We start from the raw sequence: 144,179 nt of genomic DNA, 5'->3' as shown, positions 1-144,179 counted from the left end.
AACTCAAGGTAGGTTAGTCTTGACTTCACTATTCCAAATAAATTAAGCTAACATCTGAATTTTATTAAAGATCAAAACCAAGGGAATTTTTTCAGAGGACAAAGACGGCTCCATCTCCCATGGCCCTAGCAATAAAACCTTTTTGTACAAATTCAACACCCCTTCATGATAAAAGTCCTGGAAAGAATAGGAATTCAAGGCCCATACCTAAACATAGTAAAAGCCATATACAGCAAACCAGTTGCTAACATTAAACTAAATGGAGAGAAACTCGAAGCAATCCCACTAAAATCAGGGACTAGACAAGGCTGCCCACTCTCTCCCTACTTATTCAATATAGTTCTTGAAGTTCTAGCCAGAGCAATCAGACAACAAAAGGAGGTCAAGGGTATACAGATCGAAAACGAAGTAGTCAAAATATCACTATTTGCAGACGATATGATAGTATATTTAAGTGATCCCAAAAGTTCCACCAGAGAACTACTAAAGCTGATAAACAACCTCAGCAAAGTGGCTGGGTATAAAATTAACTCAAATAAATCAGTAGCCTGCCTCTACACAAAAGAGAAACAAGCCGAGAAAGAAATTAGGGAAACGACACCCTTCATAATAGACTCAAATAATATAAAGTACCTCGGTGTGACTTTAACCAAGCAAGTAAAAGATCTGTACAATAAGAACTTCTAGACACTGAAGAAAGAAATTGAAGAAGACCTCAGAAGATGGAAAGATCTCCCATGCTCATGGATTGGCAGGATTAATATAGTAAAAATGGCCATTTTACCAAAAGCGATCTACAGATTCAATGCAATCCCCATCAAAATACCAATCCAATTCTTCAAAGAGTTAGACAGAACAATTTGCAAATTCATCTGGAATAACAAAAAACCCAGGATAGCTAAAACTATCCTCAACAATAAAAGGACTTCAGGGGGAATCACTATCCCTGAACTCAAGCAGTATTACAGAGCAATAGTGATAAAAACTGCAGGGTATTGGTACAGAGACAGACAGATAGACCAATGGAACAGAATTGAAGACCCAGAAATGAACCCACACACATATGGTCACTTGATTTTTGACAAAGGAGCCAAAACCATCCAATGGAAAAAAGATAGCCTTTTCAGCAAATGGTGCTGGTTCAACTGGAGGTCAACATGTAGAAGAATGCAGATTGATCCATGCTTATCACCCTGTACAAAGCTTAAGTCCAAGTGGATCAAGGACCTCCACATCAAACCTGATACACTCAAACTAATAGAAGAAAAACTAGGGAAGCATCTGGAACACATGGGCACTGGAAAAAATTTCCTGAACAAAACACCAATGGCTTATGCTCTAAGATCAAGAATCGACAAATGGGATCTCATAAAACTGCAAAGCTTCTGTAAGGCAAAGGACACTGTGGTTAGGACAAAACGGCAACCAACAGATTGGGAAAAGATCTTTACCAATCCTACAACAGATAGAGGCCTTATATCCAAAATATACAAAGAACTCAAGAAGTTAGACCACAGGGAGACAAATAACCCTATTAAAAAATGGGGTTCAAGGGGCTGGGGATTTAGCTCAGTGGTAGAGCACTTACCTAGGAAGCGCAAGGCCCTGGGTTCAGTCCCCAGCTCCGAAAAAAAAAGAACCAAAAAAAAATGGGGTTCAGAGCTAAACAAAGAATTCACAGCTGAGGAATGCCGAATGGCTGAGAAACACCTAAAGAAATGTTCAACATCTTTAGTCATAAGGGAAATGCAAATCAAAACAACCCTGAGATTTCACCTCACACCAGTGAGAATGGCTAAGATCAAAAACTCAGGTGACAGCAGATGCTGGCAAGGATGTGGAGAAAGAGGAACACTCCTCCATTGTTGGTGGGGTTGCAGACTGGTACAACCATTCTGGAAATCAGTCTGGAGGTTCCTCAGAAAATTGGACATTGAACTGCCTGAGGATCCAGCTATACCAGGCATATACCCAAAAGATGCCCCAACATATAAAAAAGACACGTGCTCCACTATGTTCATGACAGCCTTATTTATAATAGCCAGAAGCTGGAAAGAACCGAGATGCCCTTCAACAGAGGAATGGATACAGAAAATGTGGTACATCTACACAATGGAATACTACTCAGCTATCAAAAACAATGACTTTATGAAATTCGTAGGCAAATGGTTGGAACTGGAAAATATCATCCTGAGTGAGCTAACCCAATCACAGAAAGACACACATGGTATGCACTCATTGATAAGTGGCTATTAGCCCAAATGCTTGAATTACCCTAGATGCCTAGAACAAATGAAACTCAAGACGGATGATCAAAATGCAAATGCTTCACTCCTTCTTTAAAAGGGAGAACAAGAATACCCTTGGCAGGGAAGAGAGAGGCAAAGATTAAAACAGAGACTGAAGGAACACCCATTCAGAGCCTGCCCCACATGTGGCCCATACATATACAGCCACCCAATTAGACAAGATGGATGAAGCAAAGAAGTGCAGGCCGACAGGAGCCGGATGTAGATCGCTCCTGAGAGACACAGCCAGAATACAGCAAATACAGAGGCGAATGCCAGCAGCAAACCACTGAACTGAGAATAGGACCCCCGTTGAAGGAATCAGAGAAAGAACTGGAAGAGCTTGAAGGGGCTCGAGACCCCATATGTACAACAATGCCAAGCAACCAGAGCTTCCAGGGACTAAGCCACTACCTAAAGACTATACATGGACTGACCCTGGACTCTGACCTCATAGGTAGCAATGAATATCCTAGTAAGAGCACCAGTGGAAGGGGAAGCCCTGGGTCTTGCTAAGACTGAACCCCCAGTGAACTAGACTGTTGCGGGGAGGGCGGCAATGGGGGGAGGGTGGGGAGGGGAACACCCATAAGGAAGGAGAGGGGGAGGGGGATGTTTGCCCGGAAACCGGGAAAGGGAATAACACTCGAAATGTATATAAGAAATACTCAAGTTAATAAAAATAAAAAAAAAAACCTTTTTGTACATAGTATTCTGGAATGACAAGACTTCCTCAATAATACTGTAACCACCAATCCCTGTCTCATGAAATCTAGGAATTCTGATGAGAAATCAGAAAAGGATTCTATGGGACAATTGTTCCTTGGTGGCCTGTTAATGTTCCTCACATGCCCTGGGGTACAGTGCACACAGAACATCTTACAGCACCTCAGAGTCAGTGAGGGACCAGATCCTTTAACCCATTAGTCTATGTTCAAAGCAAAAGGCATCGAACACACTGAGTATAGAGATGATGAGTCTGTAAAAGCTGAGTTGATACAGAATCTTATGGCCCAAGTCTCAAGGCCATTAACAAACCCTACATAAATTCCTAAGTAGTTAAATTCAGTGTCTACTCCAGAGAACTACATATTCCTCAGTGTATCATTTTCTTTGCCATGATCGATGATTGCCATTAAGAGTAAAAGGTCTTTATCATAGGTTGAATGTGATATGTCCTGTGCTGTCTCATGTGTTTAGACATTTGGTCCCCTTAGGCAGCCTTGTTTGAGTAGTTAAGAAACCCTTGGATGTGTGTCCTGCTGGGAGACACTGGGTCCTTAGGAGACCTGGGAAACTGTTTATGCATCGAAACCAGTTGTCTCACTCTCTGCTGCCAGTCCCAGTGGATGAGCCCTTCATCATGCTGTGCCTGAATCTCTGAAAGCCTGAGCCAAAACAACCTCCGTCCCTTATAAGTTGTTTCAAGCCATAGATTTGGGAGGATCCATGAAAAGCCCTTGAGAGTAGAAATGTGTTTTGGCTAGCTGTGATTGGTCCATAACTCCCATGACCTCACAAATAGCCATTGTGAGAAGTATATTCACTCACCCATGTAAGACAACAGCTGTGACTGGATCTTGTCCTTATACTGCAGTAAAAATGAGCTGTATGTTGGCTAAGAGCAGTCAGACTCAGCATTGTGTTCTGAGAGTTTTATATTGTTCATCTTTGGAATTGAACATCTGTGATCCCAACTGACAAGAACTTAGTGAGTTTGCTTCATAGCGGTTGGTTTGGGGGCCTAGATTTTGATCTACTGTTTATAGTAGTTTGAGATTTAGTTCATTCATTTGCTTCCTTTAAAAAAAAATTATCACCTATAGGGTACTGTTTGTGGCGGTTATGAAGCACCAGGGCAGGGGAAGTCAGAAGGAGAAATTGATTGTGAGTGGCATGGTTGGTTCTTTTCTTGCAATAAAGTCAGTGGAGCCTCTGTGAGGACTTGCAGACCCTGCCTATTGATCCACAGGCTGGGTCTGGGGCTTCTCCTCACACTGCAGAGCTGTTGCTTTGTTGGCTGCAGACGCTGGGTCACAAGTCATAGTTGAGCTGATTTTACCTCAAGAGGTTGAGTTTGTTTTCTAATCGGATTTGAGTTCAACAGTTTTGTTTCCAAGTTTGTTTTGATCTACATCTCTTTAGTAGTGGGTTTTTTTTATTAATTTGTGCTTTTACTTTTGTTTCTTGCTTTCTCCTTCCCACAGTCCTATTCATGAATATGCATAATTTTTTGACATTTTGAAATTTAATTTGTTTTACTTTATGTGCATTGCTAGTAGAATGTAGATATAGAAAATAAAAAATTCCATGATGGTGTGCACTTTGAATACATTGCACATACCATTACATCCCCCACACTTTGATGAACTTAAAGATCATCTACCCTATTAGTAATCTCCCAGACCTGCCACACCCCATTCACCCCCAAAACAAAAGTATGCATGTCCACTGAAGACAACCCACAGCAGTACAGTGTAAATGAGGGTTGCTATGTTTTAGATGCCCATCCATAGAAGTTTAAGATAAAGGAATTGAGTATCAGGAGCACAGAGATGAAGTATGTAGTAGGTTCTTAAAGAATGGTGATAGTGAGAAGTGATTGAAGCCATCCGTAGGTTCACTCTCAAACTAGTCCAGACTCATGTCCCTAATCCAGAGCAGCACAGAGACAGTCTTGTCCTCCTCCTCATCATGGGACATCCTGTTATTAAAATCAAAGTGTCCTGCTCAAGGTTTGATGAGAAAGGCCCCACACCTCTCATGTGTCTGAAGGCTTGGTTTCTAGAAGGTTGCATGGATTAGTTGGGAAGATCATGAAACCCCAGTAACTTTAGAAAGTAGATGTTTGGTGACTGGATGCATCAAGGCAAGCCCAAGCCATTCAATCAGCTACTTCTGACCCATCTTGCCAACTCAGCAGCAACTCCAACTGCCATGCCTTCCCCCTCCTTTGAGAGCCTCATTTGTCCCTTAGGTTTAACGTTGTGGAGGATTTGTTCACTGTCATAGTAAAACTAATACAATTCCTAGCATTGTATAGAGGAATTTCTTCAGGGTATTCCCTGCTGTTACTGATCCATCCCTGGCAGTGACATCATGGAGAGCTTTGAGTGAAAGGATGGAAATTTGTTCATAGAAAGCATTGCAGTGTGCTGGGGTTTGTCCCGATGATGCAGAGAAATTCTTAATGGATGGAGAGTAGTTGGACTCCACTATGAGTCCTGATACACTTGGGCAACACTAGACTCTTAGTCCTTGATATGGAGAGTTTTACTCTCTGTTGCTGTGGGGTTATGTTGTCTGTTCCCTTTTGATTCATTCACTCACTGCTCTTGTTTGAGTCACTGATTACTGCTCTGCGTTTATATTTTCAAAGTGGTCCTTTTTCAATAAATGTCCTTGCCATATTGTCCTCTGCTCTCATGTTACTTTATTTCCAATTTATTTTGCATTTAAAATCTTAACTGTGTAGATCAAGGACCTTCCCTCTGGCACCCTGTACATGTCCGTAGTGAGCTGGAAATTTTTTATCTGCTCTGTTACATTGCAACAGCCCCTGCATGTGCCTACATTTCTCTTTTGATTCAGATTCTACCTATACAACCATGGCTCTAGTCAGGCTCAGTATATCTCTAGAAATGGCATGTTACAGACAACCAACCCCATGTACCTATATATTTCAGTAAATAACAGTATATTTTTCTTGGTGCCTGAGCATTGCCTCTTCCCTTGACCTCCTTACCTGCTTGTTGTTGTGTGATCTACCAAAGAACCTATTTTCAGATGTACATGTAGATTTTCATCTATGATATTAACATACATTGTGCATGCACATGCATGTGTGTGTGTGGTTTTTATGATTTGGGTATTAATGTAATACTAGCTTTGAAGACTAATTGTAGAATTATCTTTCCTTGTTTCTCTGGTGGAATACCTTGAGGATTATTGATCTCCAATGTACTTTATGGCCAGTAGGTTGAGATCCACTGTGCAAGCTCTTGGTCCTGGGTGTCCTTGTTAGGAATAACTATTACTCTTTCAACCTTGTACTCATATTGATCTCCTTGTATTATTCACTATACATACTCATAAGATCATAAATGTATCATCACACCCAGGATGTAGCAACAGGGAAGCAAAAGTTGGTCCATGTTTGGTTACCTCTTATATTAATGTTGATGTCTGTATTGTAGAATGAGCAGTCTCTTCCTCTGCAGTTCAAGGTTGGCTGAAGTTCCCACGGATTCTACTTGTCTTTACCATATCTCTCATCTCAATAATTTCTGTCCTATCTGAGTGATTCAGTCAAAGGTTGTCAAATTTGTTCATCTTTTTAATGGACCAGTTCTTTGTCTCTTTGCCCTTTGTTTCAACCTCTAAGAGTGAAGTTATGTCCAGATGTGATATTTCATAACTTTCTCATAACTGTTTTGTGGTTGGGTTGGTTTTTTAAATTTGTTTGTTTTGTTTTCTTTTGTTTTCTCTCTGACCACATACATCATTATAATATTAGTATAGCTTTGGTTTTCATTATACACAAAATATATATAAATGTTTGTATATATTTGTATAGGACTCCTATACATTCTTTCTGTTTTTTTTAACTTCTAGGATATTGTGGTGGTACCATTCTCCTCCTTTTGAAGTGAAGGACATGGCAGACAAATTTTTGTGGGCACATCTCAGTGATACAAATTTACCATCAGCATCCAGTGAAACATTCACAGATCTGAGTGATGCAAATTTACCATCAGCATTCAGTGAAACAGGCACAGATCTGAGTGATGCAAATTTACCAACATCATTCAGTGAAACAGGGTGGTCCATCTCCAGTCTGGTGAACACTGTGTGTTCCCTGAGCCACATGATAGAGGAAAACTTGGACAGGGCAAGAACAACTCACTTTAGAGATACCCTGGCAAAAAACGATGTACTATTCAAGAAGAAAAGCCATTACCATCCTGGACAAATAGTACATCTTCGAAAGAGACACTCTGTCAAGTCACCTGCATGTCGTATCATCCTCCCTCCATTTCCCTTAAAGAGGAGATGGAGTGAATTGGCTCTGCCCACATTCATGATGACCTCAAAAAAAGGCAACATTGTGCAGCAGGTAAATGACAAAAGTAGCAAAGGTTTCTGTAGGTCCAACTCACCTGTTTTATACATATCAGCTTACCTGTGACTTCTTCCCCACAGGGTGATTGTGTGAATGTAGTGAATACAAATGCGATAGAGACAGAGGCTACTGATTTGCTCGCTGAAACATTCAAGGGGACAAAAAAGAAGGCTGAGATTGAGGACATGGGAATTAACATCCCGTTTAGTCTCACACCTCTGGACGTGTTGTCCTTCTTAGAGGACACCACAAACAAACGGAACCCTGGATGTTCCATCCTCGAGTTACCATCTACCAAGGCCCATTTCCGGGAGGCACCCACAGCCCCGAACAGAAACAACAGAAGGCTGTGGAAGTGGGTGAGGAGGCAGATTAGTCACCCGTTTAGGAGGTTGTTTCTCTGCTTCCCCACTCGAAGTAGAAGACACACATCATCCAGGTAAGGGAAAACAAACAATGGAAAAATGGAGTCCCAAAGAAACTGAGTAGGCATGACTGCCAACATTCACATATATATTTGATCTTTCCTTTTCTTTTTTTTTTAAATAAATTATAAAATTTATTTTGCATTTCATAGAAGACTTTTTCAAGATTCAGATTGGAATGTACATTGTTTTGGGTTTGGTTAAGAGCCTTCAACTTGGTAAAGACAACAGAGCAAAGTGGCTTAGTGACGCATGAAGGGCTGAGTATTTCATGAGAAGCTTTAGTGTACTTCAGCATCTAAAGTAAAGAACTGTCAGAGTGTGTAAGCCTTTCCATAAGTGTCACTTAAGTCTCACTTTTCGAACACTTTTTACTTATTTTATAAATTTGGTTTGTTCTATGTAGTTAGAATAAGATTTATTTCTTTCCCCAGAATAGAATAAGTAAATATGCAGGAAAGTCAACATACTGACCTAGGGAAACTGATTCTGATTTGATCTCTGTCCTCTTAATTTAACAATTAGTGAACTTTTCTTTAATTGGTATCAGTATCTTCCTTTATGTATTCATGTTCTTATTTTTGTCATCATAGTTATTTTTATCCCACTTTTTTCCCTCTCCCCTATGTGCATTTTATGATAGCCATATCTTTTGCAATGCAAAATATCAGAGCCCACAATGCATTAACATTTTCACATGTGTCAAGAGCTGATCTTTGACCACTTACTCGCAAAAGTCTGTGTGGAGGGACTAATTATCCAGGTTTCCTTCTACTCTGTTTTCATCTGTGCCTTTCATTGTCTTGCATAAAATATGATTCTTTTGCTGAGATTATGTATAATAAAGGGCCTCAGTAATGGTCTTAGTAATGTATTTCATGGACTGATTTTTCTGTAATTTTTTTTCTTTTTTTTATGCTATTTTTTTTAATTTAGAGAATACTTTATTAGTTTTTGTAATCAAACCCACGTATATAAGATCTTACATATTTAATACAGTGTGTTACCCCTGTACAAATGGAAAAAACTTAAGTTCAACATTTCTAGACCAATATGGCTGTTAATTTCTGTACAGTGCCAACTCAACACAGTAAACGGGGATACTTTTTTCGAAAGTTGACAGCACAGGTAAAGTTTCAAAAAATTCAAATTATATATCTGTATATATATATTTATATTTATATAAAAAGACCAATAATAGCAGTGTGTTATGCATCAACAGCAGCAACAGCTTTTCCAGGTTCTGCAGTCATCTGAACAAAACTGTAGAGACATCCAGCACACTCCATTAAAAAAAAAAAAAGTAAAAAAACAAAACCCGAGAAAACAGCACAGTTCTGTTACTCTTGTGGTACCTGGCACCATTTTTTTTAAATTAGCTTCTCAATCATCATCTGGAAAGAAAACATTCTGAGCAACATCATTAAAAACAGCTCGATCTTTCCTTTTCAAAGGCACTCTGCCACTGAGTGGCTGCACCCATTTATAGACAATGAACCTTAAGATGTCTGTGAGCCTAGAAGGAACTTTCCAACTAAATACTGCTTATGTATATCTGAGGAAGTTGAGTCAGAAGCAGACAGCAGAGGATGTGACCAAGGGCAGAGGATGGAGGGAAAGAGGAAGAAAGAGTGGTGAAAAGGAGCACAGGTTAGGAAGGGAAGAATCCTGTGGAGACCTATGGTACCACACAGCAGCTCTATGCTAAATCCTTCAGTGTCAATGTCATTTTGCTTGTGTCTTCTTTCAAGGATTGATCATTGGGCCCAGGCCCGTGGTTCCTAAACCACAGGCCTGTGCTTGGCCTGGTGCAACAGAACTGCCACAGGAGGGAGCCAGGCCAGAAGAGGCAGTGTACACAACCTATTTTACCTGTCAGACACCTCCACCAACCAGGACACAACCTCTGTAATCCCATCTCCTACAGAATGTGAGTAATTAGCTCCCCACTCTTTGACATCATTGTTGCTTAGACAGAGAAGTCATACACATAACCAACCTCCTATGAAGAGACAGCTACCCTCCCTTTGCAGTCCAGGTGAAAGAATTACATTTCCCACCTGACTCATGTTCTTCCCATGCTGTGGCCCCTGTGGCACCTGGCTCAAACAGGGCGGTGGGGGGGGGGGGAGCATGCAGTATCAATGTCTCCCAGCCACTAAGCATCCAAGACATATTATAACAATGTAAATAGAAGTTGTGGTCCAGTGTGGAGTTCCATGGTGTTTAGGGAGTATCCTTTCTATGAGCTTCTTGGATTGGGAAATTCTTCTAAGAAAGCAATTAAGGAATTTCATGGCTTTCCTTATGAGGTCTTAGAAATGGTAGAAACGGCAAGTCTCTGAAATTTGTTACCTCATTATATTTTCTCTGTCATTGTGAAATAGCTTTGGTACTGGATACTCAGACTGAGATTTCTGGAAGCAAAGAACCTGAGGCATATGTCTGCCTGTCTCCCCTCAAGGCAATGAGTGGGAACCATGAGGCAATGACAGAAATGTGTTTCTGAGAGGCAAAATAACAGAATCCTTCAGGGACACCAAACAAGAGACGAAACTAGCTCCTTTCAGCAACTCTAAAATACCAGGCCTACTCTGCCTTGGAGACTAGGCTCATCAAAGAACTTGGTCACTTGTGTTGCCCTTTGAGTCAGCAAATCCATACTTTAGATCTTAACGGAAGCCACAATATGTCTTTTTAAGCTAAAGTTCCAAGTTCCACAAAATGCTCATCACCACAGGAAATTGATAATACCCAATGGTCTCTCCAGTTTGTAGTTTTCCACAAATCAGAAAATATACTCATTCTTCAGCTGCATATGCTTCTTTAACAGAATTTCAACCAAGAATTGACCCCCACACACACAAACTTCCATATGCTCTGTGGACTATAATATGCTCATGAATGTTATCATGATATAAAAACTATCCATCAAAACTTCCTTTCTTGTGGCAGGGTTGAGAGCTCACTAGTTTCCGTACTAGTTCTGAAAAAATGGAGATGAGCTCAGATCTAGTGAACAAATAAAAGCATTGCATAGCGATGTGACCTATAATAACATCTATGGTGATAGGAGACAGACCCTTTAGTAGCCCAATGCAGATGATCCAGTCATAATTCTCACCTACAGTTTCAAGGTTAAGTGTCTCAGAAAACAAGGTCAGGGTAACACTTGAGACCCCTAACTACTCAGACATGAGCCAACACATTCAAGTGCTCCAGACACACATATGAAATAATGCAATTGTACCTAGACAAATACACACAACACAAGAGGTATGAAGAAGGGGAAATAGAGAAAACCATCTATGAGGACTTCATCTTTCACACTCATGGTCCTTATGTGTCAGATGTGTTTCTCCACCTGCTATTATTTTCACCCAGAAGCATTCAAGTGAAAGGCTCATGCATACTTGTGTTTAACTTGATTTTTGTCTCATCAGGTGTGTCTTCCACAGAGCATGCATTGGCTGAAATCTATGAAGAACAGCAGAACACACCCTTTCCAGTTGCCTGGCTTAGGGGTACCATAGGACACCAGCTCTTAGCTTGTTTTATGAGGCTTGCCCACAATGCCTCAGTGCTGTTTTGTGTGTTCATTTATGCCTTGATGTGAAAATTCAAGAGATTTGAAGAAACTGGTGCAGGGTTATAATCTCCATAGTTTAGACAAGATTTCTTGGGCCTAACATGTAAATTCCTTTATGTTATTAAATGCTCACTTGATTTTTTAAAATAGATCTTATATATTTTATTGAAATATGTACATATCCTTTATAATATTGCTTAATAAAACATAAAGCATTGTGTGGAGATATGGTTCAGTAGTTAAAAAGCACTGATGGCTCACTGAGAGATCCTGCATTCAATTCCAGGCAACCACATGGTGGCTCACAAACATCTGTAATGGGATCCAGTGCCCTCTTCTGGTGTGTCTGAAGATCATGGCAATGTATTCATATACATAAAATAATTCATCTTAAAAAACCGTAGAACTGCAATGAATCCAGCCGCTGTCATCCCTTTCATTTTCATGAAGCTTATGTCACCATTGTTGAAGAAAAGTAAGAAGAGAAATTAATTTGAGGATTACAAAGTGTCCCACTTAGAGACTTAAGATGGACTTTACAAATAAACCAAACTAAGGATCTCATCATCCAGCAACCTCTGCTCTCCCTGCTCTGGTCAGTTGCACATCCACAGGTAGTGCTGCAGCACAGGAAAGAAAAGCAATTCATTTCTGAACGCATGGGCTGAGATTCCAATTGAGAATTAATGTGGAATAATGTTGGCTTTCCTTTATTTTGTAAGTGTAAAAACCAAGGGTCAGTGTTTCTAAAATATGTCAGTGGAATAATCGAGGGGATTCTTCCATTCTGCTTTTTCATGACTTTGACCCAACAATGTCATTCCCTTCATTTAAATTGGATTTCACATATTCTTTCCATTCAATAAACAAAGGCCATAAATTTAAAAAAAAACAAAAAACAAAATCTTACGGTATGTTGTGAGTAGGGACCATCCAGGTCAAAAGTTTTCTCTCTCTCAGTCCTCAGTTAGTGGCCTTGTCTTAAGCCTGCAGTCCTAGTTAGAGTCACTACTGCTTCTGTGATAAAACATGGAGAAAAGCAAATTGATGAGGAAGGGGTTGGTTTTTGGTTTTGCTTTCATTTTTGATTTTCCATTTCTTATTCTGAGTCATATAGTCTATTGAGGGAATCCAAGGCAGGAATTCAGAACGGTTATGAATCTGGAGTTAGATTCTGATGGGAAGGGCATGAAGGGGAGCTGCTTACTGGTTTGGTCCTCATGGTTTCTTCCGCCTGCTTTCTAAAAGAACCCTGGGCCACCAGGGCAGGAATTGCAACTCCCACAATGGACTGGGCCATACTCCACCAATCACTAATTAAGAAGGTGCCCTATCGCCAATGGGAGGAGAAGCCCTTGGTCCTGCCAAGGTTGGACTTCCAGTGGGGAATGTCAGGGCAGGGAGGCAGGAAAGGATGGGTGGTTGGAGATGGGGAAAACCCTCATAGAAGGGGGAGGGAGAGGAGACAGGGGGTTTATGGATGGGATAACATTTGAAATGTAAATTTTAAAAAAATCCAATTAAAAAAAAACGGTGCCCTATAGGTTTCCCTACAGACTGAACTTAAAGAGACAATCTGTCAGTTGAGGTTCCCTTTCCTCTGTGGTACTTTCAATCCTGCCTCTTCACCTTTGACAGGATTCACGAAGTTCTGTCTAATGTTTGGCTGGGTCTCTGCAAGTGTTCTTTATCAGGTGCTGGGTCAGTCTTCTCAGACTCCAATTTTACTAGGCACCTGTCTTCAAGTACAGCAAATATTGTGTCAGGGGTGACTGGCTCTTATGTGAGTCTCAAGATGGGCCAGTCTTTGCCTAGTCGATTTCTGCCCCATCTTTCCCCTGTAACTCTTGTAGGCAGGACAAATGGTAGTTCAAAGGTTTTATGGCTGTGTTGGTGTCTCATTCCCTCCACTGAGTTGGCCATTTTAAGTTCCATGTCACCCATTTCTAGGACTCTTGCTAGTCATACTCATTGATTCCTGGGAGTTTCAATTTTCCTAGGCTTCTAGCTTGTCCTCGATGCCTCTCAAATGACTCTAGCTCTCTCTCCCAGCATTCTCTCTCTTCTCACCCCACTACATCACTCCTGTTCCCATCCCCACTTCCCTCCCTCTTCCACCCCTGATGTCTATTCTATTCCCCTTACTCAGTGTGATTCAAGGCCTACTTGGGCCTTCCTTTTCACTTAGCGTTTTGGGTCGGTGAATTGTAGCAGGGTTATCATGTCCTTTATGACTAATACCCACTTATAAGTGTCTTTCTGGGCATGGGTTACCTCACTCAGGATCATCTTTTCTAGTTCCATCGGATTTGCCTCAAATTTCATGATATTCTTGTTTTCAGAAGCTGAGAAGAATTCCACTGTGTAGATATATCACATTTTCCTTATCCATTCTTCAGCTCAGGAACATCTAATTTCCAGTTTCTGAGTATGAACAATAAATCTGCTATGAACGTAGTTAAGCAAGTGTTCTTGTGGTATAGTAAGTCATCTTTTGGGCATATACCCATGAGTGGTATAGCTGGGTCTTGAGGTAGAACTATTCCCACATTTCTGAGAATCTGTGAGGTTGTACAAAATAGTTGTACAAGTGTACACTACCACCAGCAAAGGAGAAGTGTTGCTTTTGCTCCACATCTTTGCCAGCATGTTCTGTCCCGTGCCTGAGGTTTTTAATCTTAGCCATTCTGATGAATGTAAGATTTGAGTCCCATATTTTTATTTGCATTTCCCTCATGACTATGGATGTTGGACATTTTTGTGCTTCTCAACCCTAGAGATTCCTCTGTTGAGAATTCTGTTTACCTCTTATGCATTTCTTAATTGGTTTATTTAGTTTGTTGATATCTAATTTCTTGAGTTTATACAGTTTGGATATCAGCCACCTGTCATATGTAGGGTTGGTAAAGATTTTTTTCTTATTCTATAGGCTGCTATTTTGTCATTTGGACAGTGTCCTTTGCCTCAGGAAACTTTTCAGTTTCATGAGGTCCTATTTATCGTTCTTCGTGTCTGAGCTGTTGGCGCTGTGTTTGGAAAGTTGTCTCCTGTGGGAAAGCCACTTTCTCTTCTATCAGATTTATTGTAACCTGTTTATGTTGAGCTTGTTGATCCACTTGGACTTGAGTTTTATGCAGGGTAATATGTATGAATCTATTTGCTTTCCTTTACACACAGATATCCAGTTAGAACAGCACCATTTGTTGAACATACTTTATTTCTCCTCCCCATTATTTGGTTTTGACTTCTTTGTAAAAAAAAAAAATCAAGTGTCATGGGGTATGGGAGTTTACTTCTTGGTCTTTGATTCAAGCCAATTGATGAACCTATCTTGTTTTTATGCCAGCACCATATGGATTTTTACTATTTACTATTGCTCTGAAATACAGCTTGAGACCAGGGATTGTGCCACCTCCAGAAGTTCTTCCATTTACAGGACTGTTCTAGGTATCCTGGGCTTTTGTTTTCCATGTAAAGTTGAAAAATGTTCTTTCAAGATCTGCAAAGAATTATGTTGGAATTTTGATGGGAACTGCATTGAATTTGATCATTATACATGATCCTACTGATCCATGAGCATGGAAGACCTATTTTCTGATATCTTCAGTTTCTTTCTTCAAAGACTTGAAGTTCTTGTCATAAAGGTCTTTTGCTTGGTTAGTTACAGCAAGATATTTTATATTATTTATGGCTATTATAAAGGGTGTGTTTAAAAAATGTTTTTCTCAGCCTGTTCATCATTTGTATAAAGGAGGGCTACTGATATTCTCAGTTAATTTGGTTAATTTGGTTAATCCAGCCACATTGTTGAAGGTATTTCTTACTGTAGGAGTCCCCTAATAGAATTTTTCAGGCCACAACATCTACAAGTAGCGATTCTTTGAGTTCTTCCTTTCTGGTTTATATTCCCTTGATCTCTTTTAGTGATCTTATTACTATAAAAGTTTAAATACTATATTGAATAGATATGGAGAGCGCAGACAGCCTTGTCCCTGATTTTAGTGGAATTGCTTTATTTTTTTCTCCATTTAATTAGATTTAGCTATTGGCTTGCTATATTTGGCCTTTATTGTGCTTAGGCATGTGTCTTGTATCCCTGATCTCTCAAAGACTTTTATCATGAAGGAGTGTTGAATTTTTTCAAAAGCTTTTTCAGAATCCAGTGAGATGATCATATGGCTTTTTTCCCTTTCAGTTTGTTTATATGTTGGATTACATTAATGGATATTTCCTATGTTGAACCATGCCTAAATCCTTGGATGAAAGCTACTTGATCATGGTGGATGATGATTTTGATGTGTTCTTTACTTCAGTTTGTGAGTATTTTAAAGATTCTTAATCAATATTCATAAGAGAAATTGGTCTAAAATGATCTTTCTTTCTAAGTCTTTGTGATACCGCACAAAGTATCAAGGTGACTGTGGCTTTATAGAATGAGTTTAAAAACATTTCTTCTGTTTCTATTTTGTGGAATAGTTTGGGGAGTATTGGTATTCGTTCTTTAAAAGTATTGTAGAATTCTTCTCTAAAGCCATCTGGCCCTGGACTTTTGGGGTTGTGAGACTCTTAATAAGTGTCTCTATTTTGTTAGTCTATTTAAATTGTTTACCTAATCTTGAATTGAATTTGGTAATATCTATCAAGAAAACCATTCATTTCATTTGGATTTTCAATTTTGTGGAATACAGCTTTTTGAAGTAAGACCTAGTGATTCTTTAGATTTCCTAGGTGTCTTTGTTGTGTATGGTATTTCTCTTTGTCAAAAATCAAGTGTCCACAGGAGTATAGGTTTATGCTATACAAATTCCATACAGTTCTTATTACTATTGCTCTATAGGTTCTTCTTCTTCTTTTTTTTTTTTTGACCCAATTGGTAAGATATAATTGCCCACCTAAACATACAAAGCCCAGTACCATCCATCCCTTAAGAACATTTGTAACAACCTGTAAAGGCACAGCATAGAATCTTAACGTCACCTGCCATATTGTCCTGCCACAGCTTCTCTCCCTCTCCTCCTGTCTCCTCTTTTCATTCCAGTCTCCTCCTCTTCCTTCAAACTTTTCTCCCGCCCATCCTTCCTTCTCCTCCAATGACAGGCCTCCTTCTATCCTGTATCTGTCCCTCACCTGTATTTTACAAACTCAATGGGGAGAAGTTTCTGGTGAAGTCACCTGAGTCCTGAGTACAGGACTAGGCAGCTGTCCTTGGGGCAGTGAAATTAGCATCAAAATACAGATAACTCCAGGGCAAACCACATTTCCCCCTTTTTGTCCAGTAAAAAAGCCTTTTCACTTATATATAAATTGAGTACAATTATTACCATTCTACAATTTATAAAACATATGATATACTCAACACCTAGTCCATCACTATATCAGTTAAACAGAACATTTAGTTATCCATTCCAGCTTAAGAAAGGCTTAAAATCTATATTATATCTTGGCTAGCTTGTATGCTGTCTGATAACTATCCAATAAAATATGCATTTTCAGAGTTAAATAGCCTGATAGGCTATGAGACTGTAAAAGGTCTTCAACCCCGTCAGAAATCTGAGAATGACCAAATATCTATACACATAGGAAGCCTAACACAGCTTCCAGAACTGAGAGGTTGTAGAAACAAATCTCCACTAGCACAGTCCTGTTAGCAACATGTGAGCGCAAGTCTTCAGCCTTCTGGCCCAAAATCAACTGACAGACTCTTGAAACGCAGATTTTGAGGGGCTGATCACCCTGTCTTGGCAGAGCTTATTAGTCAACTATTCTGCATAATTTGTCCTTTTCTGGACAGTATTAGTCTGCAGATGAAACAGGCAGTTTTGTCCAGTGGCTGCCTAGACACAAAGTATTACCTCACCTGGAGGTAGAGATGTTCACATTCTTCGTTAAATCCACCAAAGGGTAACTGGTAGAAGCAGATATGTCTCAACAAAAGATAAATAACTTTAAATCTCAAATTTTCTGGATTTCTGACATTTTTGAAAACCATCTATCTATAAAGACAATCTGTACTATTGTCTTTATATCTTAATATCTTGAAAGTACTCTCACAAAGTCAGCAATATGTTTGCTATTTGGCCCTTAACTCACATGTGTAATCAACTCAGAAGTTTGTAATGACATCAATAGATGGACTGGCTCTAAACCTTGTACTTTTAAACTTTTAACAAATAAATTCTATATCAAAGCAAAGATATTATTTTAGTTTAGTTAACAAATGAGATTACGACTGTATAACTCAATCTAGCTAATTCCTCCCTGTTAAATTACAACCATTTCTAAGTTCCTCATAAAAACAACTTTAGAATAACCACTTTCAGCCCCACAAAGTCCAGGGAATTGGGGCGACAACTCCTCTATAACTTCCAAGCTGTACATGGGCGTTGAGATATCCTTGGGGGTAGGGGGGAGGAAGAATGAAACAAATGCTGTAGCTGATGTGTCCTGACTGGACCCAGCTGAAATTTGTTGAGACCAGGAATCCAAGTAGGCACACTCTGTAAAATACAACTCTCAAGACAAAAGTTTAGAATAGAGATATCTTTTTGATTCTCCTGAATAAATATTTCAGGTGGTCTACCTCTATCAAATCTGATCAGTATGACTCTGTGAGGTTTCCAGAGCCTAATCATACTTTTTAAAAACACAAAAACAAAATCTTTCTCCCAAAATACAGTGTTCCTTAGTCTGTAACCAGAAAAGCTTGTATCTTGAACTCTCTTCCAGAGTAATAATATAACCAATAAAACTCAAAGTCACACCCATTATGAAGATTAAACAATTTTTTAAAAAGGAAGTAAGCTAAACAATGAGCCTGATAGGCTTTTGTACTCTGTGATATCAGGAAATTAACCCGAAATTCCTGCGGAGCCCATGTTAAGAGAATCTGAGCTTCCTGTTGTGGTAGATATAAAAAATAACCACAAACCCTCACTAGCCGGTATCAATGAGCCATATGGCCTTTAGCGGGGTAATTCATAAAACAAGCCAAATATCTTCTATTAATTCCAATATCAATAAGCAAAATATCAACCCAGGACTTTAGTCCAAAATATATCCATCTGTTAATCTCTCTACCCGGAGCCACAGATTTTTATTTAACCTTAATAACTTCTATAATATATGTATGTCTGCATTCACTCTCCCTGGTGTTACAGACATCACAACTCTCTACTTGGAGTTAGTGACCAATTTTTCCCTAAGTTCCAAACCATAGATGAAAATCCCCACATGATTCGGGTAATCTCTTTACTCTCCTTAAAACAAACTTAAACACATTCTATCAAATCTTAAACCAATAAGCAACTTAAAATTCTGGACTTTAGCCCAAAATATATCCATCTGTTAAGCTCTCTACCCGGAGCCACAGATTTTTTCTTTAACCTTAATAATTTCTATGTCTGTATTCACTCTCCCTGGTATTACAGACATTCATCACAACTCTCTACTTGGAGGTAGTGACTAATTTTTCCCTAAGTTCTGAACCGTGGATGAAAATCCCCACCTGATTCAAGTGATCTCTTTACTCAATTCCTTCTAAAAACAAACTTAATCACCTTTTAACAATACCTTTAATTTAGAAGTAGCTTGTCTAACTAGGATTTCAACCCAAAATTCCTGTGGAGCCCACGTTAAAAAGGATATGAGTACTGAAAGACTTTCTAAACAACGTTCTTTAAAAAGCAGCTTAATCTCTAACTCTCTGAGCGGTCATTATTTATCGGACAGCCTGGGACCTACAGCCTGCCAGCCTAGGCTACTTCCCTGTTTCTTTGTTAAATTCCCCACACTTGAGATATCACATGACTTAACATGATGCTGGCCTCCTCTTACTCAGAAAATAAAAACTTTCTCTCAACTCTTAGGATTACTAGTGGATTCTTGCCCATCACATTAATTCGCCATCTGTTGTTGTAAAAATATAAAAAATAAAAAAGTAAGGTTGTCTTTATCCTACTAGGTCCAGCACCTAGGTGCCCAAAGATATCTGCTAGATATCTTGGCGGAAACACATCCCAACTCCTCGGCGGCCCAGTGTCTCCTGCCGCCCCACACTTTGTTACACTCAAATCATCAGGTAAAAGAACACAGAACACAATAATCTTTGACCCAATTGGTAAGCTATAATTGCCCACCTAAACATACAAAGCCCAGTACCATCCATCCCTTAAAAACATTTGTAACAACCTGTAAAGGTACAGCGTAGAATCTTTTTTTTTTTATTAACTTGAGTATTTCTTATATACATTTCGAGTGTTATTCCCTGTCCCGGTTTCCGGGCAAACATCCCCCTCCCCCCTCCCCTTCCTTATGGGTTTCCCCTCCCCACCCTCCCCCCATTGCCGCCCTCCCCCCAACAGTCTAGTTCACTGGGGGTTCAGTCTTAGCAGGACCCAGGGCTTCCCCTTCCACTGGTGCTCTTACTAGGATATTCATTGCTACCTATGAGGTCAGAGTCCAGGGTCAGTCCATGTATAGTCTTTAGGTAGTGGCTTAGTCCCTGGAAGCTCTGGTTGCTTGGCATTGTTGTACATATGGGGTCTCGAGCCCCTTCAAGCTCTTCCAGTTCTTTCTCTGATTCCTTCAACGGGGGTCCTATTCTCAGTTCAGTGGTTTGCTGCTGGCATTCGCCTCTGTATTTGCTGTATTCTGGCTGTGTCTCTCAGGAGCGATCTACATCCGGCACCTGTCAGTATGCACTTCTTTTCTTCATCCATCTTGTCTAATTGGGTGGCTGTATATGTATGGGCCACATGTGGGGCAGACTCTGAATGGGTGTTCCTTCAGTCTCTGTTTTAATCTTTGCCTCTCTCTTCCCTGCCAAGGGTATTCTTGTTCCCCTTTTAAAGAAGGCGTGAAGCATTCACATTTTGATCATCCGTCTTGAGTTTCATTTGTTCTAGGCATCTAGGGTAATTCAAGCATTTGGGCTAATAGCCACTTATCAGTGAGTGCATACCATGTATGTCTTTCTGTGATTGAGTTAGCTCACTCAGGATGATATTTTCCAGTTCCAATCATTTGCCTACGAATTTCATAAAGTCGTTGTTTTTGATAGCTGAGTAATATTCCATTGTGTACATGTACCACATTTTCTGTATCCATTCCTCTGTTGAAGGGCATCTGGGATCTTTCCAGCTTCTGGCTATTATAAATAAGGCTGCGATGAACATGGTGGAGCACGTGTCTTTTTTATATGTTGGGGCATCTTTTGGGTATATGCCCAAGAGAGGTATAGCTGGATCCTCAGGCAGTTCAATGTCCAATTTTCTGAGGAACCTCCAGACTGATTTCCAGAATGGTTGTACCAGTCTGCAATCCCACCAACAATGGAGGAGTGTTCCTCTTTCTCCGCATCCTCGCCAGCATCTGCTGTCCCCTGAGTTTTTGATCTTAGCCATTCTCACTGGTGTGAGGTGAAATCTCAGGGTTGTTTTGATTTGCATTTCCCTTATGACTAAAGATGTTGAACATTTCTTTAGGTGTTTCTCAGCCATTCGGCATTCCTCAGCTGTGAATTCTTTGTTTAGCTCTGAACCCCATTTTTTAATAGGGTTATTTGTCTCCCTGTGGTCTAACTTCTTGAGTTCTTTGTATATTTTGGATATAAGGCCTCTATCTGTTGTAGGATTGGTAAAGATCTTTTCCCAATCTGTTGGTTGCCGTTTTGTCCTAACCACAGTGTCCTTTGCCTTACAGAAGCTTTGCAGTTTTATGAGATCCCATTTGTCGATTCTTGATCTTAGAGCATAAGCCATTGGTGTTTTGTTCAGGAAATTTTTTCCAGTGCCCATGTGTTCCAGATGCTTCCCTAGTTTTTCTTCTATTAGTTTGAGTGTGTCTGGTTTGATGTGGAGGTCCTTGATCCACTTGGACTTAAGCTTTGTTCAGGGTGATAAGCATGGATCGATCTGCATTCTTCTACATGTTGACCTCCAGTTGAACCAGCACCATTTGCTGAAAAGGCTATCTTTTTTCCATTGGATGGTTTTGGCTCCTTTGTCAAAAATCAAGTGACCATAGGTGTGTGGGTTCATTTCTGGTTCTTCAATTCTATTCCATTGGTCTATCTGTCTGTCTCTGTACCAATACCATGCAGTTTTTATCACTATTGCTCTGTAATACTGCTTGAGTTCAGGGATAGTGATTCCCCCTGAAGTCCTTTTATTGTTGAGGATAGTTTTAGCTATCCTGGGTTTTTTGTTATTCCAGATGAATTTGCAAATTGTTCTAACTCTTTGAAGAATTGGATTGGTATTTTGATGGGGATTGCATTGAATCTGTAGATCGCTTTTGGTAAAATGGCCATTTTTACTATATTAATCCTGCCAATCCATGAGCATGGGAGATCTTTCCATCTTCTGAGGTCTTCTTCAATTTCTTTCTTCAGTGTCTAGAAGTTCTTATTGTACAGATCTTTTACTTGCTTGGTTAAAGTCACACCGAGGTACTTTATATTATTTGGGTCTATTATGAAGGGTGTCGTTTCCCTAAATTCTTTCTCGGCTTGTTTCTCTTTTGTGTAGAGGCAGGCTACTGATTTATTTGAGTTAATTTTATACCCAGCCACTTTGCTGAAGTTGTTTATCAGCTTTAGTAGTTCTCTGGTGGAACTTTTGGGATCACTTAAATATACTATCATATCGTCTGCAAATAGTGATATTTTGACTACTTCTTTTTCGATCTGTATCCCCTTTACCTCCTTTTGTTGTCTGATTGCTCTGGCTAGAACTTCAAGAACTATATTGAATAAGTAGGGAGAGAGTGGGCAGCCTTGTCTAGTCCCTGATTTTAGTGGGATTGCTTCAAGTTTCTCTCCATTTAGTTTAATGTTAGCAACTGGTTTGCTGTATATGGCTTTTACTATGTTTAGGTATGGGCCTTGAATTCCTATTCTTTCCAGGACTTTTATCATGAAGGGGTGTTGAATTTTGTCAAATGCTTTCTCAGCATCTAATGAAATGATCATGTGGTTTTCTTCTTTCGGTTTGTTTATATAATGGATCACGTTGATGGTTTTCCGTATATTAAACCATCCCTGCATGCCTGGGATGAAGCCTACTTGATCATGGTGGATGATTGTTTTGATGTGCTCTTGGATTCGGTTTGCCAGACTTTTATTGAGTATTTTTGCGTCGATATTCATAAGGGAAATTGGTCTAAAGTTCTCTTTCTTTGTTCGGTCTTTGTGTGGTTTAGGTATAAGAGTAATTGTGGCTTCATAGAAGGAATTCGGTAGTGCTCCTGTTTCAATTTTGTGGAATAGTTTGGATAATATTGGTATGAGGTCTTCTATGAAGGTCTGATAGAATTCTGCACTAAACCCGTCTGGACCTGGGCTCTTTTTGGTTGGGAGACCTTTAATGACTGCTTCTATTTCCTTAGGAGTTATGGGGTTGTTTAACTGGTTTATCTGTTCCTGATTTAACTTCAGTACCTGGTATCTGTCTAGGAAATTGTCCATTTCCTGCAGATTTTCAAGTTTTGTTGAATATAGGCTTTTATAGTAAGATCTGATGATTTTTTGAATTTCCTCTGATTCTGTACTTATGTCTCCCTTTTCATTTCTGATTTTGTTAATTTGGACACACTCTCTCTGTCCTCTCGTTAGTCTGGCTAAGGGTTTATCTATCTTGTTGATTTTGTCAAAGAACCAACTTTTGGTTCTGTTGATTCTTTCTATGGTCCTTTTTGTTTCTACTTGGTTGATTTCAGCTCTGAGTTTGATTATTCCCTCCCTTCTACTCCTCCTGGTTGTATTTGCTTCTTTTTGTTCTAGAGCTTTTAGGTGTGCTGTCAAGCTGCTGACATATGCTCTTTCCTGTGTCTTTCTGCAGGCACTCAGCGCTATGAGTTTTCCTCTTAGCACAGCTTTCATTGTGTCCCATAAGTTTGGGTATGTTGTACCTTCATTTTCATTAAATTCTAAGAAGTCTTTAATTTCTTTCTTCATTTGTTCCTTGACCAGGTTATCATTGACTAGAGCATTGTTCAATTTCCACGTATATGTAGGCATTCTTCCCTTATTGTTATTGAAGACCAGTTTTAGGCCGTGGTGGTCTGATAGCACGCATGGGATTATTTCTATCTTTCTGTACCTGTTGAAGCCCGTTTTTTGACCAATTATATGGTCAATTTTGGAGAAAGTACCATGAGGAGCTGAGAAGAAAGTATATCCTTTTGCTTTAGGATAGAATGTTCTATAAATATCCGTTAAGTCCATTTGCCTCATGACTTCTCTTAGTCTGTCTACGTCTCTGTTTAATTTCTGTTTCCATGATCTGTCCATTGATGAGAGTGGGGTGTTGAAAGCTCCTACTCTTATTGTGTGAGGTGCAATGTGTGTTTTGAACTTTAGTAAGGTTTCTTTTACGTATGTAGGTGCCCTTGTATTTGGGGCATAGATATTTAGGATTGAGAGTTCATCTTGGTGGATTTTTCCTTTGATGAATATGAAGTGTCCTTCCTTATCTTTTTTGATGACTTTTAGTTGAAAATTGATTTTATTTGATATTAGAATGGCTACTCCAGCTTGCTTCTTCCGACCATTTGCTTGGAAAGCTGTTTCCCAGCCTTTCACTCTGAGGTAGTGTCTGTCTTTGTCTCTGAGGTGTGTTTCCTGTAGGCAGCAGAATGCAGGGTCCTCGTTGTGTATCCAGTTTGTTTATCTATGTCTTTTTATTGGGGAGTAGAGGCCATTGATGTTGAGAGATATTAAAGAATAGTGATTATTGCTTCCTGTTATATTCATATTTGGATATGAGGTTATGTTAGTGTGCTTTTCTTCTCTTTGTTTTGTTGCCAAGACGATTAGTTTCTTGCTTCTTCTAGGGTATAGCTTCCTCCTTATGTTGGGCTTTACCATTTATTATCCTTTGTAGTGCTGGATTTGTAGAAAGATATTGTGTAAATTTGGTTTTGTCATGGAATATCTTGGTTTCTCCATCTATGTTAATTGAGAGTTTTGCAGGATACAGTAACCTGGGCTGGCATTTGTGTTCTCTTAGGGTCTGTATGACATCTGTCCAGGATCTTCTGGCTTTCATAGTTTCTGGCGAGAAGTCTGGTGTGATTCTGATAGGTCTGCCTTTATATGTTACTTGACCTTTTTCCCTTACTGCTTTTAATATTCTTTCTTTATTTTGTGCATTTGGTGTTTTGACTATTATGTGACGGGAGGTGTTTCTTTTCTGGTCCAATCTATTTGGAGTTCTGTAGGCTTTTTTATTCCTATGGGTATCTTTTTTTTTTAGCTTAGGAAAGTTTTCTTCTATGATTTTGTTGAAGATATTTACTGGTCCTTTGAGCTGGGAGTCTTCACCCTCTTCTATACCTATTATCCTTAGGTTTGATCTTCTCATTGAGTCCTGGATTTCCTGTATGTTTTGGAGCAGTAGCTTTTTCCGCTTTACATTATCTTTGACTGTTGAGTCAATGATTTCTATGGAATCTTCTGCTCCTGAGATTCTCTCTTCCATCTCTTGTATTCTGTTGGTGAAGCTCGTATCTATGGCTCCTTGTCTCTTCTTTTGGTTTTCTATATCCAGGGTTGTTTCCATGTGTTCTTTCTTGATTGCTTCTATTTCCATTTTTAATTCCTTCAACTGTTTGATTGTGTTTTCCTGGAATTCTTTCAGGGATTTTTGTGTCTCCTCTCTATGGGGTTCTACTTGTTTATTTATGTTTTCCTGGAATTCTTTCAGGGATTTTTGTGATTCCTCTCTGTAGGCTTCTACTTGTTTATTAATGTTTTCCTATGTTTCTCTAAGGGAGTTCTTCACGTCTTTCTTGAAGTCCTCCAGCATCATGATCAAATATGATTTTGAAACTAGATCTTGCTTTTCTGGTGTGTTTGGATATTCCATGTTTGTTTTGATGGGAGAATTGGGCTCTGATGGTGCCATGTAGTCTTGGTTTCTGTTGATTGGGTTCCTGCGCTTGCCTCTCACCATCAGATTATCTCTAGTGTTACTTTGTTCTGCTATTTCTGACAGTGGCTAGACTGCCCTATAAGCCTGTGTGTCAGGAGTGCTATAGACCTGTTTTCCTGTTTTCTTTCAGCCTGTTATGGGGACAGAGTGTTCTGCTTTCGGGCGTGTAGTTTTTCCTCTCTACAGGACTTCACCTCTTCCTGTGGGCCTGTGTCTTGAGTTCACCAGGCAGGTCACTTGCAGCAGAAAAGTTGGTCTTACCTGTGGTCCCGATGCTCAAGTTCACTCGCGGGGTGCTGCCCACGAGCTCTCTGGGGCGGCAGCAACCAGGAAGATCTGCGCCGCCGTTTCTGGGAGCTTCAGTGCATCAGGGTTCCAGATGGCGTTTGGTGTTTTCCTCTGGCTTCCGAGATGTGTGTGCAGAGTGCAGTCTCTTCTGGTTTCCCAGGCGTGTCTCACAGCGTAGAATCTTAACATCACCCACCATATTGTCCTGCCACAGCTTCTCTCCCTCTCCTCCTTTCTCCTCCTAGGTTCTTCTGTATTTTATAGATGTTAAGACCCAGAGTCTGCGTTTTCAAAATATCAATGGAAGAATCAAGGGTATGGTCCTAATTTCATCCTTATTTTTCATGATTTTGACATAATAGGTCGTTGCCTTCATTTAGATTGGATTGAGCAAATTCTCTCTATTCAGTAAAGAAACAATACATTTTACCTGAAAGAAAATAACTTTAAAATAGATGCTACCCAAAGACAGTTAAATGTGCATGCCTGTGTGTTATTCTCTGTGATAATTAGCAGAAGTGAGCTTTCCTTAGTGTTCCCATATACAGGTAGCTTTATGTAGGCATTAAACTTACATTTTTAAGAAGAAAACATGAATTGTTACTAAAATTATATCACTTTCTCAATGAATTCAGTAAGTTCTGTTTTGGAATTTGCCTTATTTTTGTAAAAAAATGATTCATTACCTTCATAAATTTTCACAGATACATTTCACAGAGTACACGCCAACATGTTATTCAGGATGCTATCCAAAATCAGACAGTAAAATGTGCATGCCTGTGTGCTACTTGTGATAATTTGCAAAATAGTGCTTTCCTTCATGTTTCCATATACCAGTAGCTTTACATAGATGTTAAACATATAGTTTTAAGAAGAAAACATGAATTTTTACAAAAATTACTTCAATTTCTTAATGAATTTATTAAGTTCTGATTTGGAATTGCTTTATTTTAGGAAAAGGACAAAGTAGGTCATTTCCTTCATGAATTTTCACAAATACATTTCACAGAACACAGGGCAATATGTTTTTACCAGAAAGAAACTTTAAAGGCTGTCCTCAGACACAAAACCTGCCTGCAGAGAGCTGGTCTTCCAGAAGCACTCTCCCTGATAAGTCCAAGACGCACAGGTGGATTACAATCAGTCTCTCCATTGACTGTCCAAAGAGAGACCCATCGGGACTTGGGAGCACAGGGCTTGGGAGCAGCAAGAGAGCCTGAGATAGGGCCCTCTGGTCTCCATCTACACACAGGGCTGGGAATGTTCCACAGGTCTCAAACCCAAAACCTGTCAGCAGAGAGCTGGTCTGACAGAAGCACTCTCACACCAATGATCACAGGCTCACTAGCTGACAAGTTTACAGGAGGGACAAGCTCCAGCCAGAGACAGCAAGACCAACTAACATTAGAGATAACCACATGACAACAGGCAAACACAAGAACCTAAGCAACACAAACCAAGTCTACTTGGCATCATCAGAACCCAGTTCTCCCACCACAGCAAAAACTGGATATCCTAACACAAAGGAAATGCAAGATTTGGGATTTAAAATCACATCTCCTGATGATGATAGAGGACATTAAGAAGGACATAAATAACTCCCTTAAAGAAATACAAGGTAACACATGTAAACAAGTAGAAGTCCTTAGAAAGGAAACACAAAAATTCCATAAAGAATTATAGGAAAACACAAACAAACAGGTGAAAGAATTGAACAAAACCATCCAGGATCTAAAAATGGAAATAGAAACAATAAAGAAATCACAAAATGAGACAATCCTGGAGATAGAAAACCTAGGAAAGAGATCAGGAATCATAGAAGCAAGCATCACCAGCAGAATACAAGAGATTGAAAAGAGAATCTCAGGGGCAGAAGATACCACAGAAAACATTAACACAATAGTCAAAGAAAATGTAAAAGGCAAAAAACTCATAACCCAAAACATCCAGGAAATCCAGGACACAATGAAAAGACCAAACCTAAGAAGAGGAGGTAAAGAAAAGAATGAAGATTCCCAACTTAAAGGGCAAGTCAATATCTTCAACAAAATTATAGAAGAAAACTTCCTTAACCTAAAGAAAAGATGCCCATGAAAATTCAAGAAGCCTACAGAACTCCAAACAGATTGGACCAGAAAAGAAATGCCTTCTGTCAATCAGAGAAAGAACTGGAAGAGCTTGAAGGGGCTCGAGACCCCATATGTACAACAATGCCAAGCAACCAGAGCTTCCAGGGACTAAGCCACTACCTAAAGACTATACATGGACTGACCCTGGACTCTGACCTCATAGGTAGCAATGAATATCCTAGTAAGAGCACCAGTGGAAGGGGAAGCCCTGGGTCCTGCTAAGACTGAACCCCCAGTGAACTAGACTGTTGGGGGGAGGGCGGCAATTGGGGGAGGGTTGGGAGGGGAACACACATAAGGAAGGGGAGGGGGGAGGGGGATGTTTGCCTGGAAACCGGGAAAGGGAATAACACTCGAAATGTATATAAGAAATACTCAAGTTAATATAAAAAAAATGCCTTCTGTCACATAATAGTCAAAACATCAAATATGCAAAACAAAGAAAGAATATTAAAAGCAGTAAGGGATAAAGGTCAAGTAACATATAAAGGGAGACCTATCAGAATTACACCAGACTTCTCAACAGAGATTATGAAAGCCCGAAGTTCCTGGACAGATGTCATACAGACCCTAAAAGGATACACATGCCAGCCCAGGCTACTATACCCAGCAAAATTCTCAATTAACATAGATAAAGAAACTACGGTATTCCATGACAAAACCAAACTTACACAGGATCTTTCCACAAATCCAGCCCTACAAAGGATAACAGATGGAAAACTCCAATACGAGGAGGGAAACTACACCATTGAAAAAGAAAGTAATCTAATTTCAAGTACCCAAAAGAAGATAGTCACACAAATATACTTCTAACTCTAACAAAAAAATTAATATGAAACAATCATTACTCCTTAATATCTCTTAATATCAATGGACTCAATTTCCCAATTAAGATTATCAGACTGGATATATAAACAGGACCCAGCATTTTGCTGCATACAGGAAATGTACCTCAGTGACAAAGACACACACTACCTAAGAGTAAAAGGCTAGGAAATTTTTTTCCAAGCAAATGTTCCTAAGAAACAAGCTGGAATAGTCATGCTAATATCAAATAAAATTGACTTTCAACCAAAAGTTATCAAAAAAGAGAGTAAAGACAATTCATACTCATCAAAAGAAAAATCTACCAAGATGAACTCTCAATTCTGAACACCTGTGCTCCAAATGCAAGGGCAACCACATTCATAAAAGAAACTTTACTGAAGTATACATTGCACCACACACAATAATAATAGGATACTTCAACATCCCATTCCCATCAATGGACAGATCATGAAAACAGAAACTTAACAGAGACACAGTGAAACTAACAGAAGTTATGAACCAAGGAGATTTAACAGACATCTATAGAACATTCCATCCTAAAACAAAAGAATATACCTACTTCTCAGCACCTCATGGTAACTTCTCAAAAATTGACCATATAATTGGTCTCAAAACAGGCCTCAAAAGATTCAAGAAGACTGAAATAATTGACAACTTGGTCAAGGAAGAAATAAAGTAAATTTTAGAATTTAAATAAAATGAAGCCACAATATACCCAAATTTATGGGACACAATGAAAACAGTGCTAAGAGAAAAATTCTTAACTCTGAGTGCCTCCAAAAAAAATTGGAGAGAGCATACACTAACAGCTTGGCAGCACACCTGAAAGCTCTAGAACAAAAAGAAGCAAATTCACCCAAGAGGAGGAGATGGCAGGAAATAATCAAACTCAGAGCTGAAATCAACCAAGTAGAAACAAAAGGGACTATACAAAGAATCAACAAAACCAGGGGCAGGTTCTTTGAGAAACTCAACAAGATAGATAAACCCTTAGCCAGACTAACCAAAGGGTACAGAGGGTGTATCCAAATTAACAAAATTGGAAATGAAAAGGGAGACATAACAACAGAAACTGAGGAAATTTGAAAAAGTATTAGATCCCACTACAAAAGCCTATACTCAAAAAAAAAACCTGAAAAATCTGGAGGATACAGACAAATTTCTAGACAGATACCAGGTACCAAAGATAAATCAGGATCAGATGAACCATCTAAACAGTCCCATAACCCCTAAAGAAATAGAAGCAGTCATTAAAAGTCTCCCAAACAAAAAAAATCTAGGACCTGATGGTTTTAGTGCAGAATTCTATCAGACCTTAAAAAGAAGACCTAATACCAACATTCTTCAAATATTCCACAAAACAGAAACAGAAGGAACACTACCAAATTCCTTCTTTGAAGCCACAATTATGCTTATAACAAAAACCACACAAAGATCCTACAAAGAATGAGAACTTCAGACCAATTTCCTTCATGAATATCAATGCAAAAATACTCAATAAATTCTCACAAACCGAATCCATGAACATATTAAAATGATTATAGACCATGATCAAGTAGGCTTAATCTCAGAAATGCAAGGATGGTTCAATATATAGAAATCTATCAACATAATCCACTATATATTCAAACTCAAAGAAAAAAAACCACATGAAATCATTAGATACTAAGAAAGCATTTGATAAAATTCAACACTCTTTCATGATACAAGTCGTGGAAAGATCAGGAATTCAAGGCCCACAACTAAACATAATAAAAGCCATATATAGCAAACCAATAGCAAACATCAAACTAAATGCAGAAACTTGAAGCAATCCCACTAAAATCAGGGACTAGACAAGGCTGCCCACTCTCTTCCTACCTATACAAAATGGTACTCAAAGTCCTAGCCACAGCAATCGGACAACAAAAGGAGAACAAAGGGATACGAATTGGAAAAGAAGAAGTCAAAATATTACTATTTGCAGGTGATATGGTAGTATACTTAAGTGACCCCAAAACTTCCACCAGAGAACCTCAAAACCTGATAAACACCTTCGGCAAAGTGGCTTAATATAAAATTAGCTCAAACAAACCAGTAACCTTCCTCTACTCAAAGAATAAAGAGGCTGAGAAAGAAATTAGGGAAATGACACCCTTCACAATAGCCACAAGTGATATAAAATTTCTTAGTGTGACTCTAACCAAGGAAGTGAAAGATCTGTATGGCAAGAACTTCAAGTCTACAGAGGCAGGTCCAGGTCGGCTGGTCTGTGTAAAGGTTCCTCTGGTGAATCATTCCTTTGTAGAAAGTCCTAGTCAGAACAATCAGACAATGAAAGGAGGTTAAAGGGTCACAAAATGGAAAGGAAGGCGTCAAAATATCACTACTTGCAGATGATAAGATAGTATATATACTTAAGTGACCCCAAAAGTTCTACCACAGAACTACTAAGCCTGATAAACAACTTCAACAAGGTGACTGGGGATAAAATTAATTCAAACAAATCAGTAGCCTTCCTCTACTCAAAGGATAAATGGGCTGAGAATGAAATTATGGAAATTACTCTCTTCATAGTAGTCCCAAATAATATAAAATACCTCAGTGTGACAGAAAGATCTGTATGACAAGAACTTCAAGTCTCTGAAGAAAGAAACTGAAGAAGATGGAAAGATCTTCCATGCTCATGGATTGGCAGGGTTAATATAGTAAAGATGACCATTTTGCCAAAAGCAATCTACAGATTCAATGCAATCCCCATCAAAATACCAACTCAATTCTTTATAGAGATAGAAAAAGCAATTTGTAAATTCATTTGGAATAACAAAAAACCCAGGATAGCAAAAACTATACTCAACAATAAAAGAGCTTCTGGGGGAATCACCATCCCTGACTTCAAGCAGTATTACAGAGCAATAGTCGTTAAAACTGTATATTATTGGTTCAGAGACAGGCAGATAGATCAGTGGAACAGAATTGAAGACCCAGAAATGAACCCACACACCTATGGTCACTTGACCTTTGTTTGATAAAGGAGCTAAAACCATCCAATGGAAGAAAGATAGCATTTTCAGCAAATGGTGCTGGTTCAGCGGGAGGTCAGCATGTAGAAGAATGCAGATCGATCCATTCTTATCACCCTGTACAAAGCTTAAATCCAAGTGGATCAAGGACCTCCACATCAAACTAGATACACTCAAACTATTAGAAGAAAAAGTGGGGAAGTCTCAAACATATGGGCACTGGGGAAAATTTCCTGAACAAAACACCAATGGCTTATGCTCTAAGATCAAGAATCGACAAATGGGACCTTATAAAACTGCAAAGCTTCTGTAAGGCAAAGGACACTGTGGTTAGGACAAAATCCTACATAATATCCAAAATATACAAAGAACTCAAGAAGTTAGACTCCAGAGAGCCAAATAACCCTATTAAAAATGGGGTACAGAGCTAAACAAAGAATTCTCAGCTGAGGAATATCTAATGACTGAGAAGCACCTAAAGAAACGTTCAATATCCTTAGTCATCAGGGAAATGCAAATCAAAGCAACCCTGAGATTCCACCTCACACCAATCAGACTGGCTAAGATAGAAAACTCAGAGGACAGCAGATGCTGGCGAGGATGTGGAAAAAGAAGAACACTCCTCCATTGTTGTTGGTATTGCAGACTGGTACAACCATTCTGGAAATCAGTCTGGAGGTTCCTCAGTTATAGCTGAGGACCCAGCTGTAACACTCCTGGGCATATACCCAAAAGATACTCCAACTGGGAAAAATTTTCTTGAACAAAACACCAATGGCTTATGCTCTAAGATCAAGAATCAACAAATGGGACCTTATAAAAGTGCAAAGCTTCTGTAAGGCAAAGGACACATGCTCTGCTATGTTCATAGCAGCCTTATTTATAATAGCCAGAAGCTGGAAAGAACCCAGATGCCCTTCAACAGAGGAATGGATACAGAAAATGTGGTACATCTACACAATGGAATATTACTCAGCTATCAAAAACAATGACTTCATCAAATTCAACGGCAAATGGAATGAACTAGAAAATACCATCCTGAGTGAGGTAACACGACCACAGAGAAACACACATGGTATGCACTCATTGTAAGTGGATATTAGCCCGAAAGCTTGAATTACCCAAGATGCAATCCACAGACCACAGGAAGCTCAAGAAGGATGACCAAATTGCAGATGCTTCACTCCTTAAAAGGGGGAACAAAAAATATCTGTAGGAGGGAATATGGAGGCAGAAGAAACTGAAGGAGTGGCCATTCAGAGCCTGCCCCACATGTGGCCCATATATATATACAGCCACCAAGACTAGATAATATTGATGAAACCAAGAAGTGCATGCTGATAGGAGCCTGATATAGCTGTCTCCTGAGATACTCAGCCAGAGCATGTCAAGTACAGAGGAGAATGCTAGCAGCAAACCATTGAACTGAGAATGGGGTCCCTGTTGGAGGAATTAGAGAAAGGAATGAAGGAGCTGAAGGGGCTTGAAACCCCATGAGAACAACAATACCAACCAACCAGAGCTTCCAGGGACTAAACCACTACCCAAAGACTATACATGGATTGACCCATGGCTCCAACTGCATATGTAGCAAAGGGTGGCCTTGATGGGCACCAATGGAAGGAGAAGCCCTTGGTCCTGCCAAGGTTGGACCTTCAGTGTAGGGAGGAGATGGGGAGTGGATGGGGAGGGGAACACCCTTATAGAAGAAGGGGGGAATGGGATAGGGGGTTTCTGTCCAGGAAACCAGGAAAGGGAATAACGTTTGAAATGTAAATTTAAAAAAATATCCAATAAAAGAAAAAAACAAAGAAAAAACAGTATTTCGTCCCTTGCAAGGCACAAATTGGGGTCTAGAGCACCTGAATGACTTTCGGATTATGAAATCTTCCACCCATGCCAGTTGTCTAAGAATGTACCTCATCTGCCAGTCAGCAGCCAGGAACAGAAGCCTATCAGCTAGTTCAGGGTGTATAATTGGTAAGCCAGGCCACCACTACACTGCAGCCAGTTGTCCCTAATACTCTCCTAGGCCTCTTCCCTACTGGAGCTGCCTTCCTCACATGTCTAGGCCTTAAGCATGTCTTTTACTGTATCCACCATGTCCTTCAGAGTCAACCAAACTTTGCTTTCCAGAAGGAAATCCTGAAAATGTTGACAAGGGCCAACTGAACTGGACCAGAATGCCTTGGTGATTCAAAATTTCTCCAACATTTTCACATTGGACTGGCTTCTGGTTTAGTAGCCTTCTCAGTGGGCCAACATGGCAATGTATGGATGACCTAGTGCTGGATGAATAAGCACAGGAGGAATCTGTGGAAGAACATGACAGCAATTTACCATTCTATAGAAGGTTTTGAGGAAAAAAAGTTTCAAATTTTTCAGGAAAGTCAAATTCCTTACCTTCACCTATCCCACCTGTTCCCAGAGAGGAAACAGGCCATTTCTGTCAGCCTGACACCAGGCTCTGGAGTTCCTCAGAGCCTCATGTTTCTGAATACTCTAGATATCTGATTTCTCTGTCTTGGTGAAACCCCTTTATTCCCAAATGGAGAAGCAAGAGGACTTCATTATGGAAATGAGCACAAAGGTCTTTAAAAATCAAGTAGGTAGTCACCAATGCACCTGGTCTGGGACTCTTATCCATATCCAAGTCCTTCTATGTGCATGATCAGACTGGCACTGTGTTAGGGGTTATGACCCAGTGACACACCTGGTCACCCTGTCTATGAGCATGTATGATTATATCCCTTTTAGTACTAGAGGCTGACGAACTGATTTTCAGAGAAGAATTGACAGTCCTAATGTCACATTCAGTGTTGACATTAATGGATTAAGAGGAAACACTGGCCAGATCCTCAGATATTAGTGATTGAATGCCCACACAGTCATCTACAGTAGTGTACACACAAAGCCTGGAGATCCTACTGCCTGTTAGACCAGGTAAGCCAGACCATGACTACACTAAAGTTAGGCATAAGGTATTTTCCAGATGAGCAGACTTAACAGGACTCTGATGTGAATCTTTTACTCTGATGTGATAGCTTTGTAAAGGACGAGAATGCCTTTTGGGTACATCACGATAACCTGAATTTCATTGCTGAGTTGAAATCTTTGCCAAAGGGAAGCTCAGCACAAAAGGCAGAAGACATGGTGCTGCTCACAGTTCTCCAACTAGGAGTAGGGACAGCTATTTAGGGAGCATGAACTCTAAATAGGCTTTGCCAGTGTCCATATATATGAAGCTTTCTATAAAGAAAGGAATCTAATCAATTCCTGGGAAAATGTCATAGGAATCCTTGAAGCCTTAGATGCAGTATAGGTCCCTAAAAGGGTAGTAGTTATACATTGTTGTGGACCTCAAAAGGAGAATGACACAATACATTTACCTGTGTGACGACTAGCAATTCTAATTTGACATCAGTAAAAGAAACAGATTGAAGAATGGAGGTCTTAAAGAAGTCTGAAGCGCTCCAGTGACGATGTACAGTGTTGAAAAATTAATGACCGAAGAGGCCAGAAAAATATCCAGACCAAGTGAAGACTTTCCTTTTGATGAAAAATCAAACGAAGTCCAAGAAGGAAATGTGAAACTAGGTTTATAGGCCAGGCTTCACTGTGGCTGAGGCTGTGTAGACTGACCTGCACCTCCTCTGCAGGCCTTCAGGTGAGACCTTCAGGAATATCCCTTTAAGTCCAAAGACACAGAGATGCCTGCAGTCAAGGGCTCCTAAGTTCAAAGACAGATTCCCTGTATCAAAAAGCCACTAGATAGAAAAAGCAAAAGGGACCATTCTAATGCTGTTTTTAACATTTTATTGAAATCTTCTTTGACCCCATTACTACATCTAATATAAAATGTGAATAAAGTCTGAGTCTGGTGTGTTCCACTCAAATGACTTCAGCGTCTGAAAACACAACTAGAGGATTTGGTAATGTGAGCCTATACCAGGGGAACACTGGGGCAAAGGTTCCATGCTATGTCTCTGAGGCCAGATCATGGATATGAAACCTCAAGACGAACAGGGAGCATGGATTCCAAACTGCAATGCTTGGGACCCTTCAGGGAGAGGGAGAAGAGCTTCGACACCAGGAAGAATGAGTAGAACTGCCTAAATTCTTACAAAATCAAACCTAACAGTCTATCATAGCTTCTGTATTAGTTCAGGGCTCTTATGTGACCAGCATCTGAACCTTACAAAGGTTACATGCCCTCTCATCAGGTTCATTTTTCAGCTCTTTTCTTCCAGATGCTTCTGTGTAACACAGACAGGTTATCAATGTCTGTGCTTATTATGAGGAAATGGCCAAAATAGCCTGAGTGTTGCCGAACAGTATCTCTAATCTAATTGGAGGCTGTGTTTGTGCTACCTGTTTGTGGTTTTCAGCAGGACAATAGCAAGTGTTTTAAACCTTTTAATGTCTTTTTAAGTCTATCTTTAGAGAAATTCCTATGTATGCAAATGACTATGACTAGGCTACTAACCTTAAACTATTACATACATTTAGAAAACTTTATCTAAAGGTATTTCACATTGAATAACACTAGAATGTACTTTCAGAGAACTTAAACAATCATTATTCACACTCTCCTGGGAAACTGAGAATAAAAATATGCTTTGTTCACTGTGGCTGGTAGCTGTCCACCCTCTGCAGAAGTGTCTCAGAGTATCCAGGCGAATAATACCTGGAAAAGAAATTTGCTAATTAGGTAGGAAAAATGTCAAAGGTGGACTCAAGAGATTCTACACAAGAAATACTAACATAAGTGAAACTTCATGTATGCTCTTAATAACTACATTCTTCTAGTAATGTTATATGCATATGGTTAGAGACTATGAAGAATACCAACTCAAAATGCTGTACTTAAAAAGGAAAACACTTAAGAATATGTATAACAGGACTAGAAAGATGGTTCAGAGGTCCTGAGTTCAATTCCAGCAACCACATGGTGGCTCACAACTGTCTGTAACTCAAGGATCCAACACCCTCACAAAGACAAACATGCAGGCAAAACACAAATGCACATAAAATAAAAGTAAATAATTTTTAAAAAAAGAAATATGTGTAAGGACAACTAGAATGTTTTGTAAGCAAAACCTTCAATCCATGGGTGAAATTTCATTTCAGATACTGTTTTTATCAAGTAATGTTACTTTTTTTATAATTTTATGTATATGTTTACCTACATGTTTATACACAACTGTCATGTGTTGTGCCCACAGAGTCCTGAAGAAGACATCAGATCCCCTGGCATTGGAGTTACAAATGGTTGTGAGCCACCACATGAGTGTTAAGAATTGAACCTGGATTCTCTTGAAGAGCAGTGAGTACTGTGAACTGCTGAGCCAGTAATCCAGCTCCATAATATTACTTCAAAAGAATAACTAAGAGATTTTTATTAATAATTTTAATAAAAATTATAACAGAGTATTAATAACCTTCATTGTTTCTTATATATAATATGAATGTATATTTCTAAATTAAACATTTTATAAAAGTTAGCATAAAATATAAACATAAAATATTAAAAATATGTTGTAGGATCACTTGATATACCATGGAAATAAGCATAAAACTATATCAAGTAATATTTAGTAGGTATTCTAGTATATAAGAAACAGGTTTTTTTAAATCTGAAAAATATAATTTAAAAATTTTAAAAACATTCACTCAGAAATAACTACAATTTAGTCTAGGATGATGTAATTATGTAGCAAGGCAAGTCCAGGATAAGGTGAAGCCTATCATTGGATGAGAAGGAAGGGTAGGCAGGGAAAAGTCTAGGAAGGAGAGAGGAGGAGAAGTGAGAAGAAAGAGGAGGAGGAGGGGGAGGAGGAGGGGGAAGAGGACAGGAAAGAGGAGGAGGAGGAGGAGGAGGAGGAGGAGGGAGAAGAGGAGGACGACGGAGGATACAGAGAGAGAGGATGATTCTGATCCAGGTAGTCTAGGTCAATTTTATCTTGTCTTGGTGGGCAGTTTCTATCTTAATTGTTTAGCAATGAATTTATTCTGTGAATGTATTATAGATTGAGAATTTAACATATAAATCTAATTGTTAAACTACACGTTTCTATAGCTTTGATCTTACTGGGCTACAGGGGGTGTGAGCAAAGTTCCTGGCAGGCAGAGAGACAGCCTGTCTCAGTTCTGGAAGCCATGCTAGGCTATAGAATGCTTGGGGCTACATGACATGGTGCCATGCTAGAACAGCCGGAGAAAACAGCCTGATGTGTGTGTGTCAGGAATGGTAACAACCCACCAAGGGGACAGTGTGTGAAAGTGGCTGGCAGAGAAATAGCCAGAGCACATGGCTCCAGTGGATCCTCATGGAGTGAGAACATGTGGGAACCAGTTCCACCTATTTTTTATTTTTACTGCAACAATTTAGAAAGTTTGTTTCTAGATAAAATCTAATGTTAGAGTCTTACTCTGTCCTCTTTTAGATAACTATACCTATGCCTACTTAAAAACTTATGAATTATATTATACTAATCACCTCCATAATTTGTTAAATTAAATGTGAAAAATCACCAGCTGTATTTGTTTCCAATAGCATCTGTATACATTGCCAAGGTTTAACAGAGCGTACAACATATCTAAAGCTCTCTTAAAGGTTTTTCCCATAAGGCCTTTGTCTCAGTTAGGGTTTTACTGCTGTGAACAGACCCCATGACCAAGACAAGTCTTGTAAAGGACAACATTTAATTGGGGCTGGCTTACAGGTTCAAAGGTTCAGTCCATTATCATCAAAGTGGGAACATAGCAGCATCCAGGCAGGCATGGTGCAGGGGGAGTTCTACATCTTCATCTGAAGGCTGCTAGCAGAATACTGGCTTCCAGGCAGCTAGGATGAGGGTCTTAAAGCTCACACTCACAGTACCACACCTACTCCAACAGGGTCACACCTTCTAATAGTGACACTCCCTGGGTGGAGTACATACAAACCATCATAGCCTCCTAAAAATGTCTTTCAGTGCTAGATTTCTTCCAAGTAGTCTTGCACTTAAGGGTTCACAATTATTTCTCTCTTAGTGTGAGTTAGTACAAATTTTAAAACCTGATTTACTCTCCTATGTCCCTTATAAATGTTTCCATTGTGAGACATACTTTTTATATAAATGCAAGATGTAGGTTTCTTATGATTTTTTTCAAATCATGTAATATAGTAACCATTAGGCACAGGAAACTAAAGAACACCCCATGCAACTGTTTTATATCAGAACTAAATTACTTTGTATTTGCCTTTTGAAATTGATAATACAATTATCAAAAACATTTACATGTGTTTATGATGACAGTTTTCTTATTTTAACTGGAAAAATAATTCTCATATAATATGTTCTGATCAGTTTCCCCTCCTCCACCTCCTTCGAGATGCTTCCTGCTTCCTCACCCATCCAACTCCACATCCTTCCTCTCTCTCTCTCTGTTAAGAAGACAACCAGACAGATTAAAGAGAACTTTTAAATAGAAGAATAACAAGAAACACACACAGGGAGAGATAAAATCCATGGAAACAAAATCAGAAACCATAATACACAAGTAAAAGACAAATAAGACAAAAAAAATGCCCAAACGAGAATTTAGAGACAAAACATCTACAGGAGCACCATTAAGTTCACTTTGTCTTGCCCATCTACTGTGGGCCATGGGGTAAATACACCCAATGAGATTCCATTGAAAAACACTGATTTTTTTTCCTTTGAAAGTGAGTGTAAATTGAATATGGCTTTTTGGTTATGAGTAGGAGCCTATATGCACTTCCACTCACAGTACTGTCTTGACCCTGGGCAGGCTCTGTGCATGCTGCCATGGTCTTTGTTGAGTTCATACATGGGTTGATTAATATGTTGTGTCTGGAAGATACGGTCTTTGGAGTTAACCATCATTGTTGGCTCTTATAAGCGTGTTCCTCATCCTCTTCCTTATACATCTCTGAGCCCTGAGGGGTTTGAGGAGAACATCCCATTTACAACTGAGTGTTCCAAACTCTCTTACTCTCAGAATGTCTTGTGGGGCTTAGAATAACCTATGAGTCACTTTTTTAACTGTAAATTTCATAATCTAAATCCAGGTCAAATTTTCCAATGGAATCTGCTCTCTGAGTTAAAAATGCAATATAAATGATAAAATATTATAAAAATATGAACTGATTAACAATTTTATATTACTATGAATTGAAATTATAATGTTTGGATACTTGAGTTAACAAAAAACATTAAATTTTCTTTATACTGTTTTGTTTTATTAAAAATGCTACCAAAAAAACTTGAAATTATACATGTGGTTAACATTAAAATAAAAAGTCTCCACTAAATTAACTACCCTACAAATACTTCTGTAGTTGTCACCAGGCTCCTTTACAAGCTACATAACCTACTTGACTTTGTTTCACCAGGCTTATTTACATGCTACCCTACAATGCTACACTTCCTCTTCCAAGACTTTAAAGATGCCAGCATTCCCAAATAAGAAAATATGCTCTGACTTTCATCAGCAAAGTCATACATATCATTCTCAGTTCCCTATAAGTTTATACAGACCACATATTAATCACAAAGTACTGGCTCATAAATATATCAAGTTGTCTACTAACCATCAGAAAGTCTCACTTTTCCTATTGTATCTGATGATAAGGAGCACCACAAAAAGACCTAGAGAGTCAACTAACCGGGGCCCATATGGCTCACAGAAACTGAAGCACTAACCAAAGTGCATGGAGGGGCTGAACCTAGGTCCCTTACACATCTGTAGGAAATGTGCAGCTTGGTCTTCATGTGGATTCCCTAACACTTGGAGTTCAGGGTTGTCTGTGACTCTGTTGCCTGCTTTTGAACCCCTTTCCCATAGCTGGGTTGCCTTGTCAGGCCTTGATGAGGGAGGATTCTCTTATTTCTGCTGTGACCTGATGGGCCAGGGCAAATTGGTACCCATGGGAGACTTCTTCTCTGGGGAGAAAAGGAGGGGATAATGGAGAGAGGGATTTGTGAGAGTGAGACTGGGAGGAGAGGAGGGGGCTGTGATTGGGATGTAAATGAATAATAAATAACTTAATGAAGAAAAACTACCTTCTCATTATAAAGAAGTATAGAATTCTATATCAGCAACTAAAAATAATTTAAATCTCATCGGAATAATCTTATTTCAGGATATTTACACATTTATAGACATGAAACATAAAATTTGCTTGTTGTACTTATTAACAGTGAAAATGAGTAACCAAGATGGGCTACATGGTATCTCCAATACTTTTACAAAATTAAATATAATTTACCTAATAATAAACTCAAAAGGAAGAAGAGATTATAGAGGTGCCTGAAAAGGGACAAGAAATAAAACAAGCCTGTTGACCGAGCATTATTCTCACTTAAGTCTAATGATATGAGATAGGTAATAATTTTATACCTGCAGAGACTGTAGCTTAAGGGACTAAATATCTCCAAAGTGAGACAGAAGTAAGTGGAATGGAAACACATGTTTCTTGGACATGTAACAAGAGATTTTAGCCATATTTCTTAACAAAGAACCAAAATAAATCTCAGAGAACTCCTTTCCTCCTCTTGTTATCAATCATTGTTATGATAACCTATCAAATGGTCTTTTGGAATATATAGCTCCAGACCTTTATATGCAAGAATATACCTTCAAGTAACCACAGAAACCACGAAAATAGAAAAATTCCTATTGCAGGGAGAAAGAGTTTGGGAAAGGGGTGTAGGAAGCCTCATAAAAGAAAAAATGAGGGCAGTTCGATTTAACTTGGAAGGAAATAGGGAGGCCAGTAAAGGGGACAAAAGAGGGAGAAGTTTAAAAAAACTGAAGCTGTTTTGAAAAAACCAAAGGGGAATGTTTATGCTTACTAATACATACAAAATGAAACTGAGCTTAGGGCTTTCCCCCCAGATCTTCTCAACCTTCCCTTATAACTTACCTCCATTCCTTGTCGTAGTTACCAATAAATACTCAGAAATACTTTCTTACCATGAATCTCCAGTGTGTAGAAACAGGCTGAGACTATCAAAGGTAATTTTCACTATTCTTCCTGTCCTCCATTAAGATCTCTCCAGATTTACTCTAAGTCCAGTAGCAGGAAAAATCCACCAAGATGGCATCTCAATTCTAAACATGTATGTCCCAACTACATTCATAAAAGAAATGGTTCTAAAGCTTACATCACATATCCAACCCCACACATTACTAGTGGGAGACCACAGTACCCCACTCTCACCAACGACAGGTCATCAAGATGGAAGGAAGCAGAAATTATGAAGTTAACTGAGGTCATGAGCAAAATGGACCTAACAGATATCTACAGAGCCTTTCACCCAAACACAAAAGAATATACCTTATTCTCAGCACACCATAAAACCTTCTCCAAATTTGACCATATTGTCAGTCACAAAGAAAGCTTCAACAGACACTAGAAAATTGAAATAACACCTTGTATTTTATCAAACCACCATGAATCAAAGCTAGACTTCAACAACAACAGGAACAACAGAAAGCCTACAAACTCATGGAAACTGAACAACTCTTGAGTAAATGATCACTGGGTCAGGGAAGAAATAAGAAAAAATACTTTCTAGGATTCAGTGAAAATGAAGGCGCAAATTTATGGGACACAATGAAAGCAGTACTAAGAGGAAAGTTCATAGCACTGAGTGCCTTCACAAAACAATTACAGAGTTCTCATACTAACAATATATAAGTACACCTGAAAGCTCTAGAAAAAAACACATCCAAGAGGAGTAGAAGGCAGGAAATAGTCAAATACAGGGCTGAAACCAATAGATTAGAAACAAAGAGAACAATACAAAGAGTTGAAGAAACCAAAAGTTGGTTCTTTGAGAAAATCAACAACATTGACAAACCCTAGCCAAAATAACTAAAAGACAGAGAAACTGTATGCAAATTAACAAAATCAGAAATGAAAAGAAAGACATAAAAATAGACAATGAGGAAATTCAAAGAATCAGTAGGTTTTCATTCAAAAGTCTACGGGAGTGAAAACTTGTATAATCACTTTGGAAAGCGCTTTGGCAGTTTCTCAAAAAACTGGGAATAACAGCTCTATCTCAAGATCCAGCTATACCACTCCTGGGCATCCCAAAAGATGCCTCACTATACCAGTCCTGCTCAACTATGGTCATAGCAGCTTTATTCTCAACAGCTGGAAACTGAGAACAGCCTAGATGTCCCTCAACTGAAGAATGGATTTAAAAAAAATGTGGTACATCTACACAGCTCTATTCAGCCATTAAAAACAAGAGATGGTGAAATTTGCAGGCAAATGGATAGAACTTGAGATATCAATTCTGAGTAAGGTAACACAGAGCCAGAAAGGCACCTACGTAGTATAAACTCACTTATAATTGGACATCAGCCAAAAATGCAGGACAACCATGCTACACTCCACAGATCCAAAGAAACTAAGTAATAAGGAGAGCCAAAGGAAAGATGAGTGAGTCTCACTCAGAAAGGAAACAAAATGGTCATCAGAGGTGGCTGGAGAGAGGGAACAGGGTGTGAGAGAGTATGAGCAAGAGTATGGGGATGGCAAGCAGTTGAGGGGGAAGTGGGCAAGAGAGGGCTGGGAGTAAGAATGGAAATCAGTAGCTGGAGACAGGATGAAGAGTCTATGAGGATGGCCCCGGCTGAAATTTCTACCAGTGAAGGATGTAGACTCAAGAGGCTCCCACCTGTAGTCAGACAGGACACCAGTGGAAAGAGGGGCGTACCGGCCCAACCCACCCTAAGTCTTTCCAGTCTAAAAGACGTGCAGGGGTAAGGATGGAACAGAGGCAGAGGGAACAGCCAACCCCGACACGATTAATGATGATCTGCTGTGCCTGCAAATAGAACATAACTGTCTCCTGAAATGTTTCATCCAGCACTGAGTGGAGGCAGTTTCAAAGACCCACAACCAAACACCAAACAGCGCTCAGGAAAGTGGGGGATAGAATTGAGTGACACAGAGGGGTCAGGGTACCACAAGAAGACCTGAGTCAACTAACCTAGGCCAATAGGGTTCACAGAAACTGAACCACCAACCTAAGAGCATGCAGGTGCTGGACCAAGTCCCAACCCCCATTTGTAACAGACGTGCCTCTAACAATTGAAACAGGGTGTGGGGCTGTCTTCAACTCTGTTCCCTGCCATTGAAAGACCTTCCTCTACCTAGATTGCCTCATTGGGCCTCAGTGGGAGAAGTGCTTAGTCCTGCTACAACTGAGTGTTCCAGGGCGGGTGACACCCGAGGAGGCTTCCCCTTCTCTCAAGAGAAGAGGAGGATAATTTTGGGAGGGGTTTATAAGCGGAGGGTGGGACTTGGAGGAGAGGAGGGAGGAGGCTATGATTGGGATGTAATGTGAATAAAAATAATTATGGAAAGAAAAAATGTATTCCAATTTATAAAATCATTAAGTTCACAAAAATAAAATAAATGTTATTACATATTAAAAAGAAAATAGCTGGGCAGTGGTTGTGCACACCTTTAGTCCCAGCACTCAGGAGACAGAGACAGGTGGACCTCTGTGAGTTCAAAGCCAGCCTGGCCTACAGAGCTATTTCCAGGACAGCCAATGTTACACAAAGACAAACTCTATCTGGAAAAAAATAAAAAATCAATGACAAACAATCCCAGAAAAATGTTAATTATTAAATAGTAAAGCAAATATATAACAGCTATAGTTTATATATAACATGTAAGTTTTTAAATCTAGAATTTGTATTTTCTAAAAATGATCTAGAAAATATAAGCATGTTGCATTTTTCATGCTTTATAGTATTTGTCAAGACATTTGTTTTATTCCATTTTTTCTTCATAACTTTATTTTATTTAAAGGGGCATTCTCTTTTTTGTTTATATGATCTGAGGATTAGTCTTAATGTTCTACAAATCAACTTCACTTTTAAAAATACTAATCTGAGCTGCAAGTAGGGTTCAGTGGTGGTGCTCTTGCCTGGCAAGGATAGGACCCTGGGTTCAGTTCCTGAATTGCAAAAATGCTTAATTTTCATGAGGTAAAAGATTTCAGAAATAATCTATACATTGGCCTCATGTAGAATTTTAAAATCTACATATTTACACACTCAATACGAAAAGGCTATGTGGTGGTTTGAATGTGCTTGGCCCATGGGAAGTGACATCATCAAGAGGTGTGGCCTTGTTGGAGGAAGTGAGTCGCTATGGGAGGTGGGCTTTAAGGTCCTATGCTCAAGCTCTACCCAGTGTGGAAGAGACACTCTTCCTGGCTGTCTACAGATCAAAATGTAGAACTGTGAGCTCCTTCTCCAGCAACATGTCTGCCTGGACACCACCATGCTTCCTGCCACGATGGTAATGAACTAAATCTCTTTAATTGTAAACCAGCCTCAATTAAATATTGTCCACTATAAAAAGTACCATGGTTAATGGTGTCTGTTCACAGCAGTTCACTAATGAAAATAGGCTGTATTTAAAAATTGTAACCACAGTAATATTGAACTCTTCAGTCCATCCTCCTCACCTTACTATTTCTTCTGGGTAGCAATTGTTGATGCTGTTGATGTATTCCTGCAGGAGAGAGCCTGGCTCTGCTTTTATCTCCTGGACCTTTTTAAGTCCACCACTTGTCACAAAAAGCCGTCGGGCTTTGCTGTCGTGTGGCAGCACCTTGAAGAGAAAGTGCACAAAACATCATCTCTTCTTCCCAAGTTAGAGTTTTACTACTGAAAATAACTTAGTGGAGAATGTATTCTCAGGGTATCTATAACATAGTCAGCCAAATCTGCTGGTAATTGGAAGTAAAATGCACTCTTTTGAAAAGTATATTAACATTTCATGGTGCAGAAATGGAATAAGGCACTATTCAGAAATGGAATGAGCAAAGTTAATGTTATCTACCCCTGAGTGAAGCCTACATACACCTACCCCTCTGAGGTCTCTCCACCCTCTAAAAAATAAAAGGCAAGCTCCTTAAAAGGCAAGATCCTAACAAGGTCTCCTAAATACCTAAATATCTTACTCCTTGCCAGGCCAATCTTCAGCTAAAGCTGTGTTTCAGTAATGAAGATCCCAAATGGTGTGACACTGCTTGTCTCTGCCCTCTGCTCCTCTCTCGAATGCCTTCTCACCACTCAGAACTGTCCCCATTGGCCTGGGGGCTCCCTCTCATTTGTTTGCAGCCCTAACTTTAAGGAGACCCTGGCTGGGTAAAGTAGCAGACACATGTGATCTCAGCACACAGGTCAGAGGAGCACAGGCCAGGATGACTAGGAATTTGAGGCTAGCTGAGGATACTCAGTGACTCCCAATTTAAAAAAGAAAAAGAAAAACAAACAAAAAACAAATCCAAGATCTAGGGGATAGAGTTCTGTGGCAGAGCAAGTCCCTAGACAGGGAGCGCGGGAGGAAAGGAGGGAGGGAGGAACAGGGAGAAGCCTTTAAGGAGCTATCCCATCTGCTTGCAGCAAACATTGTCAAAGACACATATATAAGAGATGTTATATTATGAGATAGCATCTTCAACTCACTTGACTTTGGTGATCTAACCCATACATATTCTATTGATTTTTTACTTTTCTATTCAATTTTCTCATATATTTGATCATGTTTCCTCTTCCACATTCCTGCCAGATCCTCCCCATCTCCCTAACCCATCCATCCAACATTCTCTCTCTCTCTCTCTCTCTCTCTCTCTCTCTCTCTCTCTCTCCCCCACCCCGTGTATGTGTGTGTGTGTGTGTGTGTGTGTGTGTGTGTGTGTGTGTGTGTGACTTTTGTTTAACATGAACCTTCAACATTGGAGGTCAGTGTTCACAGTGTTCACTTGAATGAACACTATGTTTAATGAGTACTATGTTTAGTAAGTTCAGTAAGAGCACCATGTCTTTCTCATTGACCTAAAGATTAGACTGTAGACGGACTGTTCCAGAGCTGACATCTGTGGATGACCCACTTGTCCCTTACTGCTCCTTCTTGGGTGACTAAATTAGCCAGCCACTGCTTATTTAGCATATAAAACACATGAAAGTAAAAAAACGGACCAGCTTTCTCCATGTAAAATGTAATGTTCTACATATATCTACACCATGTGGTCACTGTCAAATCACTGAGAGGGAAAGAGCAATCCACTGTTTTCTTGGACTGAGGAAGACAGAGCACACATGTGTTGGTTACACAGAACCTTGTCCATAGGTAGTGTCATCTCAGAGAAATCAGAGAAATTATCTTTAAAAAATCATGTTTCTTAATTTTTAAGTAATGCTGTGAATTTGCAAGACTAGAGAGATGGCCCAGCAGTTAAGAGCACTGATTCTTGCAGAGGACAAGGATTCAATTCCCAAATCCACATGGTGGCTCACAATCATCCATAATTCCAGTTCCAAGTAAGCTGTGCCCTCTTCTGGCCTTTACATGGTGCTTAGACACACATGTGAGCAAATGCTCACATACATAAAAAAAAAAACAAACTGAAAGATTTTAAAACAAATGAACATGACTAAATGACTGTCAGAGTCTGTAATAAAGTACATGGTTTCTGAAAAATATTTCAGGGATTAGAATTTTTTCTCCTTTCTTTTTAATAAAGGTCTTTCCTGTGGCTCTAGATGTCTGAGATTAAAGGACACAGGGGGGGGATGAATAGATAGTTATCAATGCAAAGTTGCAGTGGTGGGGGTGAGGAGGGGAATCACCTCTTTAAATTTTTATATCATTGTTATATTATCACTATAATTATTACTGTGCATAAATGAGGACATGCAGATCACAGCACACATGTGGAGGTCACAGAACAATTTTTCAGGTTCTCACCTTCCACCATGGGTACCAAGGATGTAATTCAGGATATCAAGCTTGTACAGCAAATGCTTTTACCTAGTGAACCATCTGGCCGGATCAATTACAATGCTTTATGTGTTGGCATACTAGGTACTTCCTAAGAATAATTTTAAAAAGCAGGAAAAGTTAGTGTTATTTATGGGTTTTAACCTATGTGTCTGTGTTAATGTGTGTGGGCTGGAGTGGAGAATTAAACAGTAAAGCCCACAGTCCCTCTTTCAGAAGTGAATGGGAAAGCAACAAGTGGACAGGTGAATTTACTTTTCTTACCTTACTGAACTGCCCAACAACATGTTTCAGGATATTGGGAGGTGCATCGTACAAGAATGGCTCGAGGGCTGGTAGGTAGGTACATTTTTGAAGGATGTTCTTTATGGCTTTTTTACTCTATTGAAATACAAAGAAAAATTCATATAAGATATTAAAATTTGATAGCCTTTATTCCTAGATTTGGTTTGTATATGCTCATCCTAGGGAATGGCACTATTAGGAGGTGGAACCTTGTTGGAGTAGGTGTGTCACGGTGAACATGGGCTTTAGTACTTTCATCCTAGCTGGCTGGAAGCCAGTTTGTGTTAGCTCTCTTCAGTACAAGACGTGGAACTCTCAGCTCCTCCAGCCCTATATATGCTTGGATGCGCCATGCTCATGCCTTGCCCCAATTACATGTGGTCCTTATAAGAGTTACCTAAATAGGACACTGTTCTAACCTGCATTTGTTACGTTTTTAAAAATAGTTGTATAAAAAAAAACTATTTGGACTGGCTTTTATCATAGAATAGCTTCCTGTTAAACCTTAAAACATTAAGTGATTATTAAGTTCTTAAAATATCTGCAAGAAAATTAAAATTATAAACTGTAAAGTTAGAGGCTATAAATTATCATACATTGCATAATTATATAGACAACACACTATATTGTATAAAGTTTGTAGATAGGAAAACACAACTAAAACATTCTATTTCTTTTAACCAATAAATGTAAGAAAATACTTATTATACAGTATCATTTTCAGATAGATGTGCACTCAGAAGCATCTACTTTGTGCATATGTCAGTGTGCGTTTACAGAGACGCTACTGTGCCGCAGGTAGAATGTCCTCCTCAAGCCAAAGCTGAAGAGATTTACTGAACTCTCAACAGCAGGGAGTGCATCACCCACCAGCAGGAGGACATGCACTGACCGAACCCAGGATGCTTTGCATGGACCCATGTTGCCTTCCCTTCAGCACTGTTCCTGCTTTCAGAGCAACACCATACAGTGCTGCCCTTAACAACAATGTGACAGAAAGGGCCTGTTGTGATTGTGACATGCTGCAGCTAGTTCTGAAGCTGGTGACTTTGTTTCTCTTCCGTTGTAAAATGTTGCCCAGCTGTGCTTAGCTGATTCCTGAAAACTGCATACCTCATGATGCATTGCATCTGTGTCCTAGGGAACTCTTCTGCTTATGTGTTCTTTCTCTGGGGCCTTCTAGTTTGTTACTGGATGTTGACAAATAGTCTTGAAATGAAGGACCACTTCACATTGCAAATTTTGTAAGTAGATTTTTCAAAACTTTTATCATTATGCATAGTAGAGTAAACATTTTCTTGAATTTAAAATTTTCTTTAGATACTCACACTGAGCAGGTGTGCATAACCTTTTTCATTTGACACAATTAGCCCCAAATAATATTTCATATATTAAATAAGATTAAAGAAGTTCAATTAAAAAAAAAAGAAGTTCAATTCAATCTTTCTTCTACACATTTATGAATTTAAGCTTATGTTTAAACACTTCTTACCATATAACTGTCATAATACATTTGCATGAGATATATCCCTCACAGGATCAGGCATTTGGATTCATGTTTCCCAGTTAGTAGTGATGTTTGGGGAGGCTTAGAACATGTGACCTTACTGTAGGAAGTACAGGACTGGTAGTGGGACAGGTGTGGATATTGTAGGCTCACCATACTTCCAGTTCTCTTTCCCTTTCATGCCTCCCTGCCCTGATGAACTCATCATCCCTCTGGAACTATAAGCCAAAATATACCCTTCCTTCTATAATTTTACTTTGTCATACTGTTTTATTACAGCAACAGAAAATTATCTAATCCCATTGTGCCTTCTCTAAAAACGGACCATATGCTCACCCAAAAAGGAAGCCTCAACAGCTACAAGAAAATTGCAGAAACAAGTGTCATATCAGGCCATCATAGATTAAAGCTGGACTTCAACAACAGAAACACCAGAAAGCCTACAAACTCATGGAAACTGAACAGCTCTCTACTCAATGACCACTGGGTCTGGGAAGAAATAAAGAAATTAAAGACTTTCTAGAACTTAAAGACAATGAATGCACAATATACCCAAACGTATGGGACACAAAGAAAGCAATGCCTGAAAGAGGAAAGTTCACAGTACTAAGTGTCATCATAAAGAAATTAGAAAGTTCTCTTACCAGCAACTTAAGAGCATACATCAAAGTTCTGAAACATACCCAAGAAGAGTAGACAAGAGTAAATAATCAAACTCAAGGCTAAAATCAATCAACTAGAAACAATGGGAACAATACAAAGACTCAATGAAACAAAGAGTTGGTTCTTAAGAAACTCAATAATATAGAAAAACACTTACTCAAACTAAATAAAAGGCAGAGGGACTACGTTTAAAGGCGTATATAACAACAGACACTGAGGAAATCCAAAGAATCATTAGGTCTTACATCAAAAACCTGTACTCCACAGAATTGGAAAATCTAAATAAAATGATGATTTTTGAGATAGATACCACTTACCAAAGTTAAATCAAGATCAGGTAAACATTTAACACCTATAAAACAGAAGCAGTCATTAAAAGTGTCCCAACCAAAAATAGCCCAGGGCTAGATGGTTTTAGTGTAGAATTCTACCAGACGTTCAAAAAAAACCCTAACACCAATACTCCTCAAACTATTCCATAAAACAAAAACAAAAGGAATTCTGCCTAATTAGTTCAGTGAGACCACAGACATACTGATACCTAAGGAATTTCAGGCCAATTTTGCTTATGAACATTGATGCAAAATTACTCAATAAAAATCTCACAAACCCGCCAGAACCTGAAGGGACCGACCGGATAAACAGTTCTCTGCACCCAAATCCCGTGGGAGGGAGAGCTAAACCTTCAGAGAGGCAGACACACCTGGGAAACCAGAAGAGACTGCACTCTGCACACATCTCTGACACCAGAGGAAAACACCAAATGCCATCTGGAACCCTGGTGCACAGAAGCTCCCAGAAACACTGGTGCAGATCTTCCTGGTTGCTGACGCTCGTAGGCAGCACCCCATGAGCAAACTTGAGCCTCGGGACCACAGGTAAGACCAAATTTTCTGCTGCAAGCAACCTGACTGGTGAACTCAGGACACACAGAGGCAAAATTCCTCTAGGACCGGGCACTTCGGTGGTTAGTGGGAGTCCCAAACCCTCGGATCCCTGCCCGCAGCAGCTCTCTGCTCCCAGACCACGTGGGAGAGAGACCTCACCGCCTGGTCAGGTGGGCACTCCTGAGGCTGCAGAGCGGAACAGACCACCAACACTGCCCACCCCTGCTCATATCTCTGGCCCAAGAGGAAACTGTATACAGCCTCTGGGTTCCCGTACAGGAGGGCCCAGGAGCAGCAGGTCCGCTGCATCTGAGACACCACCAGAACCTGAAGGGACCTACCGGATAAACAGTTCTATGCACCCAAATCCCGTGGGAGGGAGAGCTAAACCTTCAGAGAGGCATATACGCCTGGGAAACCAGAAGAGACTGCACTCTGCCCACATCTCTGACGCCAGAGGAAAACACCAAACGCCATCTGGAACCCTGGTGCACTGAAGTTCCCGGAAAGGACGGGGCAGATATTCCTGGTTACTGCCACCGCAGAGAGCTCATAGGCAGCACCCCACAAGCAAACTTGAGCCTCGGGACCACAGGTAAGACCAACTTTTCTGCTGCAAGTGACCTGCCTGGTGAACTCAAGACACAGGCCCACAGGAACAGCTGAAGACCTGTAGATAGGAAAAACTACACGCACGAAAACAGAACACTCTGTCCCCATAACTGGCTGAAAGAAACAGGAAAACAGGTCTACAGCACTCCTGACACACAGGCTTATAGGGCAGTCTAGCCACTGTCAGAAATAGCAGAACAAAGTAACACTAGAGATAATCTGATGGTGAGAGGCAAGCACAGGAAGCCAAGCAACAGAAACCAAGACTACCTGGCATCATCGGAGCCCAATTCTCCCACCAAAGCAAACACGGAATATCCAAACACACCAGAAAAGCAAGATCTAGTTTCAAAATCATATTTGATCATGATGCTGGAGGACTTCAAGAAAGACGTGAAGAACTCCCTTAGAGAAACACAGGAAAACATTAATAAACAAGTAGAAGCCTACAGAGAGGAATCGCAAAAATCCCTGAAAGAATTCCAGGAAAACATAAATAAACAAGTAGAAGCCCATAGAGAGGAGTCACAAAAATCCCTGAAAGAATTCCAGGAAAACACAATCAAACAGTTGAAGGAATTAAAAATGGAAATAGAAGCAATCAAGAAAGAACACATGGAAACGCCCCTGATATAAAAAACCAAAAGAAGAGACAAGGAGCCGTAGATACGGGCTTCACCAACAGAATACAAGAGATGGAAGAGAGAATCTCAGGAGCAGAAGATTCCATAGACTCTCTCTGCTCCCAGACCCCGTGGGAAAGAGACCTCACCGCATGGTGAGGTGGGCACTCCTGAGGCTGCATAAGCTCCCGGAAGGGGCGGCATAGGCCTTCCTGGTTGCTGCCACCGCAAAGAGCCCATGGGCAGCACCCCGCGAGCGAACTTGAGCCTCGGGACCACAGGTAAGATCAACTTTTCTGCTGCAAGAAAGCTGCCTGGTGAACTCAAGACACAGGCCCACAGGAACAGCTGAAGACCTGTAGAGAGGAAAAACTACACGCCCGAAAGCAGAACACTCTGTCCCCATACCTGAATGAAAGAGAGGAAAACAGGACTACAGCACTCCTGACACACAGGCTTATAGGACAGTCTAGCCACTGTCAGAAATAGCAGAACAAAGTAACACTAGAGATAATCTGATGGCGAGAGGCAAGCGCAGGAAGCCAAGCAACAGAAACCAAGACTACATGGAATCACCGGAGCCCAATTCTCCCACCAAAACAAACATGGAATATCCAAACACACCAGAAAAGCAAGATCTAGTTTCAAAATCATATTTGATCATGATGCTGGAGGACTTCAAGAAAGACGTGAAGAACTCCCTTAGGGAAACACAGGAAAACGTTACTAAACAAGTAGAAGCCTACAGAGAGGAATCGCAAAAATCCCTGAAAGAATCGCAAAAATCCCTGAAAGAATTCCAGGAAAACATAAATAAACAAGTAGAAGCCCATAGAGAGGAGTCACAAAAATCCCTGAAAGAATTCCAGGAAAACACAATCAAACAGTTGAAGGAATTAAAAATGGAAATAGAAGCAATCAAGAAAGAACACATGGAAACAACCCTGGATATAGAAAACCAAAAGAAGAGACAAGGAGCTGTAGATACAAGCTTCACCAACAGAATACAAGAGATGGAAGAGAGAATTTCAGGAGCAGAAGATTCCATAGAAATCATTGACTCAACTGTCAAAGATAATGTAAAGCAGAAAAAGCTACTGGTCCAAAACATACAGGAAATCCAGGACTCAATGAGAAGATCAAACCTAAGGATAATAGGTATAGAAGAGAGTGAAGACTCCCAGCTCAAAGGACCAATAAATATCTTCAACAAAATCATAGAAGAAAACTTCCCTAACCTAAAAAAAGAGATACCCATAGGCATACAAGAAGCCTACAGAACTCCAAATAGATTGGACCAGAAAAGAAACACCTCCCATCACATAATACTCAAAACATCAAACGCACAAAATAAAAAAAGAATATTAAAAGCAGTAAGGGAAAAAGGTCAAGTAACATATAAAGGGAGACCTATCAGAATCACACCAGACTTCTCGCCAGAAACTATGAAGGCCAGAAGATCCAGGACTGATGTCATACAGACCCTAAGAGAACACAAATGCCAGCCCAGGTTACTGTATCCTGCAAAACTCTCAATTAACATAGATGGAGAAACCAAGATATTCCATGACAAAACCAAATTTACACAATATCTTTCTACAAATCCAGCACTACAAAGGATAATAAATGGTAAAGCCCAACATAAGAAGGCAAGCTATACCCTAGAAGAAGCAAGAAACTAATCGTCTTGGCAACAAAACAAAGAGAGTGAAAGCACACAAACATAACCTCACATCCAAATATGAATGTAACGGGAAGCAATAATCACTATTCCTTAATATCTCTCAACATCAATGGCCTCAACTCCCCAATAAAAAGAAATAGATTAACAAACTGGATACGCAACGAGGACCCTGCATTCTGCTGCCTACAGGAAACACACCTCAGAGACAAAGACAGACACTACCTCAGAGTGAAAGGCTGGGAAACAGCTTTCCAAGCAAATGGTCAGAAGAAGCAAGCTGGAGTAGCCATTCTAATATCAAATAAAATCAATTTTCAACTAAAAGTCATCAAAAAAGATAAGGAAGGACACTTCATATTCATCAAAGGAAAAATCCACCAAGATGAACTCTCAATCCTAAATATCTATGCCCCAAATACAAGGGCACCTACATACGTAAAAGAAACCTTACTAAAGCTCAAAACACACATTGCACCTCACACAATAATAGTGGGAGATTTCAACACCCCACTCTCATCAATGGACAGATCATGGAAACAGAAATTAAACAATGATGTCGACAGACTAAGAGAAGTCATGAGCCAAATGGACTTAACGGATATTTATAGAACATTCTATCCTAAAGCAAAAGGATATACCTTCTTCTCAGCTCCTCATGGTACTTTCTCCAAAATTGACCATATAATTGGTCAAAAAACGGGCCTCAACAGGTACAGAAAGATAGAAATAATCCCATGTGTGCTATCAGACCACCACGGCCTAAAACTGGTCTTCAATAACAATAAGGGAAGAATGCCCACATATACGTGGAAATTGAACAATGCTCTACTCAATGATAACCTGGTCAAGGAAGAAATAAAGAAATTAAAAACTTTTTAGAATTTAATGAAAATGAAGGTACAACATACCCAAATTTATGGGACACAATGAAAGCTGTGCTAAGAGGAAAACTCATAGCGCTGAGTGCCTGCAGAAAGACACAGGAAAGAGCATATGTCAGCAGCTTGACAGCACACCTAAAAGCTCTAGAACAAAAAGAAGCAAATACACCCAGGAGGAGTAGAAGGCAGGAAATAATCAAACTCAGAGCTGAAATCAACCAAGTAGAAACAAAAAGGACCATAGAAAGAATCAACAGAACCAAAAGTTGGTTCTTTGAGAAAATCAACAAGATAGATAAACCCTTAGCCAGACTAACGAGAGGACACAGAGAGTGCGTCCAAATTAACAAAATCAGAAATGAAAAGGGAGACATAACAACAGATTCAGAGGAAATTAAAAAAATCATCAGATCTTACTACAAAAACCTATATTCAACAAAACTTGAAAATTTTCAGGAAATGTACAATTTCCTAGACAGATACCAGGTACCGAAGTTAAATCAGGAATAGATAAACCAGTTAAACAACCCCATAACTCCTAAGGAAATAGAAGCAGTCATTAAAGGTCTCCCAACCAAAAAGAGCCCAGGTCCAGATGGGTTTAGTGCAGAATTCTATCAAACCTTCATAGAAGACCTCATACCAATATTATCCAAACTATTCCACAAAATTGAAACAGATGGATCACTACCGAATACCTTCTACGAAGCCACAATTACTCTTATACCTAAACCACACAAAGACACAACAAAGAAAGAGAACTTCAGACCAATTTCCCTTATGAATATCGACGCAAAAATACTCAACAAAATTCTGGCAAACCGAATCCAAGAGCACATCAAAACAATCATCCACCATGATCAAGTAGGCTTCATCCCAGGCATGCAGGGATGGTTTAATATACGGAAAACCATCAACGTGATCCATTATATAAACAAACTGAAAGAACAAAACCACATGATCATTTCATTAGATGCTGAGAAAGCATTTGACAAAATTCAACACCCCTTCATGATAAAAGTCCTGGAAAGAATAGGAATTCAAGGCCCATACCTGAACATGGTAAAAGCCATATACAGCAAACCAGTTGCTAACATTAAACTAAATGGAGAGAAACTTGAAGCAATCCCACTAAAATCAGGGACTAGACAAGGCTGCCCACTCTCTCCCTACTTATTCAATATAGTTCTTGAAGTTCTAGCCAGAGCAATCAGACAACAAAAGGAGGTCAAGGGGATACAGATCGGAAAAGAAGAAGTCAAAATATCACTATTTGCAGATGATATGATAGTATATTTAAGTGATCCCAAAAGTTCCACCAGAGAACTACTAAAGCTGATAAACAACTTCAGCAAAGTGGCTGGGTATAAAATTAACTCAAATGAATCAGTTGCCTTCCTCTATACAAAAGAGAAACAAGCCGAGAAAGAAATTAGGGAAACGACACCCTTCATAATAGACCCAAATAATATAAAGTACCTCGCTGTGACTTTAACAAAGCAAGTAAAAGATCTGTACAATAAGAACTTCAAGACACTGAAGAAGGAAATTGAGGAAGACCTCAGAAGATGGAAAGATCTCCCATGCTCATGGATTGGCAGGATTAATATAGTAAAAATGGCCATTTTACCAAAAGCAATCTACAGATTCAATGCAATCCCCATCAAAATACCAATCCAATTCTTCAAAGAGTTAGACAGAACAATTTGCAAATTCATCTGGAATAACAAAAAACCCAGGATAGCTAAAGCTATCCTCAACAATTAAAGGACTTCAGGGGGAATCACTATCCCTGAACTCAAGCAGTATTACAGAGCAATAGTGATAAAAACTGCATGGTATTGGTACAGAGACAGACAGATAGACCAATGGAATAGAATTGAAGGCCCAGAAATGAACCCACACACATATGGTCACTTGATTTTTGACAAAGGAGCCAAAACCATCCAATGGAAAAAAGATAGCATTTTCAGCAAATGGTGCTGTTTCAACTGGAGGTCAACATGTAGAAGAATGCAGATCGATCCATGCTTATCACCCTGTACAAAGCTTAAGTCCAAGTGGATCAAGGACCTCCACATCAAACCAGACACACTCAAACTAATAGAAGAAAAACTAGGGAAGCATCTGGAACACATGGGCACTGGAAAAAATTTCCTGAACAAAACACCAATGGCTTACGCTCTAAGATCAAGAATTGACAAATGGGATCTCATAAAACTGCAAAGCTTCTGTAAGGCAAAGGACACTGTGGTTAGGACAAAATGGCAACCAACAGATTGGGAAAAGATCTTTACCAATCCTACAACAGATAGAGGCCTTATATCCAAAATATACAAAGAACTCAAGAAGTTAGACCACAGGGAAACAAATAACCCTATTAAAAAATGGGGCTCAGAGCTAAACAAAGAATTCACAGCTGAGGAATGCCGAATGGCGGAGGAACACCTAAAGAAATGTTCAACATCTTTAGTCATAAGGGAAATGCAAATCAAAACAACCCTGAGATTTCACCTCACACCAGTGAGAATGGCTAAGATCAAAAACTCAGGGGACAACAGATGCTGGCGAGGATGTGGAGAAAGAGGAACACTCCTCCATTGTTGGTGGGATTGCAAACTGGTACAACCATTCTGGAAATCAGTCTGGAGGTTCCTCAGAAAATTGGACATTGAACTGCCTGAGGATCCAGCTATACCTCTCTTGGGCATATACCCAAAAGATGCCCCAACATATAAAAAAGACACGTGCTCCACTATGTTCATTGCAGCCTTATTTATAATAGCCAGAAGCTGGAAAGAACCCAGATGCCCTTCAACAGAGGAATGGATACAGAAAATGTGGTACATCTACACAATGGAATATTACTCAGCTATCAAAAACAACGACTTTATGAAATTCGTAGGCAAATGGCTGGAACTGGAAAATATCATCCTGAGTGAGCTAACCCAAACACAGAAAGACATACATGGTATGCACTCACTGATAAGTGGCTATTAGCCCAAATGCTTGAATTACCCTAAATGCCTAGAACAAATGAAACTCAAGACAGATGATCAAAATGTGAATGGTTCACTCCTTCTTTAAAAGGGGAACAAGAATACCCTTGGCAGGGAAGAGAGAGGCAAAGATTAAAACAGAGACTGAAGGAACACCCATTCAGAGTCTGCCCCACATGTGGCCCATGCATATACAGCCATCCAATTAGACAAGATGGATGAAGCAAAGAAGTGCAGACAGACAGGAGCCGGATGTAGATCGCTCCTGAGAGACACAGCCAGAATACAGCAAATACAGAGGCGAATGCCAGCAGCAAACCACTGAACTGAGAATAGGACCCCCGTTGAAGGAATCAGAGAAAGAACTGGAAGAGCTTGAAGGGGCTCGAGACCCCATATGTACAACAATGCCAAGCAACCAGAGCTTCCAGGGACTAAGCCACTACCTAAAGACTATACATGGACTGACCCTGGACTCTGACATCATAGGTAGCAATGAATATCCTAGTAAGAGCACCAGTGGAAGGGGAAGCCCTGGGTCCTGCTGCTAAGACTGAACCCCCAGTGAACTAGACTGTTGGGGGGAGGGGGACAATGGGGGGAGGGTGGGGAGGGGAACACCGATAAGAAAGGGGAGGGGGGAGGGGGATGTTTGCCCGGAAACTAGGAAAGGGAATAACACTCGAAATGTATATAAGAAATACTCAAGTTAATAATAAAAATAATAATAATTAAAAAAAAATATACGGAAAACCATCAACGTGATCCATTATATAAACAAACTGAAAGAACAAAACCACATGATCATTTCATTAGATGCTGAGAAAGCATTTGACAAAATTCAACACCCCTTCATGATAAAAGTCCTGGAAAGAATAGGAATTCAAGGCCCATACCTAAACATAGTAAAAACCATATACAGCAAACCATTCGCTGACATTAAACTAAATGGAGAGAAACTTGAAGCAATCCCACTAAAATCAGGGACTAGACAAGGCTGCCCACTCTCTCCCTACTTATTCAATATAGTTCTTGAAGTTCTAGCCAGAGCAATCAGACAACAAAAGGAGGTCAAGGGGATACAGATCGGAAAAGAAGAAGTCAAAAATATCACTATTTGCAGATGATATGATAGTTTATTTAAGTGATCCCAAAAGTTCCACCAGAGAACTACTAAAGCTGATAAACAACTTCAGCAAAGTGGCTGGGTATAAAATTAACTCAAATAAATCAGTAGCCTTCCTCTACACAAAAGAGAAACAAGCCGAGAAAGAAGTTAGGGAAACGACACCCTTCATAATAGACCCAAATAATATAAAGTACCTCGGTGTGACGTTAACCAAGCAAGTAAAAGATCTGTACAATAAGAACTTCAAGACTCTGGAGAAAGAAATTGAAGAAGACCTCAGAAGATGGAAAGATCTCCCATGCTCATGGATTGGCAGGATTAATATAGTAAAAATGGCCATTTTACCAAAAGCAATCTACAGATTCAATGCAATCCCCATCAAAATACCAATCCAATTCTTCAAAGAGTTAGACAGAACAATTTGCAAATTCATCTGGAATAACAAAAAACCCAGGATAGCTAAAACTATCCTCAACAATAAAAGGACTTCAGGGGGAATCACTATCCCTGAACTCAAGCAGTATTACAGAGCAATAGTGATAAAAACTGCAGGGTATTGGTACAGAGACAGACAGATAGACTAATGGAACAGAATTGAAGACCCAGAAATGAACCCACACACCCATGGTCACTTGATTTTTGACAAAGGAGCTAAAACCATCTAATGGAAAAAAGATAGCATTTTCAGCAAATGGTGCTGGTTCAACTGGAGGTCAACATGTAGAAGAATGTAGATCGATCCATGCTTATCACCCTGTACAAAGCTTAAGTCCAAGTGGATCAAGGACCTCCACATCAAACCAGACACACTCAAACTAATAGAAGAAAAACTAGGGAAGCATCTGGAACACATGGGCACTGGAAAAAATTTCCTGAACAAAACACCAATGGCTTACGCTCTAAGATCAAGAATTGACAAATGGGGGTTGGGTATTTAGCTCAGTGGTAGAGCGCTTGCCTAGCGAGCGCAAGGCCCTGGGTTCGATCCCCAGCTCCAAAAAAAAAAAAAAAAAAAAAAAAAAGAATTGACAAATGGAATCTCATAAAACTGCAAAGCTTCTGTAAGGCAAAGGACACTGTGGTTAGGACAAAACGGCAACCAACAGATTGGGAAAAGATCTTTACCAATCCTACAGCAGATAGAGGCCTTATATCCAAAATATACAAAGAACTCAAGAAGTCTGACCGCAGGGAGACAAATAACCCTATTAAAAATGGGGTTCAGAGCTAAACAAAGAATTCACAGCTGAGGAATGCCGAATGGCTGAGAAACACCTAAAGAAATGTTCAACATCTTTAGTCATAAGGGAAATGCAAATCAAAACAACCCTGAGATTTCACCTCACACCAGTGAGAATGGCTAAGATCAAAAAACAGTAGATACTGGCGAGGATGCGGAGAAAAAGGAACACTCCTCCATTGTTGGTGGGATTGCAGACAGGTACAACCACTCTGGAAATCAGTCTGGAGGTTCCTCAGAAAATTGGACATTGAACTGCCTGAGGATCCAGCTATACCTCTCTTGGGCGTATTAGTGCCCAAAAGATGCCCCAACATATAAAAAAGACAAGTGCTCCACTATGTTCATCGCAGCCTTATTTATAATAGCCAGAAGCTGGAAAGAACCCAGATGCCCTTCAACAGAGGAATGGATACAGAAAATGTGGTACATCTACACAATGGAATATTACTCAGCTATCAAAAACAATGACTTTATGAAATTCGTAGGCAAATGGTTGGAACTGGAAAATATCATCCTGAGTGAGGTAACCCAATCACAGAAAAACACACATGGTATGCACTCATTGATAAGTGGCCATTAGCCCAAATGCTTGAATTACCCTAGATCCCTAGAACAAATGAAACTCAAGACGGATGATCAAAATGTGAATGCTTCACTCCTTCTCTAAAAGGGGAACAAGAATACCCTTGGCAGGGAATAGAGAGGCAAAGATTAAAACAGAGATAGAAGGAACACCCATTCATTGCCTGCCCCACATGTGGCCCATACATATACAGCCTCCCAATTAGACAAAATGGATGAAGAAAAGAAGTGCAGGCTGACAGTAGCCAAATGTAGATCTCTCCTGAGAGACACAGCCAGAATACAGCAAATACAGAGGCGAATGCCAGCAGCAAACCACTGAACTGAGAATAGGACCCCCATTGAAGGAATCAGAGAAAGAACTGGAAGAGCTTGAAGGGGCTCGAGACCCCAAAAGTACAACAATGCCAAGCAACCAGAGCTTCCAGGGACTAAGCCACTACCTAAAGACTATACATGGACTGACCCTGGACTCTGACCTCATAGGTAGCAATGCATATCCTAGTAAGAGCACCAGTGGAAGGCGAAGCCCTGGGTCCTGCTAAGACTGAACCCCCAGTGAATTAGAGTGTTGGGGGGAGGGCAGCAATGCGGGGAGGATGGGGAGGGGAACACCCATACGGAAGGGGAGGGGGAGGGATTAGGGGGATGTTTGCCCGGACACTGGGAAAGGGAATAACACTCGAAATGTGAATAAGAAATACTCAAGTTAATGAAAAAAAAAATCTCACAAACTGAATTCAAGAATACATCAAAAACATCCATCGTGATCAAAGAGGCTACATCCCAGGGATGTTAGGATGGTTCAATAAATAAAAGTCCATCAATATAATCCACCATAAAAACAATCTGAAGGAAAAAAATCTACATGCTCATCTCATTAGATGCTGAAAAAGCCTTTGACAAAATCCAACACTCTTTAAGATAAAAGTCTTGGAGAGATCAGGGGTGCAGGCCACATACCAAAACAGAATAAAGGCAATATTTAGCAACCCGATAGCCAACAGCAAATTAAATGGAGAGAAATTTAAAGTAATTCCACCAAAATCAGGGACAAGACAAGACTGTCCAATCTCTCTGTATCTATTGAATATATTGCTTGAAGTTTTAGCCATACCAATAAGACAACTAAAGAAGATTATGGAGAAACATATTGAAAAGGAAGAAGCCAAAGAATCACTATTTGCATATGATATTGGAATATACATAACTGACCTCAAAAATTCTACTAGAGAACTACTACAGCTGACGAACACTTTAAGCAAAGTGGCTGGATAAAAAAAATTACCTCAAAAAAAGCCATCCTTTATAAAAAAAAAATAAACAAGTTGAGAAAAATTCAGAAAATGACACTAATCAAAATTGCCCTAAAAATATATCTTGTTGTAAACCTAACCAAGAAAATGAAAGACAAATATGAAAGAACTTCAAGTCTTTAATGAAAGAGATTGTAGAAGGCATCAGAAGATGGAAAGATTTCCCATGTTCAACAAAATTATAAAAGAAAACTTCCCTAACCTAAAGAAAGAGATGCCCATAAACATGCAAGAAGCCTACAGAACTCAAATAGATTGGACCAGAAAAGAAACTCCTCCCATCACATAATAATCAAAACACAAAGTGCACAGAACAAAGAAAGAATGTTAAAAGCTGTAAGTGGAAAAGGTCAAGTAACATATAAAGGCAGACCTATCAGAATTACACCAGACTTCTCAACAGAAAGTATAAAAGCTAGAAGCTGTTGGACAGATGTCATGCAGACACTAAGAGAACAAAAATGCCAGCCAAACTACTATACCCAGCAAAACTCTCAATTTAAAGAGATGGAGAAACCAAGATATTCCATGAAAAAAACAAATTTAAACAATATCTTTTCATTAATCCAGAGGATAGTAGAAGGAAAACTCCAACACAAGGAGGAAAACTACACACGAGAAAGAGCAAGAAATTAATCTCACAACAAACCTGAAAGAAGAGACCCACACAAACATAACTCCACCTCTAACGGTAAAAATAACAAAGTAACAATCATTTGTCCTTAATATCTCTCAACATCAATGGAATCAATTCCCCAATAAAAAGGTATAGGCTAACAGACTGGGTACATAAAGAAGACCAAACATTTTGCTGCATACAGGAAACACACCTCAGTGACAAAACAGACACTACCTCGAAGTAAAATTTTTCCAAGCAAATGTTTCCCAAGAAACAAGCTGGAGTAGCCATTCCAATGTCCAGTAAAATTGACTTTCAACCAGAGGTTATCATAAGAGATGAGGAAGCTCACTTCATACTCATCAAAGAAAAAATCCAAAAATGATCTCTTAATTCTGAAAATCTATGCCCAAAAAGCAAGGATACCCACGTTTGTAAAAGAAACTTCAATAAAGCTCAAAGAACAATTGAAACTCACACAATAACAGTGACAGGTTTCAACACCCAACTCTGACCAATGGACAGATCACAGAAACAGAATCTAAACAGGACACAATGAAACTAACAGAAGTTATGAACCAAGTGGATATAACTGACATTTACAGAACATTTCATCCTAAAACAAAAGAATAGACCTTCTTCTCAGCACTTCATGGCACCTTATTCAATATCAGCCATATAATCAGTCACAAAACAGGTCTCAATACATACAAGAAGATTGAAATAATCCTATGCATCGTATCAGATCACCACCACAGACTAAGGCTGGTCTTCAGTAACAACAAAAACAACAGAAAACTGACATACACATGAAAGCTTAATGACTCTCTACTCAATGATATCTTGCTAAGGGAAGAAATTAAAGACTTTTTAGAATTTAATAAAAATGAAGGCACAAATACCCAAACTTATGGAGCACAATAAAAGTAGTGCTAAGAGGAAATTTCATAGCACTGACTATCTTCATAAAGAAATTGGAAAGATCGTACACTAAAACTTAACAGCATATCTGAAAGCTCTAGAAAAAAAAGCAAATACACCCAAGAGGAGTAGATGTCTGAAATAATAAAACTCAGGGTTGAAATCAACCAATTAGAAACAAAGAGAACTATACAAAGAATCAATAAAACTAGGAGCTAGTTCTTTAAGAAAATCAACAAGATAGATAAACATCTAGTCAAACAAATAAGGGCATAGAGACTGAATCTAAATTAGCAAAATCAGAAATGAAAAGGGAGATATAACAACAAAAATTGAGGAAATTAAAAAAAAATCATCAGATCCTACTACAAAAGCCTAGACTGAAAAATTTGATAAAAGTGGATGATTTTCTAAACAGATACCAGGTTCTAAAGTTAAATCAGCACCAGATAAACTAAATAATCCAATATCCCCTATGGAAATAGAAGTAATCATTAAAATCTCCCAACGAAAATGAGTCCAGGGTCAGATGGTTTTAGTGCAGAATTCTATCAGACCTTTCAAAAAAAGAACCAATACCAATACTTCTCAAACTATTCCACGAAATAGAAAAAGAAAGAACACTAATTCATTCTATGAAGCCACAGTTATGCTGATACCTATGCCACACATAGACACAACAAAGAAAGAGAACTTCAGACCAGTTTCACTTATGAATATTGATGCAAAAGTACTCAATAAAATTCTCACAAACCAAATCCAAGAACACATCAAAATGATCATTCACCACGATCAAGTAGGCTTTATCCCAGAGATGCAGGGATTGTTTAGTATATATAAATCCATCAATGTAATCCACTATACCAACAAACTCAAAAAAAAAATCACAGGATCACCTCACTAGATGCTGAAAAAGCCTTTGACAAAATACAACACTCCTTTATGTTAAAGTTCTTGGAAAGATCAGGAATTCAAGGCACATACCAAAACATAATAGAAGCAAAATACAGCAAACCAACAGCCAACATCAAGTTAAATAGAGAGAAATGTGAAGCAATTCCACTAAAATCAGGCACAAGACAAAGCTGCCCAATCTCTCCCTGTTTATTCAATATAGTACTCAAACTTCCAGCCAGAGCAATTAGACAACAAAACAAGGGCAAAGGGACACAAATTGAAAAGGAAAAGGTCGAGATATAACTATTTGTGGATGACATGATAGTATACATGAGCCACCCAAATATTCTACCAGAAAACTCCTACACCTGATAAACAACTTCAGCAAACTGGCTGGGTATGAAATTAACTCAAACAAATCAGTAGCCTTCCTCTACTCAAAGGATAAACAGGCTAAGAAAAATTAGGGAAATGACACCTTTCACAATAATCACGAATAACATAAAATACCTCAGTGTGACTCCAACAAAGCAAGTGAAAGATCTGTATGAACAAGAAGTTCAAGTCTCTAGAGAAAAAATTGAAGATCTCAGAAGATGGAAAGACCTCCCATGCTCATGGATTGGCAGGACTAATATAGTAAAAATGGCCATTTTGCCAAAAGCAATTTACAGATTCGATGCAATCCCCCATCAAGATTCCAACTCAATTCTTCAGAGAGCTAGACAGAACAATTTGTAAATTCATTTGGATTAACAAAAAATCCAGGATAGTGAAAACTATCCTCAACAATAAAAGAACTTCTCTGGGAATCACCATCCCTGACCTCAAGCAGTATAACAGAGCAATAGTGTTAAAAAAAAAAAAAAAGGGTATGGTATTGGTACAGAGACGGGCAGGTAGATCAATAGAATAGAACTGAAGAGTCAAAAATGAACTCACAGACCTATGGTAACTTGATCTTTGACAAAGGAGCTAAAACCATCCAATGGAAGAAAGATAGCATTTTCAACAAATGTGTGCTGGTTCAACTGGAGGTCAACATGTAGAAGAATGCAGATCGATCCATGCTTATCACCCTGTACAAAGCTTAAGTCCAAGTGGATCAAGGACCTCCACATAAAACCAGATATACTAATAGAAGAAAAAGCATGACAGAGCCTTGAACACATGGGCACTGAGGAAAATTTCCAGAACAGAACAACAATGGCTTATGCTCTAAGATCAAGAATCGATAAATGGGACCTCATAAAATTGCAAGGCTTCTGTAAGACAAAGGACGCTGTCATTAGGACAAAACAGCAACCAACAAATTGGGAAAAGATCTTTACCAATCTACACTGATAGAGTGCTAATATCCAAAATATAAAAAGGAACTCAAGAAGTTAGACTCCAAAGAGCCAAGTAACCCTATTAAAAATGGGGTACAGGGCTGAACAAAGAATTCTCAGCGGAGGAATAGCAAATGGATGAGAAGTACATCAAGAAGTGTTGAACATCCTTAGTCATCAGGGAAATGCAAACAAAACAACCCTGAGATTCCACCTCACACCAGTGAGAATGGCTAAGATCAAAAACTCAGATGACAGCAAATGCTGGTGAGGATGTGGAGAAAGAGGAACACTCCTCCATTGTTGGTGGGATTGCAGACTGGTACAACCACTCTGGAAATCAGTCTGGAGGTTCCTCAGAAAATTGGATATTCCACTACCTGAGGACCCAGCTATACCTCTCTTGGACATATACCCACATGATGCTCCAACATACGACAAGGACACATGCTCTACTATGTTCATATCATCCTTATTTATAATAACCAGAAGCTGGAAAGAACCCAGATGTCCTTCAACAGAGGAATAGACACAGAAAATGTGGTACATCTACACAATGGAGTACTACTCAGCTATCAAAAACAATGACTTCAAAATTCATAGGCAAATAGAAGGAACTAGAAAATATCCTGAGTGAGGTAACCCAATCACAAGAAAACATGCATGGTGTGCACTCACTGATAAGTAGATATTAGCCCAAAAGCTCAAATTACCCAAGATACATTCTACCAACCACAAGAAACTCAAGAAGGACAACCAAAATGTGGATACTTCAGTCCTTCTTAAAAGGGGGAACAAAAATATTCATAGGAGGGGATATGGAGACAAAGCTTGGAGCAGAGACTGAACAAATGGCCATTCAGAGCCCACCTTGCCTGTTATACAGTCCATATATATACAGCCACCAAAACTAGATAATATTGATGAAGTCAAGAAGTGCATGCTGATAGGAGTCTAACTGTCTCCTGAGATACTCAGCCAGAGCATGTCAAATACAGAGGAGAACGCTAGCAGCAAACCATTGAACTGAGAATGAGGTCCCTGTTGGAGGAATTAGAGAAAGGATTGAAGGAGCAGACCCAGAGCTCCAGCTGCATATGTAGCAGAGAATAGCTTTGTTGGGCACCAATGGGAGAAGAAGCCCTTGGTCCTGCCAAGGCTGGACCCCCAGTGCAGGGGATTATTGGGGGGCAGAAAGGAGGAATGTTTGGCGAGGGGGAACACCCTTATAGAAGAAAGGGAGGGGGATGGGATAGGGGGCTTATGGCTGGGAAACTGGGAAAGAAAATAACATTGAAATGTAAATAAAAATATCCAATAAAAATCATTTTAAAAAAAGGATGACTTCACAAATTTTACAGACAAATGGATGGAACTAGAAAATATCATCCTGAATGAGGTAACCCAAACCCTAAACGATATACATGGTGTGTAATCACTGATAAATGGATAAGCCCATAAGCTCAGAATACCAACAATACAACTCATAGACCAGATGAAGCTTAACAAGAAGGAAAGTCAAAGTTTGGGTGCCTCAATTTTACTTAGAAGGGGCAACAAAATAATTACAGGAGTCAGAGAGATGGAGAGAACTGGGTGGGGAAGGTGAGGGGGAGGGAAAATGGAGGGGCATGATCAGGTATGGGAAGAGACATAAAGAAGCCAGAGGGCCAAGAGAATGAATAGAAATATGTATCCGTGGGGGGGTGGAAGACCACTAGAAAGTCCCAGATGCCAGGGATGCTAGAGACTCCCAGGACCCAGTGGGGATGATATTAACTGATAGACATGGCCCCCAGTGGAGTGATGGGTCCACCTGTCCATTTCAACATCTTTAACCCAGAACTGTTCCTGTCTAAACAAAATGTAGGGACAAAAAATGGGGCAGAGACTGAAGGAAAGGCCATCTGAAAACCACCCCACCTTTTCATCCATCCTATCCACAGACACCAAATCCCAACACTATTGCTAATACCAAAAAGTGTTTGCAGACAGGAGCCTGGTATAGCTGTCCCTGAGAGGTTTGGCCAGTGCATAACTAAGACACATGCAGACACTCACAACCAACCACTGAACTGAGCCCAGAGACCCCAATGGAAGAATCAGGGTAAGGACTGAAAGAGCAGAAAGGGCTTGTGAGGTGGAAATTAAAGAGTTCTTTGGAAAGTAGGTTGAATGTTGTTTTGCTGGGGCAAATATGTGAAGGAAAATTTTGTTAAAGTGGACACAGGTGTGAAAGACTAAGGCAGACTCATGAAGAAAGGTTTTGCTAAAGGAGACACAGGAGAGAAGATGTTCTGCTAAAGCAAGCGCATGAAAGGGGTATGTGATGGTGAAAGGTTCTTTGCTAATGGCACGCACGTATTGGCCCACCATGCACTGCATAGTTGAGCTGCATTTGTCGGGGCACCATAGAGAGAAAGGCACCAAACAATTTCTGGTGGTGTGCTGCAGCTTGTAGCTGCTTCCCTGGACTAGGGCTGACTGGATGCACTTGCTGAGGTGAGGCACATGAAATACTTGTCATGTTTGGAGGGTATAAACAGGACTCCATTGAGTGAGGGAGACAGGGCTTGGTAGCTGGTACAGCTATCTGTGTAACGCTTGTGGGTCTCGAGTCTTCGCTGATCTTTGCTTCTCTGAGAGAGGCACAGCTGAGAACTTCTCCTGCTGTTCCTGTTGGTCCCGCCTGATGATTCGTGCGGAGGCTGAGGCCTGGCTGTCTCTGCTAGGTTCTGTCGCCTCTGTGGCTAACCCAACTCTACCAAACTGGAGTGCTGGTGTATCTCTGAGGTGTTTGTGAGTGGATCGAGCTGCCTCTGCCTGCTGACCTGTGAACTGAACTGCTGATTTCCAGACAACACAGATGGGATTGCTCCAAAGAACCTTTCTAAACAGGTCCACTTCCCCCTACCCTGTATCCTTTCTTTCAAGCTACTTCTTGTGGGTGGTGGGTTACAAGGAAGGTTAAAGCATTTAAGAACCATCATGAAAAATAGGACTTGAGAAATTAAAGTTACAGGATTGCAACCCCATAGGAAGAACAATATCAACTGATCAGACCACTCAAAGTTCCCAGGGACTAAACCGTCACCCAAAGAGTTGGTCCATGGCTCCTGCTACATATGTAGCAGAGGGCTGCCTTATCTGACTGGCACCAGTGGATAGAGAGGTGCTTGATCTCGTGGAGGCTTGCTGCCCCAGAGAAGGGGGAGCCTGGAGGGGTGAGGAGGATAGCATGGGGCTTTGTGGAGGGGAGACCAGGAAGGGGAACAACAATGTAAATAACAAAATATTTGTTTGAAAAGACGTTAAGTCACATATTTTAAAATCTAGCCATATCTAACTAATCCCCCCACACATGAAGACTGCACTCACCTTCAGCTGCAGGTCCTCAGAGCTCTCTGCTGACATGTACAAAGACAGGAGAACTGGCAGAGTGTTTGTGACAGCTACAGCCCTGGCATGCTCTGGAGTGTGTCTTCCCAGCTGCCCCAGGGCCCAGGCAGCAGCAGCCTTAATATGATCTTCTGGTTCCTCTGACAGGCAGATTGACAACTGGGGTACACCCTGCCAAGGACCCAAAAAATAGATGTTATATATAAACATAGAGTAGAATTAACGACTCTTCCCTGTCTCTCAGACATCAAGAGCACTCACTTTGGCTTTCATCCTCTGCCATTTAGGATAACAAACTAACTAGAACCAAATTGTACTAATTACCTGTAACAAGCTAACTTGAGTACCCTGGTATCTCTATTAACGTTTACTGCCCAGATTGAGGGACATTCAAAAGAACAACAGATGCCACACACCAGGTAAAACCAAGTGCTACTGTGACCAATGAAAATTGTCCTAAGATCACAAAACCTTCATATCCCCTTATTCAAAAAGATAAGCAGGGACTGAAGATTGAGCTCTTGCCTAGGGTACGTGCAACTGTGAGTTCAATCTTCCTCAATATCACACACACACACGCACACACACATATGCACACACACATGCACACACACATGCACACACACACACACATGCACACACACACACTCACTCACTCACTCACTCCTCTCCCTCAGTGTTGTTACATCTACGGGTGTGGGCTCTTTAGAGCGTTACATCACTCTGAAGATAGGATGGATGCAGGAAAAGAACAGATGAGAGACTGTGGTAGATCTTTTCAGGAAATCGAATTAGAACCAGTAAGATGGAGGGAGCAAGTATGCCTAATCATTTTAACCTTTACCTGGTATCAAATTAGAAACAATATGCTTACCAAGAGTCAGGAATAAGAATTTTATTTGTTTCCCTTAGGGACACAAACTGTGACATGTTTACGGTGTTTAAGTTGGTTATATTTTTACTATTTAGTTAGCATTAATGCTTAAGATAAAAATGTAAGCATATGCTACTAGTGTAAAAAAGGCTTCATTCCTACATAAGCATTCAATCATGTTAGGATGAGCAAAACTGGACTTAGGTTGACCAAAACTAATAAACATGTGAGACTTAAAGAAAAAAATTGCAGGATATATTCCAGTTGCTCATATTATTGTGATTTTAATCTATCATAATAGTGTTCTTAGCTTTACTATAATTGATAAAAATTAATGTTGAGTGTGCACGTGTATGTGTGTGTGTTTCTAAATACATGGATGCAATCTGCCCAGCTGGTATAATTTTATTTGTATGAACATCTTTTCAGAGCTGACAATTTCATATTGGAAAATTACTGTACAGTGGAGAAAATTATAATCTCAAAAATTAACTGGTTTGTTTGTTTTAGTGTTAAGGCATTATCACTAAGAGGAGGAGAGAGTGCTATTGCTCTGCGCTTTATCTCAAACTCCTGCCGCCACTTTGATCTCCAGGAAACTGGAAAAACCACAGGCAGGACTGTCAGCTCCCTTCACTGCGGAGGGTCAGGCCTCCCTGCTACTTGAGCTGGATGCCTGGGAGGCAATCGATTCCTGCACTTGCATCGTTCTTCCCACATGGTAGCTAAAGAGCAAAAGCCCTAGTCATAGCCTTACAGCTACTCATCTAAACGGACACCAGTGCTCTAGTCACTGTCATGGTCTGCAATAACACAGGAACAAAAAATAGCAGGATAAAAGAACAGAGAGCATCGTTGTAGGACACATGGAAGATAACACTCCAGGCCGCCCTTCATCCTGATTAGTAGAAGTAGGCTCACACCTTCCTGTTTAGCCAACAGCAGATCACCTGCGCTGGGTTGTGGGCACACAGCCTCTGGAGCACTCATCAAGACATAGATATTTCTGCATGTTTTATGAGCATCTACTATGTCTCACACTGCTCTACACAGTGAGTTTATACAGTTATAGATTGATATAAACCAAAATAAAAAAATAAATAAAATAACACCCAGAGCAATGAAATAAGAGCCCAATCCTGCTGTCTGCTGTGTGTCCAGGCTTACAGCCTGTAGCCAAGAAAGGAAGCTGTTTGTGAGAGCTGTCTCCATATTCAGGTGCCGGGAAGGGGAGGAGTATAGAGACCACTGAGAACAGACACAATGACTAACAGTCAAGCCATTTATAGCAGGTTCTTGTCTATCTCGTTCAGTTTGGCTTTGGTTCTTGAGGCAGGGTCTACAATGAAAACACAACTGACTACAGACTCATGAGCTCCCAGCTCCCAAGTACAAGAATTAAAGGCGTGTGCCATTGACCACGGTGTGCTTGGCATATTTGTAAATACGCAGATTAACCCTTTAATGTACACATACACTTAGCAGATAAGTTCCAGATAACGGTGATACTTTAAGGTGGTGATAATTATTGGAACAAGACACTAAGTCAAACACTTCTGTGACCTCAGCTTTCTAAAGGTCACTTAAGGAAACAGGGGCAAGCACTGAGTCAACAGCAGAGCAACTGGAATCACGGGGCTTGGTTTCCGCCCTCCCATTCAACTTCCAGTTCCACCCTAGGTTAGCCTGCTGCATAACTAAGTGTGAGTGAGCACACCTTGGAGATGATCACCGCCATGGCCAGGTTCTCAGAATGAGCAGCCACATAGCCCAGCATCATGATGCCAGGGAGCCGTATGTTCCCTTTGCTGGATCCGATGCAGTCAATCACAGCAGCCACACCTCCGGCATTAACAATCAGCTGGGAGAGCTGAGGGAAACAGAACAAGAGCCCAGGCAATGTGAGATGTTCTTTAAATACAGCTTGACTCCACTTTCTTTAGGATTGAAAAAAACACAACCGATAAAAATTGAAATATGACTTATAGAAACTGTTGTCCTTTCTAAAGAGACATGAGGGGACATTCTCGTTTATAGGACACTCACTGTGAAGAACTTTATTCTGTAGTTCAACTTTCTCCACATCAATGGAAAAAAGCCTTGCCCCTGTTATATGTCATGTTAAAACCCTTCACCTAGAGCTACTTATTCAGCTTATATTAATCATGGAAAGCTCAGACACTGCAGTAGTCTAACCCACTTGCCTGTTTGCTGGCAAGTTAAGTATACTTCAATTACCAAAACAATCCATACAAATAAAGATAACACAGAGACTAGTGTGCACTAAAATTAAACCTGGTTAAGCAAAGCATGCACAGAAAAAGGATAGAACACAGTCTTGCTTTGTGGGGGCAGGCGCAGGGGATTCTTCACAGAAAATCAACAGTCTTGACCTTGGGACAGGAGATCTTTGTGGTCTGAACCAGTCCAGAAGTGGAACATATCACTTCATTGCTCCTAGCTGATATAAAATGTTGAGGATGACAGAGGTCCACTACAGCTAGAAATGGAAAGCTATAAGTGATTAGAGACAGTATTTTAAACTCCAAGTAAATTATTACAATGCAATAGTTCTCAACTGAAAGGAATTTTTTGCCCTACAGAATATTTAGCAATGTAGAGCTACATTCTGGTCAGTCCCACTTAGGACCGGGTACAGCACTCAGGGCTAGGAGTGGTAGTCACTAAAATAAAATAGACTTGCATCTTGAAGTTTACTTCTCAGTTGGTTTTTCATTTGATTGGTTGGGTTTTGTTTGTTTGTTTTTGTTTCTGTTTTACCTCAGGCGTATGTTTTGCAATCTCTCTAATTAAGGTGCAAGCATTTTTCTTCACATATTCATCTTTGTCCTTCAGGCAGGTTAGTACAACAGGGAAAATTTCTGCTTCAACGACCATCTCTGCCAGGTCCACAGAGTGTTTTGCAATCTGACTGAGAGCTGAGAGTACCTGGCGCTGTCAAGCAGAAAGAAAATGAAAAAATTATACGGAATCCAACAGCCCACCTCATAATTCAGACGTAGTTTTACAAGATTTATAATATCCCCAGGCAGTGATGGTTTTGAAGGCATGGGAGAATTATGGAGAGCAGCTGAGGCTGGGCGCTGTGTAGCAGGTCTTCAGTCTCCCTGCAGGGAGACCAGGAGAGGCCACTGGTGAAGAGTACAGTCTCAATACAAGGACAACACCACCATATTGGAGTTACAAAGGACAGGGACAGTGTGTAGCGAAGCTCGCCTGAGCCTGGCAGATTTGGAGAGGTACCTTGGAGACCAGAAGATCAGAGTGGGCCCCAGAAGTCAAACACTGACGCGCCCGCTGAGCTTGCTTTTGCTTTCATCTGATGTACCCTGGTTTTTCGTCTTGGAAAAAGAAACGTATTTTCCCATACTTCAACAGAGCCCTGGAGTTAAGAGGCCTGGATTTTTAAAGAGACAGTGGGGTTTTAAAGTACTGGAGTTGATGAATACTATGGGGCTTTTGAAACTGTAGTATACTTTATATTATGACATTGATATTAGATCTTGGGGACAAACAGGAGAAAAGGTTAGTTTTAAGTGATGTGATTATATGTCAAAGTTGACAAAAATGGAATGTCATAGTTAACTTTAGCTGTCAGGTTGACAGTCCTACAGTCACCTGGAAAGAGGGAACATCAAATGAAAATTGAACAGATTGGATTGGTGTATGGATATCTGTGATCCAGAGTCTTTGCTGCTAATTGATGTTGTTAGAAGAAGAGGAGGAAGAAGAAGAGGAAGAGGAAGAGGAAGAAGAAGAAGAAGAAGAAGAAGAAGAAGAAGAAGAAGAAGAAGAAGAAGAAGAAGAAGAAGAAGAAGAAGAGGAGGAGGAGGAGGAGGAGGAGGAGGAGGAGGAGGAGGAAGAGGAGGAGGAAGAGGAAGAGGAGGAGGAGGAGGAGGAGGAAGAAGAGGAGGAGGAGGAAGAGGAGGAAGAGGAGGAGGAGGAGGAGGAGGAGGAAGAGAAAGAAGAAGGAGGAGAAGGAGGAGAAGAAGGAGAAGGATGAGGAGGAGGAGGAGAAGGAGAAGGAGAAGGAGAAGGAGAAGAAGGAGGAGGAGGAAGGAGGAGGAGGAGGAGGAGGAGGAGGAGGAGGAGGAGGAGGAGGAGGAGGAGGAGGCCAGGAGTTCCTGCCTCCAGGTTCTAGCCTTGGCTTCCCTTAGTGATATGGACCCTCCCACATCTTCCCCACCAAGCTGCTTTGGTCATGGTGTTTTCCTTATAGCATCAGCAAACAAAACACAGTTTTCCCAGTCATATCTTAATTGTTATTGCCTAACCCTTATAGCATTATTTTCACATATTAGAAGACCAACTGCATAATTAATATATTTGCATGTTTTTCTTTCTACTACGTAATGCTAACCTGTACATGTTTTCATTTTCTTAGACTGTGAACGCGCTGGCTTGTCATCATTACCTTCAGTTTGGCATCAGGGTTGAGGATCATCTGGGCTAGGTGAGCAATGGCTCCGGCATCCACCACTGTCTGCGCTAACTCTGGGGAGTGCTTTGAGATATCGCTGAGGGCCGAGGCAGCAATCCTTTTCAAAGCAATTTCTGGCTCCTGGATACACAGAACCAAAAGAGGAATTGCTCCTGCATCCACCACAGCTTGAGATAATTCTGTCGGGCCAAGAAAAGTGAGTGAGTGTGTGAGTGCATGTGGGCAACTGATGCCAGCCAGTTTTCACATAGACAGATACAGGAAGTACAAAGGATGAGGGTGTATTTTACTCTATTGACAACCACATTTAAAGACAGGGGATCGAGTGGGTTGTCACTGCTTCTCTCTCACCCACCACATACACTTGAGGGAAACAAAAAAAGAATTCCAAGCATGACTTGTATAATTAATATAATATTCACAATCTCTGCTAATTATTGACCACTGGGTATGGTGGCAAGTGCCTCTTTAAAAGGTAAGGCAAGATCAGGAGTTCGGGGCTAGACTCAGAACATAGTAAGTTTGAGGCTAACCTAGCTTACAGGAGACCCCGTCTCAAAAAGAAACTCATACCACACAGTTCAAACGCTGAGCTTAAAAGAACTGAGTCCAAATTGACCTGAAAGTCTTATCCCTGAGGATTAGATCTCATATCAAAAGATGCCATGCAAGCAGTCAAACTAAAACAGCAAACAACGGTGCTACTAGCTGTAAAGCTTGAGAGCCACAATAGTGAGCGGCCAACAGACAGCCTGGGTAGTACAAGAGTGGTGTACTCTTGTGGGTGACTAACAGCTATCTAATTGAATTTAAGGTCTGATCAATAGGATGGAATTCATGGATGGAACTGTAAGCCTAAACAACTACCACAGCTAGAGAGTTATAGACCCCAGACCTGCCATTTCCCTAAATCAATGCAATCTCTTACTGGATTCTAAGTACTTGTTCTTGTACTCACCAGAGGAAACATTTACAAAAATCCATGACTGATCAAAATCAGAGAATAACTGACCAACTGTAGGGTACCCAGCCCCAAATGAAATATCCACCATGCAACTCCTACACCTAGGGCTCAGGCAAAAATCACTGGAGATGGGGCAGGAAGAGGGTAAGAGCCAGAGTTCATACTACAGGTTGTACACGGTCATGCACGGATTTTATGTGCACACTGCGGATCACACTCAGATTTTCATGTTTGTGTGATGAGCAATCACTGAATCATATCTTGTTCTACTAACATAGCAAATCAATGTTGTGTGTGTGCATGTGCGTGTGTGTGCATGTGCATGCGTGAACATGCACACAAATAATAATAATTGAAAAAAGGTCATTAATTTGAAAGGAATTTTGAGTATGTAGTAGGAGATACAGAGGGAATGGAAATGATAAAAATACAGTCTCATCTATGAAATTCTCGAAAAAATACTAAAAATGTTAAATTAAACAAAAAATTCCATTTGACATAAAATTAATATCTTTTTAATATGTGTGTACTAGAATATAATAGGCCTAATATTTGTGTCATGAAAATAGAATCCTACTCAGGGGCTTTCAGTCTCATACATGGTTTCTAAGAGCAAATTACAACTCTGAAAATACAGTTAAGGCTGGAGATGAAGTTCAGTGCAGGGGACTTGCCAAGCATGACTGAGGCTCTGGACTCCATCCCCAGCAAAAATAAATAAATAAGCCATCAGCAAAAACATCCATCATCTTCTGCAAAACAACTATTTCTCTTTATGTTTCTCCCACACATCTTATCCTTTATATAGCAGGATAGCTATACATATGGCTCACAGCAATTATGACAGTCTATATATACAAGACCTGTACAATTCCAGCCAGACCAAATCCAAACATGAAGAAGGGAGGTAGGCAAGAAGTCCCAGCCCATATTTCTGCCAATGCTGATTTCCATGAAGCCAGAGCCTGAACTTTACTTAAGACACCTCCAGGCAGTCCCTTTCTCCCATCTACTAGTACAGAAGTCACCTCACCCATTGTAATGATCTGGGACTTGCCTCGAGTCTGAACCCTCAAAACCCAGTGTAGCCCCAAGAGTGAAAACCAAACATCACTTCTCTAATCCACAATCTACCAGACTGCCGTAATCCAACTACAGATCTCAACACACACACAACACGGGTGAGACCAGCTATTAACACAAAGAACAAACATTGCAACACAAGGGCCTAGATCTCAAAAACACAAACATGGACAACTAAGATAATATTCCATCTCCAGAAACCAGAATCCCTACTGTAATAGTCCTTGATAAAAAGGACTTTAGCTGAAGCACAAAACAAAAGCTTCAAAATAGCAATTATGAATCTGTTCAAGAATCCTAAAGAGGATATAAATAAAGGCTTCAATGAAGACTATGTAAACACAAAAATTTTAATTAAATAATATGAATAATTCAAAATACAGAAATAGAATTTAACAAAGTAATAGCACTACCAAAGTCAACCATGCTGAAATAAAACACAAAAATAAAAGCTCAAAAATCAAATGAAAAGCTTAGAGGAAAACCTCACCAACAGACTAAACAAAGTAAAGTCAGGCATGAAGACAAGATAGAAGAAATGGATATGTTTGTCAAAGAGAATGTTAAATCTTTAAAAATCTAGACACAAAACACCGAGGAAACCTGGGATGCTATGAAAAGGCCAAATCTACAAATGATGGATATAGAGGAAGAAGATACCCAGGTCAAAAACACAGAAAATATCCTTAACAAAAATCATAGAGTTTCCAAGTCTAAAGAAAGATAGCAATAGGCATGCTAAACTGGATAGGGGAAAGCTCATGAGGACTCAACCCTACACAAAGAACTACGGGCAACTAAGAAATGCTAGGATTAGAAGAAATGCTCTTTCCAAGGGAGGAACAACCAATTGCTTGTCCAATACCAAATGGTCATATCTCAAAACATACCTACAAATAATGTTATATAGACTGAGAATGGCATATTTATGTTTTCAGGAATACATATGGTTTAAAAGAGTAAGGAAAGATACATGAAGGTAGGACATTGGGAACATAATGTCTAGTTCTGAAAATCTAGCCAAGAACCCCAAGAATAGAGATAGACCCCAAATGAGAGCCTTCTATTACAATATTCTAAATTAATGTAGTGTCCATTTGTTTTATACATGTTTATCTTTATACACATGGATCAGTGCAGCATGCAGTCCTCATCAATGAAGCTTCTTTTTGAAGTTGAACTGAGACTGTTAGATCCACAACTGGTGATAATGCAGGGAGTATGTGACCATGGAGTAGCCAGCCCCATATGGCACATCTATAACACAGCTCTTAGAACTTTGGCTTGAGGAACATGACAGGTGGACAGAGAAAAGATTTTAAGAACCTGAGGAGCAGATGACTGCTACAAGACAGTATCTTGTGAATAGGAGAGGGTACTGCGGCCCATGAATTCTCAGTGAGACCTGCAAAGGCCACAAAAGTTAACATGCCAACAGGGACAGAGGACAGGTTCACAAGGCCCCAACCCTAGATGAAAAACTTATAGGCTGTCTGATGTCTGTGGAGGAAGGAAAACCAGTTATTTTCAGGACAAGTTCCCAATCCTAATTAGTCAGCCCTAAACATATGCACACCCAGGAAACACCAACTGGACTCAGTAGAAGACATATGGAGATATATAGATATCATACATACATAAACAAGTTATAAAAGAGGCCATGAGTCTGAGAGGAAGTGAGAGTGAGAACATCAGAGGACATGGAGGGGGGATAGAAATGGCACAACACTGGGCAGTCATAGATGAAGTTCTGAATCCCAGTGAAACCTATTGGGTAAATAAAATAAAATAAAGTATAAGGTGAATATGCTAGACAGGTTTATGTCAACTTGACACAATCTAAAGTCATCTGGGAGGAAGGAGTTAAGGAAAGATCTCCATAAGATCAGGCTGCAGATAAGCCTGTAGGGTATTTTATTAGTGATTAATGGGAAAGAATCACTTGATGGTGGTGCCATCCCTGGACTGGCGATTCTGAGTTCTATAAGAAAGCAGGCTCAGCAAGCCATGGGGAGAAAGAAGCAAGCAGTGTCCCTCCATGACCTCTGCATCAGGTCCTGCCTTAAGGCTCTTGACAGGTTTGATTTCCTGCCCTGACTTCCTTTGATGATGAACTGTAATGTGGAAGCTAAATAAGCCCTTTCATCCCCAAGCTGCTCTGGTCGTGGGCTTCATCATAGCCACAGTAATCCCAATGAAGACAGAGGACTAGTTAGGGAAGGGAAAAGGATAGTGGGAGCAATAGGGGTTAGAGGAGGCAAGGTGGGTAAGCCAAAATGCTGTGTGTGTGTGTGTGTGTGTGTGTGTGTGTGTGTGTGTGTGTGTGTGTGTGTGTGAAGTCTATTGTTGCATATCATTACCATATGCCTATTTTCTCAATGGGCAGTAAATTAATCTATTTAGACACCAAACTCTAGATGCTATGCAATGAATTTTAATACATTAATTTTAAAGCCTTCATTAATTTTTAAATACATTAATTTTAAACATGACAATAATATTCTTTCTCAACTCAATTTTATTATGTTCTATTTCTTTCCTGTCTCTCATGGTATTGCTATGTTTCTGGGTTGTCAACAGTATTGTCAGGAGCACATAGTGGAATTATATGATCGAGTAATTAATGCAATCTTGGGCATCAGAATTAAACCCAAATTCTGGTGCTACCATCCACATAACCTCAGGCATCCTCTCTAAGTTACACTGTTTAGTAGGGAGACAAGCGATTGAACAAGCTAGCTGAAATGCAGGTGCAGAGCCAGGCACATAATTATTCAGTACACAGTAGCTACTCTTTTATACATAAACACAATGGAAAAAATCCGGAAATTTGAAAAGGCATACCAACTCTACTAACTGTAATACAAACATGTAGTTCTTTATAACTTATATCCATGTGAAAACTTACATATATTATTAATAAATGTTTACTACAGTATGTAATTTTATCATTTAAAACATAACTTATAACAAAGACTCAATGTATTTTCATGGGGTGACAATCCATGTTAATTTCATTACCAAACAAATTTCAAAAATATTTTTATTTGACTGGCTAATTTGGGATACTTATTTTGGTTGGTTTAATTCAGTTTGGCCCTGAGTTTGTAATCTTTCTGCTTCTGCTTCCAGTGTGCCAGGACTGTAAGTACAAACATTATTACTGACTACCAAAGCCTTTGAGAACCAATCCCACTGAGAGTAGCTGACTATCATTCAAATGTGATTCTTACCACATATACAATCACCCTGAAACTCAATCTACTGTTTATTAAAACAGAATAATGTCGAACCCTAGAGTTTCCTTGTTTCCAAATATTCCCAGTTACCTGTATTGTGTCTTGCAATATATCCAAGTGCCCAGGCTGCAGCCTCCTTGACTCCAGGGTCAAAATCCTCCAAGCATATCACCAGTGTATCCAGAGCTCCACAGTCAACTATGGCCTGGGCCAGCTGAGGAGAGTGTTTACCAACTGCTCTCAGCACAAAGGCAGCTGCCTTTTTGTAGAAACGCTAACAGGGAAAAGAAAAGAAGAAACCAAAAGCAGCTTTTAAATTACTTTAAAGACAGCTCAATGGATCTGGAATACAAAAGATAAAAACTTAGCCTGAGAAATCACTCTGATACTTTGAAAATCCCCCATTGCTCCTCTCTGGTAAACTGATAATAAGGTATGTTTAAATTTACATGTTCAAATATCTTACACTTAAGTATACATTTAGAAATTGTAAAAATCAAATATAAACATAATGCTTTCCATAATGTTGAAAGTGGTGAGAGTTCTTGATTTTGAAAGGTGTTGTTTAACTCATGGGAACACTTAAACTTTTCAAATATGTCACTGTACTATCAGTTGACTCATTTCCATTATTTGGCTTCAGTCTCTAAGAGGCCAAGATGCTCATGATCTCAATTCATGTTTTGAGTATTCCGAGTTACCCAGAAATAACAACCAGGTTTCAAGATGTTCTTAGCAGCCACCACATAAGGTAAAATAGTCATAAATTTTAAATTTCTCTAGGTAAACTAAACAGTAGAATATAAGTTAATTGACCCTTTTAGAAATGTGTTTTCTGGGGACAGGACACTTCTGGTTTCTGACTGCCCCCGGAATTGAACCAGTCCCACAGCTCTCTATACCGAAATCCCATGGGGGAAAAAGCTGGACTCTCAGAAGTGCAGACAATTCTGAGAACTCAGAGGAGACTACTTCTGCTGACATTCCTGGCCCAAGAGGAACCTGCATAATGCCCTCTGGAAACAGGAACTTAGGAGCAGTCAGGGCATGATGCTTCCAGTTTCTGCCTGCACCCAGAGCTGAACCAGCCCCATAGTGCCCTGTACCCAAATATCCTGTGGGAGCGAGCTGCATTCTCAGAAGTACAGACAATCCTGAGAACTGAGAGTAGACAACAACTTCTGCTCACATTCCTGGCCCAAAAGGAACCTGCCTAGTGCTCTCTGTGCCCTCTGGGCACAGGGACCTAGGAGCAGTCAGGGGCAGGACCCATCTGGTTTCTGCCTGCACCCAGAGTTGAAAGTCAGTTGCCAGGAGTGCTGATACACTTGAGACTATCATTTCTACTCTGAGGGATCTGCCTGGAGCCCTCAGGACACACAAACCCAGGAGCAGTCTAGGACAGAACCCTTCCATTTTCGGCATGCACCCAGAGCAGACCCTGTGACACAGCTCTCTGTACCCAGATCTTGAAGTGAGAAAGACCTTTTCCAGGAGTGCTGACAAACAGGCTTGCAGGAGGGTCAAGCCACTGACAAAGACAGCAAAACCAGCTAACACCAGAGACAACCAGATGACAAAAGGAAAGCTTAGAAACCTAAGCAACAGAAACCAAGCTTACTTGGCATCAACAGAGCTAAGTTCTCGCACCAAAACAAATACTGGATATTCTAACACACAGGAAAAGCAAGATTTGGACTTAAAATTACATCTCATAATGATGATAGAGGACTTTAAGAAGGACTTTTTTTCAGTTCTTTTTTAAGGACTCCCGTAAAGAAAAACAGGACAACACAGGTAAACAAGTAGAAGCATTTAAGAGGAAACACCAAAAAAAAAAAAAAAACCCTTAAAGAATTACAGGAAAACACAACCGAACAGGTTAAGGAATAGAACAAAACCACCCAGAATCTAAAAAGTGTAAATAGCACAAAGGGACACAACCCTGGAGATAGAAAACCTAGGAAAGGTCATAAACACAAGGATCACCAACTGAATACAAAAGAGAGAAGAGAGAATCTCAGAGGCAGAAGATACCATAGAAAACATCAACATAACTGTCAAAGACAATGTAAAAATGCAAAAAGCTGCTAAGCCAAAACATCCAGGAAATCCAGGACACAATGACAAGATCAAACCTAAGGATAATGGATATAGAGGAGAGTAAAAATATCCAACTAAAAGAGGTAGTCAATATCTTCAACAAAATTATAGGAGAAAACTTCCCTAAACTAAAGAAAGAGATGCCCATAAATATACAAGAAGCCTACAGAAGTCCAAATAAATTGGACCAGAAAAGAAACTCCTCCCATCAAAAAATAGTCAAAACACCAAATGCACAAAACAAAGAAAGAATATTAAAAGCAGTAAGGGGGAAAGGTCAAATAACATAGAAAGGAAGACCTATCAGAATTATACCAGACTTCTCACCAGAGACTATGAAAGCCAGAAGATCCTGAGCAGATGTCATACAGACCCTAGGAGAATACAAATGCCAGCCAAGGCTAGTATATCCAGCAAAACTCTCAATTAACATAGATGGAGAAACCAAGATATTCCATGACAAAACCAAATTTACACAATATCTTTCCACAAATCCAGCCCTACAAAGGATAATAAATGGAAAGCTCCAACACAAGAAAAAAAACTACACCCTAGAAATAGTAAGAAAGTAATCTCCTTGTAACGAAACCAAAAGAAGAGAGTCATACAAACATAATTCCACCTCTAACAACAAAAATATCAGGAAACGACAATCACAATTCCTTAATATATATTAACATCAATGGACTCAATGCCCCAATAAAAAGACATAGACTAACAGACTGGATACATAAAGAAGACCCAGCATTTTGCTGCATACAGGAAACACACCTCAGAGACAAAGACAGATACTATCTCAAGGTAAAAGGCTGGAAAATAATTTTCCAAGCAAATGATCAGAAGAAACAAGCTGGAGTAGCCATTCTAATATTGAATAACATTGATTTTTGACCAACAGAAAGATATCAAAAAAGATAAGGAAGGACACTTCATATTCATCCAAGGAAAAATCCATCAAGATGAACCCTCAATCCTGAATATCTATGCTCCAAATGCATGGACACCTACATTCATAAAAGAAACCTTACTAAAGCTCAAAGCATACATTGCAACACATAAAATAATAATGGACGATTTCAACACCCCACTCTCATCAGTAGACAGATCATAGAAATATAAACTAAACAGAGACATAGAGAAACTAACAGAAGTTTTGAACCAAATGGACTTAACAGATATCTATAGAACATTTCATCCTAAAACAAAAGAATAGACCTTCTTCTCAGAACCCCATGGTACCTTTTCCAAAATTGGCCATATAATCAGTCACAAAACAGGCCTTAACAGACACAAGAATATTGAAAGAATCATATGCATCCTATCAGATCACCATGAACTAAGTCTGGTCTTCAATAACAACAAAAACAACAGAAAGTCCATGTACATATGGAAGTTGAACAATGTTCTACTCAATGATAACTTGGTCAAGGTAGAAAGAAAAAATTAAAGACTTTTTAAAATTTAGTAAAATGAAGGCACAATACATCTTATGTGGTGAGAGAAAATGAGAGCAGTACAAGGAGGAAAACTCATAGTTCTGAGTGCCTCCAAAAAGAAACTGGAAAGAACATACATTACAGGTTGAGAGCACACCTAAAAGTTCTAGAACACAAAAAAGCAAATACATGCAAGAGAATTACATGGCAGGAAATTATCAAACTCAGGGCTAAAATCGACTAAGTAGAAACAAAATGGACTACACAAAGAATCAACAAAATGAGGAATCGGTTCTTTGAGAAAATCAACAAGGGAGATAAACCCTTAGCCAGACTAACCAGAGGACACAGAGAGAATATCCAAATTAACAGAAATCAGAAATGAAGAGGGAGACATGAGAGAATCTCAGGAAATTCAAAAATCATCAGATACAATGACAAAAGCCTATATTCAACAAAACTGGAAAACTGGACGAAATGAATAATTTTCTAGACATATACCAGGTACCAAAATAATCAGGATCAGATAAACCATATAGACAACCCCATAATTCCTAAAGATATAGAAGCAGTTATTAAAAGTCTCCCAAAAAAATACCCAGGACCAGATGTGTTTAGTGCAGAATTCTATCAGACCTTCATAGAAAACCTCATACCAATACTATCCAAACTATCCCACAAAATAGAAACAGAAGGAACAATACCCAATGCCTTCTATGAATCCACAATTACGCTTATACCTAAACCACACAAAGACACACACAAAAAAAGAAAGAGAACTTTGATTTCCCTTATGAATTTCGATGAAAAAATATTCAATAAAATTCTTGCAAACCAAATCCAAGATCACATCAAAACAATCATCCATCAGGATCTAGTAGACAGGGGTTGGGGATTTAGCTCAGTGGTAGAGCACTTGCCTAGCAAGCGCAAGGCCCTGGGTTTGGTCCCCAGCTCCAAAGGAAAAAAAAAGGATCTAGTAGACTTCATCCTAGGGATGCAGGAATGGTTCAATATAAAGAAATCCAACAACATATTCGACTATGTAAACAAACTCAAAGAGAAAAAGAACATGATCATCTCGTTAGATGATGAGAAAGCATTTGACAAAATTCAACAACCCTTCATGATAAAAGTCTTGGAAAGATCAGGAATTCAAGTCTGATACCTAAACATAGTAAAAGCCATATACAGCAATACAGTAGCCAACATTAAACTAAATGGAGAGAAACTTGAAGCAATCCCACTAGACAAGACTGACCACTCTCTCCCTACTTATTCAATATAGTACTTGAAGTCCTAGCCAGAGCAAACAGACAACAAAAGGAGGTCAAAGGCATACAAATTGGAAGGGAAGAAGTCAAAATATCACTATTTGCAGTTGATATGATAGTATACTTAAATGTCCACAAAAGTTCCACCAGAGAACTACTAAGCCTTATAAATGACTTCAGCAAACTGGCTAGGTATAAAATTAACTCAAACAAATGAGTAGCCTTCCTCTACTCAAAGGATAAACAGGATGAGAAAGAAATTAGGGAAATAACACCCTTCACAATAGTCACAAATAATATAAAATACCTGGGTGTAACTCTAACAAAGCAATGGTTATGTATGTCAAGAACTTCAAATCTCTGAAGAAAGAATTTGAAGAAAATCTCAGAAGATGGAGAGATCTCCCATGCTCATGGATTGGCAGGATCAATACAGTAAAAATGGCCTTTTTGCCCAAAGCAATCTACAGATTCAATGCAATCCCCATCAAAATTCCAACTCAAACCTCGCTGATCCTGACGCACAGCTCCCTGCTCCCAAACCCCATGGGAAAAAGAGCTCATCGCCCAGACGTGTGGGCAATCCTGAGACCTCAGGGCAGAAGAGACTGCCACTTCTGCCCACCTTTGCCCACATACCTGGCCAAAAAAAGAAACTGTATAGGGCTTCTGGGAACAGAAAGGTAGGGGGAGTCAAGCTGCAGGAGCCCTGCAGTCCAGACTGTGCCCAGATCTGAAAGGACCCGGTGAAACAGCTCCCTGCACCCAAATCCCGTGGGAGGGAGAGCTAGACCTTCAGAGGGGCAGACATGCCTGGGAAGCCAGAGGAGACTACTCTCTGCCCACATTTCTGACTCTAGAGGAAAACACCTAGCGCCATCAGGGTCCCCTCCGCACAGGAACCCAGAAGTAGGGGCAGGCTGTTCTGATTGCTGCCCTCATGGAGAGCTGAAACGGAACCCCGAGGAGCGACTTCAGGACCGAGACCAGAGGTAAGACCAACTTTTCTGCTCCAAGGGACCTGCCTAATGGATTCGGGAAACACGCCCACAGGAACAGCTGAAAGCCAGTGGATGTGAACGACTACACGCCTGAAAGCAGAACACTCTGTTCCCATTACTGGCTGAAAGAGAACAGGAAAATAGGTCCACAGCACTCCTGATGCACAGGCCTATAGTACAGTCTAGCCACTGTCAGAAATAGCAGAACAAGGTAACACCTGATGGCGAGAGGCAAGCACAGGAACCCAAGCAACAGAAACCAAGACTACATGGCATCATAGGAGCCCAATTCTTCCACCAAAGCAAACACTGAATATCCAAACACACCAGAAAAGCAAGATCTAGATTTAAAAGCACATTCAATCATGATGATGGAGGACTTTGAGAAAGACATAAAGAACCTCCTTAGAGAAATGCAGGGAAACACAAGTAAACAGGTAGAAGCCCTTAGAGAGGAAACACAAAAATCCCTGAAAGAATTAAAGGAAAATACAGTCAAACAGGTGAAGGAGTTAAAAATGGAAATAGAAGCAATAAAGAAATCACAAAGGAAGACAAACCTGGATATAGAAAACCAAAGGAAGAGACAAGGAGCTGTCGATACAAGCATCACCAACAGAATGCAGGAGATAGAAGAGAGAATCTCAGGAGCAGAAGATTCCATAGAAATCATCGACACAATGGTCAAAGATAATGTAAAATGGAAAAAAATACTAGCCAAAACATACAGGAAATCCGGGACACAATAAGATCAAACCAAAGGATAATAGGTATAGAAGGAGTGAAGACTCCCAACTCAAAGGACAAGTAAATATCTTCAACAAAATCGTAGAAGAAAACTTCCCTAACCTAAAGAAAGAGAGGCCCATAAACATACAAGAAGCCTACAGAAGTCCAAATAGATTGGACCAGAAAAGAAACTCTTCCCATCAAAAAATAGTCAAAACACCAAATGCACTAAACAAAGAAAGAATATTAAAAGCAGTAAGGGGAAAAGATCAAATAACATAGAAAGGAAGACCTATCAGAATTACACCAGACTTCTCACCAGAGACTATGAAAGCCAGATCCTGGACAGATGTCATACAGACACAAAGAGAACACAAATGCCAGCCCAGGTTACTGTATCCAGCAAAAACTCTCAATTAACATAGATGGAGAAACCAAGATATTCCATGACAAAACCAAATTTACACAATATCTTTCTACAAATCCAGCCCTACAAAGGATAATAAATGATAAAGCACCAAAACAAGGAGGCAAGCTACACCCTAGAAAAAGCAAAAAACTAATGTTTTTGCAACAAAACAATGAGAAAACAAGCACACAAACATAATCTCACCTCCAAATACGAAGATAACAGGAAGCAACAATCACTATTCCTTAATATCTCTCAACATCAATGGACTCGATTCCCCAATAAAAAAACACATATTAACAAACTGGATACACAACGAGGACCCTGCATTCTGCTGCCTACAGGAAACACACTTCAGAGAGAAAGACAGACACTACCTCAGAGTAAGCGGCTGGAAAACAACTTTCCTAGTAAATGGTCCGAAAAAGCAAGTTGGAGTAGCCATTCTAATATCAAATAAAATCGTTTTTCAACCAAAAGTCATCAAAAAAGATAAGGAAGGACACTTCATATTCATCAAAGGAAAAATCCACCAAGATGAACTCTCAATCCTAAATATTAATGCTCCAAATACAAGGGCACCTACATACATAAAAGAAACCTCACTAAAGCTCAAAGCACACATTGCACCTCACACAATAATAGTAGGAGATTTCAATGCCCCACTCTGGACAAATCATGGAAACAGAAATTGAACAGAGACATAGACAGGCTAACAGAAGTTATGAACCAAATGGACTTAACAGATATTTATAGAACATTCTATCCCAAAACAAAAGCATATACCTTCTTCTCACCACCTCATGGTACTTTCTCCAAACTTGACCATATAATTGGTCAAAAAACGGGCCTCAACAGGTACAGAAAGATAGAAATAATCCCAGGAGTCCTATCAGACCATCACGGGCTAAAGATGGTCTTCAATAACAATAAGGAAAGAACGCCCACATATACATGGAAATTGAACAATGCTCTACTCAAAGATAACCTGATCAAGGAAGAAAGAAAGAAAGAAATTAAAGAGTTCTTAGAATTTAATGAAAATGAAGGTACAACATACCCAAACTTATGGGACACAATGAAAGCTGTGCTAAGAGGAAAACTCATAACTCTGAGTGCCTGCAGAAAGAAACAGGAGAGAGCATATATCAGCAGCTTGACAGCACACCTAACAGCTCTAAAACAAAAAGAAGTAAATACACCCAGGAGGAGTAGAAGGCAGGGAATAATCAAACTCAGAGCTGAAATCAACCAAGTAGAAACAAAAAGGACTATACGAAGAATCAACAGAACCAAAAGCTGGTTCTTTGAAAAAATTAACAAGATAGATAAACCCTTAGCCAGACTAACCTGAGGACACAGAGAGTGTGTGAAAATTAACAAAATCAGAAATGAAAAGGGAGACATAACAACAGATTCAGAGGAAATTCAAACAATCATCAGATCCTACTACAAAAGCCTATATATTCAACAAAACTTGAAAATCTGCAGGAAATGGACAATTTCCTGGACAGATACCAGGTACCGAAGTTAAATCAGGAACAGATAAACCATTTAAACAACCCTATCATAACTCCTAAGGAAATAGAAGCAGTCATTAAAGGTCTCCCAACCAAAAAGAGCCCAGGTCCAGAAGGGTTCAGTAAAGAATTCTATCAAACTTTCATAGAAGACCTCATACCAATATTATCCAAACTATTCCACAAAATTGAAACAGATGGAGCACTACCTAACTCCTTCTATGAAGCCACAATTACTCTTATACCTAAACCACACAAAGACCCAACAAAGAAAGAGAACTTCAGACCAATTTCCCTTATGAATATCGATGCAAAAATACTCAACAAAATTCTTGCAAACTGAATCCAAGAGCACATCAAAACAATCATCCATCATGATCAAGTAAGCTTCATCCCAGGTATGCAGGGATGGCTTAATGTATGGAAAACCATCAACGTAATCCACTATATAAACAAACTGAAAGATAAAAACCACATGATCATTTCATTAGATGCTGAGAAAGCATTTGACAAAACTCAACACCCCTTCAGGATAAAAGTCCTGGAAAGAATAGGAATTCAAGGCCCATACCTAAACATAGTAAAAGCCATATACAGCAAACCAGTTGCTAACATTAAACTAAATGGAGAGAAACTTGAAGCAATCCCACTAAAATCAGGGACTAGACAAGGCTGCCCACTCTCTCCCTACTTATTCAATATAGTTCTTGAAGTTCTAGCCAGAGCAATCAGACAACAAAAGGAGGTCAAGGGGATACAGATCGGAAAAGAAGAAGTCAAAAATATCACTATTTGCAGATGATATACTATCGATAGTATATTTAAGTGATCCCAAAAGTTCTACCAGAGAACTACTAAACCTTCAGCAAAGTGGCTGTGTATAAAATTAACTCAAATAAATAAGTAGCCTTCCTCTACACAAAAGAGAAACAAGCTGAGATAGAAACTAGGGAAAAGACACACTTCATAATAGTCCAAAATAATATAAAGTACCTCGGTGTGACTCTAACCAAGCAAGTGAAAGATCTGTATCATAAGAACTTCAAGCCTCTGAAGAAAGAAATTGAAGAAGATCTCAGAAGATGGAAAGATCTCCCATGCTCATGGATTGGCAGGATTAATATAGTAAAAATGGCCATTTTACCAAAAGCGATCTACAGATTCAATGCAATCCCCATCAAAATTCCAATCCAATTCTTCAGAGAGTTAGACAGAACAATTTGCAAATTCATCTGGAATAACAAAAAACCCAGGATAGCTAAAACTATCCTCAACAATAAAAGGACTTCAGGGGGAATCACTATCCCTGAACTCAAGCAGTAATACAGAGCAATAGTGATAAAAAACTGTATGGTATTGGTACAGAGACAGGCAGATAGACTGGTGGAATAGAATTGAAGACCCAGAAATGAACCCACACACCTATGGTCACTTGATTTTTGACAAAGGAGCCAAAACCATCCAATGGAAAAAAGATAGCATTTTCAGCAAATGGTGCTGGTTCAACTGGAGGTCAACATGTAGAAGAATGCAGATCGATGCATTCTTACCACCCTGTACAAAGCTTAAGTCCAAGTGGATCAAGGACCTCCATATCAAACCAGATACACTCAAACTAATAGAAGAAAAAGTGGGGAAGCATCTCGAACACATGGGCACTGGAGAAAATTTCCTGAACAAAATACCAATGGCTTATGCTCTAAGATCAAGAATCAACCAATGGGATCTCATAAAACAACAAAACTTCTGTATGGCAAAGAACGCCGTTGTTAGGACAAAACAGCAACCAACAGATTGGGAAAAGATCATTACCAATCCTACAACTGAGGGCTTATATCCAAAATAAACAAAGAACTCACGAAGTTAGAATGCAGGGAGAAAAATAACCCTATTAAAAAAAATGGGGTACAGAGCTAAACAAAGAATTCACAGCTGAGGAATGTTGAATGGCTGAGAAGCACCTAAAGAAATTTTCAACATCTTTAATTATAAGGGAAATGCAAATCAAAGCAACCCTGAGATTCCACCTCACACTACTCAGAATGGCTAAGATCAAAACTCAGGTGACAGCAGATGCTGGCGAGGATGTGGAGAAAGAGGAACACTCCTCCATTTTTGGTGGGATTGCAGATTGGTACAACCACTCTGGAATCAGTCTGGAGGTTCCTCAGAAAATTGGACATTGCACTACCTGAGGACCCAGCTATACTTCTCTTGGGCATATACCCAAATGATGCCCCAACATATAACAAAGACACATGCTCTATGTTCATAGCAGCCTTATTTATAATAGCCAGAAGCTGGAAAGAACCCAGATACCCTTCAACAGAGGAATGGATACAGAAAATGTGGTACATCTACACAATGGAAAATTACTTAGCTACCAAAAACAATGACTTTATGAAATTCATAGGTAAATGGATGGAACTGGAAAATATCATCCTGAGTGAGGTAACCCAATCACAGAAAAACACACATGGTATGCACTCATTGATAAGTGGCTATTAGCCCAAATGATTGAATTATCCTAGATGCACAGAACACATGAAACTCAAGAAGAATGACCAAAATGTGGATGCTTCACTCCTTCTTTAAAAGGGGAACAAGAATACCCTTGGGAGGGGATAGGGAGGCAAAGTTTAAAACAGAGGCTGAAGGAACGCCCATTCAGAGCCTGCCCCACATGTGGCCCATACATATACAGTCACCAAACTAGATAAGGTGGATGAAGCAAAGAAGTGCAGGCTGACAGGAACCGGATGTAGATCTCTCCTGAGACACACAGCCAGAATACATAGGCAAATGCCAGCAGCAAACCATTGAACTGAGAATGGGACCCCCTTTGAAGGAATTAGAGAAAGGACTGGAAGAGCTTGAAGGGGCCCGAGACCCCATATGAACAACAATGCCAACCAACCAGAGCTTCCAGGGACTAAGCCACTACCCAAAGACTAGACATGGACTGACCCTGGGCTCCAACTGCACACGTAACAGAGATTGGTCTTGTTGGGCACCAGTGGAAGGAGAAGCCCTTGGTCCTGCCAAGGCTGGACCCCCAGTGAAAGTGATTGTTGGGGGGAGGGCAGTAATTGGGGGAGGATGGGAAGGGAAACACCCATATAGAATGGGAGGGGGAGGGGTTTGTTGGCCTGGAAACCGGAAAAGGGAATAACATTTGAAATGTAAATAAGAAATACCCAATTTAATTGCAGACTGGTAAAACCATTCTGGAAATCAGTCTGGAGGTTCCTCAGAAAATTGGACATTGAACTGCCTGAAGATCCAGCTATACCTCTCTTGGGCATATACCCAAAAGATGCCTCAACATATAAAAGAGACACGCGCTCCACTATGTTCATCGCAGCCTTATTTATAATAGCCAGAAAATGGAAAGAACCCAGATGCCCTTCAACAGAGGAATGGATACAGAAAATGTGGTACATCTACACAATGGAATATTACTCAGCTATCAAAAACAACGGCTTTATGAAATTCGTAGGCAAATGGTTGGAACTGGAAAATATCATCCTGAGTGAGCTAACCCAATCACAGAAAGACATACATGGTATGCACTCATTGATAAGTGGCTATTAGCCCAAATGCTTGAATTACCCTAGATCCCTAGAACAAACGAAACTCAAGACGGATGATCAAAATGTGAATGCTTCACTCCTTCTTTAAATGAGGAAAAAGAATACCCTTGGCAGGGAAGGGAGAGGCAAAGATTAAAACAGAGACTTAAGGAACACCCATTCAGAGCCTGCCCCACATGTGGCCCATACATATACAGCCACCCAATTAGACAAGATGGATGAAGCAAAGAAGTGCAGACCGACAGGAGCCGGATGTAGATCGCTCCTGAGAGACACAGCCAGAATACAGCAAATATAGAGGCGAATGCCAGCAGCAAACCACTGAACTGAGAATAGGTCCCCTATTGAAGGAATCAGAGAAAGAACTGGAAGAGCTTGAAGGGGCTCAAGACCCCAAAAGTACAACAATGCCAAGCAACCAGAGCTTCCAGGGACTAAGCCACTACCTAAAGACTATACATGGACTGACCCTGGACTCTGACCCCATAGGTAGCAATGAATATCCTAGTAAGAGCACCAGTGGAAGGGGAAGCCCTGGGTCCTGCTAAGACTGAACCCCCAGTGAAGTAGTCTATGGGGGGAGGGCGGCAATGGGGGGAGGGTTGGGAAGGGAACACCCATAAGGAAGGGGAGGGGGAGGGGGATGTTTGCCCGGAAACCGGGAAAGGGAATAACACTCGAAATGTATATAAGAAATACTCAAGTTAATAAAAAAAAAAAAAAAGAAATACTCAAGTTAATAAAAAAAAAAAAAGAAATACCCAATTTAATAAAGATGGGGAAAAAATTCCAACTCAATTCTTCATAGAGTTATAAAGAGAAATTTGCAAATTCTTTAGGAATAACAAAAACCCCAGTATAGTGAAAACTATCCTCAACAATAAAAGAACTTCTGGGGGAATCACCATCCCTGACCGTATTACAGAGCAGTAGTGATAAAAACTGTATGGTATTGGTACAGAGACAGGCAGATAGATCAGTGGAATAGAATTGAAGACCCAGAAATAAACCCACACATCTGTGGTCACTTGATATTTGACAAATGAATGAAAACCATTCAGTGGAAAAAAAGATAGCATTTTCAACAAATGGTGCTGGTTCAACTGGCACTCAGCATGTATAAGAATGGAAATTGATCCATTCTTATCCCTGAGTACAAAGCTCAAGTCCAATTGGATCAAGGACCTCCACATAAAACCAGATATACCCAGACTAACAGAAGAGAAAGTAGGAAAAAGCCTGGAACACATGGATGGTTCCATGGATGCTGGCATTTGCATACATAGGCAAATAAGGATTGAAAGAGCTGAAGGGGTTTGCAACTCCATAAAAACAACAATACCAACCAACCAGAGCTCCCAGGGACTAAACTACCATCCAAAGAGTATACATAGACAAACCCATGGCTCCAGCTGCATATGTAGCAGAGGATGGACTTGTTGGGCACCAATGGGAGGAGAAGACCTTGCCCTGCCAAGGCTGGACCCCCCAATGTAAGGGAATGTCAGGGTGGGGAGTTGGGAAGGGGTTGTTGGTTGGGTGAGGGAAAGGGGAAAATATTTGAAATGTAAATAATAGATATCCAAGGAAAAAAAGAAGAAAATAAATCTTCAGCCAACCATACAGGGATGTGTCCCTGCTGGGGGCTGCAGGAGTTGGAAAGAGCCTGCTAGTGAACCATCTGCTGTAGCTGAGCTCAGCATATTGCAAGCTTGCGGAGCCTATGCTGATGATGCCCATGGTGGGCACCAACCTTATTGATATTGTGTGCCACAGGAACATGATTATCCTAGAGCTCAGAGGGCGCATGAGCTCCATGTGGTGCAGTTACTGTGGAAACTAACATTAACTCCCTTGACCTACCCTGTTATTTGATGAGGAAGGCAATAAAGTTATTAATAAGACTTCCAGGGGTTGGGGATTTAGCTCAGTGGTAGAGCGCTTGCCTAGCAAGCGCGAGGCCCTGGGTTCGGTCCCCAGCTCCGGAAAAAAAAAAAAAAGAAGAAAAAAAAATACTTCCAGACATCATTGTTTGTGCCAGCATTACCACAGAGAAATAAGTGCCAGGAACGGCACTAGCTTGGCAATAATATTGCTCTGGTTTCACAATCAACAGAGATGCAACAAGGGACTACAAATGGAGAAGTATGGCTGACCCACCCAGTGCCTCTAAAGGTCTGTTCTGACAGGAGCAGACTACCCAGTGTATCCCTAAGTTAAGGGGAGTATCTGTGTGGTGATCCATGAACAAGCACACACAGTATAGACACCACTGTTGTCTCACCTCTGAACAAATTCTCCAAGCCTTAGAAAGAACAGACTGCAGGAGGCTGTGTATCTCTTGACATCTAGATAAATGTGTTAGGACTCCCACCAGCAAACTCTATCTGTGGATTTTCAACTACACAGCTCCACTGAGCCCAGATAGTTTTTATAGTACAAGCTGCACCCCTCTGATTTCTTGACCATGTTCTCCAGAAAAAAAAATGAAGTTAGTAAAATTAAAAATGGAGTAAAATCTTTAGCCAATTAACTAAAGAGAGAGAGAGATAAGATTTAAAGTAATAGAATTAGAGATGAAAATGGAAACATCACAACAGATGCTGAGCAAATTCTGAGAATCATAAGGACATACTTTAAAAATCCATATTCCACCAAAGTGAAAAATCTAAAAGAAAATGGATAGGTTTTGAGCAGTATAAGTGCTATCAAAGTTAAATCAAAATAAGCTAAATAATTAAAATGGACCCATAATAGCCAATGTGAAGCAGTAATTAAGAATCACCAAACTGGCTGGGGATTTAGCTCAGTGGTAGAGCACTTGCCTAGCAAGCACAAGGCCCTGGGTTCAGTCCCAAGCTCCGAAAAAAAGAAGAAAAAAAAAAAGAATCACCAAACTAAGAAAATTTCATGGACTGAGATATAGCTCAGTGGTTAAGAGCACTGGCTGTTCTTCCATAGGACCTAGGTTCAATTCTCAGCACCACCATGACAGGTCATAACCATCTGTAACTCTAAAATCAACGCCCTCACACTGACATACATTCAGGCAAAATACATATGCACAAAAAATAAAAATAAATAATTAAAAATCCAGCTGAGTGGAACAGGGGCTGTCTCAGTCTCTGTTCCCTGTAATTGGATCCTCTTCCCCTATCTGAACTGCCTGCTTGGGCCTCAGTGAAAGAGGATGTGTCTAGTCCTACTGGAACTAGATGTACTGGGGTGGGTGGTACCCAAGGGGGACTCCTCCTTCTCTGATGATAAGGGGAGGGGACGATGCGGGGGAGGAATATGTAATGATAGGACTGGGAGGAGAAGGGGGAGGAAAAGAGGGAGGAGAAGGGGGAGGAGGGCTGTGATTTGAATGTTAAGTGAATACATAAATTATTGGTAGAAAAATACAGTTCAGGAAGGAGATGATGCAGAATATACTTTTTTCCATCTTTATTAAATTGTGTATTTCTTATTTACATTTCAAATGTTATTCCCTTTCCCAATTTCCAGGCCAACAACCCAGAATATACTTTTAATGGCATTGTTATTACCTTGATACCAAACCAAAGTCCCAATTAAAAACAAAATTATGAATACCCTTTATGAGCATAAATATCAAAATTCTCAGTGAAATACTTGCAAAATGAATTCAAAAACATATCAAAAAGATTATCCACATGGTCAAGTTATCTTTAGCCAAGAGATGAAGGTGTGGTTCAATGTATGTACATAAAAATTATAAGCCACCACATAAGTAAAATAAAAGACAAAACCACACGGTCATCTGATTAGATGCAGAAAATGCCTTTGACAAAACCCAACATCCCTCCAGGATAGTAGTCTTAAACGATGTAGAGATTCAGAAAATACATTTCAACACAATAAAGGCAATATACAACAAGCACACAGACAACATCATAAAAATGGAGAAAAATTCAAACATTTTCACAAAACAGAACTACAACAATATGTCCAATCTCTCCGTTCTTGTTCAACATGGTACTTGAGGTTTCAGCAATAAGGAAAATGAATGAGAGATAAGAAGGATACAAGTAGCTCTTGCTGTCTTTGTTCTTCACTTCTCTGCCCTCTTCCTCTCTGTCCCTGTCCCTTCCCTCTCATCACCCCCTTCCTTTCACGTGCTCATGGCCGGCCTTTCCTCTCCTCTACTCTTCTTCTCTCATTAAACCTCTCTACATGGAACCATAAAAAATAAAGGATACAAGTAGAAAAATGATCAAATTACATTTATTTGCACAGTATATGATCTTAAACATAAAAGACAGCAAACTCCTGCAGGTAATAAACACTTTATGCAAAGTAAAGGGTTACAAAATTAACACACAAAAATCAGTAGCTCCTCTATACAATTGACAAACATACCAAAATAGAGAGCAGAGAGGTGATTTCATTCATAATTGCCTCAAAAGATACATCAGATTAAATCTAAGGAAATAAAGGACTGATATAATTAAAATTCTAAGACATGAAAAATAAAAAAGCAGAAGAAACAGATATGGAAGGCCTCCCACACTCCTGGACTGATAGGACAAACACTGTGAAATAGCCTTTGACCAAAAGCAACTTATAGCTTCAATATGTCCCCATCAAAACACCAAAGTAATTCTTTAAAGAAATTGAAAAAATCTTAAATTTCATTTAGAAATAGAAAAATTCTGAACAGATAAAGCAGTCCTGAACAATTAAAAACAAAACGACCGACTGGAAGGCATCACCACCACCATCCGTGACCTCAAGTCGTACTACCTACCATAATATCAGGCAGAGCACACTATATATCATAGTAAAATCAGCATTAAACTGACATAAAAATAGACTCATTGATTCATTGACCAACATAATAGAATTAAGGATCAAAGCATAGTCCACATACCTGTAGAACATGAATTTCTACAGAATCATGAGCAAATGTGCTGGCCAAACCGGGTAACTACATATCAAAGAATATGTCTCTCAACTCTAAGTGAACCAAGAACCTCAACAAAGACCTGATACCGTGAATCTGAAAAATAATAAAATAAAGAATACACTGTACTGCCATGAACAGGAAAGGTCTTTCTGAACAAGACACTAATAGCACAAGCTTTAAAACTAGCAACTGACAAATAGGACTTCATGAAGCTAAAAAGCCTTACAGAAAAGGACATCATCAATCAAGTAAAGAATGGGGAAAAACTAGCTGTCTTACTCACTGTTTTATTGCTGTGAAGAGATACCATGACCACAGTCACTCTTATTATAAAACGCATTTAATTGCTTACAGTTTCAGAGGTCTAGTCCATGACATCATGGTAATATAATGAAAATGGCAGCATGTGAGCAAGTTAAGAGAAGTAGCTGAGAGTTACATCCTGATCCATACTCAAAAAGAGAGGTAGAAATGGAAAGAGAAAGAGGGAGGAGAGGGAGGGGGAGGGGGAGAGAGAGAAAGAGAACTGGACTTAGCATGGGTTTTCAAACAGTTCTACTCCCTGGTGACCAGGCATTCAAATATATGTGCTTATGGGGGGCCATTCTCATTCAATCCATCATATTCCACTCCTTGGCCCCCTAAAGGCTTATAGACATAGCATAATGCAAAAATACATTCATCCCCACTTCAAAAGTCTCCACGGCCTATCATAGTCTCAACAGTGTTTTTAAAAGTCCAAAGTAAAACTGTTAGCACAAGCACTAAGATCAACAATTAACAAATGAGATTTCATGAAACTGAAAGGCTTCTGTAAGGCAATGGGCCAGTCATTACAACAGCAAAGCAGCCTACAGAATGGGAAGGATTTTTACCAACTCCATATCAGATAGACTTATGTCAGCAATATATATAAAGAACTAAAGAAAGTACATATCAGAAAAGCCCAAATAATCTAAATAATAATGGGCTACAGATCTAAACAAAATTCTCAGTATAGTAATCTCAAATAGTTGAGAAACAGGTAAAAAAATGTCAAACATCCTTAACCAAATAAATAAGTAAATAAATAATGTAAATCAAAACTACTTTGAGATCCCATCTCACATTTGTCTGTCAAAATGGCTAAGATCAATTACACAACTGACAATTCGTGTTAATGAGGATTTGCGATAAGAGAACCTCACCCATTGTTGGTGGAAGTGTAAGTTTATACAACCTCTCTCAGAAAGTTGAGAATCAGTCTACCTCAAGACCCAGCCATAGCACTTTTGGGCATATACCAAAGGGTACTTCATCCTACACAAGGACACTTTCCCAACCATGCTCATTGTTGCTCTATTCATAATAACCAGAAACTGGAAATAAAAATTAAAGTATGTTTGCATAATGAAGTATGGCTCAGCTGTTTAAAAAATAGCATTATGAAATTTGCAGTTAAATGGATGGAACTAGAAAAAATCATCCTGAGTAAAGTTAAACCCAGAAAGATAAAAATAGTATTATTCAAGTATGTTGCACATTAGCCTTTAAACAAATGATAGCCAAGCTATAATTCATACTCCCAGAGAGACAAGACATAGAGAAAGGGACTAGGCATGGACACATGGGAGAGGAAAACAGAACAGAATTTCTGAGTGGACTACGGATGAGGGAAGGCAGGAACAGAAGGATCAGGGAGAGGAAAAGAAAACAGAGTTGAGAGAGGGGATGCATGGAGAGACGATAGTTAGAATTGAGGGCATTTGAGAGGTGGTATGAAAATGCCATGCAGTGGAAACTTCCTAAAATACATGGAGGCAATCCTAATGAAGTCTCCATATAATGAGGGAGACAGAGTCTGAAGTGGACATCTCTTGTCACCAAAGCTTCCAGAACCAGAACTGGGTTACATCCTATTGAGTTGTTGGCCAAAGGGGTCCTATGAAAATCCCCAAACAACCCAGGTGATGGCTAAAACAATAGGTCGTTCTCTGCAAATGAATAGCAAGGCCCAAATGCTGAAGACAATGCCCATATGTGGTAGGATTTTCCCCCAATAAATAAACGTTACAGAAAACCAATCACTGGGCAAGTAGGTGGGACTTCCGGGTCGGGAAGAGGGAGACAGGAGAAAGGAAAGGCATTTTTGGATGGTGGGAGCAAGAGAGGCAGACAGAATGTAGGAAGCCATAGGCTGTCGGTTAGAATCCACCACCAGAGAATTTCTAACATAGAATAGTTTGTAAAATTAAGATGCTAGTTTCTACACTCAGCAATTGTGTTACCTGTTGGTTCTAAACAAAGATTATGTGGTATTTTCCTTCACTCGGCGACTCAACTGGGTTCCACAGAAAGGTACTGCAGCAGAGCGTGGTGTGCAATAGTGCATCACAGCTAGCCATGGGAATTTGGAAGCACAGGGTGTGCTTGGCAACAAACAGCTATGGAAACTCAGTGAGACAAGAGGAGAGAGCAACCTCGGAGCTCCAAGACAGAACCAGCCTGGGTGAGACAGACCCTGGCTAAAAAGAATGTGGTCTTAGCCTGTCCGCTGGGCTAAAGACAGACTGGTGGTGATAGCCGGTGTTACCATGGGATGTTTTCTTATTTCACGCTCCACCCACAGAACTCACTGAACATGGAGAAGTCAAGCTGGTGCCTACATATAACCTTCACCCCTATGTTCTAGCACCTTTGATACAGGAAGGACCATACCAGGCTAACAAAAGAGAAATGTAAACACCAACCTACCCACAAAACTTTTGTTCCATGATTTGTCCTGCCTGCAAGGCATTAGTGGTACCTTGGGCAATGGTGACGCAAAGCTTGTGGGCATGACCAACCAATGTCTGATTGAGTTAAGGCCCACTCCATGAGATGGAGCCCATAACTGGCACGGCTTGAGTGACCAAGACCCAGAGACCAAATAACCCAGAGACCTGGACTAAAACCAAATATTTAAATATTTAAATAAAACAAAATGGCTCCTGAGTCATAATCTGCTGTCCTCATAGATCAGTGTGCTATTCAGCCATCATCAGAGAAGATTCCTTCCACAGTAAATGAGAACAGACGCAGAGACCCACAGCCAGAGATTACACACAGAGACTTTGGAACACACAGCTCTAAATGGATGCCTCCATCAGATCCCTCCCCTCAGGGCTCAGGAAGCCATGGAAGAGGAAATGGAAAAAGTGTAAGGACAAGAGGGGATGGAGGACACCAGGAAAATAAAGCCCTCTGAATCAACTGAAAAAAATATATGCCTCTCTGCATATATAATATAGATCCCAGTTTAGTGTTTTTATAGAGCTCCTGAGTGTGTGGACAAATGAGTCTTTGATTCTTGTGCCTGCTCTTAGGTTCTTTTCCTTCTAGTGGTTTGCCTTATCTAATTTAGATGTGATGGTTTATGTTTTACTTTATTATGTTTTATTTTGTTGTTATCTCTTAAAAGTCTATTCTTTTCTAATAAGAGACATAAAGGGAGTAGATCTGGAGGGGAGGAAAGCGGGGAGGGACTTGGAGGAATAGAGGGAAGGGAAACTGTAATCAGGATATATTTATGAAAAAGAATCTTTTTTTAATAAAGGTAACAAAATATTCCAGCTTAACAGAGGAAAAAAAGAAAACATTTTCAGACTACCATCTGTATGTATCTGCCTCATTTCATTTGCTGAATTTTATCAAACATTTTATGAATTTTTAATTTCTTATGAAAATCTTTTGTATATTTACAAATTACAAAAATGCAATAAACATCAATTTTTTTTAAAGTCCAAAGCTCAAAATCTCTTCTCAGATTCATGGCAATCTTTTAACTGTAAACCTCTGTAAAATTAAAATCAAAAAGAAAATCACAAACTTACAACATAGAAGGACAAAGAACATACATGACCATTTCAAAGGGGAGGAAAGAGAGCATAGTGGGGAAACACTGGACCAAAGCAAAACAAAATCCCAGCAGGGCAAACTACAAATTCTGTATCTCTGTGTCTGATATCAAAAGTTTCCTTCAAATCAACTCCCTTCAGCTTTGTTGACAGCAACACACTTCTCTCTCTTGGGCTGGTTCCACACCCTGTCAGCAACTTTCCTTGCAAGACCACATGACACTGGTGTCACCAACGTCTTAGGGTCTCCAACACAATCCAGGCTTCACCTTCACAGCTGCATCCTTCTCTTGGCTTCCACACAGGGACAACCCTGACATATGACTAGTATCAGTGGCTTGCCTTACTCATGGAGGGAGATTTTACAATCTCTTTCTTGTATCCTTGACTCTAAAACCAGAACTTGACTCCAACATCACTTTTCCTGATACTCCTCCTCAAATGTCACATTTTGTCTTTCTCTTTCTCCCCAGCTTGCTCCTTTTCATAACCACATGACAGCATCAATACTAGCCTGTCTTGAAATCTCATCTGCCAGTGCCATTAATCTAAAAATACTGAATTTAGCCCCAGAAGATTTTTAGAACAATGGTAAAAAGCAGTCACATTGTTTGCCAAAATACTATAAGAATTACTTCTAAACCAATTACTGTAATTTGTGCCCTCTGAAATCTCTTGAGCCAGGCTGTCATAACTTACATCACTCTCGGCCCTACTGTCTTGCATGTTCTCACTAGAATGGCCTATTAAATCCATCTTAAAATGTTCAACTGCTTTCCATGTCCAAGTCCCAAAGTCTCCCATATTCCTACAAGCAAAAGCGTACTCAGGCCTTTCACTGCAATACCTCACTTTTGTTACCAACTTCTGTCTGAATCACTATTCTATTGTTATGAAGACACACACCAGCATTTCAGAGGTTAATATCTAGGATATACAGACTTTTTAAAAAATAGTTGTCAGCTATTTGTTAAAGGTTCAATGCCTTTAGAAGTCGGGGAAACAGGACAACATCTGTTGTCATGGATATGCAGCAAAGGGAACACACATTCACCGAGGACGGAAGCATAAAGAGGTTCAACAACTATGGAAGACCGTGTGGAGCTTCCTCAAAGGCTTTAAATGGATCTGTCACATGATCAGCTACACTACTCTCGGGCATATAACTCTAGATCTTATTACAGAGATACCTACTAATCCACATTCATTATTGTTCTGATCACAATAACAAGAAAATAAAACCCTAAATATCATCAAGTAATGGATGAACAATAAAAATGTTCATTCATACACAATGGAATTATTATTTAGGTGTTAAGAAAAAATTAAATTCAAATAGAAAAGAATGAAGCTAGAAACAATTTTCCTGAGTGGGGCAATCCATGCTCAGAAAGACAAATATCACAGTTTTCCTGATTCATTGATCTTACCTTTGAATAATAAAATATGTGGGTTTAATTTAGAATACCTATTGAGGTCAGGAATTTACGACCGGCCTTGGTGTAAGAAGTATAGAATGCACTAGTGTGAAGGGTTAGGATTTAAAGGGAATTATGACACAGAAAAGAGGAGATTGGGGTAAAAGTGGAGGGGAGAGTAGAGGAGGCAACACAGGAAAAGACAACACTAAAGGCCTTTTGAAAGTCCATATGAAAACTCACTACTGTAGTAACCTCCTAAAATACACACACACACACACACACACACACACACACACACACACACACACACACCCCTATATACATCTATATATAAACATATATTAAACGTTTTTAATATACCACAGCAAGGGACAATACCCCATCTAGACACCTCATACTAGCAAATTAAAAACCCAGTACCAGGAACTGATTACCTCTTTTTGAGTTGTTGGCCCAGCCATTAGAGCACACATCCACCCCGCTCCTCCATTTCTTGCTCTTGCTCCGCAGCTCCCAACTCAGCTCTCCACATTCTTTTTTACCCCTGCCTACTCAACTCCACTGTCAGGAGTTTGGAGACATAGGTGCAGAGCTCTATCCCACCACCTGAGAGGAGTTGCTAGGAGACAGAATGCTACTTCAGGTGCTTCTCCCCCGCTCACTGTGGATTCCGACTGGTTGGCCCAGAGCTTCCAGCTGCGAGGAGGGAGCTCAGCCCTGCGGAAACAGCCTGGCCCTGCCCTATGCACAACCCAACTTTCTGCAGCATAGGTCCACAGTTCAGGCACGAGCTCTCATCCCACCACGCTTCTGCCCCACTGCCATCTGTCTATTCTCCGCCCGCCCCCGTTGCAGACACTTTGCTCAGCCACATGCTCACAGCCGCCAAGCCGAGCTGCTTGCGCTTCACACTGCTCTGCTTAGATACAACTAAATGTTTGTCTCTGTAATACTTCTGTTTATGCATGACTTTCCTCCAGGCAGGGCTGTAGCTTCCATAGCACCTTAGATAAGGGCACTCACATGTGGCTGCCTCCTCAACGCCATCTTTGCTGGGGACAGGACCAGGATCATCTGCCATCTTTGTTATGGGCAGTTTGCTACATTTGGGAGCACAGCTGGTCAAAGTCACTTAGCAATTAAGACAAGGTTTTTGTTCTGTCTTGCCTTGGTAAATAATGATTTCTAAACAGTATAAAGTTAGGGATCACTGCTTAAATATATGTTTAGCCTTGTTTTTGCTGCTACCATTAAGTTATAGTGATTTGCTAGATACATTCTCAAGCAAGTAATTAAACAAACATTGTCTAACTCAGATTATGCTTAATAAACCTGCTCTCAGTCTTGTCAGAAATCTGCTAAATGTAATAATGTTTAAGCTTTTGACAAAGCCTGATGGACACCCCCCTTCCAAGGTCTCCAAGAAGATATAGGAGCAGCGACAAGACTGCTTGGATTGTGGTATGATAACCACTGAGAAACACTGCCTCTTTGCCTTGCCTGCTGCCAGGACTTGGCCTACACTGTGGACAAACAGGACACCCAGAGAATTAAATGTCTCATATTGCCTAAGCCAAGATGGGTCATTTCTCATTTCACACACATCTACTCCACAGGAAAAAGCTTTTTTCTTCTGTGCCTGACAGTCAGACTGACTCTTCCCAAGGTGCCATGGAGACCACAGGGGCCTGGGAACTGTTTATGTAATGAACTATAGACCAACCTCAGTCAATTTAATTAATACATGACTCGTAGATTATAATATAAACTCTTCCCAGGTTTCTGACTACATTGACAGCTAAGCTAACTGCAGTTTGACAGCTAGAAAACAGACCTAGCTCCTTACCCAAGGTAATCCGCCACCTTATTATCTCATTAGTCAAGTTGTTAACTAGCTAAGAATGCCAGATTCCTTATCAAAAAGACAGGTTTGCCTTCCTCACAAACTTCACGATAAAGGATACACAAGGTCAGATGTAAGTTTTCACAAACGTAACCTTCTGTCACTTCCTTATCTAAACTCAGTTTCCAGTGACTAAATGCTTCATATTTCCTCTCCTTGCTATGCCACTGTCCTAATATTAACCAATAGAGTTCTTATACCTAATAATACATTCTACTATATGGTACGCTTTCATAATCACAAGTTCAAATTTTAAGTTTCCTTTGATTGACTTCTACCTATGGACTTCAGGTGTTTTTTTCTCATGCTGAATCTATGCTATAAGCTATCGTGCTCAAATATAAGTTTCCTTTGGTGTCTCTAACTATGGACTTAAGGCTTTTCTCTTGCTAAAACTTTATGGTTAACTATAGTATTCACAAGGTCAAGGTTTTGAACTTCCTTTGTCTCTCAAATAGAAACTTAAAATTGTTTCTCATTATGTTAAATTCTATCCCTTAGACAGAAGGAAAAACTCTTCTTGTTCCTTTGGCTCCACAAAGGTCTTGTCTTCCCTAAGCTCGTCTTAAAAGACTGTTCATGTTTTTAACAAAATTTATCTCTTTTATAAACTTAGAAGCTACAGGAAACCAGCTCAGATCTACTTCTCGTAGACCACATAGATAAGTACACCTGCCAATCATAGTCTGAGTGCCCATTTGCTACCTATTCCAAAGGGTGGGATTCCTCCCTTGTAACCTGAGAATGGGACTCCCCTCATCCCCAACCACCAACACCTAAGGGTTTCAAGTATACACCTAAGGAAAAAAATTTCTCCCAAATGTACTTTATTCTCTACAATGTGTGTGTGTCTGTGTGTCTGTGTGTCTGTGTGTCTGTGTGTTTGTGTGTCTGTGTGTGTGTGTGTGTGCCTGTGCATGCACGTGCAGGCACATGCACACACATGTGTTTCAGCTCCAATCTGTTCTCACAGACAGACCTGCTCTCCCTATCTGTCCACACATGATGCCACAGATCCTAGACAGCCAGGAAACTTCCAACTCTCCTAAATCTGGACCAACATCCCCATATCCACTTTCTTAGGTTTCCCAGAGAGCAACCCTATTCCTACTCCACCATCACCTCTTTCTAATTTTTCTTTTATTAACTAAACCAAAATGGGGAAATGTTGGTATTCCTTCAAGGCTCTTCCCCACAGTTACCTGGCAACAGCCAAGTATGCCTGACTCACTATAAAAGGGGCTGCTTGCTCCCTCCTGACTCTCTTCTCTTGTTCCTCTTCCCTTGCTCTCTTATCTTCTCCTTCTATCCCCTCTCTCCTCATTCCCCTCCCACCTCTCTCTCCATGTGCTCATGGCTGCCTCTACTCCTCCTCTCTCTCTCTCTCTCTCTCTCTCTCTCTCTCTCTCTCTCTCTCTCTCTCCCTCCCTCCTCCCTCCCTCCTCTCTCTCTGCCTTTCTCTGTCTCAACTCTGTCAACTCCCTTCCCCATGCCCTAAATAAATTATTCTATACTATACCTGTCATGTGGCTGGTTCGTCAGGGGTAAGGGATGCTTCAGCATGGGCCCACAAAGCCACCCTCTTCACCCACACCATACTGCCCTTCTGCCAAGCATATCCCTGGATTATTTTACTTTTTTTTATAAAACACAACATTTATATATATAATTTAATGGGGAAAGCATATTAACAGCAGGAATCTTTCCTAAAGTGAAATTCTCCTTGGCCTTGTCTAAAGGAGCAAATCCATTGTAGACTTTAATCCATGGTAGACCCATCTCAGGAAGATCACCTGCTAGCTTTTAGCTTCTCCTTGATGGCTCCCGGCACCTATGCAAGCTGCTACAGGACATGCCCAGGAAAATAAAAGGTTGTGGTTCTTTGCAGAGACATTAGTTAAATGACTTTCAAATTCGTATATTGAATATGGTTTTTTGCACAATTATGGGCTTTACTCTAGCAAAAATGCATCATAAAATTTTCCTTTTTCGTGATAAAATGTACAAATCAACACTCATGTTCACACCACCATCCCCTTTACTCTACCAGAAACTTGAAGACTGAGAGTCAAGCAGTTGTTTCCTATCCTGCCCCATTTCTCATGACCCTGGAAACCATGCTTCTATCTCTATGAATTTACATTTTCTTGACATCTTTTATAAATGGGATTATACAGTACAAGCCTATGTGTCTGGCATCTTTCACTTGACATTTTTTTTAATGATGTCTTCTTTTTAAAGGTTTGATTGGGTTTTTTCTATTAGTTCTTTATGTATGTATCTGTGTCTGAACACATGAGGTACACGTATGGTATACATGTGGGTACCTGTGGAGGACAGTCAATAAAGGACAAGCATCTGGGTGCTTGTGGAGGACAGAGTTATTAGATCCCCTGGAGCTAGCATTACAGATGTTTATGAGCACCTGACAAGATGATAGGAACCAAGCTTGAGTCTTCTGTAAGAGGAATGTGTGGTCTTAGCCATTGAGCCACCTCTTCAGCCATTACCCAAATGGTTTTGATAATCATAAACACCACATTTATTAGTGCTGTGGTCTATTATATAGATTCAGTATTTTGTTTATCTAGGCACTTGTTGATGCCTTTGATCTGCTTCCACTCACAGACAACTAAGCAGCGCCGTCTGAATGTGTGCCACAGAAGTGGTTTTGGCTGTATAATCAGAAGAAGAGTTACTTGATCAGATAGTAAATACACTGATCTTACTGCATTTTGCCAAATTGTCACAGTAACTGTACCATTGTACAAACCTACCAGCAGCACATGAGGGTGCCAACACTTCATCATCACCAACACTTGTTTTATTTTTTATTTTTCTTATGATCATCCCAGTAGATATGAGGTGTTATCTCATTGAAGTTCGGTTTATATCTTTTAATAGCTAATGCTGTTGAGAGTCTTTTTATAATTTTTTGACTATTATAGAGTTTCTTTGGAACAATATCTGTTTAAACCCTTTGCCCACTTTTCAGTTGAAGTGTTTCATTAGGCAAGTTGAAATTTAGTCTTAAGGATATCAAGAAAAGTTGGTTCTTACTCAGGTTAGGATAAACTAATAGAATTTAATGGTTAGTCTAACAATGCTTAAATTCTTATATTATTTATAAATTATTATAAAAATAAAACTGGAAACACTGTAGAGAAAAATGCTGTATTGCATTGGATAGAACACTCTGAAATGTTTGTCTACTTAGTTAAAAAATGACTTATCAAACTTCATTAAAGGCACTCTCTTCAGGAATCATTCTTTCTACTAGCCACCTTCATATAAAAGCTGCAGAAAGAACATGTTTATTTGCCTAGAATCTTTAACCTCTTCTCTCTGGCAGAGCCTATATTCAAAACTCCCATAGACATACACACTACTTTGTGTATGAGTCACAAATGTTCTTTTACATCATCCCTGTTAACAGTGATGGGAAAAGGCTGCTACCAAGTCCAAACCAAAAGAATCTAATCATTCGAAGACCTTCAAATCCACAACTGTGCCACAGTTACCATATTTTTACCTAAAATCAAAAATATATAAATTATTTTTGAAAAATTCTTACATTTTGTTCTGCCAATGAATAAACAAGCTGTGGAAGAATGTCGCCCTTCACAACTGCTTCTGCCAGGTCATCATTGTAATTCGCCAGTCTCCCCAGAGCCAAAGCAGCAGTCTGTTGAATTGTTGGGACCACATCCAGAAGAAGTGGCCTTAGCAAAGACATTACACCTGAGGTATGAAAAACAGAAATCAGCAAAATTCTTATTAGGAAGCATAGAGAAGTTGCTCAGTAATTAGAGTAATTGCTGCTCTTGCAAGGGACCTGCATTAAGTTCCCAAAAAACATAGGGCAGCTTACAACTGTCTGTGACTTCAGCTTCAAAAAATCTGACACCTTCTTCTAGCCTCCTCAGAAACCAGGTATACACAGAGTATACATACATTCAGACAGACAGACAGACAAGACATTTATATACATAAAATAAAGCATATTTTAAACCATATGATATAGCACATACACAAAAAATAAGGGTAAAAAAAACCAGCAAAACCAAACAACTGAAAGCCAGACACTACAGTGTATGTCTGTAATCTCAGTGTTTGAGAGGCTAAGAGAGAGTAATCAATCACAAGTTCAAAGATAGCCTAGGTCGCAAAGGGAGGCCCTGCTGATTGTAGAGATATGTAACTGGTATCAAATTGGGCAAGACACAAAATCATGGAACTCTATAAAATATATCAATGAATTCATGACCCTCTTGCTACCACATCATCAGTATACCTACTAGCATGTGCCACAGTGATGGTGTACGTGACAATATCCCCAGAGGCTCGTGTCCTTGAGCACTTAGCTCCCAGTTGATGGTACTGTTTGAAGTGGCTTAGGAGTTTTGGCCTTGTTTGAGGAAGTACTTCACTGGAGTAAGTTTAAGGATAAAACAAAACAAAAACGTTCACCACTTCCAGTTCTTTCTCTCTGCTTCTTGGTTGTAGTTCTAAATGTGAGCTCCAGTTATAGACAGTCATCATGCCAGCTGCTTGCTGTCCTAACTCTCACCATGACAGACTCTTAGTCCTCTGGAACCACAAACCCAAAAAGAGTTCTTCATCCTGTAAGTTGACTTAGTGTTTAAGACAATATTTGATACAGCCAGCATAATTGAATGTCTGCCACTTGCCTTCCCTCACTCCTTCCAGAATCCCCTACAGATAGACGCTCCTGCTAAACTTACCTATTTCTACCAACATACTTTTTCCCTTCCCATATCAATATTGGAAGCCTAGGCTCCCACCTCCCACTCTACTTACTCTTTCCAACTACACGCATCCCTGCTTTGGAAACCCAGCTCCTCCTCCACACAGAAGCAGGGGGCTTGTTCTACAAACCTCACCCATCCCTTTGACTCTACGGCAAGGGCACCAAACCAACACAAGCTACTACAACCACCCCCACCCCTGCCTCAGGGCTATGTGTCCCACACCTGACTTCCTGTACCCCTTCCATATTCCTGATTAAAGAAGGGCACACAGAATACATTGCTAAATATATCCATTCCAGCTGAGCACTAGTATCCTTCCACCTATAGGTAGAGAACCTACACTCCTACCACCAACCCCTCCAATATCATATTTGTGTATTTGTTATGGGACCTAAGCATTTGAAGTTACATCATTGGTAGTGTTTACAACAAATCTTACCTCTGCTTTGTTGAGCAGGTGTTTCAGATTCTGTTTACAACTTTTTTTTCTTTTTTCCTTTATTAACTTGAGTATTTCTTATTTACATTTCCAGTGTTATTGCCTTTCCCAGTTTCCGTGCCAACATCCCCTAACCCCTACCCCTCCCCTTCTATATGGGTGTTCCCCTCCCCACCCTCCCCCCATTACTGCCCTCCCCCCAACAAGCACGTTCACGGTCGGTTCAGTCTTAGCAGGACCAAGGGCTTCCCCTTCCACTGGTGCTCTTACTAGGATATTCATTGCTACCTATGAGGTTGGAGCCCAGGGTCAGTCCATGTATACTCTTTGGGTAGTGGCTTAGTCCCTGGAAGCTCTGGTTGCTTGGCATTGTTGTTCATATGGGGTCTCGAGCCCCTTCAAGCTCTTCTAGTCCTTTCTCTGATTCCTTCAACGGGGGTCCCATTCTCAGTTCAGTGGTTTGCTGCTGGCATTCGCCTATGTATTTACTGTATTCTGGCTGTGTCTCTCAGGAGAGATCTACATCCAGTTCCTGTCGACCTGCACTTCTTTTCTTCATCCATCTTGTCTAATAGGTTGGCAGTATATGTATGGGCCACATGTGGGGCAGGCAATGAATGGGTGTTCCTTCTGCCTCTGTTTTAATCTTTGCCTCCCTATTTCCTGCCAAGGGTATTCTTGTTCCCCTTTTAAAGAAGGAGTGAAGGATTCGCATTTTGATCATTCGTCTTGACTTTCATGTGTTCTGTGCATCTAGGGTAATTTGAGCATTAGGGCTAATAGCCACTTATCACTATGTGTGTTTTTCTGTGATTGGGTTGCCTCACACAAGATGATATTTTCCAGTTCCCTCCACTTGCCTATGAATTTCATAAAGTCATTGTTTTTGATACCTGAGTAATATTCCATTGTGTAGATGTACCACATTTTCTGTATCCATTCCTCTGTTGAAGGGCATCTGGGTTCTTTCCAGCTTCTGGCTATTATAAATAAGGCTGCAATGAACATAGTGGAGCACGTGTCTTTGTTATATGTTGGGGCATCTCTTGGGTATAGGCCCAAGAGAGGTATAGCTGGGTCCTCAGGTAGTTCAATGTCCAATTTTCTGAGGAACCTCCAGACTGATTTCCAGAATGGTTGTACCTGTCTGCAATCCCACCAACAATGGAGGAGTGTTCCTCTTTCTCCACATCCTCACCAGAATTTGCTGTCACCTGAGTTTTTTATCTTAGCCATTCACACTGCCGTGAGGTGAAATCTCAGGGTTGTTTTGATTTGCATTTCCCTTATGACTAAAGATGTTGAACATTTCTTTAGGTGTTTCTCAGCCATTAGGCATTCCTCACCTGTGAATTCTTTGTTTAGCTATGAACCCCATTTTTTTTATTAACTTGAGTATTTCTTATATACATTTTGAGTGTTATTCCCTTTCACAGTTTCCAGGCAAACATCCCCCTCACCCCTTCCCTTCCTTATGGGTGTTCCCCTCCCCATCCTCCCCCCATTGTGAACCCCAATTTTTAATAGGGTTATTTGTCTCCCTGCGGTCTAACTTCTTGAGCTCTTGGTATATTTTGAATATAAGCCCTCTATCTGTTGTAGGATTGGTAAAGATCTTTTCCCAATCTGTTGGTTGCCGTTTTGTCCTAACCACAGTGTCCTTTGCCTTACAGAAGCTTTGCAGTTTTAGGAGATCCCATTGGTCGATTCTTGATCTTAGAGCATAAGCCATTGGTTTTTTGTTCAGGAAATTTTCTCCAGTGCCCATGTGTTCGAGATGCTGCCCTAGTTTTTCTTCTATTAGTTTGAGTGTGTCTGGTTTGATGTGGAGGTCCTTGATCCACTTGGACTTAAGCTTTGTACAGGGTGATAAGCATGGATCGATCTGCATTCTTCTACATGTTGACCTCCAGTTGAACCAGCACCATTTGCTGAAAATGCTATCTTTTTTCCATTGGATGGTTTTGGCTCCTTTGTCAAAAATCAAGTGACCATAGGTGTGTGGGTTCATTTCTGGGTCTTCAATTCTATTCCATTGGTCTGTCTGTCTGTCTCTGTACCAATACCATGCAGTCTTTATCACTATTACTCTGTAATACTGCTTGAGTTCAGGGATAGTGATTCCCCCTGAAGTCCTTTTATTGTTGAGGATAGTTTTAGCTATCCCGAGTTTTTTGCTATTCCAGATGAATTTGCAAATTGTTCTGTCTAACTCTCTGAAGAATTGGATTGGTATTTTGATGGGGATTGCATTGAATCTGTAGATCGCTTTTGGTAAAATGACCATTTTTACTATATTAATCCTGCCAATCCATGAGCATGGGAGACCTTTCCATCTTTTGAGGTCTTCTTCAGAGTCTTGAAGTTCTTATTGTACAGATCTTTTACTTGCTTAAAGTCACACTGAGGTACTTTATATTATTTGGGTCTATTATGAAGGGTGTCATTTCCCTAATTTCTTTCTCGGCTTGTTTCTCTTTTGTGTAGAGGAAGGCTACTGATTTATTTGAGTTAATTTTATACACAGCCACATTGCTGAAGTTGTTTATCAGCTTTAGTAGTTCTCTGGTGGAACTTTTGGGATCACTTAAATATACTATCATATCATCTGCAAATAGTGATATTTTGACTTCTTCTTTTCCGATCTGTATCCCCTTGATCTCCTTTTGTTGTCTGATTGCTCTGGCTAGAACTTCAAGAACTATATTGAATAAGTAGGGAGAGAGTGGGCAGCCTTGTCTAGTCCCTGATTTTAGTGGGATTGCTTCAAGTTTCTCTCCATTTAGTTTAATGTTAGTGACTGGTTTGCTGTATATGGCTTTTACTATGTTTAGGTATGGGCCCTGAATTCCTGATCTTTCCAAGACTTTTACCATGAAGGGGTGTTGAATTTTGTCAAATGCTTTACCATCTAATGAAATGATCATGTGGTTTTGTTCTTTCAGTTTGTTTATATAATGGATCACATTGATGGTTTTCCTCATATTAAACCATCCCTGCATGCCTGGGATGAAGCCTACTTGATCATGGTGGATGATTGTTTTGATGTGCTCTTGGATTCGGTTTGCCAGAATTTTATTGAGTATTTTTTGTGTCGATATTCATAAGGGAAATTGGTCTGAAGTTCTCTTTCTTTGTTGGGTCTTTGTGTGGTTTAGGTATAAGAGTAATTGTGGCTTCATAGAAGGAGTTCGGTAGTGCTCCATCTATTTCAATTTTGTGGAATATTTGGATAGTATTGGTATGAGGTCTTAACTTTGGTACCTGGTGTCTGTCTAGGAAATTGTCCATTTCCTGCAGATTTTCAAGTTTTGTTGAATATAGGCTTTTGTAGTATGATCTGATGATTTTTTGAATTTCGTCTGATTCTGTAGTTATGTCTCCCTTTTCATTTCTGATTTTGTTAATTTAGACACACTCTCTCTGTCCTCTTGTTAGTCTGGCTAAGGGTTTATCTATCTTGTTGATTTTCTCTAAGAACCAACTTTTGGTTCTGTTGATTCTTTCTATGGTCCTTTTTGTTTCTACTTGGCTGATTTCAGCTCTGAGTTTGATTATTTCCTGCCTTCTACTCCTCCTGGGTGTATTTGCTTCTTTTTGTTCTAGAGCTTTTAGGTGTGCTGTCAAGCTGCTGATACATGCTCTCTCCTGTTTCTTTCTGCAGGCACTCAGAGCTATTTTTCCTCTTAGCACAGCTTTCATTGTGTTCCATAAGTTTGGGTATGTTGTACCTTCATTTTCATTAAATTCTAAGAAGTCTTTAATTTCTTTATTTCTTCCTTGACCAGGTTATCATTGAGTAGAGCATTGTTCAACTTCCATGTATATGTGGGCATTCTTCCCTTATTGTTATTGAAGACTAGCTTTAGCCCATAGTGGTCTGATAGGAAGCATGGGATTATTTCTATCTTTCTGTACCTGTTGAGGCCCGTTTTTTGACCAATTATATGGTCAATTTTGGAGAAAGTACCATAAGGAGCTGAGAAGAAGGTATAACCTTTTGCTTTAGGATAGAATGTTCAATAAATATCTGTTAAGTCCATTTGGCTCATGACTTCTCTTAGTCTGTCTACGTCTCTGTTTAATTTCTGTTTCCATGATCTGTCCATTGATGAGACTGGGGTGTTGAAATCTACTACTATTATTGTGTGAGGTGCAATGTGTGTTTTGAGCTTTAGTAAGGTTTCTTTTACATATGTAGGTGCCCTTGTATTTGGAGCATAGATATTTAGGATTGAGAGTTCATCTTGGTGGATTTTTCCTTTGATGCATGTGAAGTGTCCTTCCTTATCTTTTTTGATGACTTTTAGTTAAAAATCAATTTTATTCGATATTAGAATGGCTACTCCAGCTTGCTTCTTCTGACCATTTGCTTGGAAAGTTGTTTTCCAGCCTTTCACTCTGAGGTACTGTCTGTCTTTTTCTCTGAGGTATGTTTCCTGTAAGCAGCAGAATGCAGGGTCCTCATTGTGTATCCAGTTTGTTAATCTATGTCTTTTTATTGGGCAGTTGAGATCATTGATATTGATATTAAGGAATAGTGATTATTGCTTCCTGTTATATTCATATTTGGATGTGAGATTATGTTTGTTTGCTTTTCTTCTCTTTGTTTTGTTGCCAAGACGATTAGTTTCTTGCTTTTTCTAGGGTGTAACTTGCCTCCTTATGTTGGGCTTTACCATTTATTATCCTTTGTAGTGCTGGATTTGTAGAAAGATATTGTGTAAATTTGGTTTTGTCATGGAATATCTTGGTTTCTCCATCTATGTTAATTGAGAGTTTTGCAGGATACAGTAACCTGGGCTGGCATTTGTGTTCTCTTAGGGTCTGTATGACATCTGTCCAGGATCTTCTGGCTTTCATAGTCTCTTGTGAGAAGTCTGGTGTGATTCTGATAAGTCTGCCATATGTTACTTGACCTTTTTCCCTTACTGCTTTTAATATTCTTTCTATTTTGTGCATTTGGTGTTTTGACTATTATGTGATGGGAAGAGTTTCTTTTCTCGTCTAATCTATTTGGAGTTCTGTAGGCTTCTTGTATGCTTATGGGCATCTATTTCTTTAGGTTAGGGAAGTTTTCTTCTATGATTTGTTGAAGATATTTACTGGTCCTTTGAGCTGGGAGTCTTCACTCTCTTCTATACCTATTATCCTTAGGTTTGATCTTCTCATTGAGTCCTGGATTTCCTGTATGTTTTGGACCAGTAGCTTTTTCCGCTTTACATTATCTTTGACAGTTGAGTCGATGATTTCTATGGAATCTTCTGCTCCTGAGATTCTCTCTTCTATCTCTTTTATTCTGTTGGTGATGCTTGTATCTACAGCTCCTTGTCTCTTCCTTTGGTTTTCTATATCCAGGGTTGTTTCCCTTTGTGCTTTGTTTATTGCTTCTATTTCCATTTTTAATTCCTTCACCAGTTTGATTGTGTTTTCCTGGAATTCTTTCAGGGATTTTTGTGATTCCTCTCTATAGGTTTCTACTTGTTTATTTATGTTTTCCTGTGTTTCTCTAAGGGAGTTCTTCATGTCTTTCTTGATGTCCTCCAGCATCATGATCAAATATGATTTTAAATCTAGATCTTGCTTTTCTGGTGTGTTTGGATATTCCGTGTTTGCTTTGGTGGGAGAATTGGGCGCCAATGATTCCATGTAGTCTTGGTTTCTGTTGCTTGGGTTCCTGCGCTTGCCTCTCGCCATCAGATTATCTCTGGTGTTACTTTGTTCTGCTATTTCTGAGAGTGGCTAGACTGTCCTATAGGCCTGTGTGTCAGAAGTTCTGGGGGTTGGGGATTTAGCTCAGTGGTAGAGCGCTTGCCTAGCAAGCGCAAGGCCCTGGGTTCGGTCCCCAGCTCCAAAAAAAAAGAAAAAAGAAAAAAAAAAGTTCTGTAGACCTGTTTTCCTGTTTTCTTTCAGCCAGTTATGGGAACAGAGTGTTCTGATTTCGGGCGTCTAGTTTATCCTGTCTACAGGTCTTCAGCTGTTCCTGCGGGCCTGTGTCCTGAGTTCACCAGGCAAGTCACTTGGAGCAGAAAAGTTGGTCTTACCTGTGGTCCCGAGGCTCAAGTTTGCTTGTGGGGTGTTGCTTATGAGCTCTCCGTGAGGGCAACAACCAGGAGGACGTGCGCTGCCTTTTCTGGGAGCCCCCGTGCACCAGGGTCCCAGATAGCATTTGGTGTTTTCCTCTGGAGTCAGAAATGTGGGCAGAGTATAGTCTCTTCTGGCTTCCCAGGCGTGTCTGCCTCTCTGAAGGTTTAGCTCTCCCTCCCACAGGATTTGGGTGCAGAGAACTGTTGATCCGTTCCCTTCAGGTTCCGGCAGTGTCTGGGGTGAGGGGACCTGCAGCTCCAGTGCCCCTGTCTTCCAGTTCCCAGAGGCCGTATACAGTTTCCTCTTGGGCCAGGGATATGGGCAGGGATGGGCAATATTGGTGGTCACTTCCGCTCTGCAGTCTCAGGAGTGCCCACCTGTCCGGGCTGTGAGCTCTCTCTCCCACGGGGTTTGGGAGCAGTGAGCTGCGGGCGGGGATCAGCAAGGTTGGGAATCCAGCTAAAAACCAGAAGTGTCCGGTCCCATAGGAATGTTGCCTCTGTGTGTCCTGAGACCACTAGTCAGGTCGCTTGGAGCAGAAAAGTTGGTCTTACCTGCGGTCCCGCGGCTCAAGTTTGCTTGTGGGTGTTGCTTTTGAGCTCTCTGCGAGGGCAGCAACCAGGAGGACCTGCGCCGCCTTTTCCGGGAGCCCCCGTGCACCTGTTTCCAACTTTTAAAGTAGTTGACCAACTGTATGAGGTTTAGGATTGAGTCTTTTGGATATTCAGAGTGATGACTTGCTGAGGACCACCCCTCTCCAGGAGGGGTCAGTAGACCCAAAAAGGTAACATCAACCATTTCCCATTCTCTACAACCTGACTGGGGACCACTGTTCCCAATTAGCCTGATGGTTCTCCCCTGTATCTCTCCTCTTCTCGTGGAATCCTAGGCTCACAGCAACAGTGAGCAAGCCTAAGCAACAGATGTCCTGATCACCTTCCTCCAGAGTCCATGTAAAAATCATCTTATTTACAGAAGGGATGCTCCTGAGCTTAGAAACCTTCATTGTCTCAAGGTAACAGAGACTAGTTCAGATTGATCATTCAAGCATCAACCCTGAATTGCTGAAAGGCTAAATCCTAAGCCCCATTCAGTTGATCAACTACCTTAAAAGTTGCAAACTGTCTGAAACACCTTCTCAATAAAGCAGAGGCAAGATTTCCATACAAATAAATACTACCAATGACCTAACTCAAAATGCCTAGGTCCCATAAAAATACTCAAATATGAATAACCAAACAACAAGTCTCAACAAAAAATTAGTACCGCCATAATAATGTCCTCCTGAAAGATGACTTGGATGATGTACAAGACAATGAGTTCAGTAGCAGTAATAAACATGATGAAGGAACTCAAAAATATATGAATAAGTGCTGCAACAAAGATCAGTGAGTGGTAATAATGCACATCTTTAATCCAAGAATTCTGGAGGCAGAAGCAGGAGTCTTTCTGAGTTTGGGGCCACCTGGTCTGCAGAGCAACAAACCAGGGCTACCTAGAGAAACTCTGTGTTAAAAACAAACAAACAAAAACACAAACAGTTGAATGTATAATTAAACCAACTCAAAATAAAAAAATAGAATTAAATTAAGAGAATCTTAAGAAAAGTCCAAATGAAATAAAATGTGAAATTAAAGATTCAAAAAGTCAAATAAAAAATAAGATTGGATCAAGTGCAAGAAAGAATAACAGAACTTGAAGACAAGAAAGAAGAATTGGATCATTCAGGCAAAGAAAATATTAAATCAAAACAGAACCAAGAACAGAACATGCAGGAAATTTAGGACACTGTAAAAGACCAAATCAACAAATAAGGAGACAAGATCTAAGTCAAAGGCACACAAAACCATAAACGAAAAGTTCCCTAATCTAAGACGTCCAAGAGGCATAAAGAACACCAAATATATGGGACCTAAAAAGAAATATCCAACATCATATAGTAATCAAATTAATAAAATCACAGAACAAAGAAAGAATATTGAAGGCTGCCAGAGAGAAAGATTAAGTCATATATAAAAGCAGGCTCATCAGAATAAAAAGCCAATTTTTCAACAGAGACTGTGAAAGCCAGAAGAGATTGGACCAATGTTATAAAAGTTATAAAAGAGAAAAGATGCTAGGCTAAACTACTATACCCAGCAAAACCATCTGTCATAACTGAAGGGTAAATAAAATTTTCCATGATTAAAAACAGACTTAAGGAAATTATGCCCACAAAGCCAAATTTACAGAGGATACTAGAAGGAATACTTGGGTTTGAAGAAGAAATTAAACACACCCAAGAAGGTACAAAGAACACTGAATTTTAAAAAAGCATAATAAAATACCTCAAAAACAAAGGTACAGAAATTAATACACATTATTCAAAAATAACACTTAATATTCATGCTCTCAACACCCCAATGAAGAGACACAGAAAACAGATTGAATCTGAAAACAGAATATATCTTTTTGCTGCATCCGAGAAACACATTTCACCATCAATGATAGATATGATCTTAGGGTAAAGGACTGAAAAAGTTAGTCCAAGAAAATGGAACTAGGAAACAAGCAAGCATAGATATTCTAATTTCTGAGAAAGTAATCTTCAAACCCAAACTAATCAAAAATATAAGGAAGGACACTTTATACTCATTAAAGGAAAAATATACCACCTATGTATCAAACAGAGGAGCACCCAATTTCATAAAGAAAATACTATTAGGTTGAAAACCACAGATCAGTCGTAACACAGTAATAGTGGGTGATTCACACACCCTGCTATCAACAATACATAGGTCATTGGGGGGGAGTAAAGAAAGTTTGAAGTTAAATGACATCATACAGCTAATAGAACCAACAGGCATCTACAGAAACCAAATATTAAAGAATACATGGTCTTCTCAGCAGCCCATAGACCATTCTTCAAAATAGACTTCATATTAGGAGAAAAAGAAAGCCTCAACAAATATAGAAAAATTGAAATGTCATCCATGGATTAAAGCTAAATGTCAATAACAATGTAATTAACAGAAAATATGCAGACTCATAGAAGCTAAATAACGTACTGCTAAATGAAAACTGGGTCAAGAATGAAATCAGGAGGAAATTTTTTAATTCATAGAATTTAATCAAAATAAAAATATAAAACATCAAAATCTGTTGGACTCAAGGCAGTCCTAAAAATAATATTCAATACTGAGTGCCTAAATAAAATGAAAGACCTCAAATTAGTAACTTAATGACATACCTGAAGGCCTTAGATAAACAAAAACAAAAGAGATGGAAAGAGATAATCAAAATCAGAGCTGAAATTCATGAAATAGAAGTGAAAAGATACAAAGAATCAGTGAAAGTAGTTAATGCTGTGAAAAGATTAACAAAACTTTAGCCAAATTAACCTAAGAAAAGATAAAGAATCAAAATTAAGAGAATCAGAGATGAAAACAGAAATATAACAACAGATGAGCAAATTCAGAAAATCGTAATGACATACTTTAAAAATCTATATTCCAACGAACTGGAAAATCTAAAAGAAATAAATATTTAAACATATATAACCTACCCAGTTTAAATCAAGATGAAATTCATAACTTAAAAAGACCCCTAACATTCATTGAGATAAAAGACAGATTTTTGTTCATTGGATATATTTCTTTATTTACATTTCAAATGTTATTCCCTTTCCCGGTTTCCTACCCATAAGCCCCCTATCCCCTCCCACTCCCCCATCAGGGTGTTCCTTCCCCTATACACACCCCTTACCACCCCCCTGACATTCCCCTGCACTGGGGATCCAACCTTGGCAGGACCAAGGGCTTCCCTTTCCACTGGTGCCCCAACAAGGCTATTCTCTACATATGCAGTTGGGAGCCATGGGTCAATCCATATATAGTCTTTGGGTAGTGGTTTAGTCCCTGGAAGCTCTAGTTGGTTGGCATTGTTGTTCTTGTGGGGTTCCAAGCCCCTTCAGCTCTTTCAATCATTCCTCTAATTCCTTCAACGGGGATCCTGTTCTCAGTTCAGTGGTTTGCTGCTAGCATTCGCCTCTGCATTTGGCATGCTCTGGCTTTGTCCCTCAGGGGAGCTCTATATCTGGTTCCTATCAGCATGCACTTCTTAGTTTCATCCATCTTATCTAGTTTTGGTGGCTGTATATGTATGGGCCACCTGTAGGGAAGGCTCTGAATGGCCATTCATTCAGTCTCTGTTCTAAACTTTACTTCCGTATCCCCTCCTATGAGCATTTCTACTCCTTTTATGAAGGAATAGAAGCATCTGCATTTTGATCATCCTTCTTCTTGAGCTTCCTGTGGTCTGTGGATTGTATCTTGGGTAATTTGAGCATTTGAGCTAATATCCACTTATTAACGAGTGCATACCATGTGTGTTTTTCTGTGATTGGGTTACCTCACTCAGGATGATATTTTCTAATTCATTCCATTTGCCTATGAATTTCATGAAGTCATTGTTTTTGATAGCTGAGTAGTACTCCATTGTGTAGATGTACCACATTTTCTGTATCCATTCCTCTCTTGAAGAGTATCTGGGTTCTTTCCAGCTTCTGGCTATTATAAATAAGGCTGCTATGAACATAGTGGAGCACGTGTCTTTTTTATATGTTGGGGGATCTTTTGGGTATATGCCCAGGAGGAATATACCTGGGTCCTCAGGTAGTTTAATGTCCAATTTTCTGAGGAACCTCCAGACTGATTTCCAGAAAGGTTGTACCAGTTTGCAATCCCACCAACAATGGAGGAGTGTTCCTCTTTCTCCACATCCTCTCCAGTATCTGTTGTCACCTGAGTTTTTTATCTTAGCCATTCTCACTGGTGTGAGGTGAAATCTCAGGGTTGTTTTGATTTGCATTTCCCTTATGACTAAAGATGTTGAACATTTCTTTAGGTGTTTCTCAGCCATTCGGCATTCCTCAGCTGTGAATTCTTTGTTTAGCTCTGAACCCCATTTTTTAATAGGGTTATTTGTCTCCCTGCGGTCTAACTTCTTGAGTTCTTTGTATATTTTGGATATAAGGCCTCTATCTGTTGTAGGATTGGTAAAGATCTTTTCCCAATCTGTTGGTTGCCGTTTTGTCCTAACCACAGTGTCCTTTGCTTTACAGAAGCTTTGCAGTTTTATGAGATCCCATTTGGCGATTCTTGATCTTAGAGCATAAGCCATTGGTGTTTTGTTCAGGAAATTTTCTCCAGTGCCCATGTGTTCCAGATGCTTCCCTAGTTTTTCTTCTATTAGTTTGAGTGTATCTGGTTTGATGTGGAGGTCCTTGATCCACTTGGACTTAAGCTTTGTACAGGGTGATAAGCATGGATCGGTCTGCATTCTTCTACATGTTGACCTCCAGTTGAACCAGCACCATTTGCTGAAAATGCTATCTTTTTTCCATTAGATGGTTTTAGCTCCTTTGTCAAATATCAAGTGACCATATGTGTGTAGGTTCATTTCTTGGTCTTCAAATCTATTCCACTGATCTATCTGCCTGTCTCTGTACCAATACAATACAGTTTTTAAAACTATTGCTCTGTAATACTGCTTGAGGTCAGGGATGGTGATTCCCCCAGAAGTTCATTTATTGATGAGTATAGTTTTCACTGTCCTGGGGTTTTTGTTATTTCAAATGAATTTGCAAATTGCTCTATCTCTGTAAAGAATTGAGTAGGAATTTTAATGGGGATTGCATTGAATCTGTAGATTGCTTTTGGCAAAATGACCATTTTTACTATATTAATCCTGCCAATCCATGACTATGGGAGATCTTTCCATCTTCTGAAATCTTCAATTTCTTTCTTCAGAGACTTGAAGTTCATGTCATACAGATCTTTCACTTGCTTGGTTAAAGTCACACCAAGATATATTATTTGGGACTATTGTGAAGGGTGTCACTTCCCTAATTTCTTTCTCAGCCTGTTTATCCTTTGAGTAGAAGAAGGCTACTCATTTGTTTGAGTTAATTTTATACCCCAACACTTTGCTGAAGTTGTTTATCAGGTTTAATAGTTCTCTGGTGGAACTTTTGGTGTCACTTAAGTATAGTATCATATCATCTGCAAATAGTGATAGTTTGACTTCTTCCCTTCCAATTTATATCCCTTTGACCTCCTTTAATTGTCTGGTTGCTCTGGCTAGGACTTCGAGTACTATATTGAATAAGTAGGGAGAGAGTGAGCAGCCTTGTCTAGTCCCTGATTTTAGTTGGATTGCTTCACGTTTCTCTCCATTTAGTTTAGTTTCTCTCCATTTAGTTTAATGTTAGCTACTGGTTTGCTGTATATGGCTTTTACTATGTTTAGGTATGGGCCTTGAATTCCTGATCTTTCCAGGGCTTTTATCAAGAAGGGGTGTTGAATTTTGTCAAATGCCCTCAGCATCTAATGAAATGACCATGTGCTTTTTATCTTTGTGCTTGTTTATATAGTGGATTACGTCAATGAATTTCCGTATATTAAACCATCCCTGCATCCCTGGGATGAAACCTACTTTATCATGATGGATGATCATTTTGATGTGTTCTTGGATTCAGTTTTATCTGTAACTGTGTGTACGTGCATGTGAGTGTGTGTGTGTGTGTGTGTGTGTGTGTGTGTGTGTGTGTGTGTGTGTGTGTGAGTGCCTGTGCCCATGGAGACAAGAGCCACTGGATCCCCTGGAGCTAGAATTTACAGGTGGTTGTGAGCATTTTGGCCTGGGTGCTGGGAATCAAACACAGTTTGTCAGGAAAAACAGTACAAGCTCCTAATGGCTGAGCCTTCTCTCCAGCCCCTGAAACAACCAATTCTTTAATGACAACATCTTAGAAATCAGTACTAGTTCTATGGCTGATAGGGTGGAGTACAGAGGAAGTGGGTGTGATCCTGTCTAGTGACCTACGTGTGATCTATCCTGAGTATAGTGATGGTGAGCACACAGGAGCTGAGATTACATACAGTGAAATGCACACAAGACAACATGACTGAGGAAACATGAATGGAATAAATCACTTTCTGCCAATATTGGCATCATAACTATAGTAACAATAAACTTTTGAAATATCACTAGGGAATTAAATGGAGGGCAAAGGGCACTTATCTCAATTTTTTTCCATCTTTATTAACTTGAGTATTTATTTACATTTCGATTGTTATTCCCCTTCCCGATTTCCAGGCCAACATCCCCCTCACCCCTCCCCTTCCCCTTCTATATGGATGTTCCCCTTCCCATCCTCCCCCCATTACCACCCTCCCCCCAACAATCACATTCACTGGGGGTTCAGTCTTAGCAGGACCCAGGGCTTCCCCTTCCACTAGTGCTCTTACTAGGATATTCATTGCTACCTATGAGGTCAGAGTCCAGGGTCAGTCCATGTATAGTCTTTGGGTAGTGGCTTAGTCCCTGGAAGCTCTGGTTGGTTGACATTGTTGTTCATATGGGGTCTCGAGCCCCTTCAAGCTCTTCCAGTCCTTTCTCTGATTCCTTCAACGGGGGTCCCATTCTCAGTTCAGTGGTTTGCTGCTGGCATTCGCCTATGTATTTGCTGTATTCTGGCTGTGTCTCTCAGGAGAGATCTACATCCAGTTCCTGTCAACCTGCACTTCTTTCCTTCATCCATCTTATCTAGTTGGGTGGCTGTATATGTATGGGCCACATGTGGGGCAGGCTCTGAATGGGTGTTCCTTCAGCCTCTGTTTTAAACTTTGCCTCCCTATTCCCTGCCAAGGGTATTCTTGTTCCCCTTTTAAAGAAGGAGTGAAGCATTCACATTTTGGTCATCCTTCTTGAGTTTCATGTGTTCTGTGCATCTAGGGTAATTCAAGCATTTGGGCTAATAGCCACTTATCAATGAGTGCATACCATGTGTGTTTTTCTGTGATTGGGTTACCTCACTCAGGATGATATTTTCCAGTTCCAACCATTTGCCTACGAATTTCATAAAGTCATTGTTTTTGATAGCTGAGTAATATTCCATTGTGTAGATGTACCACATTTTCTGTATCCATTCCTCTGTTGAAGGGCATCTGGGTTCTTTCCAGCTTCTGGCTATTATAAATAAGGCTGCGATGAACATAGTGGAGCACGTGTCTCTTTTATATGTTGAGGCATCTTTTGGGTATATGCCCAAGAGAGGTATAGCTGGATCCTCAGGCAGTTCAATGTCCAATTTTCTGAGGAATCTCCAGACTGATTTCCAGAATGGTTTTACCAGTCTGCAATCCCACCAACAATGGAGGAGTGTTCCTCTTTCTCCGCATCCTCGCCAGTATCTGCTGTCACCTGAGTTTTTTATCTTAGCCATTCTCACTGGTGTGAGGTGAAATCTCAGGGTTGTTTTGATTTGCATTTCCCTTATAACTAAAGATGTTGAACATTTCTTTAGGTGTTTCTCAGCCATTAGGCATTCCTCAGCTGTGAATTCTTTGTTTAGTTCTGAACTACTTTTTTTTTTTTTTTTTTTTTTTTTTTTTTTTTTTTTTTGGAGCTGGGGACTGAACCCAGGACCTTGCGCTTGCTAGGCAAGAGCTCTACCACTGAGCCAAATCCCCAACCCCTGAACTCCATTTTTTAATAGGGTTATTTGTCTCCCTGCGGTCTAACTTCTTGAGTTCTTTGTATATTTTGGATATAAGCCCTCTATCTGTTGTAGGATTGGTGTCAATTTTTTTAATTAAAGATAAAAACCTTACTCAAGTCTAAATGCTCCCTTACCACTTCTACAGGGTTGTAGGTTCCAAAGGGATCCAGGTCTCAGAACAGCCCACAGAATCAACTAAGCAGGGTGCACAGGGGCTCATAGAGACTGAAGGGATGGACGCAGACCCTGCACGGGTCTGAGCTAGGCTCTGCGTACTGTGTTCTCTGTGTAGCTCAGTGTTCTTGTGGGACTGCTAACAGTGGGGGGAGGGGTGAGTCTCTGACACTTTTTTTTTATTTTTTTTTTTATTAACTTGAGTATTTCTTATATACATTTTGAGTGTTATTCCCTTTCCCGGTTTCCGGGCAAACATCCCCCTCCCCCCTCCCCTTCCTTCTGGGTGTTCCCCTCCCAACCCTCCCCCCATTGCCGCCGCCCTCCCCCCATAGACTACTTCACTGGGGGTTCAGTCTTAGCAGGACCCAGGGCTTCCCCTTCCACTGGTGCTCTTACTAGGATATTCATTGCTACCTATGGGGTCAGAGTCCAGGGTCAGTCCATGTATAGTCTTTAGGTAGTGGCTTAGTCCCTGGAAGCTCTGGTTGCTTGGCATTGTTGTACTTTTGGGGTCTCGAGCCCCTTCAAGCTCTTCCAGTTCTTTCTCTGATTCCTTCAATAGGGGACCTATTCTCAGTTCAGTGGTTTGCTGCTGGCATTCGCCTCTGTATTTGCTGTATTCTGGCTGTGTCTCTCAGGAGCGATCTACATCCGGCTCCTGTTGGCCTGCACTTCTTTGCTTCATCCATCTTGTCTAATTGGGTGGCTGTATATGTATGGGCCACATGTGGGGCAGGCTCTAAATGGGTGTTCCTTAAGTCTCTGTTTTAATCTTTGCCTCTCCCTTCCCTGCCAAAGGTATTCTTTTTCCTCATTTAAAGAAGGAGTGAAGCATTCACATTTTGATCATCCGTCTTGAGTTTCGTTTGTTCTAGGGATCTAGGGTAATTCAAGCATTTGGGCTAATAGCCACTTATCAATGAGTGCATACCATGTATGTCTTTCTGTGATTGGGTTAGCTCACTCAGGATGATATTTTCCAGTTCCAACCATTTGCCTACGAGTTTCATAAACTCGTTGTTTTTGATAGCTGAGTAATATTCCATTGTGTAGATGTACCACATTTTCTGTATCCATTCCTCTGTTGAAGGGCATCTGGGTTCTTTCCATTTTCTGGCTATTATAAATAAGGCTGCGATGAACATAGTGGAGCACGTGTCTCTTTTATATGTTGAGGCATCTTTTGGGTATATGCCCAAGAGAGGTATAGCTGGATCCTCAGGCAGTTCAATGTCCAATTTTCTGAGGAACCTCCAGACTGATTTCCAGAATGGTTTTACCAGTCTGCAATCCCACCAACAATGGAGGAGTGTTCCTCTTTCTCCACATCCTCGCCAGCATCTGCTGTCACCTGAGTTTTTGATCTTAGCCATTCTCACTGGTGTGAGGTGAAATCTCAGGGTTGTTTTGATTTGCATTTCCCTTATAACTAAAGATGTTGAACATTTCTTTAGGTGTTTCTCAGCCATTAGGCATTCCTCAGCTGTGAATTCTTTGTTTAGCTCTGAACCCCATTTTTTAATAGGGTTATTTGTTTCCCTGCGGTCTAACTTCTTGAGTTCTTTGTATATTTTGGATATAAGGCCTCTATCTGTTGTAGGATTGGTAAAGATCTTTTCCCAATCTGTTGGTTGCCGTTTTGTCCTAACCACAGTGTCCTTTGCCTTACAGAAGCTTTGCAGTTTTATGAGATCCCATTTGTCGATTCTTGATCTTAGAGCATAAGCCATTGGTGTTTTGTTCAGGAAATTTTTTCCAGTGCCCATGTGTTCCAGATGTTTCCCTAGTTTTTCTTCTATTAGTTTGAGTGTGTCTGGTTTGATGTGGAGGTCCTTGATCCACTTGGACTTAAGCTTTGTACAGGGTGATAAGCATGGATCGATCTGCATTCTTCTACATGTTGCCCTCCAGTTGAACCAGCACCATTTGCTGAAAATGCTATCTTTTTTCCATTGGATGGTTTTGGCTCCTTTGTCAAAAATCAAGTGACCATAGGTGTGTGGGTTCACTTCTGGGTCTTCAATTCTATTCCATTGGTCTATCTGTCTGTCCCTGTACCAATACCATGCAGTTTTTATCACTATTGCTCTGTAATTCTGCTTGAGTTCAGGGATAGTGATTCCCCCTGAAGTCCTTTTATTGTTGAGGATAGCTTTAGCTATCCTGGGTTTTTTGTTATTCCAGATGAATTTGCAAATTGTTCTGTCTAACTCTTTGAAGAATTGGATTGGTATTTTGATGGGGATTGCATTGAATCTGTAGATTGCTTTTGGTAAAATGGCCATTTTTACTATATTAATCCTGCCAATCCATGAGCATGGGAGATCTTTCCATCTTCTGAGGTCTTCTTCAATTTCTTTCCTCAGTGTCTTGAAGTTCTTATTGTACAGATCTTTTACTTGCTTGGTTAAAGTCACACCGAGGTACTTTATATTATTTGGGTCTATTATGAAGGGTGTCGTTTCCCTAATTTCTTTCTCGGCTTGTTTCTCTTTTGTATAGAGGAAGGCAACTGATTTATTTGAGTTAATTTTATACACAGCCACTTTGCTGAAGTTGTTTATCAGCTTTAGTAGTTCTCTGGTGGAACTTTTGGGATCACTTAAATATACTATCATGTCATCTGCAAATAGTGATATTTTGACCTCTTCTTTTCCGATCTGTATCCCTTTGATCTCCTTTTGTTGTCTGATTGCTCTGGCTAGAACTTCAAGAACTATATTGAATAAGTAGGGAGAGAGTGGGCAGCCTTGTCTAGTCCCTGATTTTAGTGGGATTGCTTCAAGTTTCTCTCCATTTACTTTAATGTTAGCAACTGGTTTGCTGTATATGGCTTTTACTATGTTTAGGTATGGGCCTTGAATTCCTATTCTTTCCAGGACTTTTATCATGAAGGGGTGTTGAATTTTGTCAAATGCTTTCTCAGCATCTAATGAAATGATCATGTGGTTCTGTTCTTTCAGTTTGTTTATATAATGGATCACGTTGATGGTTTTCCATATATTAAACCATCCCTGCATGCCTGGGATGAAGCCTACTTGATCACGGTGGATGATTGTTTTGATGTGCTCTTGAATTCGGTTTGCCAGAATTTTATTGAGTATTTTTGCGTCGATATTCATAAGGGAAATTGGTCTGAAGTTCTCTTTCTTTGTTGTGTCTTTGTGTGGTTTAGGTATAAGAGTAATTGTGGCTTCGTAGAAGGAATTCGGTAGGGCTCCATCTGTTTCAATTTTGTGGAATAGTTTGGATAATATTGGTATGAGGTCTTCTATGAAGGTTTGATAGAATTCTGCACTAAACCCGTCTGGACCTGGGCTCTTTTTGGTTGGGAGACCTTTAATGACTGCTTCTATTTCCTTAGGAGTTATGGGGTTGTATAATCACGTGGTGGTCAAAAAAAATAACTAGGGGCAGGTGACAGGGAGGAGAGGCAAGGCCAAGGCAGGGGCCAAGGCTACCCCACACACCCTACCTGGGCCCCCAATAAATATTTGCAGGGGATGCCTGGGCCAGTAACCCTGGCAGGGATGGGTAATTGCTAACCCTATTTCAGGCAGCGCTCGAAGTAGGTGGACCCGATGTAACCACCTCTCATGGAGCGCTGCACGTTTTGTTCAAACAGCCGCCGATTGTTCTGCAGGACCTCGGCAACCCTATTTCAGGCAGCGCTCGAAGTAGGTGGACCCGATGTAACCACCTCTCATGGAGCGCTGCACGTTTTGTTCAAACAGCCGCCGATTGTTCTGCAGGACCTCGGCAGCCTCCTTGTTCAGTGGGTCCTCGGGGTTGGGCTCCAAGAAGAGATACTGCAGGCCATAAATTATGGAGTTCATCGTAAGGACTGGCTTCCAGTCCTCTCTGAGGATGTTGAGGCAGACGTTGCCCTCGAGGTCAATGTTGGGATGATAAACCATTGTTTCACACTTCACCTTGGGAGGGTCATGTGGGTAACCCTGTCCCACCTTAAAGCTGAACACAAACTTGCCGCTCTTGTAGAAGCCTTCATCAGGACAGATAACCAGTTTGAAGTTGAGGAGGTCGTCTGGGTCTGAGAAGCTGATGTCACACGTCTTGGGCAGGTTCAGCTCGTTAATGTCCTTCTGAATCCGCAGCTGCGCCGCCGACGCCTTCTCGCTGCTGCCCTTCGTGCCGCCGGCCGACTCCTCCTCCTTCTTCTGCTGCTTCAGCGAGAACAGCTTGATCATCCTGCCGCCGCCGCCGCCGCCGCAGCCGCCGCGGGGCCCGGGACCCCGGCCACCCGGCCCCCCGCCGCCGCCTGCGCCGCTTCCGCTCCTCGGACCCGCTACCGCGGCCTCCTCCGCTGCCGCCCGCCCGGCCTGCCGCGCTGCTCCGCGCCCACCGCACGGCCCCGAGTCTCTGACACTTTTGCCAGGACTTTTTCCTCCTAGATTGCCTTGCCCAGTCTTGGTCTGAGGGTCTGTGTCTTATTGTAACTTGTTATGCAATTCAGTTAATATCTCTGGGGGACCTGAGTGGTTTTTTTTTTCTTTTTCAGGGAAACAAGAGAAATAGTGGATATAGGGGAGCAGGGAGAAGAAAGAGAGGAGACTGAGAGGAGCAGAGGGAGGGGAAACTGAGGTCAGGATGTAAATGTTTGAGAAAAGAATAAAATTTTTTAAAAAATAAAGAAAATATCCAAGAATAAACACTGAAATCCAAAGGACAAAACAAAGAACTAAAAGGTACGAGGTGTTTGAGTTAGTTTTGAAGATATCCTATAATGTGCCTGACGGTGGTGGCACACACCTTTGATCCCAGCCATCACAGTTAGGAGGCAGAGGCATGTAGATGGCTATGAGTTCCAGGACAGCCAAGGCTACACAAAAGTTGTCTCAAAAAAAGAAAGAAAGAAGGAGGGGGGAGGGGGAGAAAGGGGGGAGGGGAGAGGAAGGGAGGGAAGGAAGGAAAGGAAAGGAAAGAAAAAATAAAGAGAAAAGAAAATATCCTATAAAATAAAGGTTTCTTAAGACAAAATAGTGACAGTAATCCCATAGTTCAGTTAGTAGCTCATGCTTGATTCTGAGCAAATGAAACTCCTTCCTCCTCCTTCCTCCCTCTGCCTCTTCTCTCGAGCCTTTCCCCCTTCCCCCTCGCCCTTCTCCAGTTCCCCTCTTCCTCTCTCTGTCCTCCCTGCTTCTCTCTCTTTCTCTCTTCCCTCTCTTCTTTCTCTTCCTATCTTACTCTTTCTCTTCCCCACTTTTCCCACTCCTCAATTCAAGGGACAGATTTAGAGCATCCTAAGGATTTTACAAAGCCATGTCTTTACCTACTTACAATCTAGGAGCTTAACATTACATGTTCTCTACACAAGACCAAAAGTGCTATGATGTGTCTTGAATTTTTCTGTTGTAAGGATGCCTAAGATGGTCAAAAGTGGGCTAGAGGGAGTGAGGACATGGCCTAATGAGTAAAGTGCTTGCTGAGTAAGCTGAGGGCCCTGGTTTGGATTCCCCAGCACCCACAAAAAAGGGGGGGCATGGTGGCAAGTGCCTGATCTCCCCCAGCCCCTGCACAGTGCATTTGCTAACAGCCAGTCTTACAGAAATGACAGAGTTCAGATTCAGTGAGAGATCCTGTGTCAGGAAGACATACCTGTCAGGGACACGCGGGCGGGCGTCATACACACACACACATCCAGACACACACAGAGGGGGGGGGGAGGGGAACGGAGGGAGGGAGGGATGGAGAGGGGGGGGCAGGGAGGGAGGGAGGGAGAGATCGTGAATAAAATGGATCTGATTAGGAAGAGTAAGATCTATGCTAAATGACTTCCAGGCAATTCATACTGCTTTGAATTATCCTGACAACCTGCCTGATTTCATGAGATCCCCTACTCCCCCCCCAAAAAAATAGGGGACTGGAGATTGTACAGGAGGAACTTGGAGACAGCTCTCTGACTCACCGGGCACACACACTCTCAACAACAAAACAAAACAAAACCTTAGCAGTAAGGAACCCAGGAGGACAGCAGCAGAGGGGGACAGGGAGTCAGGGAACGGAAGAGGATAAGAGATTAAGGTGGGGTGGCAGGTGAAGGGGAGTGTGTGGGATATTAGGGACAGCAAGGTTAGTGGCCCTCAGAGCCAGCAGCTGAGGAAGGAAGACAATGCGTGGGGTGCAGACTCACCTGCATTCTGTAGCGTTTCTATGTTTTGGGGTCTGGTCGCCAGCTCTGCCACCATCTGCACGAATTGCGTCCGGGCTTTCTGGTACTGCTCGAACACTGAGAAGAGAGACCCGGTGGAGGTGTCCTACGACCCGAGGCGCCAACCCTCCCGAGTGCCCGCTCGCCTTTGCCATACCTTGAAGCACCTGCCGCTGGCTCATGGCGCCGCCCCCGCTTCACCAAGTGCAGGTGGTCGGCAGATACCAGGACTCCTGCCTCTGCTGGGCCGGTACTGAGATCCGTTCCTCTGTGTATACGTCTCCAGGGCAACTGACCGCAACCGGGCGCAACCGCCAGCAAAGGTCGTGACGTCACGGCCAGGATGCGGAAGGCTAGTAAGCTCTATCAGCGTACAGCGCGCCTTGCACCTGCCTGAGGTAGTGAGGGTGTCTCTTGGCCAGCGACTGTCAGAAAACATGGTCCTCTACACACGGACCCAGAGTGGCTGGGGTGGTGCCTACAGGTGCGGGCACCACACACAGTCCAGAACAACCAAACATGTAACCACCGCGTGTAATCTGGTCGATACAGTATTGTCAAAGCAGCCTTAACACTGTTTTGTTTCTGGTGTATCCCCAGTACACAGGACATTTTTGGTTTCTGGATCTCTGAAAACTCAAATAACCGTATACTTAATTGCACTTACTACAGCAACTAAGAAGTCTGGGACAATCAGTGGGGAAAGCAGAACAACAAATAATACTTTTTTTTAATCTTTATTAACTTGAGTATTTCTTATTTATATTTCGATTGTTATTCCCCTTCTCGGTTTCCAGGCCAACATCCCCCTAACCCCTCCCACTCCCCTTCTATATGGGCTTCCCCTCCCCATCCTCCCCCCATTACCACCCTCCCCCCAACAATCACGTTCACTAGGTAAGAACAAATAATATTAATATCCTATGGTCCAGGGTTACTCTTAATAACAACTTTGTGATCTGCATTTCCTTGGATATTTTGTTTTAAAGTCGAGCTTCATTTTGTGGCTGAGTGACATTTCCAAAATGGGGTGGGGACTGTATCTTGAGCTTAAAGAAAAGCAGTTTCTTTGTCTTATTACTAAAAATGATATTCTTGGAAAGTTTCATACGAGTACAAAATGCAACGATTTTTAAGGCATATGCAGGAGTCCCACACACTGTGTTTTTAACTGGCCTTGTAGGAATGAGATCAAATTTCAGAGATATTTTAGGCTAAAGGTATTTTAAACAAAAAGGTGGTTTGATGTTCTTTGCACTCTCACACAGGAGAACAGCTGGGGTCAGGGGAGGGTTGGGTAGGTGGTGTGGGTGTGTGGATGAGTGTTTGAAACAGTCTCTCTCTACATAGCCACGAATGCCCTGGAATTCACTATGTAAGCCTGGCTGACTTTAAATTCAGGGCTTTGAACTTTGCCTGCCTCTACCTCCTGATTGCCCTCAGCCCTCGCTAAACAGAACAACTCTTAACTGAGAAAGTCTCCAGTAACTTTTAACAGTCTATGCATTACACTTACATTGGTTTCTACCTTCTTTTTCAAAAGTTACCAAATATTTCAGTAATGTGTGTCTCCTTTAAAAATCTATCTGACTTGACAGTTTCACCAGGTGTCAAGTGGGCAGATAGTGCCCACTCCCACAGAGTGCTAGCAAGACAGAAAACCCAACAGAAGGGGCATACGTGTTCTCACACAGTAGAACATCTGGGGCATGTTCTCATCTGGTTCTCATCTTTGGAATCTTCTACAATAATTTTTTAAGCTCTCACCCATATCTGAGCTCCCAGAGTAGTCAGGAACTAGAGAGAAGGCAGTATGTTAGTCCTTTTTGCCCAGGGCTCTCCAGAAATGCTCCTTACCTTCCAATTCTGAAGTTTGCATGCTGATACTAGACCTTTGCTTGACTCTATGGAATAAATTTCACAGTGATCTCTCATTTCCTCACTGGACTCTTTAAAATAAAAGTTGTTGGATAGCCCCACTTAGAGGCATAGGAGTAAAGAATTAAAATTGCAAATGAGTCCTCATAATTTTATTTTCAGTTCCCTGTTGCATTATGAGAAAAAAATCAACTTAAAAATTAAATGTCCTTAACTGGGCCTTTAATCAGAGGCAGGTGACTCTCTGTGAGTTCCAAGACAGCCAGGGCTGTTACACAGAGAAACACTGTCTTTAAACAAGCTGTTCTTCTAAACTGCTGTCCCTGCTATTTCTGAACATGTCATTACCATCAGTTAAATTTATTGTTCCTGATAAAACATGTTTTGGGTTGCCTACTTCATTTCTGAAAAAGCTTGATGTGTTAAAGAAATTAGATGTTCATTCTCTCAGCAGAGGGAGGTAGAGCTGCCAGAATCTGAGTTCAAATTTGACTCAAGTTTTCTGTTGCTGTGATGAAACGCCATGACCAAAAGCAACTTGGGGAGGGAGTTTTATTTTGACTATCAAGTCACAATCGGTCACCAGGAGAAGTCAGGACAGGATCACAAACAGAGCAGAAACCTGGAGGCAGGAGCTGACACAGTGGCGGCTTAGTCACTTTCTGTCTGCTCCCAGATCACTAGACCAAGAGAGGCCCCACTTGCAATGACCTGGGCCTTCCCATATCAACCATCAGTCAAGAAAACATGCCACAGGCCAGCCTGGTGGGGGCACGTTCCTGATTGAAGTTTCTTTTGCCCAATGTCTCTGGTTTATGTTAAGATGGCATAAAACTAACCATCAAACATCACCCTTGGGGAGCTCAAAGTTAGCCAGAGCTAGATGAGACCATCTCAAAACAATCAAACTTTTGCTGTTTATTCTAGATTTCTTTTCTAACTTTAGTACATTCATTTATTTATTTATTTATTTATTTATTTATTTACTTGTTCATTTATTTAGTGTGTGTGTCTGGGTGTGTGTCTCTGTGTGTGTCTGTGTGTGTGTGTGTCTGTGTGTGAGTGTGTCTGGGTGTGTATCTGGGTTTGTGTGTGTCTGTGTGTGTGTGAGTGTGTGTGTCTGTGTGTGAATGTGTCTGTGTGTATGTGTGTGTGTGTGTGTCTGGGTGTGTGTCTGGGTATATGTGTGTCTGTGTGTGTGTGTCTGTGTGTGTGTCTGTGTGTATGTGTCTGTGTGTATGTGTCTGTGTGTCTGTGTCTCTGTGTGTCTGTGTGTGTGTGTCTGTGTGTGAGTGTGTCTGTGTGTGTGTCTGTGTGTGTGTGTGTCTGTGAGTGTGTATCTGGCTGTGTCTGGGTGTGTATCTTGGTTTCTGTGTGTCTGTGTGTGTGAGTGTGTGTGTCTGTGTGTGACTGTGTCTGTGTGTATATGTGTGTGTGTCTGTCTGGGTGTGTGTCTGGGTATATGTGTGTCTGTCTGGGTGTGTGTCTGGGTATATGTGTGTCTGTCTGGGTGTGTGTCTGGGTATATGTGTGTCTGTATGTGTGTGTCTGTGTGTGTGTCTGTGTGTATGTGTGTGTGTGTGGGTGTGTGTCTGTGTGTGTCTGTGTGTCTGTGTCTCTGTGTGACTATGTGTGACTGTGTCTGTATGTGTGTGTGTGTGTCTGTGTGTCTGTGTCTCTGTGTGTCTGTGTGTGACTGTGTCTGTGTGTATGTGTGTGTGTGTCTGTCTGGGTGTGTGGTTATGTGTGTCTGTATGTGTGTGTCTGTGTGTGTGTCTGTGTGTATGTGTCTGTCTGTATGTGTCTGTGTGTCTGTGTCTCTGTGTGTCTGTGTGTGTGTGTCTGTGTGTGAGTGTGTCTGTGTGTGTGTCTGTGTGTGTGTGTGTCTGTGAGTGTGTATCTGGCTGTGTCTGGGTGTGTATCTTGGTTTGTGTGTGTCTGTGTGTGTGAGTGTGTGTGTCTGTGTGTGACTGTGTCTGTGTGTATGTGTGTGTGTGTCTGTCTGGGTGTGTGTCTGGGTATATGTGTGTCTGTCTGGGTGTGTGTCTGGGTATATGTGTGTCTGTCTGGGTGTGTGTCTGGGTATATGTGTGTCTGTATGTGTGTGTCTGTGTGTGTGTCTGTGTGTATGTGTGTGTGTGTGTGGGTGTGTGTCTGTGTGTGTGTCTGTGTGTCTGTGTCTCTGTGTGACTATGTGTGACTGTGTCTGTATGTGTGTGTGTGTCTGTGTGTCTGTGTCTCTGTGTGTCTGTGTGTGACTGTGTCTGTGTGTATGTGTGTGTGTCTGTCTGGGTGTGTGGTTATGTGTGTCTGTATGTGTGTGTCTGTGTGTGTGTCTGTGTGTATGTGTCTGGGGTGTGTGTGTGTGTGTGTGTGTCTGTGTGTCTGTGTCTCTGTATGTCTGTGTGTGTGTGTCTGTGTGTGAGTGTGTCTGTGTGTGTGTGTGTCTGGGTGTGTCTGGGTATGTCTGGGTGTGTGTGTGTATGTGTGTGTCTGGGTATGTCTGAGTGTGTGTCTCTGTGTATGTGTGTCTGGGTGTGTCTGGATGTGTGTCTGTGTGTGTCTGTGTGTGTGTGTAGACATACCCATGTGGAAGTCAGAGAACAACGTTTCAGAGTCCATTCTCTCCCACCATGTGGGTTCGAGGTCAAATGAAAGCCCTCAAGCTTGGCAGCAGGTGCTCTTGTCCACTAAACCATTTCACCAGTCCTTCTAAATTTGAACAATTTAAAGTTCAGAGAAAAAAAAGTAGACACTGTCAATATGGCAAAATGACAGTCAACAAATTGGTAAAGGATCTTCACCATTCCTACAACTGACAGAGAGCTGTATCCAAAATATATAAAGAATTCAGGAAATTTGACAACAACAAGACAAATAACCCAATTAAAAATGGGCTAAAGAGGGGCACTGGAGCAGCAGGTCCCTAGCGGTCCAGACACCACCCAGACCTGAAGGAATGGATCAACAGTTCTCTGCACCCAAATCCCATGGGAGGAAGAGCTAAACCTTCAGAGGAACAGACATGCCTGGGAAGCCAGAAGAGACTACACTCTGCCCACATTTCTGACTCCAGAGGAAAACACCTAATGCCATCTGGGACCCTGGTGCATGGGGGGCTCGGGGAAAAGGCAGCGCATACCCTCCTGGCTGCCGCCCTTACGAAGAGCTCAAAAGCAACCTCCACATGAGCAACTTGAGCCACAGGACCACAGGTAAGACCAACTTTTCTGCTCCAAGCGACCTGCCTGGTGGACTCAGGACACAGTCCCACAGGAACAGCTGAAGACCAGTAGGCAGGAAAGACTACACGCCCAAAAGCAGAACACTCTGTTCCCATAACTGGCTGAAAGAAAACAGGAAAACAGGTCTACAGCACTCCTGACACACAGGCCTATAAGAAGGTCTAGCCAAGTCAGAAAAAGCAGAACAAGGTAACACCAGAGACAACCTGATGGCGAGAGGCAAGCTCAAGAACCCAAGCAACAGAAACCAAGACTACATGGCATCATCGGCGCCCAATTCTCCCACCAAAGCAAACACTGAATATCCAAACACACCAGAAAAGCAAGATCTAGATTTAAAATCATATTTGATCATGATGCTGGAGGACATCAAGAAAGACATGAAGAACTCCCTTAGAGAAATGCAGGAAAACATAAATAAACAAGTAGCAGCCTATAGAGAGGAATCACAAAAATCCCTGAAAGAATTCCAGGAAAACACAATCAAACAGGTGAAGGAATTAAAAATGGAAATAGAAGCAATAAAGAAAGCACAAGGGAAACAACCCTGGATATAGAAAACCAAAGGAAGAGACAAGGAGCCGTAGATACAAGCATCACCAACAGAATACAAGAGATAGAAGAGAGAATCTCAGGAGCAGAAGATTCCATAGAAATCGTTGACACAACTCTCAAAGATAATGTAAAACAGAAAAAGCTACTAGTCCAAAACACACAGGAAATCCGGGACTCAATGAGAAGATCAAACCTAAGGATAATAAGTATAGAAGAGAGTGAAGAATCCCAGCTCAAAGGACCAGTAAATATCTTCAACAAAATCATAAAAGAAAACTTCCCTAACCTAAAGAAAGAGATGACCATAAACATAAAAGAAGCCTACAGAATAGAATACAGGCTCCAAATAGATTGGACCAGAAAAGAAATTCCTCCCGTCACATAAGAGTCAAAACACCAAATACACAAAATAAAGAAAGAATATTAAAAGCAGTAAGAGAAAAAGGTCAAGTAACATATAAAGGCAGACCTATCAGAATCACACCAGACTTCTCACCAGAGACTATGAAAGCCAGAAGATCCTGGACAGATGTCACACAGACCCTAAGAGAACACAAATGCCAGCCCAGATTACTGTATCCTGCCAAACTCTCAATTAACATAGATGGAGAAACCAAGATATTCCATGACAAAACCAAATTTACACAATATCTTTCTACAAATCCAGCACTACAAAGGATAATAAATGGTAAAGCCCAACATAAGGAGGCAAGCTACACCCTAGAAAAAGCAAGAAACTAATGGTCTTGGCAACAAAACAAAAAGAAGAAAAGCAAACAAACATAATCTCACATCCAATTATGAATATAACAGGAAGCAATAATCACTGTTCCTTAATATCTCTCAATATCAATGATCTGAACTCCCCAATAAAAAGACATAGATTAACAAACTGGATACGCAATGAGGACCCTGTATTCTGCTGCTTAAAGGAAACACACCTCAGAGAAAAAGACAGACACTACCTCAGAGTGAAAGGTTGGAAAACAATTTTCCAAGCAAATGGTCTGAAGAAGCAAGCTGGAGTAGCCATTCTAATATCAAATAAAATTGATTTTCAACTAAAAGTCATCAAAAAAGATAAGGAAGGACACTTCATATGCATCAAAGGAAAAATCCACCAAGATGAACTCTCAATCCTAAATATCTATGCTACAAATAAAAGGGCACCTACATACATAAAAGAAACCTTACTAAAGCTCAAAACACACAGTGCACCTCACACAATAATAGTAGGAGATTTCAACACCCCACTCTCATCAATGAACAGGACATGGAAACAGAAATTAAACACAGACATAGACAGACTAAGAGAAGTCATGAGCCAAATGGACTTAACAGATATTTATAGAACATTCTATCCTAAAACAAAAGGATATACCTGCTTTTTACCACCTCATGGTACATTCTCCAAAATTGACCATATAATAGGTCATAAAACAAGGCTCAACAGATACAAAAAGATAGAAATAATCCCATGCTTCCTATCAGACCACCACGGGCTAAAGCTAGTCTTCAATAACAATAAGGGAAGAATGCCAACATATACATGGAAGTTGAACAATGCTCTACTCAATAATAACTTGGTCAAGGAAGAAATAAAGAAAGAAATTAAAGACTTCTTAGAATTTAATGAAAATGAAGGTACAACATACCCAAACTTATGGGACAGAATGAAAGCTGAGCTAAGAGGAAAATTCATAGCTCTGAGTGCCTGCAGAAAGAAACAGGAGAGATCATATGTCAGCAGCTTGACAGCACACCTAGAAGCTCTAGAACAAAAAGAAGCAAATACACCCAGGAGGAGTAGAAGGCAGGAAATAATCAAACTCAGAGCTGAAATCAACCAAGTAGAAACAAAAAGGACCATAGAAAGAATCAACAGAACCAAAAGTTGGTTCTTTGAGAAAATCAACAAGATAGATAAACCTTTAGCCAGACTAACAAGAGGACACAGAGAGTGTGTCCGAATTAACAAAATCAGAAATGAAAAGGGAGACATAACTACAGAATCAGACGAAATTCAAAAAATCATCAGATCCTACTACAAAAGCCTATATTGAACAAAACTTGAAAATCTGCAGGAAATGGACAATTTCCTAGACAGATACCAGGTACTGAAGTTAAATCAGGAACAGATAAACTATTTAAACAACCCCATACCTCCTAAAGAAATAGAAGCAGTCATTAATGGTCTTCCAACCAAAAAGAAGGCAGGTCCAGACAGGTTCAGTGCAGAATTCTATCAGATCTTTATAGAAGACCTCATACCAATACTATCCAAACTATTCCACAAAATTGAAACAGATGGAGCACTCCCGAATTCCTTCTATGAAGCCACAATTACTCTTATACCTAAACCACACAAAGACACAACAAAGAAAGAGAACCTCAGACTAGTTTCCCTTATGAATATCGACGCAAAAATACTCAATAAAATTCTGGCAAACCGAATCCAAGAGCACATCAAAACAATCATCCACCATGATCAAGTAGGCTTCATCCCAGGCATGCACGGATGGTTTAATATACGGAAAACCATCAACGTGATCCATTATGTAAACAAACTGATAGAACAAAACCACATGATCATTTCATTAGATGCTGAGAAAGCATTTGACAAAATTCAACACCCCTTCATGATAAAAGTCCTGGAAAGAATAGGAATTCAAGGCCCATACCTAAACATAGTAAAAACCATATACAGCAAACCATTCGCTAACATTAAACTAAATGGAGGGAAACTCGAAGAAATCCCACTAAAATCAGGGACTAGACAAGGCTGCCCACTCTCTCCCTACTTATTCAATATACTTCTTGAAGTTCTAGCCAGAGCAATCAGACAACAAAAGGAGATCAAGGTGATACAGATTGGAAAAGAAGTCAAAATATCACTATTTGCAGATGATATGATAGTATATTTAAGTGATCCCAAAAGTTCTACCAGAGAACTACTAAACCTGATAAACACCTTCAGCAAAGTGGCTGGGTATAAAATTAACTCAAATAAATCAGTAGCTTTCCTCTACACAAAAGAGAAACAAGCCGAGAAAGAAATTAGGGAAAGCAGCAGCTCTCTGCTCCCAAACCCTGTGGGAGAGAGACCTCACCGCCTGGTCAGGTGGGCACTCCTGAGGCTGCAGAGCGGAGGAGACCACCAACACTGCCCACCCCTGCCCACATCCCTGGCCCAAGAGGAAACTGTTTAAGGCCTCTGGATTCCCGTAGGGGAGGGCCCAGGAGCGGCAGGACCCCTGCGCCTGAGACACCGCCGGAACCTGAAGGAAACAGACCGGATAAACAGTTCTCTGCACCCAAATCCCGTGGGAGGGAGAGCTAAAACTACAGAGAGGCAGACACACCTGGGAAACCAGAAGAGACTGCACTCTGCGCACATCCAGACGCCAGAGGAAAACACCAAACGCCATCTGGAACCCTGGTGCACGGAGGCTCCCAGAAAGAGCGGCGCAGATCTCCTCGGTTGCTGCCGCCGCGGAGAGGACTTAGGCAGTACCCCACGAGCACACTTGAGCCTCGGAACCTCAGGTAGGACCAACTTTTCCCCTGCAAGTGACCTGCCTGGTGAACTCAAGACACAGGCCCACAGGAACAGCTGAAGACCTGTAGAGAGGAAAAACTACACGCCCGAAAGCAGAACACTCTGTCCCCATAACTGGCTGAAAGAAAACAGGAAAACAGGTCTACATCACTCCTGACACACAGGCTTATAGGACAGTCTAGCCACTGTCAGAAATAGCAGAACAAAGTAACACTAGAGAAAATCTGATGGCGAGAGGCAAGCCCAGGAACCCAAGCAACAGAAACCAAGACTACATGGCATCATGGGAGCCCAATTCTCCCACCAAAATAAACATGGAATATCCAAACACACCAGAAAAGCAAGATCTAGTTCCAAAATCATATTTGATCATGATGCTGGAGGACTTCAAGAAAGACGTGAAGAACTCCCTTAGAGAACAAGTAGAAGCCTACAGAAAGGAATCGCAAAAATGCCTGAAAGAATTCCAGGAAAACACAATCAAACAGTTGAAGGAATTAAAAATGGAAATAGAAGCAATCAAGAAAGAACACATGGAAACAACCCTGGATATAGAAAATCAAAAGAAGAGACAAGGAGCTGTAGATAGAAGCCTCACCAACAGAATATAAGAGATGGAAGAGAGAATCTCGGGAGCAGAAGATTCCATAGAAATCATTGACTCAACTGTCAAAGATAATGTAAAGCAGAAAAAGCTACTGGTCCAAAACATACAGGAAATCCAGGACTCAATGAGAAGATCAAACCTAAGGATAATAGGTATAGAAGAGAGTGAAGACTCCCAGCTCAAAGGACCAGTAAATATCTTCAACAAAATCATAGAAGAAAACTTCCCTAACCTAAAAAAAAGAGATACCCATAGGCATACAAGAAGCCTACAGAACTCCAAATAGATTGGACCAGAAAAGAAACACCTCCCGTCACATAATAGTCAAAACACCAAACACACAAAATAAAGAAAGAATATTAAAAGCAGTAAGGGAAAAAGGTCAAGTAACATATAAAGGCAGACCTATCAGAATCACACCAGACTTTTCGCCAGAAACTATGAAGGCCAGAAGATCCTGGACAGATGTCATACAGACCCTAAGAGAACACAAGTGCCAGCCCAGGTTACTGTATCCTGCAAAACTCTCAATTAACATAGATGGAGAAACCAAGATATTCAGTGACAAAACCAAATTTACACAATATCTTTCTACAAATCCAGCACTACAAAGGATAATAAAGGGTAAAGCCCAACATAAGGAGGCACGCTATACCCTAGAAGAAGCAAGAAACTAATCGTGTTGGCAACAAAACAAAAAGAAGAAAAGCACACAAACATAACCACATCCAAATATGAATATAACAGGAAGCAATAATCACTATTCCTTAATATCTCTCAACATCAATGGCCTCAACTCCCCAATAAAAAGACATAGATTAACAAACTGGATACGCAACGAGGACCCTGCATTCTGCTGCCTATAGGAAACACACCTCAGAGACAAAGACAGACACTACCTCAGAGTGAAAGGCTGGAAAACAACTTTCCAAGCAAATGGTCAGAAGAAGCAAGCTGGAGTAGCCATTCTAATATCAAATAAAATCAATTTTCAATTAAAAGTCAACAAAAAAGATAAGGAAGGACACTTCATATTCATCAAAGGAAAAATCCACCAAGATGAACTCTCAATCCTAAATATCTATGCCCCAAATAACAAGGGCACCTACATACGTAAAAGAAACCTTACTAAAGCTCAAAACACACATTGCACCTCACACAATAATAGTGGGAGATTTCAACACCCCACTCTCATCAATGGACAGATCATGGAAACAGAAATTACACAGAGACGTAGACAGACTAAGAGAAGTCATGAGCCAAATGGACTTAGCAGATATTTATAGAACATTCTATCCTAAAGCAAAAGAATATACCTTCTTCTCAGCTCCTCATGGTACTTTCTCCAAAATTGACCATATAGTTGGTCAAAAAATGGGCCTCAACAGGTACAGAAAGATAGAAATAATCCCATGCGTGCTATCAGACCACCGCGGCCTAAAACTGGTCTTCAATAACAATAAGGGAAGAATGCCCACATATACGTGGAAATTGAACAATGCTCTACTCAATGATAACCTAGTCAAGGAAGAAATAAAGAAAGAAATTAAAAACTTTTTAGAATTTAATGAAAATGAAGGTACAACATACCCAAACTTATGGGACACAATGAAAGCTGTGCTAAGAGGAAAACTCATAGCGCTGAGTGCCTGCAGAAAGAAACAGGAAAGAGCATATGTCAGCAGCTTGACAGCACACCTAAAAGCTCTAGAACAAAAAGAAGCAAATACACCCAGGAGGAGTAGAAGGGAGGAAATAATCAAACTCAGAGCTGAAATCAACCAAGTAGAAACAAAAAGGACCATAGAAAGAATCAACAGAACCAAAAGTTGGTTCTTTGAGAAAATCAACATGATAGATAACCCTTAGCCAGACTAACGAGAGGACCCAGAGAGTGTGTCCAAATTAACAAAATCAGAAATGAAAAGGGAGACATAACTACAGATTCAGAGGAAATTCAAAAAATCATCAGATCTTACTATAAAAGCCTATATTCAACAAAACTTGAAAATCTACAGGAAATGGACAATTTCCTAGACAAATATCAGGTACCGAAGTTAAATCAGGAACAGATAAACCAGTTAAACAACCCCATATCTCCTAAGGAAATAGAAGCAGTCATTAAAGGTCTCCCAACCAAAAAGAGCCCAGGTCCAGATGGGTTTAGTGCAGAATTCTATCAAACCTTCATAGAAGACCTCATACCAATATTATCCAAACTATTCCACAAAATTGAAACAGATGGATCACTCCCGAATTCCTTCTATGAAGCCACAATTACTCTTATACCTAAACCACACAAAGACCCAACAAAGAAAGAGAACTTCAGACCAATTTCCCTTATGAATATCGACGCAAAAATACTCAATAAAATTCTGGCAAACCGAATCCAAGAGCACATCAAAACAATCATCCACCATGATCAAGTAGGCTTCATCCCAGGCATGCAGGGATGGTTTAATATACGGAAAACCATCAACGTGATCCATTATATAAACAAACTGAAAGAACAAAACCACATGATCATTTCATTAGATGCTGAGAAAGCATTTGACAAAATTCAACACCCCTTCATGATAAAAGTCCTGGAAAGAATAGGAATTCAAGGCCCATACCTGAACATGGTAAAAGCCATATACAGCAAACCAGTTGCTAACATTAAAGTAAATGGAGAGAAACTTGAAGCAATCCCACTAAAATCAGGGACTAGACAAGGCTGCCCACTCTCTCCCTACTTATTCAATATAGTTCTTGAAGTTCTAGCCAGAGCAATCAGACAACAAAAGGAGGTCAAGGGGATACAATCGGAAAAGAAGAAGTCAAAATATCACTATTTGCAGATGATATGATAGTTTATTTAAGTGATCCCAAAAGTTCCACCAGAGAACTACTAAAGCTGATAAACAACTTCAGCAAAGTGGCTGGGTATAAAATTGACTCAAATAAATCAGTAGCCTTCCTCTACACAAAAGAGAAACAAGCCGAGAAAGAAGTTAGGGAAACGACACCCTTCATAATAAACCCAAATAATATAAAGTACCTCGGTGTGACTTTAACCAAGCAAGTAAAAGATCTGTACAATAAGAACTTCAAGACTCTGAAGAAAGAAATTGAAGAAGACCTCAGAAGATGGAAAGATCTCCCATGCTCATGGATTGGCAGGATTAATATAGTAAAAATGGCCATTTTACCAAAAGCGATCTACAGATTCAATGCAATCCCCATCAAAATACCAATCCAATTCTTCAGAGAGTTAGACAGAACAATTTGCAAATTCATCTGGAATAACAAAAAACCCAGGATAGCTAAAACTATCCTCAACAATAAAAGGACTTCAGGGGGAATCACTATCCCTGAACTCAAGCAGTATTACAGAGCAATAGTGATAAAAACTCCATGGTATTGGTACAGAGACAGACAGATAGACCAATGGAATAGAATTGAAGACCCAGAAATGAACCCACACACCTATGGTCACTTGATTTTTGACAAAGGAGCCAAAACCATCAAATGGAAAAAAGATAGCATTTTCAGCAAATGGTGCTGGTTCAACTGGAGGTCAATATGTAGAAGAATGCAGATCGATCCATGCTTATCACCCTGTACAAAGCTTAAGTCCAAGTGGATCAAGGACCTCCACATCAAACCAGACACACTGCAACTAATAGAAGAAAAACTAGGGAAGCATCTGGAACACATGGGCACTGGAAAAAATTTCCTGAACAAAACACCAATGGCTTATGCTCTAAGATCAAGAATCGACAAATGGGATCTCATAAAACTGCAAAGCTTCTGTAAGGCAAAGGACACTGTGGTTAGGACAAATTGGCAACCAACAGATTGGGAAAAGATCTTTACCAATCCTACAACAGATAGAGGCCTTATATCCAAAATATACAAAGTACTCAAGAATTTAGACCGCAGGGAGACAAATAACCCTATTAAAAAATGGGGTTCAGAGCTAAACAAAGAATTCACAGCTGAGGAATGCCGAATGGCTGAGAAACACCTAAAGAAATGTTCAACATCTTTAGTCATAAGGGAAATGCAAATCAAAACAACCCTGAGATTTCACCTCACACCAGTGAGAATGGCTAAGATCAAAAACTCAGGTGACAGCAGATGCTGGCGAGGATGCGGAGAAAGAGGAACACTCCTCCATTGTTGGTGGGATTGCAGACTGGTACAACCATTCTGGAAATCAGTCTGGAGGTTCCTCAGAAAATTGGACATTGAACTGCCTGAGGATCCAGCTATACCTCTCTTGGGCATATACCCAAAAGATGCCTCAACATATAAAAAAGACACGTGCTCCACTATGTTC

The 144,179-nt window shown here is 40.4% G+C and overlaps 2 protein-coding genes and 1 pseudogene across 3 annotated transcripts; 1 reads left to right on the top strand and 2 right to left on the bottom strand.

Moving 5' to 3' along the window:
* Positions 1-3,818: 3,818 nt before the first annotated feature.
* On the top strand, positions 3,819-11,646 carry LOC102546862 (uncharacterized). Its single transcript, XM_087577394.1, has 5 exons — positions 3,819-3,999; positions 6,903-7,404; positions 7,491-7,849; positions 9,587-9,765; positions 11,279-11,646. The coding sequence occupies exons 2-4, from the start codon at positions 6,946-6,948 to the stop codon at positions 9,618-9,620; spliced, it is 852 nt and encodes a 283-aa protein (XP_087433520.1). The 5' UTR covers positions 3,819-3,999; positions 6,903-6,945; the 3' UTR covers positions 9,621-9,765; positions 11,279-11,646.
* A 23,755-nt stretch (positions 11,647-35,401) lies between these two features.
* Positions 35,402-130,239, bottom strand: Spag6l (sperm associated antigen 6-like). The gene is given in 11 exon segments (NM_001034960.1): positions 35,402-36,289; positions 45,114-45,259; positions 47,699-47,815; positions 68,992-69,183; positions 71,604-71,756; positions 72,668-72,841; positions 74,322-74,527; positions 79,725-79,908; positions 107,400-107,566; positions 129,994-130,089; positions 130,169-130,239. Coding segments are annotated over 11 exon segments (1,524 nt in total). The 5' UTR covers positions 130,194-130,239; the 3' UTR covers positions 35,402-36,225.
* On the bottom strand, positions 127,238-128,210 carry LOC148002715 (NEDD8-conjugating enzyme Ubc12 pseudogene; annotated as a pseudogene). The gene has a single exon (XR_015633703.1). The product of XR_015633703.1 is annotated as an NEDD8-conjugating enzyme Ubc12 pseudogene (transcript).
* Positions 130,240-144,179: the final 13,940 nt, after the last annotated feature.

Source organism: Rattus norvegicus, chromosome 11 (assembly GCF_021556685.1).
Source record: "Rattus norvegicus strain SHRSP/BbbUtx chromosome 11, alternate assembly SHRSP_T2T, whole genome shotgun sequence".
Taxonomy (NCBI): domain Eukaryota; kingdom Metazoa; phylum Chordata; class Mammalia; order Rodentia; family Muridae; genus Rattus; species Rattus norvegicus.
This window is presented reverse-complemented; position numbering and strand designations above follow the sequence as displayed.

Bases quoted from the DNA above. Each gene is read 5' to 3' on its own strand.
- LOC102546862 (XM_087577394.1), top strand. From the start codon at position 6,946: ATGGCAGACAAATTTTTGTGGGCACATCTCAGTGATACAAATTTACCA. The intron at 7,405-7,490 runs GTAAATGACAAA...TCTTCCCCACAG, and splicing joins AAGGCAACATTGTGCAGCAG to GGTGATTGTGTGAATGTAGT. The intron at 7,850-9,586 runs GTAAGGGAAAAC...TCTTCTTTCAAG, and splicing joins AGAAGACACACATCATCCAG to GATTGATCATTGGGCCCAGG.